The 122,849-nt window shown below is 50.8% G+C and overlaps 15 protein-coding genes across 15 annotated transcripts; 8 read left to right on the top strand and 7 right to left on the bottom strand.

Moving 5' to 3' along the window:
- Positions 1-34,645: 34,645 nt before the first annotated feature.
- MIND_01282800 (DDE Tnp4 domain-containing protein) lies at positions 34,646-35,468 on the top strand (the record flags this gene model as incomplete). The annotated part of the gene is made up of 3 exons (XM_037369299.1): positions 34,646-34,999; positions 35,051-35,224; positions 35,277-35,468. The coding sequence occupies 3 exons, from the start codon at positions 34,646-34,648 to the stop codon at positions 35,466-35,468; spliced, it is 720 nt and encodes a 239-aa protein (XP_037214505.1).
- A 47-nt stretch (positions 35,469-35,515) lies between these two features.
- MIND_01282700 (DDE Tnp4 domain-containing protein) lies at positions 35,516-35,926 on the top strand (the record flags this gene model as incomplete). Its single annotated transcript, XM_037369298.1, has 1 exon — positions 35,516-35,926. One exon carries the CDS (start codon positions 35,516-35,518, stop codon positions 35,924-35,926), a length of 411 nt encoding a protein of 136 aa, XP_037214504.1.
- Positions 35,927-66,072: 30,146 nt separating this feature from the next.
- On the bottom strand, positions 66,073-66,952 carry MIND_01282600 (Cyclin N-terminal domain-containing protein; the record flags this gene model as incomplete). Its single annotated transcript, XM_037369297.1, has 3 exons — positions 66,073-66,474; positions 66,539-66,798; positions 66,850-66,952. 3 exons carry the CDS (start codon positions 66,950-66,952, stop codon positions 66,073-66,075), a joined length of 765 nt encoding a protein of 254 aa, XP_037214503.1.
- Positions 66,953-69,637: 2,685 nt separating this feature from the next.
- On the bottom strand, positions 69,638-71,267 carry MIND_01282500 (G-protein subunit alpha 7; the record flags this gene model as incomplete). Its single annotated transcript, XM_037369296.1, has 6 exons — positions 70,680-70,983; positions 70,511-70,620; positions 70,152-70,461; positions 70,023-70,094; positions 69,753-69,972; positions 69,638-69,702 (listed from the first exon to the last, which is right to left on the bottom strand). The coding sequence occupies exons 1-6, from the start codon at positions 70,710-70,712 to the stop codon at positions 69,638-69,640; spliced, it is 810 nt and encodes a 269-aa protein (XP_037214502.1). The 5' UTR covers positions 70,713-70,983.
- A 1,753-nt stretch (positions 71,268-73,020) lies between these two features.
- MIND_01282400 (uncharacterized protein) lies at positions 73,021-74,065 on the top strand (the record flags this gene model as incomplete). The annotated part of the gene is made up of 3 exons (XM_037369295.1): positions 73,021-73,163; positions 73,216-73,958; positions 74,007-74,065. Exons 1-3 carry the CDS (start codon positions 73,030-73,032, stop codon positions 74,063-74,065), a joined length of 936 nt encoding a protein of 311 aa, XP_037214501.1. The 5' UTR covers positions 73,021-73,029.
- Positions 74,066-74,394: 329 nt separating this feature from the next.
- MIND_01282300 (uncharacterized protein) lies at positions 74,395-75,302 on the top strand (the record flags this gene model as incomplete). Its single annotated transcript, XM_037369294.1, has 4 exons — positions 74,395-74,501; positions 74,557-74,712; positions 74,759-74,863; positions 74,926-75,302. The coding sequence occupies 4 exons, from the start codon at positions 74,395-74,397 to the stop codon at positions 75,038-75,040; spliced, it is 483 nt and encodes a 160-aa protein (XP_037214500.1). The 3' UTR covers positions 75,041-75,302.
- Positions 75,303-76,015: 713 nt separating this feature from the next.
- Positions 76,016-76,976, top strand: MIND_01282200 (uncharacterized protein; the record flags this gene model as incomplete). Its single annotated transcript, XM_037369293.1, has 2 exons — positions 76,016-76,656; positions 76,715-76,976. The coding sequence occupies 2 exons, from the start codon at positions 76,016-76,018 to the stop codon at positions 76,974-76,976; spliced, it is 903 nt and encodes a 300-aa protein (XP_037214499.1).
- Positions 76,977-77,255: 279 nt separating this feature from the next.
- Positions 77,256-79,076, bottom strand: MIND_01282100 (uncharacterized protein; the record flags this gene model as incomplete). Its single annotated transcript, XM_037369292.1, has 1 exon — positions 77,256-77,726. Exon 1 carries the CDS (start codon positions 77,637-77,639, stop codon positions 77,256-77,258), a length of 384 nt encoding a protein of 127 aa, XP_037214498.1. The 5' UTR covers positions 77,640-77,726.
- A 19,206-nt stretch (positions 79,077-98,282) lies between these two features.
- MIND_01282000 (uncharacterized protein) lies at positions 98,283-99,500 on the top strand (the record flags this gene model as incomplete). The annotated part of the gene is made up of 6 exons (XM_037369291.1): positions 98,283-98,344; positions 98,391-98,443; positions 98,494-98,642; positions 98,687-98,762; positions 98,812-98,986; positions 99,035-99,500. The coding sequence occupies 6 exons, from the start codon at positions 98,283-98,285 to the stop codon at positions 99,498-99,500; spliced, it is 981 nt and encodes a 326-aa protein (XP_037214497.1).
- Positions 99,501-101,783: 2,283 nt separating this feature from the next.
- MIND_01281900 (uncharacterized protein) lies at positions 101,784-102,818 on the bottom strand (the record flags this gene model as incomplete). The annotated part of the gene is made up of 5 exons (XM_037369290.1): positions 101,784-101,973; positions 102,192-102,353; positions 102,465-102,578; positions 102,626-102,751; positions 102,811-102,818. 5 exons carry the CDS (start codon positions 102,816-102,818, stop codon positions 101,784-101,786), a joined length of 600 nt encoding a protein of 199 aa, XP_037214496.1.
- Positions 102,819-106,128: 3,310 nt separating this feature from the next.
- On the bottom strand, positions 106,129-109,008 carry MIND_01281800 (uncharacterized protein; the record flags this gene model as incomplete). The annotated part of the gene is made up of 16 exons (XM_037369289.1): positions 106,129-106,262; positions 106,317-106,554; positions 106,609-106,756; positions 106,800-106,821; positions 106,881-107,037; positions 107,191-107,232; positions 107,284-107,469; positions 107,519-107,648; positions 107,765-107,804; positions 107,851-107,872; positions 107,931-107,958; positions 108,009-108,027; positions 108,082-108,241; positions 108,292-108,447; positions 108,495-108,648; positions 108,701-109,008. 16 exons carry the CDS (start codon positions 109,006-109,008, stop codon positions 106,129-106,131), a joined length of 1,944 nt encoding a protein of 647 aa, XP_037214495.1.
- Positions 109,009-115,382: 6,374 nt separating this feature from the next.
- MIND_01281700 (uncharacterized protein) lies at positions 115,383-116,239 on the bottom strand (the record flags this gene model as incomplete). Its single annotated transcript, XM_037369288.1, has 4 exons — positions 115,383-115,604; positions 115,653-115,808; positions 115,860-116,013; positions 116,076-116,239. 4 exons carry the CDS (start codon positions 116,237-116,239, stop codon positions 115,383-115,385), a joined length of 696 nt encoding a protein of 231 aa, XP_037214494.1.
- A 568-nt stretch (positions 116,240-116,807) lies between these two features.
- Positions 116,808-117,381, top strand: MIND_01281600 (Profilin; the record flags this gene model as incomplete). The annotated part of the gene is made up of 4 exons (XM_037369287.1): positions 116,808-116,853; positions 116,905-117,002; positions 117,054-117,194; positions 117,250-117,381. The coding sequence occupies exons 1-4, from the start codon at positions 116,841-116,843 to the stop codon at positions 117,379-117,381; spliced, it is 384 nt and encodes a 127-aa protein (XP_037214493.1). The 5' UTR covers positions 116,808-116,840.
- Positions 117,382-117,473: 92 nt separating this feature from the next.
- Positions 117,474-118,929, bottom strand: MIND_01281500 (uncharacterized protein; the record flags this gene model as incomplete). Its single annotated transcript, XM_037369286.1, has 10 exons — positions 117,474-117,551; positions 117,602-117,675; positions 117,733-117,871; positions 117,920-117,969; positions 118,016-118,301; positions 118,347-118,398; positions 118,440-118,519; positions 118,566-118,760; positions 118,817-118,847; positions 118,904-118,929. 10 exons carry the CDS (start codon positions 118,927-118,929, stop codon positions 117,474-117,476), a joined length of 1,011 nt encoding a protein of 336 aa, XP_037214492.1.
- A 699-nt stretch (positions 118,930-119,628) lies between these two features.
- Positions 119,629-120,681, top strand: MIND_01281400 (uncharacterized protein; the record flags this gene model as incomplete). The annotated part of the gene is made up of 4 exons (XM_037369285.1): positions 119,629-120,256; positions 120,304-120,354; positions 120,407-120,511; positions 120,563-120,681. Exons 1-4 carry the CDS (start codon positions 119,806-119,808, stop codon positions 120,679-120,681), a joined length of 726 nt encoding a protein of 241 aa, XP_037214491.1. The 5' UTR covers positions 119,629-119,805.
- Between the last annotated feature and the right edge of the window lie 2,168 nt (positions 120,682-122,849).

Below are 122,849 nucleotides of genomic sequence, written 5' to 3'. Positions count from 1 at the left end.
AGCCTCCTCTTGAACGTCGAAATCAGGACCAGCAGATGACAAGATAGTCTTGCACTGGTCAAGATCTGGTTCTCCAGAGGCAGAACCCAGGAGATTGAGTTTTGCGGCCCCATAGGATGAATGGAGATTAGTGAGCATGACGTCCTTGAGGTAAGTGTCAGACACTTTCTCGTTGTCGGGGAGAAGTGTATTCAGACGATCGCGGAGGGACGTGATGAGGTCGAGATAGACGGAAATGGGGAGAGATGGATCATGCTGACAGCGATGGAAAGCAGCACGAGCCGCGGAACGAGTGGTGAAGGTGGACTTGTCGAAACGCTTGCACAGTGCCGCAAAATTGCTGCCCCCCCATTCTCCTTTGCGTAGATTGAACGCGTATTTGGATCTGTGAGGGCGCGAATAACAGCTGCAGCAATTGTGTTCCGCTTATCCCATTCGGCTGCCTCAGCCGCCTGCGTTGGACGCGTTGTTGTGCCTTCGACAATGCCATTGGTGACACCATCAGCAGCGAACACAGTGTTGACCATTTCATCCTTCCAAAAGGTCCAGGCTTCAGCCTTGTTGACAGAGAGCTTGGGGATGTCCTTGGCAAGTGCGAGGAAGCCAGTGGTAGCAGTCGTCATGATGGTAGGAAGAGAGAAGGAAGGGGTGGAAGATCGGGGTGGATAAGGTGTGTAAGGGGGCTCTTAGATGGGATAGACTCTTAGATGGGGTTATAGGAGCTCGGGGCCCATAACCTGTTGGTACACAATGGAGACCGGACTCTGAGATGAGCGCAAGAAGATGGCGGAAAAGCCCCGATCCATATCATGTGACTACAATAAGTAGCTACGTCTCTGCAGACACGCAGACTAACTACAGTATATACCAACAAAAATCCTAGCGACTAATTCCCATACAGTTACTGTTGTGCCCAGTCAATTCCCAGAGACTTCAGGTACTATATAACCTAGGATCAAGATATGTCACACAGGTCTGTTGCGGACTGGTCTAGCAGGGCCAGCCATATTGCAGAGCACACCACTATAATCTAAGGTAACATTGGACATTTCAGTCTCTGAGTCTCTGATTTGGCATCAATTACTTGGACAAAGCTCTACTAGCTCTGCAACTATAGCAGGTTTAGGAGCCTGGCTCTAGGTGGCCGTGAGTAGGAGAAGGGATCTGAAGCATAAATATAAACATGATATTGTTTTACCTGTAGTCAAAGTACCCGCCTTGTCAGAGCATACTAGTAGGACTGACATACACCCTAGAGTCTGTATATAGTGGCTAGATTTTGATAAGGACCTATTTTAATTTCATAGGATTAGAGTAGCTTAGGGTATTCAGTGTTTGTAGCTACTATTTGAGATTGCTTTGTTGAACGCAGCGGCCAGAGTCGGCGCGAAGGAAGGGAGAAGAGCACGGTGTTGAGACTCCGCTCCGGCTGAGCGCGGAGCAAGACATCTCGGCGCTGCGTAAGCAAGCTTTCGTCATCACGCCGCGGCATCACGCGCATCAAACGCGTTCCCGCACTCAACGGCGACGCGTCTCCGCCCGTTTGAGTCATCGGGCGCGGCCCCGGAACTCGGTCTGACTCGCCCTCAGAGTCATTTCATTTTATTACCAGTATATAAAGCACTGTATTCCATAATTATATCAAGTTTTTAGCACCCTCACTTTATGATCTAAGTGTCCGCCGTCCTCGTATATGTCTTCCTGCGCCCTCGTCGTTGCGCTCGTGTCCCTCGCCGCCCTCGCCTCTACTGCACACTCATACAACACATCCATCCCTGCCCCTTCCCTTTGTCCTGGGTATGGTCTGACCCTTGCACATACTTACAGTTGTTGGACACTGGGAGTTGTGATGCTGATCCTTTTGGGGTTAGCTCGCGCTCTTGAGCTCGTTCTCAGCGCATCAGCGGGGGCGGAACACGAGACCAGCAAACGCGAGAGGATGGGAGTCCGGAGAAAACAGCAATGAATGATTACGAGGTGTGTGTGACAGTGTACTAAGTAGGTGCTACAGTTGAACCCCTCTTAAGTCATGCCTCTCAAAAGGCATAACCCCTTTAATATCATGATTTTTAGCTTCCAACCACTCCGTTTGCAGGGAAAACTCATAGGTCTATGAAAAGGCATAAGTCATACCCAAATCAGGTGGAACAAGTCATGATTCCACCTAAAAGAGGGCATTTCTGATGGTTTTGATGACATCAATACTTATAAATCTGTTGATTTTATCCCAAAATTAGACAAAAAGGTCTTGACTACATATAGTACAGTATATGTACATACAATGGTCATATGTCACAGATTTCCAACAAGTAAAACGGTTATGATATCATTGAAAAAAGGTAAAATAAATTCATTAAAATTTCACCTGAGCTGCCATGGCTGACACGAGGGGCATGTCAAACTGTTCCTCCTTGACTTTGACCGCGACCTTGGTGAAGTGCGCGTCAAGATGCAAGCGGGAAAAAGCATCGGTGAATGTCGGGAACGTGGCACCGGAGAGAAGGCCGTGCTTAGTCGATGACACGGAAGGGTGGAGGCAAGCGAGCATAATGGAAGTCTTCATGTCATCTGCAACCTCGAGGCCTTGCTTCTTCAGTTGCTTGCACGATGTATCAATGGCTTGTCTAAAGACTGTGATGTGTTGCTCTGCATCGTGCTGTATGCCAATGAGGTCGGCAAATGTGCTGGTGCAGTCAACGAAGGAGGACGTTGTCCATGAGGCAACGAGTGTGGCCTATCGTGCGCGACTGCCTTTGACTTCCGAGATGAGCGACTGGTTATCAGGGGTGACTTTGGAGAAGAGGATGAGGCTGAACTCGTCGTCAAGCTTTTGCGTGGCAGCATTGAGTGTTCCAGGCTCGTCCTCCACTGTGATGTAGGAGAGGCCGGCAGCAAAGAAGAACTCAGACATGAGTGGCGCAAAGGTGGCGAAGTTGTCGGGAGACATCTCCTTGACTTCAGCGATGGCATCGACAATGTGCGAAGGGATGCCCATGGTAGCAGGACGAAAGAAGGCCTGTGGGCAGGTGATGATGTGGCAGAATAAAAAGGGTGACGAGGCTCGGCTAGCGAGTTAAGGGCAGTGTAAAGACGCGGGGCCCATAACCTGTTGAACACAGCGGCCAGAGTCGGCGCAAAGGAAGGGAGAAGAGCGCGGGGGCAGAACACAAGACCAGCGAACGCGAGAGGATGAGAGTCTGGAGACAGCAGCAATGAATGATTACGAGGCGTGCATGACAGTGTACTAAGTAGGTGCTAGCTACAATATCCAACATGCTTTGGGCAGGTGCAGGCTACCACGGGCGGTTCAGAGTTATATCATAACAGGCAAGGAGTATACAGAGGATTGCCACTAGTCTAGTGGTTTTCAACTTTGAGTAGTTTTTAATGGAATCCAATAGGATTATACACACCTTCTGGTCAGACAAAGATCTAAGACTTTGGTTGCTGGTGGGTTTGCCCTAACACAGTGTAGTAGGGTAGATCAGTAGCACGTGACCATCGATACGTTACCCCGAGCCACCACCTCCGTCCGCTTGACCCACTCCATTATGGTGACGAGAGTGTTCTTCGTGCGCCGCTCTGCACGTTCGGTCCATGGGTGGCCATACCCATGTCTCCTATCCGCCTACCATCACAATCTGACTATCGAGTGGTCATCATGTTGAGTCCAGCCAATCAGCAGTCAGCATACCCTCCCCTCCACCTTCATTAGTCCATCCATCCACCACCATCCACCACCATCGCCCAGTCGTCATCCAGGCCGTCACAGTCCTCGTGAGGCTGTGTCATTCTTGCCAGCGGCCGTCCACATCGGAGCATGTCCAAGGGTGTGGAGTCGTGTGGGGGGATGGCATTGTTGACCTTGCTCTGCACCTACATCCGTTTTCGACGCTGCACACACGCTTCCATCGATTTCACACCATGATTTGGTCGTCTTCACATGCCATCAACAGCCAACCTATCCCATTTAGAAGATTATAGCAGTTACAGAGGTACATGATATGGGTTTTTTGTGGGTTTAGAGAGTTCAGCGGGCGACGAGGATGTCGCCATTTCAAAAGGGGGCACCTGTAGTAGGGTAGATCAGTAGCACGTGACCATCGATACGTTACCCCGAGCCACCACCTCCGTCCGCCCGACCCACTCCAACAGTGACAAGCCTTTGGCTTGTTGTTGCTTGTTTAGTCTTGTTTGTCAATATTTGTTAGTTGTTGTTCCTGATTTCTCCCTCTATATGTTCCTTAGTTCCTATGTGTTTCCTTTTAGTTCCTGTTCCTGTTCCTTCTCCTAGCTCCTAGTTAGTAGAGTATATAAGCCTGTCTCTAGTCAGTTCATCATCATATAGTTTCCCCCAGCAGAGTTTCCCTCAGCGTCCAAAGTCTTCCTCTTCTTCTCCCTCTCTAGTTGTGCTGTAGCCTTTGGTTGCAGTTAGAGCAGTTTGAAGAGCTCTTGCTTTTTCTTGTTCTTTCTCACACCAGTGAGAAAGCTTGTCATTTTGGAGAGAACGGGTTTGCGGTTGTTAAATCTGATGGCTGGTTTGCACTTCCCAATGGCCGGTCGATTTTCTTGCTTTGCGGCACCAACCTTGCACCTGTTAATCCCACATATTTCTTCTAATTAGAAGTGAGGCTACGCTGGGGTCTCACTTCTAATTAGAAGAGATGACTGCAAAATAGCTATGCTGCAATAATTCTCAAATATCTTGCTGCAGCATTGGCTCTAAGTTTCCCTCTATGCTACTAAGTCCTATCCTATGCTGCTACAGCTGCTATAATTGTTCTGGTATCTGGGTCTAAGTCCAAGTGTGACAAAATCGCGCATTTGTCACCTTTATCACACTATGCACATTTGTCACACTATGTGCCATGAGTAGCAGCATTCACCCCCAAAATGAAATTTTCCGGGCAAGTAGCTAAAGACTGACTGGTAGTCACCTATCGTCACAATTCAAAGTTGTATAATCTGACTATATAAACAACTTCTATAAAGTAACCTATAGTAACACCTCAATATTTGTGTCAATCCTAGTCAAATCACTAGCTGATGTACAACTGATAAGATGATATTATAATAACTAGAATGGCTATAGAGTCGATTTAAGCAGTACTGAAAATGCCTAAATACTAATACCAATATTGTTGCCCATGCAATGCTACTATGCTACTTAATGATCATCCATCTGGCATATTAATCTAGCCAGATCTCCACCAGTCCTTGATGGATTCAAATGATTGTTTTACTGACAGGTATGCAGTTACCTAGCCTTGATATGCTCTGATGTGAGTATAGTTCTATAGCTTAGGCTTGTGCTACCATATCACTTTTCCATTGGTTTTCTATTTCAAATTGGATTAGACACAATGATGACTTGATATCTCACTAGGGAATTTATGGATAATCATGATCTAAGTTGTGTTTTAGGCAGATTGAGCTCAGTTATGGCCCTGTAAGACACACATATTTTTAGACACCCTACATACCTGTGCATATGCATTTATCCTGTGTTTCCAATCTCCCAATAACTCACTCAGAGATAAGGGAGCCCTAATGACATAAAGGTAGGAAGCATACAGAGGGGTCTCCCTGGAGGATGTCATGCCTCTTATTATGCTTTATCCATGGAATCTCTTTTTATTTGCTATTATACATATTACTCCTATAACGCAAGATATTGATAATATAGCCATGATCTGCTGGTTGATTATGGATCAAAATGTGTTAAGTTCGGTTAATAAGATATATATGGATATTTATATACTCTGATTGGTCTCTAGATAGCCTTAGAGGATGAATTGAGGTGAACATTCCAAGACAGGTTACATATAGAACTAGTTTACATGAATAATAGGGTCTATAGACTAAGTACTGGACATTAAGATGCATGTATGGGGGGTGTTTGGATGTGTACTAGGACCCTATACTATAATTAGTCGTGGTTCTGGTATGTGTCATCAGAGGTAGCTGAAGACAGGGTAGGTACCTATAGGGTAAAAGAGAGTGTCTTCGCTATTAAACTGGTCAGAAAATAATTTCAAGTATAACACAATACCTAGACTTAGGATTGTAGATACCTCCAAATGAACCTGTTCAGCACTTAAATTAACCTTATAGCTATTCTGGATCTCTCACAGTACCATTATCAGTGTTATCTATCCCAAAAATGATGGGACTACGATGACATAGCCTTTGTGAGTCTGAGAAATCTGAGCATACCTACTGGTAGGGGTTTAATCCACCTCCCAAAAAGTGGTGCCCCTGGCTCTCTAGCATATCTCCATCCTGGGTTATATAGCACCAAGTGTTTCTAGGAATGGACTGACCCTAACACTTGCTGTATGATCACCAATCGGTAGGACTATAGGAGACTATCTTGTAGACCTATATCAACTTGGATCACAAGATTCTATGCAGTAGATCCCAAGATATCAGCAAAATTCTCCTTAACTCAGTATTCATGTCAGGGGAACCCCCGCTTCTCGGCCTCCTTCGGACCCTCCGAACGCATCCGAGGCGGCGCCCCCTCGGACACTCCGACCCACCCCGACCATCGTCCACGGCCTCCTTCGCCCGCACAATCACCGATCTGTCAAGACCCTCCCAACGATCACCTTGGGACAGAGCTTGCGACGCCGCTCAGGCCTTCTGCGCTCTACGTCGGCAGTTACGGACGACCAGTATATAGTTGGCGCCCTAGCAGGCGGACCCTTAGAGTTTCTTCTCTTTGGATCCTCCCCTGCTAGGTCGGTCCCTCCGTGTATTTCCGTAGCTTCTATTCACGCTTTGGATCCTCCCCTGCTAGGCTTTCGTCGGAGTCTCCAGGGTTGCCCTTACAGCAGAAGAAACTCTCTACGGGATTAACCGGTCAAGATTGCCAGGTTTGGCGCTGATTCAGGCTCGGAGTACGAGTCCGTACCCCCCTCGTCACCGCCCCTGCCACTTGACCCCTCCTCCTCTGCTCTTGTCGTCTTTACGCCCGCTATGTCTACCGGAGCTGCTCCGGACGCTGACGCGCGCATGGACGCACTTGAGGCGAAACTAGACAACCTCACCAATATCCTCACCCACCTTGCTTCCCAGGCTTCCACTGCCGCACCACCTTCGGCAGCTCCCGAACCGCCTTCGGCATCTTCGAATGCCCCCGACGCGGATGCGTTATTTGGTGACATTACTGTCGCCTCAAAACTGGTCTTACGGCCAAACCCCCCGTTTGCGTTTAACGGAGATCGCAAACGCGGCCGCGCCTTCCTATACGCGGTCAAGACTTACGCCCGGCTTGCCCCGGAGGCTTTCGTGGTCAACGGAGAGCCGAGCGAAGAAAAGGCCGTCCGCTACGCCATGTCCAATATGGCGGAGGGACCTGCCCAGCAGTGGGCAGAGCGTCATGGAAGCAAAACCCCGTTCCCCTTCCCTCGGTGGAACCTATTCCTCTCTGAGTTTCGCCTTCGGTTCGTTGAGGAGAACGAGCAGGACCTTGCGCTTGCCAAGTTGGAGAGCGCGGGTTATCACATGGGAACGCGGGATGTCTACGGATACACCGACGACTTCGAGGACCTAATGGACCTCGCCGGATTCGAAGACGCGTTGGTTAAGGTGACCAAGTACCGCCACGGACTTGACCCCCTGATCAACAACGGCATCACGTCTTCGAACGACCCCCCAGACCTCCGTGACTATCTGGGCTGGCGCACTCGGGCTTTCCGCCAATACGAAGCCTTGGTGCGGGCGAAGCTCATCAAAGGGACCACCCCTGGCCCCGTCTCGGTACCTCCGGCTCCCATCCCTATGGAGTTGGATCGTACTAGGGCTCGGGGCGCCCCTCGTCGAGCCTGCTTCAGATGTGGCGACCCCAATCACTTGGCTCGGGACTGTCCGCTCCCCCCCGATGTTCGCCATATGGACATCCTCGACGAGGTGATCCAGCAACTTGGCGATGAGATGCTGGGAGAGCTGCTTGCGCGGTTGTCCGACACCGGCCCTTAGCAGAGGCACATTCGGAGGCTCCGGCAGAGGATTTTGTCCCCCGCGACGAGTGACTGGTGTGCCCTCGTTCGCGTCCATAAATCGTTTCACTTGTTTGTATGATGAATCAACTCCCTTGCCCTACAACGAGCCTGAAACGAAAGACGCACCCCCTGCCCCCTCCGAAGCCCCCCGTTCGGATTCGCTGACTTGCCTGGGAGAAAAAGCTACCTGGCAGCTATACCATCTCTGCCGCTCCTGGGGTTAACTCGCTCCACCTTCCCCTCGAACTTGAGTCCACCGCGAACGCGCTCAAGCTCTCCCTCTCAGGTCTGGTCGACTGCGGGACCACTGGACTTTATCGACACAGAATACATCAACTGAAACAACGTGCCAGTCCGAAATCTCTCAGTACCCATACCGGTCTACAATGTCGACGGTACCCCCAATGATGCTGGGTTTATTCGCCAAATCGCGGACCTCGTTCTACGATACAACGGACACTCCGAACGCGTTCAGCTGGCTGTAACCCACCTTGGGAAACAGGACTTGATACTCGGGTACTCCTGGCTCAAAAAGCATAACCCCGAGATCAACTGGGAAACAAAGGAGGTGAAAATGAGCCGCTGCCCCCGAAGCTGCTCTACCTGCCGCGACGAGGAACGGACCGAGCGCGCTGAGGTTCGGCGCCTCCGACTCCTTAAATCGCGCTTGCTTGCGGGGCGCCTTCCCACTGTTTGCGCTATCGATATTGCCGGTCCAGACGATGCTGACGACGAACTTGGAGCTACTTCGGACCCTCCGAGTCCCTCACCAGACCTCGACGATGACGAGCATCTTGAAGACGGCGACCGCATCTTCTACACCTCCTTCCGCCCAATCGAGGAGATTCGTGCCGGGAGCACCGTGTCCCAACGCCTTGCAGAGGCCTTCGCCTGTAACTCGGCCCCCCGCTGTGAAATTCCGGACTGGGCCAAGGAGTTCCAAGACGTCTTTGACAAGGAGTCCTTCGACACATTACCAGAGCGGAGGGCTTGGGACCACGCTATCGAACTCGTTCCCGACGAAGCCTGCTAATTGCAAGGTGTATCCGATCTCCCCCCTCGAACAGCGTGAACTTGACGAGTTCATCGAGGAAGGACTTGCCACAGGCCGTATCTGCCCTTCGAAATCTTCGATGGCTTCCCCTGTCTTCTTCGTTAAGAAAAAGGACGGAGGACTTCGGTTTGTCCAGGACTACCGCGCCCTCAACGCAATGACGATTAAAAACCAGTACCCCCTCCCGTTGATTAATGACCTTATCAACAGGCTCAAGGGTGCCCGTTATTTCACTAAACTCGACGTTCGTTGGGGCTTCAATAACGTCCGGATTAAAGAAGGAGACGAGTGGAAGGCGGCCTTTCGGACTAACCGAGGGTTGTTCGAACCTTTGGTGATGTATTTTGGCCTGACGAACTCCCCCGACTTTCCAAACGATGATGAATGACATTTTCCAGGATCTCATTCTTTCAGGAGACGTTATGATCTACCTAGACGATATCCTTATCGCACATTCGGACCTCCGTAAGCACCGCGAGATTGTCCGAAGGTCCTTCGGCGACTCCGAATGCACAAGCTGTACCTCCACAAGGAGAAGTGCGACTTCAAGAAATCATCGATCGAGTACCTGGGGGTTATCATCTCTCACAACCACGTCGAAATGGATCCCGTTAAGGTTGCCGGAGTCTCCGCATGGCCTCCGCCCGAGAACAAGAAGGACGTCCAGCAGTTCCTGGGGTTTGCTAATTTCTACCGCAGGTTCATTCGGGATTTCTCGGCCCTAGCGCAACCTCTCTTCGTGCTCACCAAGAAAGACCAGAAATGGGCCTGGGGAGACGCCGAAGCCGCCGCCTTTCAAGCTATCAAAGACGCGGTCGTCTCAGAGCCCGTCTTAGCGATCCCGGACGACTCTCGGCCTTTCTGACTTGAAGCAGACAGCTCAGATTATGCGACGGGGGCGGTTCTTTCACAACAATCCGCCCCGGACGGGAAGTGGCACCCTGTAGCATTCTATTCCAAAAGCTTAAATGATGTCCAGCGCAACTACGAGATCCACGACAAGGAGATGCTCGCGATCATCCGCGCACTCGAGGAGTATCGGCATTTCCTCGAGGGCGCCGCGCATCCGGTCGAGATCTGGACTGACCATAAGAATTTGGAGTATTTCCGAAAGGCGCAGCACCTTAACCGTCGGCAAGCCCGATGGTCGTTGTACCTTTCTAGGTTTGACTTCACGCTGCACCACGTCCCAGGTCGCCAGATGGGCCGCCCAGATGCTCTCTCCCGCCGGCCTGACCACGGCATCTCCGAAGACAACTCGGACGTCACCCTCTTGCGCCCTGAGCTTTTCCACGTTCGCGCGCTCGAGGCCGTCACTGTCTCTGGGCCGGGGTCCGAACTTGTCCGCGACATCAAGGAAGCGCTATCCGGTGAGCCTGACCTGGAGGAGCCCGTCGCACTGGCGGCCCGGCAACTCTTGAAGGTCCGAGGTCAAGTTCGGGGCCCCCGCTCATCACGTTCGGACGAGTGGGCCGTCTCCGGCGACCTCCTGTACTTCCGCGGCAAGGTTGTAGTCCCCAAAGCCGGCGCTGGTGTCGGGCCATTGCGGGCCCGCAACACGCAGCACGTGACGACAGGGAACATGCGCCCCAGTAGGAGGAACGCACACGTGGGAAGCACGTGACCGAGAACGACGCGTCGAGCCGTCGCCAAGCCCAACTCGACACAAGGGGACTGGGGAGGAGTGCTAGGAGGTCAGGAGTAGCGCCTGGCTGTCAGGAACGGGGCCGGCCCGGGCCCACGTGACGATCTCCTGCCAGTCTGACAAGTGTGGGAAAGATAGTTCAACCCCCATAGCTGGGTGGTTGGCAACCAGGCAGCGTAGATGGGTGCCACCGCTGCAATAGAGAGCAGGGTCGGGACAACTCGGGGCGACTCGAGACGCCCCGCTGTCACGTTGTGTGACAGCGGTGTCACGGGATACGAGTAGTCGCCTAGAGTGTCCTACCCCGCTTGAAGGGAACGAGTCCATAGCCAAAGAGTGCTGTCTAGTAGAGTTGGTGCCCAAGGCATAGGGAAGCACAGGCTCAGCCAGTTGAACAAGCTGTTCGGGCGGGGCGTGATGTAACGCGGTCACGCCCGACGGTTCGGGGGGTCGAGGGGAGTCGCCCCGCAGCAGGGGCTGCGGGCCCGAGACCCCTGGAGCGCTTGAGAAGGGTTGCCAGTCCAAGGGGCGACATATCTCCTTTCCTGGAGAAACGAGTCGCTGTGGCTCCTAGACACCGCGTGACTGCGCGGTGTGACGCGTGACATGCGGGCCCGATCGGGCCCGCTCCCTCCCATCGCCCCGTACCAGGGGAACCCAGAGCTTGAGGCCAGAGAGCAAGAAGAAGTGGCTAGGACAAGGGTGAACATAAGAGACAAGAGCCTGAGCTGTCCAGCCCAACCAAGGGCTCAGGTCAATGAGGCAAGCTAGCCTGGAGTGTTGGAAGTCGTCTAGACGCCCCTTTCCTGGGGTATGGTCGCAGCAACCCCGCTCTAGGGGACCAGGCCGGAGTAGGGTTCAAAGGAAGAGACTTCAATGCTAAACCTAAGGTACAGGAGTAATACTGTAGTCTTTATATACTGTGGGCGCTAGGGGCCGATCGGGCCCGCTGAGGGTCGATCAGAATGGAGCAGGGGATGTCTCTGGTCGTCCCTGGTCGCTCCGCTAGGAGCCCAGGGACCATTCCTCTGGAAAGGAGCCATGCCAAAGTCGACACTAAGGAGTGTTTTGGCAATGCAACAGTGAGGAGCTCCCTCCTGATCCCTGTGGTTGTCTGGGGCCGATTGGGCCCGCTGTCAAGGGCGTCCGGCGGCGCATCATGATCCCTGATGGCGGGTCATGATGGCTTGATGGCTGACTAAAGCGCGATCCGTGATTATGTCCCTTCTCTGGGATATTAGTGTTGTTGCTCAGTGCTTTGAGCTTGTGAATATATGAGGGCTTGTCAAGCCCTAGGGCTCTAAGGGTGGTGAGGGCCCGTCGGGCCGTATAGGGCCCGACGGCCCGACCCGAACCGTCACACTGGCCCGCAAGGGATGTACGATCGTCCCCTCTGCGGCCAGGAACGGGAGCGAGGAGGAAGAGGAGAGGCCAGGGTGTCCGATCACCCCCTTTGCGGGCCCGCGTATATAAGGCACGATAGTGTACCCTGTACTCTATCGCTTAGATCGTCTGAAGAACTACCTTACTCCGTGCGAGGAGACGCTATCGACTCATCGTGCCCGACACGACCCGATTCGAACCTTCGACCACCGACTACGGCAAGGGACCGAGTTCACGGGCCCTTTCGGTTTCGATCTACCCCGCCCGCCGGTACTTGCGGGCCCGACTACCCGTCTGTTCTGTTCCGGGCGCGCGTTCTTAGGAGAAGTCCTTGCACGGCCCGACCCGCAGTCTGACACCCGCCCTCAAGTCTCGTCTCCAAGACGTTCTGCGCTCTTACATCGCTCAACGATGACACTTCCACTCTCACCACTCCACCCTCCACTGGCAACGACTCCATGTGCAAGAGATGGCCCTCCCACGCAGCTAGCGCGCAAACACTCATGTGAAGGCAGTCAAGCGCTCCTTCAAGACGTCCCTGAAGTCTCATATACCCTCAACGTCGTCAAAGAGCGCAAAGAAACTCAAGCCCAATGTTCAAGCTCGCCTCAAGCGCTGCAAGCACACCGTCTACGACCGCGGCATAGTGAGGGGTAGGAGGAGCACTTAGCGTGGTGAGCACACGATGTCGTGGACGGTACGCTCTCCGCTTTTCTTTCCTTTCTCGTTACTCACCGATTCTAGGCATTGCTGTTCGATATGGGTCCGAGGGAATAGCGAGGACGAAGGACCGACTGGCCTATTGGCCGATGTCCATCTACTCGTTGTACATGCCCAGTAAGCACCTTCTTGGGACTTGACACTCGTTGATGCATTGTATAGGCCATCACGGACACGACGATGCACGCATACAAGCACGAGCGAGAGCCAAGAGGTCGAAGAGGAGGCACGGCGATGGTGTTACTGGATCTGTGTGGGCCGGGTCAGACGACAATAGAGTAACATTGAGCAGGGGAAGAAGAGTGGCTGTCAGGGGAAACCCTGATGCCGTCACTTGATCCCATCAAGCGCCGCGTCTCCGCTCGCATCTCCGCGTCTCCGCACCCTGACGCTCTCCCTCCACTGCCTGCACGACATCCCACATCTAGTGATCCCCAGTCTTCGACTCCCCTGGCCACTCCCCTCCGGAAGTCCCTCCGGAATCACTATCAGGGATCACTAATGCTATCGGAGACCTCTCCGGATGTGGACGCACCACTTCCCTCTGAGACTTTGAGCCTCTCTGGGCTGTCACTTATCAAGGCCTCCCTACGATCTCTATCCGCCGGACCTCTTGGGTGTCCCCAACCTATGTCAGCGTTCGGGCTTACGTTCGGATGGCTGAGCTTTGCCATGGCTCCGCTCTCCACTCCGCCACCACGGCCCCCGTCATCGGGTCTTCCCCTGGGTGAGGCCTACTGCCGTTAAGGCTCGTGCCTACTGCAGCGCCCTAGGCTGCACGCCCTCACACCTCCACCTCTCTGGAGACGTCCGGGGACGTCTCCGAGTGACCCCCCTGTCGCTACCCTCCAGTGGTCATGGCTGGCTGCCATTCCCATTGGTCCTCTTCGACACTCCCCGGCCCTTGGGCTATACCAGACTCCTTCCCTTTCCGCTCCACGCCTTCCCTCTCCGTTTCCGGCCGTCACGTCACGGTCACACACCCGGAGTCGATTCCGATCCCGGTTCCGATTCCGGTTGTCACGTCACGGTCACAAGCAGAGACGCCCAGAGGCAGCCTGGACCTCCCGAAGCCCTTCTTAGGCCTTCTAGGGATGCCTGGGCCCCTCCCTTGGCATCACGGTCCCAAACCTGCCTCTCCGGAGCTTCGAGGGCTACTCGACACTCACCTAGGGTCCATTAGCGACACCTGACTTCTCCAACCCGTCATCCGTCGCTACGCAGTCACTCTATCATTACTCCGGTCACTAGTATATAGTAGTGCACCTGGGCAGAGGGCTCCTTGGCTTGTTCTCTAAGGATTCCCCCTCTGCTCAGGTGAGTCTGTAGCGTCCCTTCCTGTTGTAGTAGTTCACTAAGGATTCCCCCTCTGCTCAGGACTCTGATTTCGAGCCTCGCGAGGTTGCCCTTACAGTGGCACTCTAGCTTAGGCTACTAGTTGTGCACACCGCCGCTGTAAATGTACTACTACATGAATATACTGGATTTTGATCCAATTGCACCAGAACGGGAAGTATCACACCACTGGCAGAACGCAGAATGTCACCAGAATTGATACTGGGACCAGAACCAAAACTGGAGCAGGGCGTGAACATTGGGGCCAGTTCCGTTCTGGGGAGCTGGGAGAGCTGGAAGAGCTGGGCCCAGCTCCCCCAGTAGGATTTTATTTTCCTGATGTGTGGATTCCGCATATCCTCTCTAATTAGAATGACCATTACCCCCCACTGGTCATTCTAATTAGAGAGGATGGCTCTGAAACCCTATGCTGTGATAAATACTCTAATAAAGCTGCTATAATGTGACACTATCAGTTTTATTCTAAAAATATTATTCTAAAGCATTGAGGGATAGGAAAATTGATTATGGTACAATGTTAAAAGCTTCTAAGTCCAAGAGATGTCTTAAAGGTTCCTTATAATAGTCAATGCCTAACCACAGGTCTAAGTATAGAAGCAGGTAGCTGAAGCTTTTGGTAGAAGCTCTTTATCTTCTATAAAAAGGTTTGATAATAGCCATAGATGTAGCAGGTGGAAAACCACTCAGCACACAAAGAGAAGCATAATGCTTCTTGCATCTTAGTCATTATTAGGTTAGTGCTATTCTATAGCTACTTAATACCATTGCCAGGGATGCAATGGCATTCCTAGTAATACACGTTGGAAATGAGCTAGGTAGCTAAATATCAAGCCTAACTAACTAAATTAAATCTAAAATATGTGTGGTTATGTTTGGGGCTTAAGCTATAGAAAACAACTAACTGGTTCTGATGTGCTACTGAAAGATTGAATGTTGTAATTAAAGAGAACTTTCAAGGATGAACAAAGAACAATAAAGGGATTAAAGTTTATTAAGGGTTTTAGTAGAAGAGTACTAATACTCAGCTACCAGGTAAGTAAAATTGACTCATTTTAAGTTAGTATAACTTAGTTGGAGTCATTATAGCTGTACATTCGAGAATATTCTAGCAAATCTAACTTCTATATTAGGATAGAGTATATTCTCACAGTTGACCTTTGTTGTTCTAGTTCAGACCTAGAGCGGTGCAGAACTAATGTTCCTGGCCTTTCTAAGTATATCTAGGCTCTAGACCTATCTAGAGTCATATGATAATAGAATTAGTCTTCTAGAAACTATAAAATATTCTCAAGTATTTAAAGCATTAAAAATAAACTATTTATCCCCTTTGATCAGTTTCTAGATGTGCTTTATTTCCAAGCTCATCACTAATGCTCCTAATAGTGCTAATATAAGAGCTAACAAAAGCTGAATGAAGGCAAAGAATGTGTGAGTATTTTTGCCTAACTAAAAGGTAGATGTTGAGGCCACACTGGCCATCTCTGTAAGGGCAACCCTGGAGACTCCGACGAAAGCCTAGCAGGGGACGATCCAAAGAGAAGAAACTCTAAGGGTCCGCCTGCTAGGGCGCCAACTATATACTGGTCGTCCGTAACTGCCGACGTAGAGTGCAGAAGGCCTGAGCGGCGTCGCAGGCTCTGTCCCAAGGTGATCGTTGGGAGGGTCTTGACGGATCGGTGATTGTGCGGGCGAAGGAGGCCGTGGACGATGGTCGGGGTGGGTCGGAGCGTCCGAGGGGGCGCCGGTCGGATGCTTCTGCGAGCACCTTGAACGGTCCAAGGCGCTTGTGGGAGAACTTCTCGGAGGGCCGAGTCGTTCTAATGTCAGAGGCGTCCAACCAAACCTTATCACCAACTTGAATATTCGGAGCGTCCGAACGTTTCCGATCATAGTACCGTTTATACTCGTCTTTGGCTTTAACGAGCGCGGCCTTTGCCTCGGAGACGCCATTTGCTATCCGATCGCGAAACTCGTTCACCGACTCCAACTCTGAGCGGGTGCCTGGCTCGAAACCCATTCGGGGGGAGCCGACCAGTGTCAGTCATAAAGGGTACCTGTTGAGTGGAGGAGTGAACGTGGTTGTTATAGGCGAACTCAGCGGCAGGGATAAGCTCGTCCCAGTCGTCTTGTTGGTAGTTGGTGAAGATCCGGATGTACTGCTCGAGCTCTTGGTTAACGCGCTCGGTTTGTCCGTCGGTTTGCGGGTGGTAAGCCGTGGAGGTAGCCGGTTTGACGCCAATTAAGCGCCAGAGTTCGCGCGTGAAGTCAGCAATGAACTGTGAACCACGGTCCGAAATGTACTTCTCGGGGGTTCCGTGGTGCCTCCAGACGTTCCGATAGTACAAGCGGGCAGCTCCGACCGCGTCTATGGTCGTATGGCACTCAGTGAAGTGGGCACGCTTCCCGAGGGCGTCAACCACTACCATAACCGCGTCATACCCATGGGCCTCGGGCAGCTCGACAATGAAGTCTACAGTGACAGTGTGCCAACGTTCGGGCGGGACTTCGGTCGGATGCAGCTCTCCATGCGGAAGCCTTCGGAGGGCCTTCGTGCGGCAGCACAAGTCGCAGGTCGCGACGTAGCGTCCGATATGGCGAGACATCTGCGGCCACCAGTAGTTGCGTGAAACCAACTCTAAGGTCTTGAACCGCCCGGCGTGTCCGGCGACTCGCGTATCGTGGCAGAGCTCGATGATGCGCCTCCTTAGGTCCTTGTCTTTGGGGACTACAACCTTGCCGCGGAAGTACAGGAGGTCGCCGGAGACGGCCCACTCGTCCGAACGTGATGAGCGGGGGCCCCGAACTTGACCTCGGACCTTCAAGAGTTGCCGGGCCGCCAGTGCGACGGGCTCCTCCAGGTCAGGCTCACCGGATAGCGCTTCCTTGATGTCGCGGACAAGTTCGGACCCCGGCCCAGAGACAGTGACGGCCTCGAGCACGCAAACGTGGAAAAGCTCAGGGCGCAAGAGGGTGACGTCCGAGTTGTCTTCGGAGATGCCGTGGTCAGGCCGGGCGGGAGAGAGCATCTGGGCGGCCCATCTGGCGACCTGGGACGTGGTGCAGCGTGAAGTCAAACCTAGAAAGGTACAACGACCATCGGGCTTGCCGACGGTTAAGGTGCTGCGCCTTTCGGAAATACTCCAAATTCTTATGGTCAGTCCAGATCTCGACCGGATGCGCGGCGCCCTCGAGGAAATGCCGATACTCCTCGAGTGCGCGGATGATCGCGAGCATCTCCTTGTCGTGGATCTCGTAGTTGCGCTGGACATCATTTAAGCTTTTGGAATAGAATGCTACAGGGTGCCACTTCCCGTCCGGGGCGGATTGTTGTGAAAGAACCGCCCCCGTCGCATAATCTGAGCTGTCTGCTTCAAGTCAGAAAGGCCGAGAGTCGTCCGGGATCGCTAAGACGGGCTCTGAGACGACCGCGTCTTTGATAGCTTGAAAGGCGGCGGCTTCGGCGTCTCCCCAGGCCCATTTCTGGTCTTTCTTGGTGAGCACGAAGAGAGGTTGCGCTAGGGCCGAGAAATCCCGAATGAACCTGCGGTAGAAATTAGCAAACCCCAGGAACTGCTGGACGTCCTTCTTGTTCTCGGGCGGAGGCCATGCGGAGACTCCGGCAACCTTAACGGGATCCATTTCGACGTGGTTGTGAGAGATGATAACCCCCAGGTACTCGATCGATGATTTCTTGAAGTCGCACTTCTCCTTGTGGAGGTACAGCTTGTGCATTCGGAGTCGCCGAAGGACTTCGCGGACAATCTCGCGGTGCTTACGGAGGTCCGAATGTGCGATAAGGATATCGTCTAGGTAGATCATAACGTCTCCTGAAAGAATGAGATCCTGGAAAATGTCATTCATCATCGTTTGGAAAGTCGCGGGGGAGTTCGTCAGGCCAAAATACATCACCAAAGGTTCGAACAACCCTCGGTTAGTCCGAAAGGCCGCCTTCCACTCGTCTCCTTCTTTAATCCGGACGTTATTGAAGCCCCAACGAACGTCGAGTTTAGTGAAATAACGGGCACCCTTGAGCCTGTTGATAAGGTCATTAATCAACGGGAGGGGGTACTGGTTTTTAATCGTCATTGCGTTGAGGGCGCGGTAGTCCTGGACAAACCGAAGTCCTCCGTCCTTTTTCTTAACGAAGAAGACAGGGGAAGCCATCGAAGATTTCGAAGGGCAGATACGGCCTGTGGCAAGTCCTTCCTCGATGAACTCGTCAAGTTCACGCTGTTCGAGGGGGGAGATCGGATACACCTTGCAATTAGCAGGCTTCGCGTCGGGGAACGAGTTCGATAGCGTGGTCCCAAGCCCTCCGCTCTGGTAATGTGTCGAAGGACTCCTTGTCAAAGACGTCTTGGAACTCCTTGGCCCAGTCCGGAATTTCCGAAAGCGGGGGGGCCGAGTTACAGGCGAAGGCCTCTGCAAGGCGTTGGGACACGGTGCTCCCGGCACGAATCTCCTCGATTGGGCGGAAGGAGGTGTAGAAGATGCGGTCGCCGTCTTCAAGATGCTCGTCATCGTCGAGGTCTGGTGAGGGACTCGGAGGGTCCGAAGTAGCTCCAAGTTCGTCGTCAGCATCGTCTGGACCGGCAATATCGATAGCGCAAACAGTGGGAAGGCGCCCGCAAGCAAGCGCGATTTAAGGAGTCGGAGGCGCCGAACCTCAGCGCGCTCGGTCCGTTCCTCGTCGCGGCAGGTAGAGCAGCTTCGGGGGCAGCGGCTCATTTTCACCTCCTTTGTTTCCCAGTTGATCTCGGGGTTATGCTTTTTGAGCCAGGAGTACCCGAGTATCAAGTCCTGTTTCCCAAGGTGGGTTACAGCCAGCTGAACGCGTTCGGAGTGTCCGTTGTATCGTAGAACGAGGTCCGCGATTTGGCGAATAAACCCAGCATCATTGGGGGTACCGTCGACATTGTAGACCGGTATGGGTACTGAGAGATTTCGGACTGGCACGTTGTTTCAGTTGATGTATTCTGTGTCGATAAAGTCCGAAGTGGCTCCGCAGTCGACCAGACCTGAGAGGGAGAGCTTGAGCGCGTTCGCGGTGGACTCAAGTTCGAGGGGAAGGTGGAGCGAGTTAACCCCAGGAGCGGCAGAGATGGTATAGCTGCCAGGTAGCTTTTTCTCCCAGGCAAGTCAGCGAATCCGAACGGGGGCTTCGGAGGGGGCAGGGGGTGCGTCTTTCGTTTCAGGCTCGTTGTAGGGCAAGGGAGTTGATTCATCATACAAACAAGTGAAACGATTTATGGACGCGAACGAGGGCACACCAGTCACTCGTCGCGGGGGACAAAATCCTCTGCCGGAGCCTCCGAATGTGCCTCTGCTAAGGCCGCGGTGTCGGACAACCGCGCAAGCAGCTCTCCCAGCATCTCATCGCCAAGTTGCTGGATCACCTCGTCGAGGATGTCCATATGGCGAACATCGGCGGGGAGCGGACAGTCCCGAGCCAAGTGATTGGGGTCGCCACATCTGAAGCAGGCTCGACGAGGGGCGCCCCGAGCCCTAGTACGATCCAACTCCATAGGGATGGGAGCCGGAGGTACCGAGACGGGGCCGCGGGGTGGTCCCTTTGATGAGCTTCGCCCGCACCAAGGCTTCGTATTGGCGGAAAGCCCGAGTGCGCCAGCCCAGATAGTCACGGAGGTCTGGGGGGTCGTTCGAAGACGTGATGCCGTTGTTGATCAGGGGGTCAAGTCCGTGGCGGTACTTGGTCACCTTAACCAACGCGTCTTCGAATCCGGCGAGGTCCATTAGGTCCTCGAAGTCGTCGGTGTATCCGTAGACATCCCGCGTTCCCATGTGATAACCCGCGCTCTCCAATTTGGCAAGCGCAAGGTCCTGCTCGTTCTCCTCAACGAACCGAAGGCGAAACTCGGAGAGGAATAGGTTCCACCGAGGGAAGGGGAAGGGGGTTTTGCTCCCATGACGCTCTGCCCACTGCTGAGCAGGCCCCTCCGCCATATAGGACATGGCGTAGCGGACGGCCTTTTCTTCGCTCGGCTCTCCGTTGACCACGAAGGCCTCCGGGGCAAGCCGAGCGTAAGTCTTGACCGCGTATAGGAAGGCGCGGCCGCGTTTGCGATCTCCGTTAAACGCAAACGGGGGGTTTGGTCGTAAGACCAGTTTTGAGGCGACAGTAATATCACCAAATAACGCATCCGCGTCGGGGGCATTCGGAGATGCCGAAGGTGGTTCGGGAGCTGCCGAAGGTGGTGCGGCAGCGGAAGCCTGGGAAGCAAGGTGGGTGAGGATATTGGTGAGGTTGTCTAGTTTCGCCTCAAGTGCGTCCATGCGCGCGTCAGCGTCCGGAGCAGCTCCGGTGGACATAGCGGGCGTAAAGACGACAAGAGCAGAGGAGGAGGGGTCAAGTGGCAGGGGCGGTGACGAGGGGGGGTACGGACTCGTACTCCGAGCCTGAATCAGCGCCAGACCTGGCAATCTTGACCAGTTAATCCCGTAGAGAGTTTCTTCTGCTGTAAGGGCAACCCTGGAGACTCCGACGAAAGCCTAGCAGGGGAGGATCCAAAGCGTGAATAAAAGCTACGGGAAATACACGGAGGGACCAACCTAGCAGGGGAGGATCCAAAGAGAAGAAACTCTAAGGGTCCGCCTGCTAGGGCGCCAACTATATACTGGTCGTCCGTAACTGCCGACGTAGAGCGCAGAAGGCCTGAGCGGCGTCGCAGGCTCTGTCCCAAGGTGATCGTTGGGAGGGTCTTGACGGATCGGTGATTGTGCGGGCGAAGGAGGCCGTGGACGATGGTCGGGGTGGGTCGGAGCGTCCGAGGGGGCGCCGGTCGGATGCGCCTCGGATGCGTTCGGAGGGTCCGAAGGAGGCCGAAGCGGGGGTTCCCCTGACAATCTCCAAGGGCTTGGAACCTTTAAGCTTCTGCAAACAATCAAAACTAGATAGATAGACCAGAGTACCTTTTCCCTTTTTTAGATAACTATTTAATAGGAGCTGCAGGTTCACAAATGCTAGCTGAGCGCATAACACTTGCTGTTTTCTAGGACCTCTCCATTACTCAGATTAGAAACATGTGCATACAGTATTCAAATCTATCACCTCAGCAGAGCTTGTACCAAAAGTGTTGGTAGTTATAGGGGGAATAATAAAATAGTTTTCTAGCTTCCATAGTTTGCATGTAATAATAACTTTTATCTAGCTTTATGATTCATCAGTATATAGATTAATCTTTCCTATAGAAACCCACCACTATAAAGAATGAGGCCTTAGTAGATGCAGTTTTATGCAAATTAATATCTAGATAATGTTGAGTAGCTGTAAGAGAATCTTGAGCTTCGAAGTTATAGTCTAGTATAAAAATGCTGCTATCAAAAGATAGTTTTTGTAACAGTAGATAGTTCAGTGCATCCTTCTTAGTTTTAGCTAGGCAGCCTTTGACTATAGCCTACCAAGCTTTGAGTTCTAGTGTAATCATCAAGTTAGCCTTCTTTAGTCAAGGTGTCTACAAAGGCAACTCGGCTAGGAACCTCATACTATAAGAACAGAGAGTCTCTTCTATTAGAAGTGATTGATGTGGACTATCAACAATATCAGCTGTCTTGTTGCATGTGTGTCTAATAGGGCTAGATAGTAGGCCTTGTCACCTGTTAATCCCAATTATCTCTTCTAATTAGAATGGACCACCCATGTGGGTGACCATTCTAATTAGAAGAGATGATATAAAAAAGCCCTATGCTGCAATAAAGGGGGCTATAAAACTGCAATATCTCTGGGACCCCAGGCTCTAAGTGATTTCATGTGTTATCGCACAAGGTCAGTGTGACATTTTGTGACATTTGTGACTGGCATGATACTATTGATCGTGATTTCATATTAGTAACAATAACACCTGTGTAGCCTGGTACCCACTATGAACTGCCAGGTTTACTGAGACAATAAGATGTGACACTGGTATGTCACATTACAAAGAAGCTATCATATAAGCATATTCTGGTATGAATAATAATAATATCAAACCTCCAGAATACAACACTTATGATATGTGTGACCTAGTGTGACAAATTTCCCAAAAGGGAAATTTTCACTGTTTGACTGTATGATCATCTGAGGATGTCACAGATCGTCACAAATCAAAGTTGTATATTTTGACTATACAAACAACTTTCATTAAGTGACCTATACTTACAGCTGAATAATTGTGCTAGCACTGGCTAATTAATAGCTGATCTATATCTAATCCAGTGATATCTCACTCAGTAGATGACTTTTATAGGTAATTGAAGCAATACCAGGGGTGCCTAAATGATAAGATCGATATCCTGGACAATCAAATGTTATTTGTATAGCTATATCGTTTCATGATGATTCATCACCTACATTGATGCTGCAATATCTCCACCAATCCTGCATTAAGTCAGATGATTCTTGTACTGGTAGGTAGGTCATAACCTAGTGCTCATATGCTCTGATGTAATCATGGTCCTATATTTTGAGACTATGATATTACACTGTGTTTCTCTAGTTTTTCATATTTTAAATTTGATCAGACTCAATAATCACTTGATATCTCACTGGAAAATCCACGGATAAGCCTAATGCAAGTTGTGCTCTATTCTAATAGATGGCCATCATAGATAAGGGAGCTCCTTATAATTTTACATATCATATTTACCTCTATATATGACATATATCCTAACATACCAATCTTCCAATAACTGAATTAGAAGTGAGGGATCCCCAATGGTATAAGGGTAGGAAGCATGAGAAGGGGTCCCCCTATAAGATTACACTTTTCACACCATATTATATGCATGAAAAATCTTGTTATTCCTCATTCTAATAATGAATAGTACTGCACATCATATTAGCAATACAGCTGTAATCTGCCAGTTGATTATAGATCAAATATCTGAAAGTTGGCAAATGAGGTGTATAAATCTACCCACATACTCCGATTGATCTCTATATACTCTCAGAGGATGCATTGGGGTGAACATTGCAAGATGAGTTAAGTGCAGAACTAGTTTACATGAATTGTGCGGTCTATAGACTGAGTACTGGAAATTGAGATGCATGTATGAGGATATTTGGATATCTAGTAGGACCCCATACTATAATCTATCGTGGTTCTGGCATGTGTTACAGAAGGTAGCTGAAGAGAGGGTAGGTACCCATAGAGCAAAAGAGAGTGTCTTCGCTATTACAACTGGTCAGAAATTAATTTCAAGTATGATCTAAGACATAAATGCAGGATTGTATGGACCCCTAAATGAACCTGTCCAGTACTTGAATCAACTTTATAGCTATGGTGGATCTCTCACAGTACCATTATCAGTGTTATCTATCCCAAAAGTGATGAGTTCACCATAGTATGGCCTTTGTGAATCTCATTGCTTTGAGTACGTCTACAGGTAGGGGTATTATGCACCTCCCAGAGAATGGTGCCCTCACCCTGTTAGCTTATCTCCATCCTAGGATATATGGCACCTAATGTCTCAAGGAATTGACTGACCCTCACAGTTGGTGTGTGGTCACAAATAGGTAGAGATATGGTAGACCATCCTATTGCTCCAGATCAACTTGGATCATGACATTCCATGTATGTAGTCCCAGGATATCAGCAAAACACTGCTCTACTGAGTATTTAGACATTCTTGGCAGTGAATAAATAAAGGTAATGATAACAGAAAACATAGCTGATAAAGCTCAAGGATAGTAGGATGATATACCTTTCAAATGAACCTTCTCCCAGCTTTATCCACCAAGGCTAGCTGGAGATATGGGCTTATCTTTTAGGGGTGATGGAGATCAAAGGCTACTGATGAGTGAATGCATTGCATTCTTGGTGCCACATTCAGTGGTACTTAGGAGGATACATACCAGAGCCTTATGTTGGAGTAGCCAAACTCACAAGTTGGCCACCTTACATTTTTAAAATACCAAATATGCTCTTTTCAATAACTGAATAGTCAATATAGGAATCCTATCATATGATAGTAGTCAAAATACCTGATCAATCAATGGTCGTTTTGAGACCCTTCCTGCTAGTTCTCAATTCATGCTTTTAGCTTAAGCAGCTATGAAGATAGAGGTCCATCAGTTATATATGAATTAGTGATGGGTCAGTGCTAACACATTTATTGAGCTGCCACTATATGTTACTTAATGAAAGTTGTTTATATAGTCAAAATACATAACTTTGATTTTGTGACGATGTGTGACATTCTCTGATGATTCCACTGTTGAACTGCAAAAAATTCCTTTTTAGGAGACATGTCACGCCTGTGACCTCATATGACACAGCAGAAGTATACGGAGTTGAAACTAGCCATTGATCATCAATATGTATAGTATAACATAGACATATATAAGAAACCTTGGATGTCACGTCATATACCACTGTCACATACCAGTATCACATCTTGTTGTTAGGGTAAACCTGTATAACAGGCAGGACAGGGGTTATAGGGCTTAATATAAGATTATTGTTAAGTTACCATACCTTAGTATCTACCAGTCACAAAATGTCACACTGACCTTGTGCGATAACACACAAAATGACTTAGAGCCTGGGGTCCCAGAGATATTGCAGTTTTATAGCCCCTTTATTGCAGCATAGGGCTTTTTATATCATCTCTTCTAATTAGAATGGTCACCCGCATGGGTGGTCCATTCTAATTAGAAGAGATAATTAGGATTAACAGGTGGGCCTTGTATAAGCGTTCTGACACCATGAGTATAGCTACAGATGTTGTAGAATGATATTTTAAACTTATAGTTGGATTCATATATTTCTAGAGTGAATCTTACTTGGCTACAACCAGCTCAAAATTTACTGAGTTGTAATTATGTAATAATATTGTGGATTTCATTAGGCTATAAATCAGCTAAAATAACGATGTAAAATGACCCTATGAAATGAGCACCCTATGGAAATATTTTCACACTGTAGCTTAGTAAAATGTAAAACTCATGTACTAGCCCTGACAAGCTTACAGGGCTCTGGGTCTACAGTGTAGGGGGAAAGATGGTTACTTAGGTGTTGTCTCCGTTAGGTTATCAGGCTAAGTTGTCCCTAGCTTAATAAAGCAGATTGTAGCTCTGCATAACTCCTTGCTATACTATGTTGTGTTCCTCTTTACTCGGGTCAATTCCACCTCGAGGGTCACCTGTTAATTTATAAGGGTGGTATTTTCAATCCTAAGTTGCTTTATCTCCTGATTTATTTAGAATAAAGGAGCAAACAGAAACTCTCCCCCTAAGTTGCAGGGGTACAAATCATATTATTATAGCAGTACTGTAGTATTTTAATTAATTCATCAGGGGGTCAGTGGTCTGATACCCCTGAAGAATTAAATGTTTCGTCAGCCGCGCAGCAGCTGCATAACTGATAAAAGTTTTCATCACTGGGGCCGCCCTAGCCCGGGTACCATCACCCAGGCCAATTCATCAGCTCTGTCAGCACCCTGTGACTAACAAAAAAAAATTATCAGTTTTGATGGGGTCTGATGCATGACTGACGAATTAAGTAAAATACTATAGTAGACATATCATATTCTTGCATTTGGTAGGGTTGACTAATATTCTGTCAGTCTCGGGCTCGGGTTATCTCAAACCATTGGGGCCTCCAACTGCAGATGGTCTGAGGAGCACAAAGAACTAGGTGTTTAGCCTGGAGAATAGATCATATTAGCCTAACAAATATGTTCTGTAGGTATAGCTTTTATACAAATGAGTATCATGGATAGGATCAGACGGGTGCTAGACCCCAGAGCAAATTGGATGAGCCTTGCATAGGGTTCCTATAGGGGTGAAAGGAAGGGGTTGGAGGAATGCTGAATCTGATTCCTGAATCAGGGAGCGGGCAGGTGGACCTGAGGTGGGTGGTTGAGCCCCTCGGGGCTGGCGGCCCACCTGTGGCAGTGGAAACCTAGTTGGTGAGAAAAGCAAGACCCTTGATTAGGCTGTATATTTGCACCTCACGTGAGTCCAGCCAAGCATTAAATTTCTGATAGTACTGAGGCTTATCAGTGGCAACCTGCCACCGGAGGCAAGGCCCGAGGCATCAGGGCGCCTGATGCTTTACGGGCATCAGGCGCACATTAGGCTAAAACATGTGTCATACATGTGTCGTACATGAGGCATGAAATATATAAACTTTGATGTCATTTTCAAGTCCGTCTTGACTCTTCTTTCCCCTATGGCCTGGTGTAGTTGCACCCAATGCTCCAAGCTCCCTGGAGGTCATAGGGCAGTGAGCCGTCAAGTGCGCTCACAGCATCAGAAGCGTGATCGGCATGCTGTTTCAGCCAATAGTGATCTAGAGCATGACAATGCTGATAACACTGGGCAGCCTCAGGTTGAGGAGCTTCAGACTGTTATAGAGGTTAAGGATGATCAACTGGACAAAGGTACTGTTAACATAATAACTCCCAAGAATTTATATAATATTTATTTAGCTATATCTCCTGCACTTCAACTCTTGGTAGTTCTTGTTCTTTGGCTCAATCTCTCTGCAGGATTGAGTAGAGATATATCAAACAGGGTCCTCAAGGCACTAAGTCTTATTCTTGGACTTTTATTACAGTCTCTTGCTATAGTGCTCCAAACTGCAGGAGTAGCTATTTCTACTCCCACAGATGCTCCTATCTCAGTAGATATTCGAACCCTATTTAGCAACAATGATCTGGAGCCTGAAATAGAAAGGATAGTATGCTGTCCAACATGCTATACTATGTATCCTGCAGGACAATTAATCCCAGAGATTTGTCTATGGCGCAAAAATCCTAAACGAGGAAAATTCTGCAATACTAACTTGTGGAAAAAAAGAAAAACCTGTCAAGGAGAGAAAAAGGTTGCAAAACGTTACTTTTCTATCCAGAACTTCTCATCATGGCTTTCTTTCTTTATGGGCCGCCCTGTTATCCGTGAAGCACTTCAGAAAACTGCCTCAGAATCAAGGTCAAGACAATATCATGGATATCCAAACGAAATGAGAGATGTTCAGGAAAGTCCTGCATGGCAAAGCCTTGGTAACTTTGTCTTTTCTCCAAACAATTTGGTGTGGGCAATTTATGTTGACTGGTTCAATCCATTCTCCAATAAAATAGCAGGTAAATTATTGACAATAATCTAATCTATATTTAACTGACTGGTCAATTTTAGGAAAACAGGTTTCTTGTGGTGCTATTGTTCTTTACTGCTTAAGTCTTCCACCAGAGCTTAGATTCCAGTTGGAAAATATTTTTATTCTTGGATTGATACCAGGTCCTGGAATGCCTGATGTCTGGACCATTTCCCACATTTTAGATTCTTTAGTGAAAAATCTTAATCAGTTCTGGGGTCCAGGTAGAGATATTCACACTGCACTTGGCAACATTTTGATTCAGCTTGTTGTTCTTGCATTGATTGGTGACTTGGCTGCTATTAGGAAAATTGCAGGATTTAAAGCCCACAATGCAACAAAGTTTTGTTCTCACTGTCTTCTTGAATATGAACAGCTGGGAAGTCTTGACTGGGAGTCCTGGATATACCGTTCTGGTGTAGATGTAAAAGGTATTGGGCAACAGTGGCTTATGCTCAAATCAACATCTGCACGTGAGGAATTATCCAAAAAAACTGGAGTACGTTGGACACCTATGCATAACTTAATTGGGTGGGACCCAGTTAAACGTTTGGTGATTGGCTATATGCACGGGTCTTTAGAGGGAATAGCTGAAAATCACTTACGGGAGGTATGGGGAATAGGAAGAACAGAAAAATTCTCCAAATCACTAGCAGCTAAGCAAGCCAGGGAGCAGCTAGATGGAGATGATGTTGAACTTTCAGAATCAGAGATGACACATGCATCTGATCTTTCTGATAACTTGGAACCTCAGGAAGTTGAACCTGCTGCAGATGATATGGATATTGATCATCATTCTCATATGTACTCTGATCCTGAGAGTGATACACTCTCTAGTGGCTCAACAACACCCACACCTATGAACCAGCAACTTCAAGCTCATACTGAAAGTCTACTTCATGATATCCACAGTGAAGATAATGAAGATTTAGAGTATGGTCCTGGTGATATTTTCAATTTCAACAAAGAAGAAATTCACCTTATCCATAATTGCATTGCTACAGTTTGCCTTCTGACTTGGGTTGGTCGCCCACCATCCAATCTAGGTGAAGCATCACATGGAAAACTCAAAGCTCAAGAGCTTCTGATTTTATTCACAACATTTTTTCCTCTAGTGATTCCAGAAATCTGGGCAGGCAGAGGAACAATGGCTGAGGCGATATTGGACAACTTCTATCATCTGGTAGCATGCACAAGCATTATCTCTTTTTTCAGAACAACACCAGAATTGGCAACAGAATATATGTATCATCTAATTGAATACCGCAAGTCACTATCAGAACTGTTTCCCTTTTTCCCACAGAAGCCAAATTTCCATATGGCAATACATAATCATACACAACTGAGATGGTTTGGACCATTAGCCTCCCTCAATGAATTTGCAGGAGAGCGTTTAAATGGTGTGCTAGCTAGTATCAATACTAATCGTCGGAGTGGTCAGTGAACATTGTAATATATCTCTATATCTATTGATTGTTTCTATTTTTAGGTGACATGGAGTATACAATTTTGCAAACAATAGCAAAACGGGCTAGATTTGAAGCTATGCTTAATGATACCCACTCTTCCAACACTCCATTAGGCAGACTGGCAAATATCCTGGAACCCTTAGATTCTAACTCCAGATTAACTTCCACAAGATCTCTAGGAAGTCTTGAAGAAGTAGAATGGCTCCGTAATGGAGAAGAGCTGCCAGCCTACAGCTATGACCAGATCTTGCAGTATCTACATTCAGTAGGGCAAACACAATGGTCATCTTGGCTAAAAAATGTTGGCTCAATGCTCAGGAATGATGAATACATTCTTCCTGCTAGAGCCCAGAGACTATCTGAAATTAAATTCAATGGTCGTACATTTAGTGTCAAACAGTCTCATGAAGGGAATAGTGGGATTCAGTTTAAAGATCCTGTGAATCATCAGCATCATTTTACAGGATATATTCAGCATATATGGACTATACCTCTCCAGGGTCATATTCAAACATTTCTTTTAGTTGAAAAACATAGGCCTATGATATCTCCATTACTTGAAACTTTGCCATTCCATAAACGGGGCTGGCTCCAAGCAGCTATTATGGAGGCAGAGCCATCTCAAGACACATGCATTATTGAACCACATCACATTATCACACACCTTGCAGTTTATAAGCCTTCATTGGGTGCATATGGACTTAACTGGCATTGTTTAGTAGTATCATGGGCATTAAATCGGGGACGGAATATTTAAAATATTTTTTTATATTTTTCTTTGTGTATTTTATCAATTTATTGGTTTTGTTAATTTTGTTTATTTATTTATTAAGAAAATCCAATCACATTATTTAAGGCTTAGATTTTCACTAAATATCATCTAGCTCAAATTCCTAAAATTCATATTTTATAGGTAACATAAAAGCATAGCATAAAGACAGCATATTTGACATATTATTCATCCATATCCATGTCATCCATATCCTCCTCTTCCTCCTCCTCCACTACGTCCTCAAGATCAACATTGTTAAGCTCCTCATCAGTTGGAATATTATACTCCTTTAACACCTCTTCAACATATTTATCCCATTCATCACCACCAAGGGTTTTAAACCTGTCTGGAACCTGTAAATCTCCCTCTTTATCCTTCTCCCAGTGGGTTAAGGCAGGAAGTGCAACTCCATTTCTCCAAATCAGATAGCGAAGCCGTACACTCAATTTGTTGAACTCAGCTGGATTAAACCAATCCACTGGAGCATGTTTGGGAATACGAGATGCAATTTTAGGTGCAGGTGGGGATTCGACATAAACCCGAGTGCGTGGGACAAAACGTGATCTGGAACGGGCAGAAGCTAGCATACGCTTGTTGATACTCTTCTTGAATAGCATAGCCTTTTTGCTTCGCAATTCCAGATTGCAAGCAACATAGATATTATTTGCCTGAGATTCATCTTCACTGCAGCACTCTGGAGATGATGCAAGACGGCGTGTGAAAACAGGCCAGCCATCTTGTTTGAGAAAATCCTGAAACTCTTGCTGATCCTACAAAAAAAATTAGCATCTACTATATAGGTATATCATAAAACATACATCATTACGGCGCTTATAGATATTAGTTTTCTCTTGTTGAGTGGTCACGGAACCAGGTTTCCGGGTTTCACTTATGACCTTGTCATACATTGATGCAAAGAAGAAGTGCCGATAAAGTCGCCGAACAAGGGTTCTATTTCGAAGATTTGTAGTATCACGTGTATATGCCTGATGCAAAGCTACACGTTGAAAAGTCTCAATCGCAATGTCTTCATGTGCAAGATTATATAAGCTATCTGGAGAACCTAGAATATCTGGAGCAAAACGAGCCAAGCCTGATTCAAAGACAGCACTAAAGATAATGTGGAGGTGAGTGTTCTTCATTGCTGCAATGTCCTTGACAATTTGGCCTTGCTTACGAATTGCATCCCCACGCCGTAGCTCCTCAACCTTCTCCTCACCCAGTGATTCATCACAGCTGAGAGAACGGAGCTTTGCTCGCCACTCTTCAGCAGAGCCAAAGCGTTCTGAGAATTGCTTCTTCTCCTCTGCTGTTGGTGCTACTACCATATCCGATTGACTACGAATATTGGTGAGGATTTGGAAGTGGAGTGTAGCTCCTTTCTGTAAGATTTAATCAGAAGATGAAGAAAACATAAGTAAAAAACTTACCTGAAGATCAGCATCTGTATCTGACAGTTTACCGCTGCCCCGGGTTGGAATTCGGTATTTATTTTTCCGAGCATGCGACCGGTCGGAAGAACTCTGATCATTGGGGGCCTTCTCTTTACCCTTCCTCTTTTCATGACTGCGTCTTTCATTTTTCCTCCACTTGAATTGGGAAGAAAAAGGTTTCTGATGACTTGGACCAGATTGTGGTCCAGGGGAGGAAGACTGTCGAGGCGAAGGAGGAGGAGCTGATTGATGTGGGGGTGGTGGTGGTGGATCGGGGTGAAATTGCTGGGGTGCTGGCTCGGGTGCTCGCCACGGCGCTGGTCCCGGTCCCCATGCTGACCTGGAAGTATGCCCCGGCCCTTGCGCTTGCCCCAGCCCTGGCCCCGACCCCGACCCCAGCCCCGGCCCTGACCCCGACCCCGGCCCCTGCCCTTGCGCCAGCCCCGGGCCCGACCACGGCCCTTGCGCTTGCCCCAACCCCGGGCCTGACCCCGGCCCCGGCCCCGGCCCCGGCCCCGGCCCCGGCCCTTGCGCTTGCCCCGGGACTCGCGATGGTGCTGGCCCGGCTCCTGGCCCCGGCGGTTGCGTCAGCGCCGGTCCTGCGGCTGGGCCGGGTGCTGGCCCTTGCGTTGGCCCTTGCGTTGGCCCGTGCACTTGCCCCAGCGCCGGCCCCGACCCTTGCGCTTGCCCCGGCGCTGGTACGGGCCCAGAAGCGGGCGCTGGTAAAGGCCCGGGCAATTGCCCCGGCGCCTGCCACGGTGGCGCTTGCGTCAGCGCCGGTCCCGCGGCCGGCCCGTGCACTTGCCCCAGCGCCGGCCCCGACCCTTGCGCTTGCCCCGGCGCTGGTACGGGCCCAGAAGCGGGCCCTGGTAAAGGCCTGGGCGATTGCCCGGGTGCTTGCGCTTGCATCAGCGCCGGTCCCGCGGCTGGCTTTTGCATTTGCCCCAGCGTCGGCCCCGCAGCAGGCCCAGAAGCGGCGAAAGCGGGCTTGGGCGATGACCGTGGCGCTTGCCATGGTGCTGGCCCCGGCCCTGAAGACGGTCCGGGCGTGGGGCCGGATACTGGTGCTCGTGCCGGCCCTGACCCTGAGCGCGGAGTTGAGCCTGCTGTTGGCCCCCGCCCCGGCCCTGAACCCGGCCCCGATAAGACGGGAAAGACCAAAAAGACGAAAGATGTCTGATCTTTCGTAAGTAGGTTCATGTATCTTGCTGCAAGACACATGTCTTGCGAAAAGACCGGGAAGACAATGGCTTGTCTTCTGAAAGATCCTTTCAAAGACAGGTATATATTTGCGAAAGAGTCCGCCGAAAACAGTAAAAAGATGATAAATCATATATAGCTTGTCTCTACAAACATTCAAGCCACGAACGTAACCTTCAGTCTTACGGGCGACAGACCACCTGCTTGCTCGACGCTCTCGGCCGCCTCCGCATCTTCAGCCGACACCGTCTGGCTCTGCGCCGACCACAGCGCGCCTCACCGCGGCTCTCAATCGTCCGCTATGACAAATGCGGTATAATCCGCCGCTCGTCATTCGACCCGGGTACCACGTGGGCGCTCCAGCCTGACACAGGCGAAGACGTGCGTGTGCGCGACAGCATGACTCTGTAGACTTGAATTCCAAATGCGGGTGAGAGACAACGACTTACCATCCACAGGCTACAACTGACCCCACTTTCTCCCCTCAACTGCGCTCTCTCTTGCACTCACAATTGATTGCGCTTGAAATTCTCTTGAGGCGCGATGCTGGAGAATTGCATGTCTTGAAGAATTGCGGGATTTTTGCATTGGTTTGCGCAGCAGTAGGGCTTCGGGCTTGTTGATGCATCCACACACAATTTGACATGGGAGGAGGTGGTGAGGGAGACAAGAGAAGCTCTTGAAATGCTTTGGAAAGTTGACGCCGACGGGTCTCGAGGACATGAAGGGCTGGACTTGACTAGGAAGGGGGGGAACATGGTGGGAAGAGGACAAGAAGAAATCGCCCCATCGATGAGTCAAATCGATGGCGCCATTTTGGTGTGATGTGACAACGTGATTGATTTGCGTTGTCATGATCCGACGTTGGCACGGCCAAGACTTGAGTACTAAGTACAATCTTGGCCTACACTGAGTGTGCAGCAACCGGCACTTAAAGCTATCATGAGACATGACATTGAATATAGGTTTATATCTCCCTCTTCCCAATGCAATTGTGGAGGAAAAGTTGTAGAGTAAGTACTAAGCACTTACCTCCAAAGTACCTCGGTGCTCAAGTCTGGGTGGCAAAGCTTTGTTCTGAACAACATGAAATACTAGGTTGGGTGACTGGGGACCATGTAGAGCAAAATATATGAGAAGGGGATATTTGTACTGCCAAAATGTCCAGAAGATGAAAGATTGTCCAAAAGCTGAAAGACTCACTGTGAAAGATGAAAGATCTGATCAGAAAGACTAAGATTCCTGTGAAAGACCAAAGCTGTGTAAGACCAGCCTGCTGTTTTACTGATGTGGTCACCAGAGCTGTGGCCAGCTTCACTTGCTGGAGCTTGAGTGGGTGGAGCGGGGCGGGGTATACGCGGCTTGCCCTTGAGGTCAGAATAGCGTGAATCTGATGCATCGTAGGGTTTGAAGCGGTTGTCGGGGGGTTGGTTTGGAGTTTGTGAAGACATCGAGAACTTGAGACTAGAGTCTGAATCAGTGGTGGTGGTCAAAGAAAGAGAGAGTCACCACTTGCCATGCTGCAGCAACCCCTGCCAGTCATTCCCGGTCCACTCTGTTGGTGCGCGTCGCCACTGATGAAAGCACAAAGGGAGATCAAAAGTGTGACCGAGGGGAGAAAGGGATCAATTATGATTGGCATACGAATGACAGATCCGTGCTACCTCGCTGTGAACACGACCCACCGGCATACATCTGAAGGATGCTCCAGGTGCGCCTGATGCCCGTAAAGCATCAGGCGCCCTGATGCCGCGGGCATTGCCTCCGGTGTGCACTCTCAGTAGAACATGCACTCTTGCCACTGATAATATACAGTGGGCTTTAGGGTCAACTCAGGGGGTAAAATTCTGTTGAGTGGTACAAGATATACCAAAGATGTTACTCTTATATTATTGCTGTTTGCAGAAGTGTTGGCACAACCGCAATCAGACATGATCACACCTCTTTTTAAATAGGAAAGTAAATAATTATTTTCTCTACAACTACTGCATGTATAAGGATGATTTGGGTACCATAATTCATGGTTTTTGACGGCCGAATTCATGGGCCCAAAACGTTACCTGAATTCGGACATTATATGATGCAGGCTATGCCTCAGTGCGTCAATTGTTTTGCAATAGGGGAGTTCACGGTAGGCGGGCAAAACTCTGGGCAAACCTTCGGGCAAGACTCTGGGAAAGTGAATAATTTTATTGCTTGCCCAGAATCTTGCCCCGGGTGTTCACGGTAGGGCAAGGCAGAGTAAATTAAAATATATTACGCAAAGCATGATCCGTGCCCGGAGGCGCGTCTATCTTATCGATAATCCATCTCTCTTGCCTCTTCCCACCTCCACTGCTGCTCCGATGCCGCAAAAAGACCGAGCGGCAGCGCGACACGGACGAGATCTTGGAGATGATTGGGATCATGAAGGTCCTGGAGGCCTTCCAGGAGCTCGAGGATGAGGAAGATGCTGCAGGTGCTCCCAACGCGCCGGCAGATGATGCCGCGGCCAAGGACGACGAGAACATGCCATGCTGATGCTGGGTCTCATCTCTCTGCATGCTCAACGCTATCTCAATGAGCGTCATGTCATTCTCAAGGGCAACATTCTCTCGGTGCTGCTCGAGGACTGGAAAACCGGCTTCCCCGACTTCTTCCGATCCTATCTTCGTGTCACGCCGGCAACATTCGATGCCCTGCTGGATGCGATCCAAGATGACCCCGTTTTCCACAACAACTCCGACACTGCCGAACAACTTGCGGCCGATTCACAGCTCGCTGTTGCCCTCTACCGATTTGGGCACTACGGAAATGGTGTCAGCGTACGAAAAGTTGGCCTGCAGCTTGGGCTGGGATTTGGGACCGTTGTGAAGTCCACTCGGCAGGTCATTGCTGCCTTGTGCCGTGACCGTGTCCGGAAATCTGCAATCCGCTAGCCAACCGAGGAGGAAAAGGAGCAGGCAAAGGAATGGGTCGAAGAGCATTCGTGCCCTGCATGGCGGGATGGTTGGCTGATGGTCGACGGCACTCTCGTTCCGCTATATGCTCGTCCGGCACATTTCGGAAACAATTGGTTCGACCGCAAGTCCAACTACTCCCTCAACGTGCAGGTTCGTGTTGCTGCAGCTCAATCCTCTCCATTTTTACTCACTTAGTTCGTAGCTGATCACAACCCCAGACCTGCGGATTATCGACTACGGAATCGGTCTTCCAGGGAGCCAACACAATGCAACTGCGTGGAAGAAAACTCGAATTCCAAGCGAGTTTGTAGTCTTGCTTCCCAACGGAGAATGGATCTGGGCCGACTCTGCCTATCCACTGCAGCTCTGGCTTATGGCTCCATACAAAGCATAAGCTTCCATTGCTATTTTCTACGCTCAAGGCTGAGCTACCCCAGACCGATGAAGTTCCAGGACTGGAACGAGATCTTCAACTACTACGTCGCCAACGTCCGTGTCCGCTCGGAGCATGCAGTTGGGTACCTCAAGGGTCGATTCTGCTCCTTGCGTGGCCTTCGGCTACGAATCGATGACCAAGAGCATATTGGTTTTGCGACATACTGGATTATTGCCTGCATGGTCGTGCACAACTTCGCGATGGTCCACGAACGCAACATCGACATGGACACTGACGTGTTTTTCCTCGAGGGTCTGCAGCATGTTCAGGCGGATGTAGCTGAGGCAGGTGCCGCTGATGCCGATGCTCGCGATATCGAGCTTGCAGCAGCAGAGGAACGGCGATGCGAGATCAAGGAGATGCTATTTGACTTTTTGCGTACAGAGAACAGTAACGACGAGAACGATGTAGCGTAGGTACACAGAATCAGGCGTTGTATGCTCCCGAGAAGTCAAAAGCTGGTCCGTACTGTGCCTCCGTTCGCGCCTTGATCATCTCGAGCTCGCGTTGATGCACCCGCTCCCTCTCGTCCGCTTGGAACTGCAGCATCTTCATCTCCGACTCGTGCTTCTCTCGCGCCAAAAGCCGCTCGTGCTCGTGCTTCGAGTCGAGAGCTTGACGTTTTGCATCTCGTTCACCTTGGAGCAGCCCGGCCAGCGTGTCCATGGGTCCCTTGCACTTGGCCACAGTCGGTGGCGGAGCAGCTGGCGCTTTCAGCGTGATTTTGAGACGAGTTGCACCAGCAGCGGGGCGACGTGCCGCTGCCGGTGCAACGCGGGGTGCTGTGGCCACGGCGGGCTTGGGTAGAGTCGGTGCGGGAACAGGCGGGGTGTATGCAGGCGGCGGCGGGCTGCCTTGCGGGCTACCGAGGTCCAGCAAGTCTTCCGCTTCGTTTGCATCGCGGTCGGCGTCGATCTCGGCCAGTTCCTCCTCGTCCAACTCGCCGAACCCGCTGCCGGGAGGTGGGCCCTCGGAATCCGTAGCCATATCGTCCATCTGGAAGTGTCATGTCAGCGTAAAAGAAGAATGAGAAGGAAATGCTGCACGCACATCTGAAGCGGCACCACGTCCGAGCATCAGGTCGAGCCCGTCATCGAGCGACGTCGTGCTGTTCGAGCAATGGCGCTGGTCGGTGACGGGGCTCCCGCGAATGAGCTGTGTCATGTGCAGGAACCACAGGTACTTGGTGAGGACCTCCTCTTCTTGGAGTCAGCCTACTGGTCAAGGAGAGAAAGTCGTTGGCGACGCACCGAGCATATTCGCAGCATCGCCCTCCAGCTCGCTTGCCTTTCCCTGCTCTACCAGACCCGTGGCCCGTTTGCGTAAACTTGCCGAACTCGCACATTGTAATGGTGCGCATACTGAAAGTTTCGTCAGCAAAGAACGGGAGCGAGACGACGGCCACGCACGCTTTGAGCCGTCCGCGGACCTGGGGGACGAAGCTTCTCCGGCGGAATGTCAGCCCAGCGCGGGTCGGGGTTGAGGGTCTTCACGACGAGCCGTTTGTGGTGGTCTGCCGGTCTCGCGGTGGTCGAGTGACCGGCATCGGACCCGTTGCCTTTTGTGAAGCCAAGGGCAAGGCGGCGGGGCTCGTTGCTCTCGATGTGGGTGAGGAGGGTCTCCGAGAGAGCGTGCTCCGACTTCCAGCTGGGTGGAGACTCGAGATCAGCGGAATGTGGGCACAGAGAAGACGTGAGCATGCACGGGATGTCAGCCACCCCATCTGGCAGCGCCTCGGCTTCCTCTGCTTCTTCGTCCGGAACAGGCTCGGCGGGCTTCTTCGCCTTTCTGCTGTTGGCCACAGGCTTGGCTGCGGTTTTCGTGGCCAGGGCCTTTTGTGCCGTCGTCTTCATGTTGGGAAGCTTGCTTTTCGATCCTTTTGGGCGGCCGGGGCGGCGCTTTTGGGGCTCAGGCGCGGGCTCGGGCTCGGGTGGCAGGCCCTGCGCAGCACGCAGCTCGGCCGTGAGTCGCGCGGCCTCTGCTGCGTTGACAGCCGTCGGGGCAGACATGCGGGCGACGTGAAAATTTCGCGTCACGTTCGTTACCACGGATCACGTCGCTTAGCTAATAAATTCTTGCCCAACACTCGAATAAAACCTGCCCACCGAGTTTCGGTGTGCAAAACTCAGAAACGTTTCTTTTTAATTTCCTCGTCGTTTGCCCAAAGGCTTGCCCAGCCTACCGTGAACTCCCCTAATGACCACTGGGTATTTCTACATAGTTCAAACACAATAAATGCTCGAAATTGAACGCCTTATCTGCTCACCAAGTTTCACAATTATCCATCCATGAATGGGTCCAAAACAGATGTGTCAAGTCGTCATGTGACTTGACACGTAACTTGTCGTGTCTTCTTCTCTTTCGACCACCACACTGGACCATCGTCAGAATGGGCTCCACCCTTGATAAGAAGACAATCACGGCCTACACCAAGGTTTTAAGATGTCAAATATATCACAGTGAGAAATGCTTTTGGGAAACTGGAGATGTATCAAATGGGGCATGTAGATGGCAAAGGTAAACAAGGTATTTGAATACACTGGAAGTTGCGGTGCAATTTCCAAGACCTTTTTACGCTCTTCTAACTCTAGTTCAGTTCTTACAGGGATGCCTGAATAGAAGCTGTGACCGGCATCTGGATGAGCTGCAGTACGAGTTTGAGAAGCAGTGTGGGAGAGATGTCTTGTTGTCCACTATTCGGAGGGCCTTACAGCGAAGTGGATCTACAATGAAGAAGGTGTGTGTGCTTGTGTGTGCCAGACAATGATGTCTGACTTCGAAAGCTTACCCGGGTTGCCATTGAACGAAATGCCCTCAAGAGAGCATCATTCAGACTCAAGATGGGTCTTTGCTACAGCCCTGAGCAACTTGTATTTGTTGACAAGAGCTCCTGCGACCGATAAACGTCATATTGAGGGAAGGCATAGGCAATTAAGGGAAGGCGAGCAGTGAGGAAGGCTTTTTTGTTTGTGGCTAGCGGTGCATGTCCAGATACTTGTACTCCAGTCTACTCTGACTTACATTCAGCTATTCTGTGCTTCCAGCACTCTCCCTCGATGGCATCATCTCGCTTAGCATACGGGAAGTGTCATTTACGATGGAGACATTCGAGAGCTTTCTATCAGGGGATAAGGGTCCAGGTGCCTAGTTGATACCAAAGCCGGGGGAACAGCCCCACAGCCAACTACTTAAGTACAGGGCTATCTGCGCACGGACCATTCACGTGATCTGTCACAGCTGTCACATCACATGCTCCCCTTACATCAACCCCTCCTCAAGATCTGTCGCCTCGACGGATAGGCGGAGTGTAGGGTTCTGCGAACTCGTATTCGGGATCGCCAGGGAAATAGAGGTTGTCGCCTATGACGCGCGATGCGCAGGGACGCCTCCTCGTCGGGCGGTCTGCCGGTTACGCGGCGTCAATCTGCATAGGAGAGCCGATCAGGGTAGGTGATGCGCTGATCAGCGCTGACGGAGTGGCCATAACCACTGAGGGTGCGAAGGGAGTAGGGTAAGGCTGGGGGGTAGGAAGAGATGGTGCCTCGGCCTGCATAGGTTGGGTAGTGGCGGCAGCAGGTTGGCGGGGTAGGAAAGACGGGAAGAGGGGGGAAGTAGCTGGCCCACTAGCGGCCGAGGCCCTCGGATGAGTGGCAGGTCGAACTGCAGTAGTGGCGCGGGGCACCTGAGACTGGGCGTGGATCATGGTGGACGAGCGGTGCGGAGGGGCACGGTCGACATCCATCTTCGTGGCACGTGGTACAGGCACAGGCGCAGCAGGAGGAGGGGGGGCAGGTAGGTCCCTCAGCAGACGGTGGCTGACGTTGCTTCTTCGCATGGACACGCTTGCGCATGAACCGTTTCCCAAGCGCAATAAGCGCTTCACCGATTTGCTGGTCGGTTCCCTGGATAGAGACCTGGCATTTGCCAGGCGCAGCGCAATCAGAGTACGCGCGCAACTGAGCACCGGAAGTGTCATGAGCTTAGTGAAGACCCTTGCCGCCACGACCCACGGTATGCCCGACAGCTGAGTCAGGCACCACAAGCGTACAAGAGAGGCGCATGACAGTGTCAGGCGCAGTAGGAGGGAAGGTTTCGGCGAGTGGTATAGAAGTGTGGGCAGCAGCAATGACAGCAGGGGTAGGGGCAGGGACTGTTGGAAGAACCCAGCGAGTGCTGTCCTAAACACCATGGAATGTAGGATCAGTGGAAGGGGGAGCAGGGGGTGGAGCAGGCGTACCATACTCAAGGTGGTCTAGATGGTCGGTGAGGCAAGTAATTTCGCTCTGCAGGAGCGGGCAGTAAGAATACAGGTCGACAGGGACGCCAGGAGTCGTCATTGGGGAAGAGCAGGCAAGCACAGTAGGGTGAGGACGAACATAGGAGATAGAGAGGATCAACTGGGGCTAGAATGCCTAAGTGGGATTTTTCTATAATGAGAAATTCACTTTATTCAAGTAATATTCAAAGCTGGGGTGTATACTGTAGTAATTTATTCAATTTGGCGGTCACAAAAATTTGATTTCGGCGCCGATGTCACACCCTTTTGGCATGCCGAATTGAATAAATTACTACAGTATGGTGGTCAAAGTGGGGAAGTACTATTTTTACACACACTTTGTGAAAATTCCAGTTTTCCACAACATTTTGAACAAAAAACTTGGATCACACCTATTCCCAAAATCTGCGAAACATTTTCAAAAGTACATATTTTCTGCAACATTTATTTCTCGCAACACACGACTTTACCTCGGCACAACATTTTCCTCTGGAACTCCGCTGGCGACTCGGGTGGTGCTGTCTGGTCAGCTCCGACCCGCTGGCGATGAGCGGTGGTTTTGTGCCAACCCAGCCAACCTTGCGCGCCAAGCTCACTGGCCACGGCGTTGCTCCAAGTGCCCCATTGGACGTGACACCAGTGATTGTTTTCTCTCACTCTCTGCGCATACCCAACCAGCCTGGCTTTCCTCAAGAGCATCTCTGTCCGCAACCTGGCACTGCCTCCCACCCACGGTATACAAGCCGGTGCTCATCAGCACTGCTCCCTCAACTGCGCTGGCGGTGCTTGTCCCCAAACTTGCAGATCCGAGTCTGGAGATTTGGGATACCCATACGACATGAGCATTGTCGAACCATTCGGGGAGATCATGGTGTTGGTGTCTGTGGCCTCAAAGCTGACTGCATTCACAGTCTCCTCTTCAAAGGAGCATGTTGATTCTGACTACAGCAGCCGTATCCGGCCCACCTTGCCTGCCTCAGCGGTCGATGTGGGGAGTCCTGAGCACTGCAGCCATATGCAAGCCATCTACATTGCAGTGCCATCTGCAAGTAGCCGAAAAAGTGACCGGCCGGTCACTGGCTTTGTCTCGGATCATGTCTGCCGTAGGGATCGGCACCGGACCATAAAGTACGGTTTACGGTTACGGTATGGTGCCGCCGTACCGTAACCGTATCGGGCGTTGCGCGCCTCATCCTACGGTATGGTGAGGTACGGAACGGGGACCGTATCATGCCGTACCGTACGGCAGCCGTATCCGGCCCACCTTGCCTGCCTCAGCGGTCGATGTGGGGAGTCCTGAGCACTGCAGCCATATGCAAGCCATCTACATTGCAGTGCCATCTGCAAGTAGCCGGAAAAGTGACCGGCCGGTCACTGGCTTTGTCTCGGATCATGTCTGCCGTAGGGATCGGCACCGGACCATAAAGTACGGTTTACGGTTACGGTATGGTGCCGCCGTACCGTAACCGTATCGGGCGTTGCGCGCCTCATCCTACGGTATGGTGAGGTACGGAACGGGGACCGTATCATGCCGTACCGTAGCCCGTAATACAGGCCGTATACGGCGGGTACGGCTGTCACGGAATGCCATAGCAACTTCCATGAAGCACGTCATTCTGACGTGGCACGTCACAGCGGCAGTGCTTTTTTCCCTCTCTGCCGCCCATCCCCCCGTCAGCCTAAGCATGGCATACCCGCTAGCGCGCCGAAAGCGCATCAAAAAAAGTGTGTCGCATTGCTTGTTGTTGCTTGTACTCACCTTCCCAAAGCTCGAAATGGCCGTGAGACCCGTGCTACGCTGCAAGCTTCGAAGTTGAGAATGGACAGCGTCGACGCGGCCACGGTCTTGCTTGTCTTCTTGGCCTCCATCGGCACCTTCATGCTCTCCACCATCTTGCTTCTCGGCCTTCCCACCTCTTATCTAAACGCTATCGAGCCGTGCGCCAATCCTGTCGGGCTTCTTTGTGCTGTCTATGTCTACTGGATGATCATCTGCATGGTTCTTGGTGCGTTTTTTGCTCGTTTATCATGCTACCGATCTGATGCCCCATCCAGTCGCATTCTTCTTCCCCCACGCGACCAATGTCCTCAAGCATCTCACGTTCGACATTCCCTATCGCTATCGACGAGACCATATTTCACACATGCGTCTCGATCGCCTCTACCGTCTGGTCGGAAAGCCCCCCCATGGAGAAGGAGTCCGGCCTCAGAAAGTACGTGCTCACTTCATCTATGTTTCACTGATCAACGCCTTCAAGAACAACATCGCGCAATGACAGTCTTCGTAGATTTCGATCAAGGCCACGCTCAGCCTCTCGGTATGTCCGCCATTCAGCATTAGTTTGCTCTCTCACGTTGCTCAGTTGTCATCCCGGAAACCACAATAAAAGACATTCGCCAGCTTCTGGGCAAGAAGGGCCGCCGATCTGGTGGACCAATCTACCTTGTCGGTCTGCGCCGTCGTCTTCGCGACTGGGAATCAATGGCTCAGCTTGGAGTCACTTCTCTCGGCCACTTTATGATGCCGCAACGAATCCGCGGGGGAGCCCCAGGTACGCAACTCTTCGCATTCCCATTCAGACTGACAGTATCTTAGGGACTATTACTTGTAACGCTCAAGGCTGGGAGCAATGTGCGCTCAATGCCGATGGAAAGCTCAAGGACGCCGAGGAAATCGATTTCGGGCCGGATCCAGGAGCTGCAGATGGGTGTGAGTGCAACATATGTCTGTGTTGCTTATTTTGACTCGCCGATAGCAGTGCTCGGTGAATCCTCAAAAGGTCGACCAATCCGGGACAACAAAAAACGAAAGCTCATGCGTGCCGCCATCGAGGACGAATCTGACATCGAGAAGCCTCGTCGGCATCGTCCGCAAGCGAAAAGTGGCAGGAAAGGGAAAGGAAAAGAAGGCGGTCGATATGGACAGTGAGGACGAGGGATCGTCGTACTCTGGAGATAGTGCTAGTGGTTCAGATAAATCAGATAGCGACATCGAAGAGGTCATAGATAATGATGAGGTACACTCTCAAACCACTCATCTGCTCCAGGACTAGAAGAATTTGCAGCTTGCAGATTCCTTACCGAGGAAGACAATCCCTCACGGAACAGCTCGACGCGGCAAGCCAGCGCCACCTCCAAAAAAGAAAAGAAAGAAGAACACCGGTTCCATTGCCCCTCAACCTGTTCCGGCTGCACCTGTTCGAGTAGTACATAGAAAGCGAGAACCCAAAGCACGTTGTCCGTTCTCTGAAATCACTGTACTGATGTTTTTCTAGAAAGCAGTCATCCGTTACTTTTACAACGAGGTTGATGTTGACGTCCATGATGCAGACACCGGGGAAGTAACGACGAATCGACAATATCACTGTCATCATTGCATCCAGCAAGATGAGAGCCCAACCATCATTACCCTGACGGAGGGTCAACGAGGCAATTTCAACAGTGAGTGTCGCTTACTTCTGCTCTATTTAGGACTAAGGGATTATAGAATTGACCGGACACCTCCAACGTTGCGGAGCGGAGTCAGGCATCCACAAGTTCTATCTCATGCTCAATAAACAGGACACGCCGCCGACCCCACAGGAGATCGAGATTGCGGCAGGACGGCTTCCGCTGAATGTCGAAGAGTTTGGCGAAATATTAGATGCGTCTGGCGCACCCGAAGATCAAAAACACACACTGAAAGCGGCATGGGATCGAGCAGCGGACAAGAAACTCGTGCGAGTGTTGTTCATGTTTTATTAACCATGGGTTTACACATCGGTTAGGGCAAGTGGGACCAAAAGACGTTCAAGCAGCTCCTTTACGAGTGGCTTGTCGTCTGTGATCAACCATTCTCGGAGGTTGAGCGTCCAGAGTTCAAGCGTCTACTCCAGTACGTCCATTTTCGCTCAACACCCCTGGATATTCCATCGCCGACTACGGTAAAACGCGACATTATGCAAATGGGCCTCACGCTTGAAGACGAGTTGGTTGTTTTTTTTTCGGTTTGCCGTAACTCCTTCGCAGTCGCTCGCTAATATTGGGGTAGAAATTGAAAGGGATGGTCTCGATTTCCCTCGACGCATGGACTTCACCGAATGGGCATGCATTTCTCGCTATTGTTGTCCATTTTATCACCGAAAACGGCAAATCTGGCACGTATCTTCCATTTTATATTCGGGAATCTCATATTCTTTTGTAGAAGAGCTCTTACTCGACTTCCAGGAGCTTCTAGGAGAACACTCGGGCGAGAATATGGCTCATGTTGTTTGGAATAGCCTGGAGAAATTTGGCCTGCATAAGCGCGTACGTCCCCATTTTCGCCTTCCGCATCCATGCTGAGTATTACAGGTAATTGCTTTCATGATGGACAATGCAACCAACAACGATACCCTCATTGAGGCGATCGAGAAGCGCTGCCATGCCGCGGGTATCAAGTTTTCTGCACAACGTTCGCGGCTCCGTTGTATACCACACACGATACATCTTGCCGTTATGGTGGTACGTGCGGCCTTCCTTAAATTCCACGACGAAACCACTGAACTCTTCTTAGTTGCTCAAGGCAATTGGGGCTGTTGAAGACGATAGCAGTGTTGGCCCTAAGGGCTTAAAAACCGACCTCCCCAGGGCCTAAGGGCTGAGAGCTTAGGCTAAGGCTTAGGGCTTAGAAGGCTTAGCCGGGTTTAAGGGCTTAGAGTCCCAAAAAGGAAATTTTCGATGGCTCTAATTTTTGGCAATATACATGCAAACTATGGTTGGTAGACCTCCGAATCGTCAATTTCGATAGCTCCTGAATCAAGAGTATCATCCTCCGCCTCCAATTCTGCCATCACACGCATGTAGTGCTCGTCGTCTGCCCGCGCACGAGCCGAAACCCTCGTATAGCTCCGCTGTCGGACGCCTATCTTGCCAGTCTCTGGGCGGATTATCCTCGAAATGCTTCACGCAGCCTTTACATGCCGCCCGTTTGTGGCTCTTCTTCTCCTGGATCGAGTCGAGCGGGTGGAAGTGGTCCCACAGCTCGGAGGGCATTGTGGAATCGACGGAAGATGAGTGGGAGAAGGGAAGATGGGCCGATAATAATCAATGAATTTTTTGTCAGCCACGTCGATCATATGTCATACATATTACGCGATCTCTAAGCCCTCTAAGCCCTCCGAAGATTTTCGGCCAATATCTAAGCCTTAGCCTAAGCCTTAGTCTAAGGCCTTAGGGCTTAGACACCCTCTAAGCCTTAGAGCTTAGAGCCAACACTGGACGATAGTCGGAATGCAACACCATACCAGGAGTCAGTGTCTCATTCGATTGACATGGACAACAAGGATGAAGATGCTGTGAAGATTGATGATGCCAGCGATGAAAACGCAGCAAATCCTGGTGGTATTCAGTCAGCCATTTGGAAGGTATCTTCTCTTCCATTTGTTGTCGTGCCTCAAGGCGGATCCGGTCGACTTTCAGCTTCGTAAAATCATCTGTTCTGTGCGCTCCAGTCCCCAGCGTCGCCAGAAGTGGTACCAGCTCCTCTCTCCCGGCCAAGTCGTCCAGTGCATGCACATGCTTATTCTGGACGTAAAAACCCCGCTGGTCCTCCACCCACCAGATGCTCAGTATGTCCTATTCTCTGTTTCCCTCTCGCTTGAGCTCTTACCTTGGACTTTAGAACGCACCATCGATTACCGTGCACATATCGCGAATTTCGTCGTGGAATATCCCGACCTCCATTTGTTTGACCTTTCTATCCAAGACTGGGCTGCGATTACCACCGTTGCTGACTGGCTCAAAGCTTTCCGTGTCGCAACAACACAGATGTCGACAACCTCGACACCCATGCTGTCATCAACACATTCAGTCTTCATTGGTCTCCAGAACCGGTTGTGCACGATGCTTCAATCAATTCCAGCGGGAACATCGCCCGATCTCGTACAGGCACTCACCGATGCACATCTCAAACTCAGCGACTACTACTATAAGGTCGACGAGTCCCCTCTGTACATGTGGGCCGCAAGTACGTTCAATTTCACCTTCTGTGACTTTACCCTGAATGACCTGCATGAAGTCCTTGACCCTCGCTTGAATGTCAAAAAGCTGCGACGGACGTACACAGCCGAACCCGAGCTCAAAGCCTATCTCGAAGATCAGATCAACGCATTGCGCATCTACTTTGATGAAAACTATCCCGAGGACAACAATCCAACCACCGCAACAGCGTCCTCAGCTGCCGTCGCGCCGATATCCGGCTACGAAGACTTCTCAGCATACCTATTTGGGGACCCAGATGCGAACGCGGTCTTGGACGAGCTCGATCAGTACTTCGAGACGGTTGCTCCTCCAGCGAAGATCGATCCCGTGCAGTGGTGGTATGCGCGACGGACTGAATATCCGCGTCTGTATCGTTTTTGCACGCGATATCATGACCATTCCTGGTTAGTCATTGGTTTTTCTGCTCTTGCAGCTCATCTGACATTTATTTCAGGCTCTGCTGTTGCCGTTGAGCGTGTCTTCTCTGGTGGTCGCGACACCATATCTCTGCGGCGGTCCAGACTGGCCCCCACCTACCAATTCCACATATCTCTTCATATTAGAATGAACGGCCCGCTGAGCCGCGCATTCTAAGATGAAGAGATGAGCTTAAAAGCCCTATGCTGCAATAAACAATACAATAAACCTGCTACAAAGTTAATAATTCTGAGACATGAGACCTATGCTGCAAATATAACACCTTCGCTGCAATATCTGCAATAATTACCACTTAATATGCCAAAGATATCATGACTTGTGATGAGATCACCTGTTTGCCTAATAAGGCAATTATTGCCAGCACCAAAAATGCGTATTTTTTGCACAAGACAGCTAAGTTGCTAAAAAAGGAAAATATTACTACCTCCTTATCCCAGAGTCAAAAATTCAGATTGCTTCATTAGATGTATTAAGTAGACAAAATTCGGGTAGTACTAGCAGCAAGACAACACCAAAACTAGCAGGCAAAGCAAAAACATGATGACCATTTACTCATGCTGGCCCGGCGGGCCCATCCCTTTCCGACCTTTGACAAATCCTCGCTGACTGATGGGCTTGTTCACGCGGTTCTTGCCGAAAGCTGGGCGGGGGCGGGGGCGTGGCACAGACTGAGCGGGTGGAGTGGTCTTCTTCATCTGCTTCTTCAAGCGGGCCAACGCCTTACCCCCATCATCGGCGGGCTGCTTATTCTCCTTATCGTGGTGTGACTTCTTCCGCGCGCTTCCTCCCTCGTCACTGTCGTTGACTCGTTTCCGCTTCTTGCTCCCACCACTCCCCTTGTCCTTCTCTCCTGCCCGTGTCCGTGATGCAGTTCTCTTCTTCTTCTGATGAACCGAGGCCTTGGCGGCTTGACGTGCAGCTGCCGCGCGCGACAGCGCCATGAGCATCTTGCGCTTGCGTTTGGTCGGCGTGGAGGTCGCATCATCATCACTCTCTTTGTCCGACTCCGAGTCCTTCTCCCCACCAGAACCCTCTGACTCCGAGTCCTCCACGACCTTGCGCTTCTTGGATTTCGATGCACGTGTCGTTCCGACATCACTACGTGTCTTGCGTCCTTTTGCAACAGGGAGGTTGCCGCTCTTCTGCAGCTCCTTCAACCGCCGCAGCTCCGACACCAGCTCGTCAGCTGTCAGCCGTTGCCATCGGCAGCTCTTGTCCTTCAATGCCGCATATATAGCTCGAGTATCTGTGTTGTTTTGCAGGAACAAGCGCTTGAATGGTGTTTCCTCGGGCCAACGCAGTGTGACGCTGTGGAGCGCGACGATCTTCTCGGGGAAGCTCTCGAAGTTCATCCGAACCGGCTTGCCGACAATATCCTCTGAGGTGAGTATCAGTATAATGGTCTCACTTCTTCATGATCGACATACCTAAGCCGCTCTGGATCATCGCCGCCGCCTCTACTCTCATCTCCGGGACACTCGGAGCATGTATCGTTCCTTGCGCAATAGATCAATATATTAAGAAAAAAAAGAAGGCCAAAAGACGAACCATTTTTACGCGCTACTGCCCACAATTCAAGGAGGGAGGACTTGAAGATCTCGAGGAAGAAGCGAAGGGGCGCCGCCGGATTCGATGGTAACGGGAATGATGGAGTCGTTGATATGCCCGCATGAAAAGAACGCGGCCCCAATCATGCCGGTGCGCTGCTCAAGGCTGATAAACTAGACAGAGTTGGTAAGCACACACTCTAAACGGGACGCGCATGTACGAACCTCCTCCGCAAAACCACTGGAGGGTGTCAGCTGCATCCATTGTCGCCGACTTGTTATCGGCACGGACACCCGCTTTCTTCGTCTCGCGTTGGGTCTTGATCGCAGAGATAGTTTCGTCGACGTCCTCCTTCGAGATCTCGTCGAGCAGTGCCGGATTTTCCGCAATCATCGCGTGAACATCTTTGAGCTTATATTTCTTGCCGACAGGCAAATCTGCGTACATTGTCAGTCCTTTCAATGCGCGTTATATGATACAATAAATACCTTCGTTGAGCTCAGCTATTATGAGCTTGATTTTGGCGTTGTGAGAGTTAACAGCTCGTTGTTTTTTGACCCGTCGCGAAGCATTGGTAATACGTCGTAGGACTTCAGCTTGTGCAAGTCCGTATTCTTGAGCAAGCTGAGGGACTGCGTCGCGCACTGGCTTTAGCAGGTTGTTGAGTGCGTCAGCAAGGCTTTGCTTTTGCTGTGCCTTCATTGCCTTGCGCGAACGCGTGGAAGCGCGATGATTTGCAGCCTTCTTCACATATCGGCGAGGACGCGAAGGTATGATAGGGCGATTGGGGTTGCGACTCGCGTGCGTCGACGTGACTTCAGCCACAAGTGATTCATCCACCCAGCTAGGGTCTCCGTCGTCGACAGGGGTGCTGGACAATGCCGGGGGGTCCTCGGGAGGCGGAGAAGTAGACATTGGATTGCGAGAGGGGCGTGTAGATGGTAGAGAGCAAGAGTGAGCTGCGAAACAACTCAGGGTCTTGTCCAGGCTTGTCCGTAAGTGTTTCATTCGCTCCATTTCAGGGATCGTCCGTTTGTGACCCGTTGTGCTGACAGTCGAATGTGCAAATGTGAAGGTGCATGGGTGACGGAACAGCGGACGGGACATGGCTGTGAGCGTTGTGTGCGTTGATGTGAAGAGTAATAGAAAATGTCAGCGTCGGGCTCGGGCCGTATCGGGGCGTCGGGGGGTCCGACGTCGAAGGGGTCTGAGGAGCACGAGAGATGGGGATTCGCCCGGAGAATAGACGATATTAGCCTAGCGACTACATCTTGTAAGTACGACTTTTATACGCTACGGTATTAGGGATGGATCGGATGGGCGCCAGGTCCCAGGGCGGATCGGATGGGCGCTGCGTAGGGTCGTAGGGGTGAACAGAAGGGGTTGGAAGAATGAGGGGGCGTCCAGGAGGACGACGGTATACGGGCCCGGACGGCCCGACGTCCGCGTCCCCTGGTCTTGCTTTCGGATTTTCCATCGGCCGTTTACGAGTTCTTCGCGGGGCGCGAACGGGTTGAGAGTATAGAAGTCCTCGAGTGCCTCTTCTGCGCCCTCCAGTTTGTCCCGCAATTCCCACGTCCACTCTTCCCGAGGGTAGCCTTTCCACTGAATTAGGTACCTTAGGCGGTGTCGTCCTTGCTTGCGTACGAGGGAAATGGCCTCGACTTCGTAATGAGGCTCGCCGTCCCGCATTTCTGCCGGGGGTGGTGGGGCGGCCCCTGATGATCCGCTACGGGGGGATTCCAGGGTCGTAATAGCGCCGTGTGGAATACGGGGCTTACGCGCCAAGTTGGGGGTAGCACCAGTTCATAGGATGTTTTACCCACTTTGCGCTTAACTTCAAACGGCCCGAACCTCTTGTCGTCCAGTTTTTTTGAGGGTCGATCGCTGGTCAAATTCGTCCCCTGGAGGTAAACTTTGTCCCCTTCGGCGTAATTCAGGTCCGGAGAGTGCTTTCGGTCGTAGTATTTCTTCATCGTTTCCTGGGCTTCTTTCATAGCTTCGGCCGCATCGGCCCGGGCTTCCTTCATTCGTTCGGCAAACACCGTAGCGGCCTCGGTCGGGACCTCTTGCGGGGCCTCGGACCCCTTTCTCGGGTGGAATCCCAGCGTGAGGAAGAAGGGCGAGAATCCCGTTGAAGAGTTAACCTTGTCATTAAATGCGAATTCTGCTAGGGAAAGCCAGTCGGACCAGTCGCTCTGCTGGAAGTTGCAGAATGTTCGAAGGTATTGCTCGACCTCCATATTCGCACGTTCTGTTTGCCCGTCCGTCTGTGGGTGATACGCCGATGAAGATCGAATCTTGATTCCCAGCAATTTGCTCAAGTCGCTCATGAAATGCCCGATGAATTGCTGGCCCCGGTCGCTAGTTACTTCCTCTGGGAATCCGTAATCTTTCCAGACGTGATCGCGGTATAGTCGAGCGACTCCTTCCCCGGAGATGTTTCCCGTGCATGGGAGTACGCGTATCCCTTTACCCAGTCGATCGACGATTACGAGAATGGCGTTGTACCCGGAGGATTCGGGTAGTTGAACGATCAGATCGATTGATATGCGCTGCCAGACTCGAGTCGGCACGCTATTCGGGACCAAGGTTCCTACGGGGCGTCTCGGGAATATCTTCGTTCGTTGGCACAACGGGCAGGCCCGTACGTATGCCTGGCAATCGGCTTGAATAGACGGCCACCAGTAGTTGCGGGTCGTCAGCTCGAGGGTTCGATGCCACCCCGGGTGTCCCACGATAGGGACGTCATGGTGTTGCCGTAGCACCCGATGCCTCAGTCCCATAGCCGGGGGTACGTATACCAGTCCGTTCCGAGTCTTGAAGCCGTCATGCTGTTCCCAGCCTTCCGGTTCTCCGTCTTCCCAGAGTTTGAGGACCTTTTCCTCAGTGGCCGATTCGGCCCGCCGGATCGAGTCCATCAGCCCATCGCCCTCCGTATGCTCTAGTGTCAGCATAGCGCGGATCGCGTGTTCCTTGAATAGCCCCGCCGGGAGTAGGACGATGTCCTGGTTATCTTCCTTTCCGTTGTCGTACCCGTTTCGTCGGGATAACGCGTCGGCCCGCCCGTTCGTTTTCCCCGGTTTATGTAACAAGGAGAAGTGATACTCGCTCAGTTCGAGAGACCATCGTGCCTGCCGCCGGTTCAGTTTCTTAGCCGTCATGAAGTACTCCAGATTCTTGTGCTCGGTCCAGATTTCGAACGGCTTATCTCCCCCGTTCTGAAGATAATGTCGCCACTCGGTAAGGGCCCGCATGATAGTGAGCATCTCTTTGTCGTGGATGTCGTAGTTGCGCTCGGTGTCGTTCATGGCCCGGGAGAGAAATGCGATCGGGACCCACTTCCCCTCCTGCTCTTGCGAAAGGACGGCCCCGGTGGCGAAATCGGAAGAGTCCGCTTCGACCCGCCATGCCCCGTGATCCGTAGGGAAGTGTAGTACTGGTTCATCAGTGACCCGGTCTATCAAGGTCTGAAAGGCCTCCTCCTCTTCCGGTCCCCATTTCCATGGGCTGTCCTTTCGGGTCAGCCGGGTCAGTGGCTTGGCCTCCCCAAGTCTTTGATGAATCGTCGGTAGAAGTTGAGGAACCCCAGGAAGCTTTGAACCTCTCGCAGGTTACGAGGTCGGGGCCATTCGCGCACGCCAGCGACCTTGATCGGGTCCATGCGAGGTTGCCCATTCCCGACGATCACACCGAGGTATTCAACTTCGTTCCGCTCGAAGTCGCACTTGTCCGGTTTCAGGTACAGTTGGTTGTCCTTCAGGATCTGTAGGACCTCTTTCACCGTTGCGCGATGTTCAGAGAGGTCGCTAGAGTATATGAGGATGTCGTCCAGGTACACGATCACACGACCCTGGGAAATCAGGTTGGAAAACAATTCGTTCATCATGGATTGGAACGTGGCCGGGGAGTTGGTGAGGCCGAAAAACATCACGAGTGGTTCGAATAGGCCCCGATTGGTAATGAACGCGGCTTTCTCCTCGTCGCCTTCTTTTATGCGGATGTTGTTATATCCCCAACGTACGTCGAGCTTGGTGAACCACCGGGCGTTACGTAACTTATGCATGATGTCCAATATGAGTGGTATCGGGTATCGGTTTTTGATGGTGATCTCGTTTAACTTCCGGTAGTCCTGTACGGGCCGTAATTTCCCGTCCTTCTTCTTGACGAAGAAGAACGGGGATGCGTATGGGGATTTCGAGGGCCGAATCCGCCCGGTTGCCAAATGTTCCTTGATGAATGCGTCAAGCTCTTTCTGTTCCTCTCCTGATAGGGGAATGCAGTGCCCTTTGACGGGTTCGGCGTCTGGGTGTAGTTCAATGGCATGGTCCCACTTCCTCCGTTCCGGGAGTTTGTCGAAGTCCTGTTTTTCGAAAACCTCTTTGAATTCCTCAAGGTAGTGCGGGGTACGCTCTCCTCGGTGGTTCGGGGCTTCTCGGCAGCGTGGGCGGCGGCGGCCAGTTTGGTGGCCACGCTCTGCATGGCCCGGATGTGGGCGGGCGCGTTCGAACCTTCGTCGTAGATCCGCGTGACGAAGAGGGCGATCCCCTTTGCCCAGGGGTTCGTTGTCCTCTTCGTCCCATTGTTCCAGCAATCGGGCCCGCTTGCACTCGGGCGGGCATCGGGTGAAGGCGATCGCCCCTTCACGCCAGTCGATCACGGGGTTGTGCTTCTTGAGCCAGTGATGCCCGATGATCACGTCACTGTTCCCGGTGTCCGTGATGGCGAATGTCAGAAGTTCGGAGTGATCCTGAATGGTGACTCGTAAGCGGGTAACATGGGTGATTGCCCCGTCGGCGTTGATCGTCCCGTCAGCGTTGTACACTGGGACTGGGTGCGGCAGGGCTTCGAGTTCCAGTTGCGAGTCCTCCGCGAACCGTTTGTGCATGAACTCGGAGGTGGCGCCACTGTCGAGGAGGGCGTCAACCGAGTACCCGCGGAGGTCGTTGACCCCTTGAAGGGTGACGGCTACCCGCGTAGCCATGGTGCCCTCACTTTTCCGAAAGGGGGGAGCATCTTGCAGTTGTCGCAAGGCTTCGGCTACGTCGGGGGCGTACCCCGTTCGTATGAACTCTTCTAGTTCGGGCCCGTTCTCGGCTCGGCGGGCCGGATGTATCCACTGTTGTAGTTTCGCACGAGCCTTCTCGGGCTGGTCTCGGATTTGTGCGACAAGCCTCTCGGCGCTGGCCGCGGGCCAACTTTTCCAAGCGGGCCTTGGAGTGTCTCGTATGGTTTTATGCGGGTTCTTCCTGCGGGTGGAAGCGGTGTTTTGCGGGGTTTGTTGTTCGGGGTTGGTTTCTACATCTGGTCCCACGTATCTCTGGATTGGCAACACGGAATATCGATTATGCGGGTTGTAACTAGAGACACTTGTGGTATACGTCGGCGAGGGCGTAGGCTTCACTCGCGACGATCGCCAAAATCCGCTTTATCCGCGTTATCCTTGACAAACTCGGAGAAGATAGCCCGGATCTGGTTTGCCGATGCGGCCCGGTTCGGGCACATCCGACTGATGTGTCCTTCCTGGCCGCAGTTGTAGCAGCGAGTGCTGCGGGCCGTAGCGGGGGCCTGGGCCCGGTCGATCTCCATAGGCGCGGGCCCCGTCGAGGGTCCGGCGACCGTGGTTGCCCCGTTTCCTCGGGGTGCGGCCACGGTCGGTCCGGCGGCGCCGATTGCTGCGTTTCGGGCCCACCCGTTGAACGGGTTGCGGTTGCTGAGCCCGCTCTTGGCGGGGGCGGGTGCCGTCGGGGGCGTTTTGGCCCGAGGGTGGTTAACCTTGTGGCTTTCGTCGAAAATGCGGTAGCGGCGGAGTGCGCCGTCTTGCTTGATGGCCTCTGCCTTCCAGGCCTCGTAGGTGTCGGGGAGCGTGTCCTTTCGGTAGACCGCGTTCGTAACGCCCCGGAGCATACAGTTCTTGGCGACGCGAATAAGGTTGACGTCGTCGTAGTGCGCGACTTTGTTGAGAGAGTCGAGGACCGTGAAATAACTAGTTGCGTCCATGTCTTTGGTCTGGACGAAGGTTTCCATCTTCTGCTGCGCGATTTCGGCGTGAGCTTCCCCGCGGAAGGCCGCGATGAAGGCTTTCTCGAAGCCTTCGTACGTAGTATAAGCTGCGGCGGTACGGAGCTTCATGGCTTGGGAGACGTTTTCCTTCCACGTGACCGCGTTCCCGCCTTTGATATAGGAGAGTGCGTACGAAATCTTTCGCACCTCGTCGTTATAAACATTCGGGTTGGCTTCAAAGGCCAACCAACAATCGGCCCGATTCGAACCTTCGACCACCGACTACGGCAAGGGACCGAGTTCACGGGCCCTTTCGGTTTCGATCTACCCCGCCCGCCATACTTGCGGGCCCGACTATCCGTCTGTTCTGTTCCGGGCGCGCGCTCTTAGGAGAAGTCCTCGCACGGCCCGACCCGCAGTCTGACACTCGCAGTCGTTGACACCATCCTACGATTGATCGACGACGACGACTCGGTGGTTGGATATGACGTCGCATGCAACGTGGAAACGACAATCGCCAACAGTAGTATTGGGCCCTTGGCTGCCGAGAAGGGCCTCCGTTGTGTTGTCGGGTCTTTTCATGGACACGCACACAATCGACGATGCCAATTATCATTCCTCGCATCATATATTGAAGGCCTTGGTCTCGAAGATCTCGAGACCTTGGAACGCTTCTTTTCTCGCTCCAACGCCCTTGCCCGCGCCTGTCGAAACGCCAGCGCATTCCACCGCCAACAAGAAATCACCACGTACTTCAAGCCGACAGCTTTGAGACATATGCTAATCTCAGTAAGTCGTGTATCTTTATCTATCTTAGCTCGTTCTAACAGACATTTAGGTAAATTCATCTTCGATAACTATGTTCAAGCCCTCAAAATCATCGACGACGAGCCCGTCCTGCGGGAGCTGATGACGGAAGAAGGCATCGAAGATCCAAGCGACTTCCTTCGCGCGCTCAAGGAGGAGAAGGCGTGTCTCGAAGCCCTTAAAGCTGCTGCATCCAAGAGCGAGACACCTTCAATTCGTTATGTCAGAGCCCTGCAAAAGCTCGAAACTTCAAGGTATCTTGGCTTTCCTTTATCACCTTACTATGGCTAACTTTACAAAAAGTTGAGCCGTAGTGGTAGTATTTAGCCTAAAACCAGTAGGTGTACTTAGGAAATACATTGCCTAGGCTACTAGGTACAGCCAGAGGGCTATGTACACCTAGAACTTTAGGCTAGCACTTCTCCCTGGGCTAAAGCATTATTCTTATAGGAATATATATTATTATTCTTTATCTGGTATTCTGTTACCTAAGCCAGTGCCCCTATCTATATAATGTTTTTAATGTGGAACTATTTTTAATTGCCATCAGTACTTTTGATGGCTATATCATAATCCATCATTTGTGTCCAAATTAGGATTATTATTGATACAGGCCTTCCCAAGTATATACCGGGTCATCGGCCTGAAGAAAAGGAGTTTAAAGTATTATATATGCATTATTATTAATATTATATGTATTAGATAACAGTTTATTCCATCATTGATGCTATATTGATCCAGAGACCCTCAAGTGATTCTAGCCTAGATCACTGGGTACACCTAGGCTAGGTGCATTTACTATCCTAGGCAATGCATTTCCTAGGTGCACCTAAGCCAGGAGGCTAATTCTTACAGCTACGGGTGTTTGTAGTACTCATCTTCGCAAATGCCGCGGCGCAGCACGTAGAGCCCGCTCAGACGATGCAACATATACTCCGAGTCAGACTAAGGCTGAGATCAGTGCTTGTCATGCCGAGGAACGATTCGAGCAGGATATGAAGGTCGTTCGGGATCTCGAGGTCGAAATGGATATCATCGAACGCTGGAAGCCGGGTGAAGAGGCTTATATCGCGGCCGAGCGGGAGGCTATCAAGATGCAATTCACGCAAGCACTTGATCGACTAGAGCTTCTACTTGTGCAGCGTATCCTGGAGCTGTCTAGGCTTGAGCACGGGTCCGGGTCCGGGAATTTTTGTCTTGACCCGGTCCCGGTCCCCGGTGAGCCCGGTCCCGACTCGGGTCCGGGTCTGACCCGCACCCGGTGATCCCGCGGGTCAATCTTATCTAATCACAAACACTGTTGAAATTATGATTAGGATGGCTACAAAAGAAACAAGATATAATAGATCAAGTATGTGCTCGCTTGGACACACTTGCCTCCCCACTGTCATCAGCCTTACGCTTTCCTTTCCCTTTGCATCCCATATTCACCTCAATTGCATCGATGATGTCATCATTTCGGACAAGATCATTCCGACTCCAACTCCCGAAACAGAGGCATTTGCGGATTGAAGCACCCGTAAGTCGGTTCCGAGTGAATACGAGAAGTTGCCGACCTTGAGAAAATACTCGCTCAACAGATGTGGACGTCGCTACAAGGAAGGTCAGCCAACCATGCAAACGACAACTCTTAAAACGTACACGGAATGCTTAGGTAGTCCATTGCCATTCGGGACAGATGCGGATACTGTAGGCGATGCTCCCACCACCACATGAGAGGGTCTCGTACCCCTCCATCGACAGGTTCAGCCAGATAACGTTCGAGCTCGTTCTGCTCGGAGGCCGCATTGCCGACATTATACGAGAGGAAGAAATCCGACACATCCTCGAGATTAGCCATACTGGAGGACCGACTGGCCTATAATACATGTTAGCCGGAGAGGACGTCAATTACAGTACTTACGGCGCCGCTGCTCAGCTGTCCAAGCTGTCGCAGTCGGGTCTATGTGCGACAATATTTTTCTTTTTTGTCATTAATGCTAAGACATTTGCAGGTTACAAAGTACGCGCTCACCTATCAAAGGCGGTACAAGTACGATCGAAGACAATCAATCGGGCGCTCGAAGTATATAATGGTCTTGCACTGCTGCAAGACCCGCCAAAACCCCAAATTGACCCTGACGACCCCATTTCGCGGACGTTTTTGGCCGACTTCGATCTCTTACGCGATTCGACAACTAACATACAAAATCAAAGATGGGCGCGGCCTGTCTATCGTCAACTCATGCATCGCTACTTCAAGATTGTTCGTGCTCGGGAGGAGATCTTACGGCTCAATAGGGAGATTTGTCGGGTGCTGACGTGGATGCGGGACGATTATGCATTCATCAAGAAGAAGGAGGAAATGCTACGATGTGGGGCAGGGAAATCTCCCGAGCGGGCCGCCCAAGATATCTTATTGGCCACTCAACTCCAGCGTTACGCAATGGAACGCCATCGCTTTGACCAAACCCATCGCGACCGCTTCAGAGCGCTGTCAAAGAAGGAAGGATTTACTGGCTGCTTGGACCTGGGTGTTGCTGTGCGACCATTTGGTGCAGAGGTGGTTGATGCTGGTAACCAGGACATGATGTCCTTCTTATCTCCAATGGACAACAACACAACTCTGGCGGTCGACGAGGCTATGGTGGTTGATGGCTTTGATGAAGTTGCTGATGGATCTGATGATGAAGGAGATGAGGCTGAGGATGAATACATATCGGACATTCTTTACAATCTAGCAGGGGTAGCATTTGATGAGGAGGACCGTGCCTAGTAATATTTTCCTTTTTTAGCAACTTAGCTGTCTTGTGCAAAAAATACGCGTTTTTGGTGCTGGCAATAAGTGCCTTATTAGGCAAACAGGTGATCTCATCACAAGTCATGATATCTTTGGCATATTAAGTGGTAATTATTGCAGATATTGCAGCGAAGGTGTTATATTTGCAGCATAGGTCTCATGTCTCAGAATTATTAACTTTGTAGCAGGTTTATTGTATTGTTTATTGCAGCATAGGGCTTTTAAGCTCATCTCTTCATCTTAGAATGCGCGGCTCAGCGGGCCGTTCATTCTAATATGAAGAGATATGTGGAATTGGTAGGTGCTGGCCCCTGAAACGATCCGTACTCTTATGTTACTTAAGCATCGCCTTCGTATGCGTCGCGCAGGGGCACAGGATGCCTTGGAACAAATGAAGAAGGTCGAAGAAACAATCTCCCTCATAGAATAGTGCTATCAATGTACTTACTCCTTCTTATACTAGTAAATGCAATCTGCATCGTTTGTATCCCATATTGAGCCGTATACGGCCGTACCGTACCCGTATTCAGCTGGCCCGACTGTCAATACGGTACGGTGACGGTCCGGTTGGGCCCGTAATTGTCCCGTGAATATACGGCCGTACCCGTATACGGTATGGTGCCGATCCCTAGTCCGCCGCTGAGGAGATGAGTGGCGGTGGCTATAGGATTTACCTTAGTTATTAATATACATGGAATAATATTTGGCTGTTCTTGTGAGAACTTGAAGCAGATAGTGGGAATGACTAGGATTGAAGATAAATGTTGCGGATTGATTAATGTTGCGAAAAAAAGTTGCGGAAATCATGCACTCTGAAAATATTTTGCGGATTTTGGGAATGGCTGTGATCCGTAACTTTTTGTCAAGTTTAGAAAATGAAGTCGTGGAAAGTAGTTTTTTGCTCAAAATGTCGTGGAAAATTTAAAAAGTGTGTGTAAAATTAATACTTCCCCACTTTGACCGCCATAGGGCGTAGCCCCAGCCCTGTCTAGTACATGTTATATGTATAATCTGAACTATGAAGACATAAAATGCAGCAACAGTCAAAGTGGTTCCAAAGCTCAGAAATGCTTCAACTGCACTGTTGATATTGATTTCAGTCTTCTACAAGTGGAAACCATTTGAGCTATTTATTTGTACCCAATTTCTGTTTGCCCAAGTGCACAAATAAAATGGTTATTTCCTTAGGTCAGTATTTGGAAATGATCAAGGTTGCAGCCCTAACAATCTCCCAAACTTGCCCTTGTGCCCAAAATGCACATGTGCATCGGACATCCTCCACTCCCGGTTCGCGCGCGGGCAAGCTGTCGTTCATCCACTACACCGGCACAGCACACGACAGGTTTCCGGTCCAAACGCCGGACGCCCACGTGGCCGTGTACACGTTCGGGACACCGGCTGGCAGCACGAATTGACAGAGACATGCCAGGTAATTAGGCAGCAATCAAGCACGCACGTCCGTCTCGATCGTCCTTCTTCCTGGCATCGACTTGGACGCTGCTTTGTGTTGTGCGTCATGACTTGTTGCACCGAAACAAAGCAAAAGACAGAAAAAAGGGCCTCTCCTGACCATCCGAGACTCGCCTGAAGGGAAAAACATGAGCATCACCGAAGACACACAGCTGCAAAGTTTTCCCGGATCTTATTCATGTTGAGTGCACCCGATATCTCCCGACGTCGCTCTGCATTTAATTGATCTGTGATTAATGCTACATCGCTCCGAGTGCTGCACAGCGTTTAAAGCAACTGAGAAGTCATGCGCACAGGACAAAATACATTGTTCATTCACTTCTCTTAAGGTTAGTTATAACCAAACTTCACCTGTTAATCCCACATATCTCTTCTAATTAGAAGTGAGGCTACGCTGGGGTCTCAATTCTAATTAGAAGAGATGACTGCAAAATAGCCATGCTGCAATAATTCTCAAATATCTTGCTACAGCATAGGCTTTAAGTCTCTCTCTATGCTAATAAGTCCCATCCTCCGCTGCTATAGCTGCTATAATTCTCCGGGTATCTGGTCTAAGTCCAAGTGTGACAAAATCACGCATTTGTCACGTTTGTCACACTACGTGACATGAGTAACATTCACCCCCAAAATGAAATTTTCCAGGTAAGTAGCTAAAGACTGACTGGTAGTCACATATGTCACGGAAATGAACCTGTTGTAGTATGCAGTGAGAGGTATGAGAAGTAGCCAAAAAAGGAAATATTTGCCCTGTGACAATACAATCATCAGAGAATGTCACAGATCGTGACAATTCAAAGTTGTATAATCTGACTATATAAACAACTTCCATGAAGTAACCTATAGTAACACCTCAATGTTTGTGTCAATCCTGGTCAATTACTAGCTGATGTACAACTAATAAGATGATATTATAATAACTAGAATAGCTATAGAGTCGATTTAAGCAGTACTGAGAATGCCTGAATAGTAATACCAGTATTGTTGCCCATACAATACTGCTACTATAGCTATGCTACTTAATGATCATCCATCAGCCATATTGATCTAGCCAGATCTCCACCAGTCCTTGATGAATTCAAATGATTGTTTTACTGACAGGTATGTAGTTACCTAGCCTTGATATGCTCCAATGTGAGCATGGTTCTATAGCTTAGGCTTGTGCTACCATATCACTTTTCCATTGTTTTTCTATTTCAAATTGGATCAGGCATAATGATGACTTGATATCTCGCTAGGGAATTTATGGATAATCATGATCTAAGCTGTGTTCTAGGCAGATGGAGCTCTGTTATGGCCCTGTATGACATATATGGCAACAGCCTCTGGACTGTCCGGATTTTTGATGTCCGAGGCTTGATAGCTGATCGGCCATCAATTTGGACCCCAGAAACTAGATCAAATGAGCGCACTTGCCTTTCTGTCCTTCAGTAGACCTCTCTATATACAAACCTGTAAAGCTTTTAGACTGAGAGATTATATATGTCTTGTGGGTGTTGCAGAGTGTGGAAAGGGCAGAGTAATATGAGCAATAGCATTGAATTCATCGAGACTGTCTCTCAAACCCTTGCCCTGGTCACGTGACCTTGCCAGCGATGCATAATTTCACTGTCTACTGCACAGGGAGTGGAAGGGAGAGGGTATGGACATATGAGGAGGGTATAAATGAGAGGATAGGAGAGATGTCCAGTGAGGATGATGATAGAGCAGGAGAGGGTGAGTGTAGGGAAGAGATTTGGAGCAGAGTGTGTCGCTACAAACAGAAAGAGCCCATTGGATAACTATGGTAGGAGAAACACCATGCGACCACACACTGGAGGTGGGTCCTCATAGTCTTCTTGGTGTAGCGACCACATACAAAGATGGGTCCTCCACATCAAGGATATGTATAAAAGGCCAGAAAATTATAGAAAAAGGGTACTAAGCGACCACACACAACGGTGGGTCCTCATAGTCTTCTTGGGACAGTGACCACATGCAAAAATGGGTCCTCTGCACCAAGGATATGTAGAAAGGAAGGGAGAAAGGGTAGAAAGTGTTGGAGTGCCTTGTTGATGTGACCGCTCTCACAAGACTTGTCATTAACCATGGATGCAACCACATCCAGCTCTGCTCCCTCTGATGCTCAGAAGGTTTTTGCTTGTAATGGGGCATAGCTTCCACTAATCACAGCTTATCTAGAGGAGAAATAAAGACAATCGTCAAGCATTCAAGCAACGGCAGCGCGAGAAAAACCAACGACAGCAGCTTGAAGCAGAGCGAGCCGCTAAAGAGCTACACGAGAAGGAAGAGAAGTTGAAACAGGAACGAGATGCAATAATAGCTGCAGCTTTGAAGGAGGCAATGGCTGAGGTAGAGAAGATTCGTGAGCAAGCAAATCAGCGCTCGAAAGAGGATCATATCCAGCTGCTCAAACAGGTCTGTGTGTTCAATTTCTCACTGGAGTATCTGAATTCTTTGCCTAATAGGCAATCTCACTTCTTACTGGATTGCCTATGGACGAAATTCATCTTCATTTCCTTTCTGCTGATGAAGAGTTCTTTGCAAAACTAGAGAAGCGTCAGCAGGAGAAAGGAGCACCCTTAGAGCGATGTGATATTGACGAACATGGCCCCGGCTTCGTCTGGATTACAGAGACTGGGCTCCATCTTGGATTCAATATTGACAATCCGACTGAACTTATACTCGCTGTTCGTATAACGTGCGCTCTTCTTTTCTATTTGGTCTCTCAAGCTTACTCTATTGGCTTCTAGTCCATGGACAGATTTTCCTGTCGAAACTCGCCGTCATATTCAAGAGCCTCTCGAAACTCTCATGCGTCTTCCTGAGATTCAATACAAGATTCTCAATAATGCGGTAACTTCTCTTTTGATCTATATACTGATCTTATCGTTTTGAAGGCAGCACATAAGCATGGAGGCACGGACGAAAAACTGAAGATTTATGGCCACATGTTCGCAGCAGGCTGGCATAACGCACAAGATCCCAAGACAACTCTAGGGTCATATGCTCATCGGAAAATGCTAACTGAAGCAGCAGCTTCTCACGTTGAAGGACTGTGAGTCCTAAAATCATGTGCACAAACATCACTAACGATAAATAGTGCGGAGAAGGTTGTTGACGCATATCCCTTGATTGCAGCACTATACTACCAGCGTCTTTGTATGATCCATCCCGGTGGACTCAATAAGCTTCAAGAATTTGCTGATGCGTACGTTCTCTCATAATTCAATATACATTCTAATGTTCGATTCAGGAATGGAGTACTATCTTTTGCCGATAAACTCGATGGCGAATCTAAGCAACAACCTTTTGCCAACTCTCTGACTCTCACCATCAAGGAATTCGCAAACTACCAACATATGGACAAAGATGCAATCGAGATTGCATTTGGACTGTGGTGGGAAGGTATTGAGCGTATTGTAGATGGGAGGAAGCGGTGGTGTTTCCCAACGGCAGAGGAGGGCGATCACGAGAAGACACAAGGTGGTGAATTTGTTTGGGGCAAGTTCAAGATTGGAGTTGATTTTGCTCGGTATTTTTTCTTTTGCTTTTGACTGGTTGTACTAATTATGATATAGGGCTAATGGACTTACTGAGCTATACTGGCGAGGCAAGATTGACCATCATGGAACCCTTCAGAGCAAGGACACCAAAGGCTTCACACGATTTGGTACATCCGTGCAAGTCACAACAAAAGGTGTACAGGCCATGCGGAAAATGTGGACTCCTGAGGAACTTGCGGCATCGAACCACGATATTGCAAATCTCATGACTGCCGCACGGATTATTACTCCCAATGACCGCCTCGAATCACTCGTACGTATTTGACTACTTTGGATGTAATATATTCTCAAGTTTTTTTAGGCTGCTCATACCGCCAAACGTAGAGCAGAGAAGTAAGCATTGTACTTGTTATGAATTGCCATAAAGTATTACTTGTATTGTGAAAATAAAAGTAAATATAAGTAATACTGTTGCGTTCAGAATTGTAAATTACTCCAATGCAGTGAAGGGAGTTAGGCCAAAATCTTCACAAAATTCGTTGCATTTATGCTCTTCGGGGAATGCGAGAAAACTGGAGTGAATGTTCCCTTCAGCAAAAATATGTCCAAGAGAACTATGTTTCTATCAGCAATCGTTGAGTAAGGTGAGAGCAGAGATACGGATGTGGTCGGAAGATCATTGGGTTCAAGGGAGCTCGTCTATCATAAAATTAGAGCACAACAATTATTTTATTATTCAACAGATAACTTACCTCTGTCATTGGTTCCTGATGAGATTCGTGGATATCCTCCTCCTCTTCATCATTCATCGTAATCTCATTCCGGCTCTTCCATTGCGTAAACTTACGGAACCACACTGGCTTTACAAGCAAGAGAACTTGAGCAGGGGCCGCGTTGGGCTTGAATCGACCACGTGTTCCATCCTTGTTAAGTTGAAAGTAGTTTCTCGCAATGACACCACTTTCTGTCAAGCCGAGAGGTGCTCGATTTTTGTCGCAAATAGTGATGTCGGTATCGTCCAGGGGGAAGACAGTTTGGCTTCTAAAAAGTTCACATCTCTTACTCACCTCACACTATACTTTTCACAATCAAGCTGAAGTTCCTTGACCATATCCAGCTCAATCTCCTTTGCAATCTGAACGTCATTCCAGTTGCATAGCCAGTAGTACTCGACTTTCTTATGGAACCAGTCTTCTGGGGCTAAACAGGCTAAGAACAATATATTGAGGGTGGTCCACATACGTAGCTTGGTTTTGGGCATCTTCGTACACAAGTGTTACAGGCTAAGATGTAGGTAGCTGGGGTCCCTGATCACACCGCATCAATGTTCCGACGTCAAAATTTTGATAGTCCAGAGGCTGTTGCCATAGACATATATATTTTTAGACACCCTACATACCTGTGCATATGGCATATATCCTGTTATTCCAATCTTCCAATAACTCACTCAGAGATAAGGGATCCCCAATGACATAAAGGTAGGAAGCATACAGAGGGGTCCCCCTGGAGGATGTCATGCCTCTCATTATGCCTTATGCATGAAATCTCTTGTTATTTGCTATTATACATATTACTCCTATGACGCAAGATATTGAAAATACAGCCATGATCTGCTGGTTGATTATGGATCAAAATGTGTTAAGTTCAGTTAATGAGGTATATATAGATACCCACATACTCTGATTGGTCTCTATATAGCCTTAGAGGATGAATTGAGGTGAACATTCCAAGACAGGTTGCGTGTAGAACTGGTTTACATGAATAATGGGGTCTATAGACTAAGTACTGGACATTGAGATGCATGTATGGGGGTGTTTGGATATGTACTAGGACCCTATACTGTAATTAGTTGTAGGTCTGGTATGTGTCATTAGAGGTAGCTGAAGACAGGGTAGGTACCCATAGAGCAAAAGAGAGTGTCTTCGCTATTACAACTGGTCAAAAAATAATTTCAAGTATGACACAATACCTAGACTGGGGATTGTATATACCTTCAAATGAACCTGTTCAGCACTTGAATCAACCTTATAGCTATCCTGGATCTCTCACAGTACCATTATCAGTGTTATCTATCCCAAAAATGATGGGTGTACCATGACATGGCCTTTGTGAGTCTGAGAAATCTGAGCATACCTACTAATAGGGGTTTAGTCCACCTCCCAAAAAGTGGTGACCCTGGCTCTCTAGCATATGTCCATCCTGGGTTATATAGCACCAAGTGTTTCCAGGAATGGACTGACCCTAACACTTGCTGTGTGATCACCAATGAGTAGGACTATAGGAGACCATCCTGTGGACCTATATCAACTTGGATCACAAGATTCCATGCAGTAGGTCCCAAGATATCAGCAAAATTCTCCTTAACTCAGTATTCAATCATGCTTGGCAGTTAATATGTTGATCTGATAGTATCAGATGAGATAACGAGATACACAAGATAATGGTAGGATCGTATACCTTTCAAATGAGCATCTTCCCGGCTTTATCCACCCTAACCAGCAAGAGATCTACTGTAGCATTCTGTCAGAGTGAAACATAACGCGTAACGGGCGCTCTGTTTCGGCGCTGAACCTATCCAAATAAGGCAATTTCCGCCCACAGCCACTCCCAAAAAGGGAATTTCCGCGCATAATCCTGGCTGTTTCAGTGTTTCAGGCCTGTAACGGTCCTCCAAGTGTTTCACTCTGACAGAACGCTACAGTATAGATATCTTTAGCAGTTGATGGAGATCAAATACCCCTGATGAGTGGTTTCAGGGGATTTTCACAGTAATATTGACTTCAGACTGAAGATGGACATGCTAGAGCCTTGATTTGAAATCTCTAGATATATAGATCATCTACCTCATAATGTCGGAGTACCAAAGATTTCCTTTGCTATGACTGAATAGTCACTACAATGATCATATGATATGATGAGGATCAAATACCATAGTTCACTCATCATACTCTCAAGGATGTTCCTGACAGCACTTATATCATAAGAGAGAGGCTTATTAGTTCGACATCAGCTGATAATTGATATAACTATTCAGCTGTTGCTATGGGTTACTTCATGGAAGTTGTTTATATAGTCAAAGTATGCAACTTTGATTTTGTGACAATCTGTGACATTCTCTGATAATTTCCTTCTTTGGTCATTTGTCATACCTATCACTCTATATATATTACAGTTATCATAATAGTTTCATTTTTATAAGATATGTAACTACCAGTCACTTTTGAGCTACTTACCCGGAAAATTTCCTTCTTGGGGTGGATGTTACTCATGTTACACAGAGTGATAAACGTGACAAATGCACGATTTTGTCACACTTGGACTTAGACCTAGATACTAGGAGAATTATAGCAGTTATAGCAGCATAGGATAGGACTTGGTAGCATAGAGAGAGACTTAGAGCCTATGCTGTAGCAAGATATTTGAGAATTATTGCAGCATAGCTATTTTGCAGTCATCTCTTCTAATTAGAATTGAGACCCCAGCGTAGCCTCACTTCTAATTAGAAGAGATATGTGGGATTAACAGGTGCCAAACTTGTCCACTATCTGCGTTGATCGGTAAGTAGGTAAGCAAATATGAAACAAACAAACGAGGGCCAGGTGTATGCGGATCTTGTGATCCATGGCCATGCAAAGGGGAGTGTATATGCTAAGAAAGCGCGTAGCTGCCGCGACATAAGCAATCGTCAAGCGGCGTGGCGCTGGAGCCAACAGGCCAAGTCGAAGTAAGCGAAAGGCACTACTCATATTCGCGCGGATCGCAGGTTGCGAGAAACTTGACGCCAAGGGGCGTCTTTACGCCGCCGTGGTGGCGGAGGGTCATAGGGATGGGAAACGCGCGGGTAATGTCGCTGAATTTGCCCTTCTGTTGGGGGACAACCTCCACGGACACGTGCTGCTGCAGAGGCGTGGGGGGCGAGAACGAGCCGAGCGACGAGCCTGGTGAACTCGGGGCAAGGTCGGGAAGGGGAGGGGATGAGGCGTGGCGGGCGTGTGTGCGGACGAAGGAAGTGGGAGTGAATTTGGAGGGGAAGGCGATGGCCATAAGCGCGGAGTGGTGCGCAAGGAGGTCGGATTCTTTAATGGAAAGCTCCCAGTTGAGCACCTCGAGGAATTCGCGCTCGATCCGGCCCACATCCCGCTTCCCGAAGACGCCCGTGCAAAGCGCCCAATGGATGTTCTTCAACGTCGAGTCATTTGTGTACTTGGAGGCGACAATAAGCGCGCCGAGGAAGACGCGGCTCCAACGCCCACTCTTCAAGCGCGATGGACAGATGGGGATGGGTGCGGGCGATGTAGATGAGGGAAGTTAGGACAGTGGCGGGCGTTACTTCGGCGCGAGTGAGGACATTGTGCACAAAGGTGGTGAACGAGGAGAGGTAGCACGACGGGTTGCGGCCCCTCGGTGTCGAGGCACGGCCCACGGCGAAGTCGACGGTCTCAACAACACTCTCAATGAGGTATTCTGAAAGAAAAATAAGTCTCAAAGAGAAAGGGCAGGCAAGCGGCGACGCACCGACGACCGGCTTTGTGAGGCGTATATCAACGAGCTCCATCATCGCAGGCGAGTGGGTGGCGGGGTCCACGAGGGACGCAGCGTGTATTGGCGACAAGGGCATTTGCGTTGGCGGTGGGCGGAAAGTGGGTCGGACGGAGCCCAGCCCGCAGCCCCTTATATACCACCGCCATGATATTGTGGAAGGAAAATTGCCGTGGCATTAGTCAATCCCGAAAGCGGATGACTCGCACGAGCCGGCTCAGATCAGTTGCCCGATTTGGACCGGCTCGATCGAGGCGCGGGTGGGTCAGCACGCGGACGTAAGCAGCCGACGACAATTTAGCTGGTTGCGGATCAAAATCCCGCCCTCGTCATCACGCACACGCACCGCCACGTCACTGTTCTGTCCTTACCCCACGTCGACGTCGCTCCGAGTCCGCCCGCATTCTGGGGTGGTCGTAGATGGTGGGGCAAAGCTGTACCGAGTCGGCCACGAGTCGGCCAAGCCCATCGGGCGGCGCCGGGTGGAGTCGCGTCGAGAGGTGTGTCCCGCGACACACGGGAATTGCTCAATGGCAAACATCGTACATCGGATACTAGGCCAGCCAAAATCAAACAGCAACCCAACTGAATCTTCTGATAGTACTAGTCGCACTGCAGCTCTATCAAAGCTCTATCACAGGCGTCGCTGGCAGGTGCGGGCAATAATCCGCGCTCACTGCGATGGCAACGGCAGCAAGCCGCGGTTAATCGGCATACCATCACCGCATCACGCCGATCCTCAGCGACGTCATCCCGACTGGGAACAAGGGCACGGCGATTGCGCAAGTACAAGGACAGGGGGGCTGAGGGGGCGGGCGTATGTGTGTGATGCTTGCTGTGGGCACTCGTGGTGTCCGCCGTGCCATCTGTCCAGCTGGTGCCTCGAAACGCTTCCTAGGTACGCTGCGTGCGTCTTTATCTCAAGAGTATTAATATCAGGTTGTAGCCGATCGGCTTGACAACGATCCGAATGTCTATGATCAGACCCCTGTCCCCTGTTCGAGTTGTGCTCCCGCCAAGGGGGTATCAGAAAAAAAATAACGGAACATATGTTGGACTTTTTGTTTAAGCCCTTCCAGGGGACCCACCGACCGTGACTGTGATGTGACATTACCATATTAGGAAGGTAATTCACACAGTCATGTGTTCTGATAGCATCAAACTCAGTCAGTCCTCTGAATTTCCAAGAACATTAATAGAAATATAGACTTCTAGCTATATATATATCTTGTAGACAAAGTCCTGATATAGTCATTGTCTTACAAATCTCACTCCAGAGTACAGATATCCATCCCCATATGGTCTGATTTGTCACAATGTTCCATCTAATGATGAGATACTGAAAAATAACCACTTGTGAGATTGTTGATACTTAATTATGGATGTATAGTGCACCAAACAGTACTTGTAACCCATCTTAAGACAATTTTGACTTACCATTTCAGCCAAAAAAGTTTCTACCAAAAAAAATTTTTAAGGGTCCGGAGGGGGGACCGACCGACCATCCCGGTTGTCACTTTTTGACACGTGACACCCCCTTGGCTCCCGCCGTTGATTTTGCTCAACCTCATCATCGTGTTGATTTCCCATTGCAGCCTCAAATTCACGGACTCAAAAAAGAAAAAAAAAAACACCAAACCTCATATTGCGACAGGCGAGAATCGAACCTGGGCCGGCGGGGTTGAGCTACCGGTAGCTCAAGTGGAGGATGTGTGCGGTCGTGTATGTTATCGGGCTAGATCATGATCATCAGAAAATTAATCGAATGCCTCTCGGTGTCACGGACCACGGTCTGTTGCGCTCAAGATGGGGTCAACTTTGAACGGCCGGATTTCGGCGACTACGGGTGCTGTGGACGCCCATTGTCCCTTTAGCGTGCGCCAATTCAACTTACCCGCGAGCTGGCTCAGCTCGCCTCGTGGCTCCACAGCAGTGCGGCGTACGACCCGGCGAACAAAGGACAATGGGTACAGCTGCTACTTCCAGCAATCGACGTGATATCACAAAAAGTTAAGCGCATTGTTATGCAACATCACTAGCACACTCTCATCCGAAGACGATACCAGTGTTGTGGCGGCAGAAGCCGCCCTGGGAATCGTGCGCATGTCCGCGCGATGTGGCCCCGGATGCTGTTGGTACGTTGTTGAGACAGATTGGATGTGATTGGTGTGCTGAATGGTGTTTTTACAGCTGTGCCTGTGTTAGAGATGCTGGTTCTTCTGGCTAGTCTGGACTCTGGAGCTTCAACTTCAAGATTATGCGCGATCGGCTGGGGAGGATGCGCGGACCCAGCCTGCCAGGAACAGCAGCTGGTGGGCAGTTACATTCGTAGTTGCAAATTTTAGGCGAGGAACCAAAACCAGTCACGGTCGGACGATGTTCTGCTTCTTGGGCTCGCACTACCAAGCTGCCTAGGCTCTGTGTATGAGCATTGAGCGTACGGCACAGGCGGAAGAACCCCCGGTCGACCCGGGAACCGACACCGCGGGATTACCATATGACGTCTATCAGCTGCCAGTGGATTATTTTCATCCTTCAACTTGCCTTTTGTTGAAACTTGACGCTGCCGCAGTAATGCATAAGGTCCGTATAGTGTCATAATAAAGTCTGCCGAGTCTCATTTTCATCCTTTGACTTGCATTTTGTTCATAGTGACGTCGCTCAGCATCCCTTAATAATGTCCGCATTGAACGCGCCGCCTACAGAGTAGCTTATAAGTAGTTCGTGCATCTACTTGCCCGCCGCCTGCCTGAACCCCCCGCCCTCAAAAGCACACCGGCGCGTATAGCCTGCTGCGCACGAGCGAGTCCCTAACGGCGTCAAAAACCACTGCGGCACAGCTCGTCAGGCCCTAACAAACAGCAGCATAGAATACACACAGCGCATCGCATCGCCGTCCACCGCGCTGCATACATGCAGGTACTCGTCCGCGGCGCGGGTCCGGCGGGCCACGGCGCACACGGCGCGGTACCGCTGCGCAAGGTGGCGCAGCGCGCCGGCGGGCGTGTCCGGGCCGTCGTGGTCCGGGAAGTGCGCGCGGAAGGCGAAGGATGCGGGCGGGAGCGACGTGAAGAGGTCGGATTTGTTTAGCATGACGATCTGGACAGGGTGTGAGTAGAAAGAAGCGAATGGAAAAGAGGAAGACGCACGATGGGCACGTGCCGGAGGTGGTTATCGAGCAGGAGGTCCTGCAGTTGGCGCATATCGTGCACAAGCGCGTTCTAAGGTGGGACAACTTATCAGTCTTATTTGGACAAGGGATAGGCTCCGACACGCACCACGGACTCGCCGGTGTCTGCATCCCGCACCGTCCTACAATAGCTCATCAAATCCACAACCCACAGGATAGCATGGCACTCTTCCAGTTGCATGCGCCACTTGCGCGGCTGGCCAGCGCGCGCACGGAGCACCGTCAACCGCGCGTCGCGCATCAGCGCGCTGACGTACGTCTGCACGGGTGGGTGCGCCGTGGCGGGGGGCAGCCGGACGATGTCCGCTGCGGTCGGGAGATAATCAACGGCCGCGATGCGGGACACCGTGTCCTCCCGGAGGAAGTAGTCTGCAGGGTGGCCCGGGCCGGAGCCGGCGCTGGAGCGGAAGCCTGAGACGCCTGGCTGACTATATCGAGACGACACACCTTTCCGCCCGCAGCCGCGCAACATACTGCCTTATCTCCTCTGTCCATACCGCCCGCTGCTCGTCGTCGAGCGGGCTGTCAAGCAGCTCCGCCTGCCGCAGCAACGTCCCCTGCGAACGGCCTCAAGGCTCAGTAACTCACCCGCGCCATGTCCGCCATAAAGACACACCTTGCCCGCCCCGTCCGCGCCGAGCACAACCATCGTCCACACCAATCTCCGCGCCTTCTTCTCCGCCGCAATCTCCGCGTCCAGGCCCTCCGAATCTGCGCAGTGGGAGGCATGAGACGCGTTGCGACGGGCTGGTCAATGCTACCAGAAGGCGCTTCGCCAAGATATCTTGGCATCGCGATTGACGACGATCAGCACATTTTGATGTGTTCTGATTGGAGCCGACAGGGTGTCGCGGACAAGTGACCGCCACATAACGGTCGTCGAGGCGTCGCGGTCGCCGACATAGGACGGGGGGATAGCCTCCGCGGAGGGTCCCACGCCCGCCCACGCCACGCCCACGCCATCACGGGCGTGCACGCCCGTTGGCGCAGGCCCACGCCGTTTGGCCACGCCCACATGCGAAGTCTCGTACGCAGGATCGCCGCGCGCGCGCGCTCCCCCGTGCGCGCCCACGCCAGCCGGCTCTTGGACTTGGGCCGCTGCGGCATCGTCGTCGCTGGGCGCGGTGTGCGTGAGGGCGGGAGGAAAGAGACGCAGAAGGCGGTGCGTGGGAACGCTGATGGTCTCCCGCGGATCATGAATCATGATTGATACAACCCAACCTGAAATTCCTGAACCAGGGCTTGACCAGGGCCATTGACAGTTGTCACCCATATTGACGAGCATGGCCAAAAGATGTACGCGTTTATAAAACAAAACGTGCCCGAGATATGGTTATCCTTTCTTTCAAGTAGACAATTATTCACAAACTGATTTATCAGTTTTGCTTATACTGACCAAGAGTGACCAAACCAAAAGTGCCCTGATTTGTGACAACCACCACATCACTCATGCCACTGTCACACTCTCACGTCAAAGAGACTCTTGCTTTAAAATAATAGAATACTTATAAAAGAAAAGAGCTTGCCCAGAAAATATTTTGCATAGTATTCCCAAGGTATGGTGAACTAAAAGTCATATATGCATGTTCAAGATATATTATTTTATTGGTAATAATCCTAGTACTTGGGATAACTCATCACGTTGGGGTTTCAGTCTTTTTTTTCGTGCCAATGACCGGCCTCCCCACTGCGCTCAACACAGACATCATCGTCTAAGAATACCCCGGTTTCACTTCTCTCCATCAAAGCTTTCCTTCACAACTCAACCAGTTGACAAGGGTACCGTAGATCATCAGCTGGTAACACCAAGTCACACATGTCACTAGGGTAGGTCACTGGGGTGAAATTCCACTTTTTGGACTTGTGTCTGGGGAAGGTTCATGGACCTTCAGGAGGACCAGAAATGCACAGTTATATGTTTTGAGGACTTGTTGCCAAAGAATATGGAATATGTGAGGGCCTATATCCCAATCGGGAGAGTTTGGTGATAAGTATGAAGTATAGTGCTACATAATGACATGTAACCATGCCATTTACATTTTCTTCTTTCCTTCCCACAAGTATGGTATGTCTTAAATTCCAAAATTATCTATAGATTTTTTGTATGATAAAACACCTGTATAAATGATAGTTTTTGCTGCAAGGAAAATCGAGGAATAAAGCTGACATATTTCCAGCACATAAACTCATGGTAAAACTTATAGATGAATGCCACTACAAAGGAAAAAAACTAGAAATTTTGGATAAACCCAGACATTTATCTGTAAGAAAAATGTGGGGTTTTCCTACTGGATAAAATTTGTCATTCAAAAGACAAAGACAAGTTTATCTGTTGCTTTATCTGTCAGAAAGGTTTTTGCTACAGATCAATGCTAAGATATATGTGAGATTTATACCTAGTTTTTTCCTTTGTCAAAACCACAGCTCAAATTAGTGAATAAATATGGTATTTATCAGACAGTTTTACTTCCAGTTTTTCTAGTGGAAAAAGGACAGCTTTGTCCACAGATTTTCTTTGTGTCAAAAGCTATCATTTATATAGGCGTTACTGTAGTATTTTAATCAGTTCGTCAGTCACGCGTCACACAGGGCTCAAGCCGACGAAAATTTTTTGTCAGTCACGCATATCCGGCAGAAATTGGCCCCAAATTGGTCCATATATGGTAATTTTCCGTCCGATCCGGCGCCTCCGGCGCCGAAATTCCCTAATGGGGAAGGCCTGACGAAAGTTTAAGTTCGTCGCACATGTCACGCAGGTTGGCAGGTGACGAATTGATTAAAATAGTACAGTATATCACACAAAAAATAGTCATAAAAATCTGGAATTTACTCTTACCTTTATCTTATAACTTTTCTCGGAATTTCTAAATCAGCGCAGTGATTACGTCACACCGTGCGATGCCTCATTGCAATCAATTTATCAACAGTCTAGGTGACATCGTGTGACAAGGCTACGCGAAACCACCATGTCTAATATCGACCATTCCTCGGACACGATCTTTCCGCCGGAGCTCGAATGTGTGATCTTCAAGCTTGCGGCGGCGCAGGATCGGGGGAGCATACCGCGGCTGATGCTCGTCGCTTGGCGGGTGAAAGAATGGTGCGTGTCCCGTCCCACCCATGCCATCTCGAAGATGTTGAAGAGTAACCAGGATCGAGCCGCTGCTGTACCAGCCGCTCGTTTTCGATAGCCAAACGACCCGCGACAACAACCTTGGGCCCGCCTTCCCGTTCGAGCGGCTGCCCCAGCTTAGTCCCAATGCTGCGGCCGGCGTGAAAAGCAGCATGATCAGCATATTCCCTGCTGCGTCCGTCCTGGCCATCCTGGAGAAGCTGCCGTCCCTCGAAAATGTGTTCCTCTCCGTCGCGGAGAAGCTCTACACCGACGCCGAGCCTCTCCCTGCGGCATTCACGCGGCTGCGCTTCCGCCATCTGTACTGCGCGCTCGGGGACATCCTTTCCCTCCCGGCGCTGGACTCCCTCGCGTACAACTGCTTCGCGGGCCTCACGCACCTCGAGCTCTTCTCCGAGCCCCCCAGCTGGCGCGCGGCCACCGCGCCCTGGCCGGCGACCCGCAACTCGTGGGCGCTCATCGCCGCGCTGCCCCGCCTCACGCACTTTGCGCTGAACAACGTCTATCCCGGCAGTCTGGTCGCGTTCCTCCTGTCCGCGTGCGCGCGCCTCACGTGCCTCGTTATCCTCAGCGTCGCGGCGCGGGCCGGGCGGTACACGCCGGCCGTCGCGCATGACCCGCGGTTCGTGGTCATGCGCCCGGGCTTCGTCGGCGGCTACCTCCGGGACTGGGTCAGCGGGGCGCAGGGCGCGCCCGACTACTGGGCGCGCGCGGATGCCTTTATCGCGGGGCGCCGGGCGCGGCAGGGGACGGGCGGCGAAGGTCGGTCGCTTGCTCGTCGTCGACTTGGTTGTCGCTAATAGGTTCCAGCAGATGATACGTTCATTTATCCGGACGAGCCGGAGTCCGAGGCGTCTGACTCGGAGTGATACGACTGCAATGTCACGTAGACTTCAGGACTGCGCTGCAAGCCTGGGACTAGGTCCCACAGCGCGTAAGGAGTCAGGACTTTCTTTCAGCAGCGTTCCTATTATTTCGTTTGTGGGTCCGTACTGGCAGTCTTAGACTCTTAGTTTCTGCAGGCGGCGGGTATAAAAACCAGACCATAGAAAAACAGATGACGTCAGACTGCGTGACTCATCACACTTTCCCTCTTGTCCTCTCCTCCATCGCGCGCTTCTCTCTGACCACCCTGCTGCGGTCCAGACAACCTACTACTCCACAGTCGCAGGGCTCATCCTCCCAACAACACGCCCCGATGCGAAGGAGCAGGCCCACGGTGAGCGCGACACAGACCATCCTGGTGGCAGAGATACGCGCGGAAGATGTGCCGCAGCGGGTCTTTGAATGGTTCGTGAGCGAAAGGCGCGTGTTCTGTCGGGCGTATGCGACGCTGTAAGTGCTCATTGCGCGTTGGCAGGTCCCCCGACCCCGAGCGGTTTTTGCGCGACGGTGGTCGGGCTGTCGCTCCCAATCTGCGATGGCCTCTACATGCCTCATATCCAAGAAAAGCGGCTTCGTCGACAGACGGGGGGCGTCGTGGCTCACAGTCCCTCTTTGCGGACCCTGGTCCCTGGTGCGTGTCGACACTGTCGATGTTTTCCCGTTGACGTGTCGTTGAGGAACACGCAGCGGGCCCTGTTTCTGCTGCTGCCTCGGGCGCTTTGGGAGAGAAAGAGAGAGGGATGTTGTGGAATGCGGATACGATCCGAATCATCCGATTCTGCGTGCGTGGCCTGCATTTCGTGCCGTTCAGTCCTCTGAGTCTGACATATTCGCTCTTTTGTAGGTGGCCGACAGCCTGGCTTTCAAGAAGGGTGCCGCTCTATACGCAGCTACCCCGCAGCACGGGCAGGCCAGCACTCGACAAACATGTCTCCGCTCCTCCTCAATGTCATCCATGAATTCTTCCCTCGCAGTTGGCTCGCTTGACCATGCTCATGTTTCGAAACATTCCTGTGTATGCACACCTTCCGCGACATCAATACCTGCGATGCCAAACGTTTCTAGAGGCAGCGCCCTCTCCGACGACGTTCTTCCTCCCCGTCTTTACGGCCGTCACACCGTCACAGTCACGCTGTCAGCGACGCTTTCGCTGTGCTTCCCCTGCGCACATATCGACTATATCCCATGATGCAATGGACACTATACATTGCCTCTAATTCTTTACAGACGATGAAGTGGGTGGGAACACCGTCGTTGGCGATCTTTTCTCTGACATCGCACATGGGTCTATGAACGACATTGTCTCCATTTTGCGAGCGATAGGGAGCTAATAAACGCTCTCTCGATGTGCTCCAACACCTCCTTCTGCTGTTTTCAATGCTGCTGGACCCATTTGGGTGGTATTTCGGGTGGGCGGTCTTTATGGGCCCCTGTCACCGTACTAGTATTCAGACCAACTCTCATTCGCATATGCAACGCTCGGGCCAGCTACTTTGCCACCTCTCTTGAGCGATCTGGAAACAGCCCTCCGATGCTTTCGACGCCTGCGAAGAGTCCGTTGTCAACAAAAAAACCCTTATCTTCGAAAACGCCCTCGTCGATGTAACATGTTTTGTCCCAACGCTGAGTGAGGTCAAAATAACTTTGGCGTCCTACGAGCGATATGACAAAATACACTCTTGACGTGCCCAATTCTTTCCGCGATTTTCTTACCCTGGGCCGAGTTGATTCCACCACATGTCTTTCAAGCTTACTGTTACACTATACTACGTGCTCCCTTGTTTTGGTGGCTTCATTGGCGGCACCATCTCATTCAAACTTTGACAAATTTGACTGCTTCCGTCTTTTTCATTTGTATTGGGTAAATTCAGGGGCAGATGCAGTTGGAGTCAGAAGCATGATGATGTAAGCGATCACTCCTTGCTCTGCCCCTCATGTCTGAATCTCCTCCAGCGTCGCAGGTTTACCAAGTGGCCTTGATCCCATGCATGGCCTTCCTTGCCGGTGTCAATGCACTCTTCTTCGTTGTTGGCAAGGGCTTGCTCGCTGGCGGTTTCGCATCCGATGTTGGCGACCCGAAGATGTTCTCTGGCGCTGCGGCATTCGTGTTGGTCCCGGCGTACAGCATCTGTCTGATTGCTTGTGGCGTGGTGGTGGGATACAAGGCTACAGTTCACGTTGCGATGGAGTCGGAAAACATGGTTGGCTTGAGGGACAAGTGTATGCTTGTCGTCGCTGAGCCCGACGCCGGCGCTCTCACGCTTGCTGGGTTCGGGAACGAGAAGGGAGAGCTTGGTCATACTCCAGTCAACCCACGGCAATCCGTCGAACCCAGCGTGCCTGGCCTCCAGGGCGAGGATGCCGCTGCGAGGGACACATCCGCTCCTGACTCCAAAGTCAATGGAGAGCCTGAGACCGCGATGGACGACGACTCGACAACGGCGACCATGGTCTTCGCGTGCATCGACTGCCCGTTCAGCTTTCCAAAGCTCACAATGCTGCACGAGCACCTCGAGGTCGCCCACTACCGGTTTCCTATGGACGCTCCGTCTGGTTGTGCAGCAGAAATGCGCGAGTGAGTCCCGGTCGGGCGTCGTACTTGTCCTTATGCATCTGATTCGTGTATGATTCAGGGATCGCGAGAAGCATTGGCGGAAGATTCGGACGGGCCACATGGAATCGTACTACGGCGCTGGAGGGCCGCCTGTACCGTCCAGCAGCGCGCAGGCGGCACCAGGTGTGGCGGAGTTTTTCGCTCGCATGGACGAGTGGTGTTCGCAGGATTATTACGGTGACCCCCCGTATAACCTGGGCGGATTTTACTGCCCGAGCAACTCGGACTCAGATGAACTCGCACTTAGAATGGGATATTCAATCGGAAGTGGACTTAAGTAAATATTTCCAAATGAAACTGTAAATCATCCTTTACAAGTTTGCAGTCGGACTTTTGCAAGTTCTTTCAATGAATTGATCCAATTGAAGATACATCTCACTACTTATCATCAATGGCCAATAAGCTCTCTGTTCACGATTTTATTGTTGTCTACCGATAAGACATAAAAGTTGTACATGTGCGGTGTTTAAGCATGATGTCCACTTCGACTGTACTTAATAGCTCGTAATGTGAGGTCTACTAGGATGTTGGCAGACAACTATCATTGCCACAAACAGGAACTACCATATCCCAAGTAACCGTCTGTCCTCCATATCCAGCGCCTTGAGAGGCTCCCGGTCCGAGGTCCAGCGCAAATGTTTACTATAGTATCGATCTGGGACACAGTGCACCGCCGACGGCACGGCCTTCAGATCTTCGAGGTCCCCGATGCGGGGCCGCGGCTGTTCACATGACCAGGAGAGGCGCATTCTTGCATCGGTGCGAAGCGCAGCCCACTGCGGCAGCAGGGCCGCCTCTGCGCGGCTGCGGGACCCGAATTCACGCCAGTAGCCTGGCAGTGCGCGGATGTGGCACTCGAATGGTGCAAGCTTAAGCGGGGGAGGCTGGGCATGTTGTCGTGAAGCGAGGAACGTGAGGAAGGTCGCATCGTTGAACCGGAGCATGGAGTGCAGGAATACCTGCGACAAGCGAGGGAGCAGTGTCGTGTTGGTGAGTGCCGAAAAGAGTTGATTGGTCACGACATGGACGGGGTATGGACGCACAGGATGGTCGGAGATGCACAAGCGCTCCAGCACATCCAGGCCAGAAACGAGCTCAAGCAGTTCCTCGAGGGCTACGTGTGTGTCGCGGACGTCCAGTACCCGCAGCGTATTCCGTGAGTGGGAACGAACAGCCATGCCGAGCAGCGCGTGGTGTGGCCAGGGGAAGGCCAGCGGATGGTGGCTCTCTGTCCATGTCTTCCCGTGCCGCACGGTAATATGACTCTGCGATGTGGTGGAGATGAGGGACAGTTCCGAAAGATTAGGCAGCCGCATGATGGAGAAAATGTGCTGAAAAACGCCCATAGCTTCTGAAGCGTCGTAGTTCCCAACCCCACACGTGAATCGTCGGATGGCGCATTCGACGGGAGGGAGTGTATCGAGGTCCATTAGCAGCGCATCGCCCGGAAGAGTGCAATAATATTCGAGTTTGAAGTCGACCGATTGCGGGATGCTTGGCATGAATCGGACAGCGGCCGCAACGGTTGTGCGATTGGCGGTGTATACCAGAATTGCAAGTGAGTCAAGGACAGTGGTGGGGATGATGGGAAGGAGATGTCCAGAAACCGAAAGGAACCGCAATGAGGTGGCGCTAGCGAGAAATTGGAGAGCGGTTGGCGGGAAGGGATGGGGATAGCATGGGAGTCGCAAGCGCTCGAGCGATGACAGACGGCCAGTCGCAATGGAAGCAAATTCCTCGAGTCGTCCAATATTCAAACGTCCCATATGCGCGCTTTTCCATCGTGGCATCGTCGACGCGACCGCCTCAAGTGATTCTTGGCTGACAGATGTGAAGTAGACTTCGAGGGGTGCTTGACCGGAAAGCTCCAGGAACATCCCATTCAGTTTTCGGTCTCGGCTGCTGTACATGGAAGTGGACTCGTAGTTGATGTATTCAACGGAGCCGTCCAAAGGGACACAGCTCCAAATCTGCGGTGATGTCCGAATGACATGGCGCCAGTACGTGCAGACGCGGGAAAGCCTGCGGTAGTCGTCAAACAACTGGTCGCTTCGGCGCCGGTCATAATTCACAAGCTTCTGACGGTTCCATCCGCCCTCCGGAAATCGCAGGCAGAGGCGGAATATCTCGACAAGTAGCTCCCGGTGTAGGCGCCAGAGCGGGACTGACAGCGCCCGGTAAGCTTTGTAGTGGTAGTGCAGACCCCTTGTGTGGTGACCAGCTAACACGTAGACCGCCCTCCTGTCCGCCTCCGCAAGCCAGTGGAGAGCAGCGGCATGAGTTGACGAAAAGTCCTCCGCGACACCGTGTTGAGACGCAACACCACCCCGCAAGAGTGCCAGGATGGTAGTGAGCGGCGGGAGCATCGGGAGCTCGGCCATGGTGGTAAGTCGAAAGAATGTTGATATTGATGCACGTGATGATTGGCACGGCTCTGGGCGGTGATGACGATGGAGCGACTTTCCCATCCGGCACCGTACTGTACCAGCCTCCATCCCCTTTTAGAGAGGTCACGACACTCAAGACACCGAACTCGCTGTAGCCTGCATGGCTGTATCCGGCTGTACTACGGCTGTACGTGACTACGGCTACTACGGTCTATCCGAGTCAACGGTCTATTGCAACAGTCCACATTCAATCAACTTCGCGTCAACCGAGCACTGCCGAGTCACGACGCCAATTAATATTCTGTCACCGTGGTTGACTTGGTGTCGAATAGGATCGGCGCTCAGCGGTGGTTATAGCATTTACATTGGGTTAACAAGAAGATTCGCGACATTTCCAATGACATTTCCAATTTCGCAAGACTTCCGTTATGATTTCTCATATTCAAGTTTGCGACAAGGGGGTATCAGAAAAAAAAAAATAACGGAACATACGTTGGACTTTTTGTTTAAGCCCTTCCAGGGGACCCACCGACCGTGGTTTGCGAGTCATTTTGGAGCAATTTCCGAAAAAAAGCTCAAGGAGGATTTTCGCGAGCCTTGTGCAGATATTGTGAGTCTCTTCAGTGAAGGGTGATTTTTTTGTGCAGCTTAATTAATTGTTTGAAGAGTACCTTAGGGTGTAAGAGGTGTCAAAATCAATGTAAGAAAGCTGTTTCCAATTTAGTTATAGGTATAATACAGTATTTCTTGACGGATTCGGCTGTAACTAACAAGAATAATACATAACTATGAGTGCTACCATTATAAGATATTGGTAGTCAAAAAATATGTATTCTCAAATTTCTGTAGTATTCATCAATGATTGTCTTTTTTAGAGAAGTATATATGTGTTCTAGGTCTACTGTGAACACTGCCAAGGATGACCCAGATAATAAAGCAATGTGCTTCATAACCAGTCCTGGGTACAGAAATTGGAGGATTTCAGGCGTTAGTATTATTAGACTGTCAGTGTCAGGGGAACCCCCCCTTTCGGCCCCCCCGGAGACAGGTCCGATTCCGGTCCGATTCCAATGGCGTCTCCGGTCCGGCCCTCCATCTCGCCTGCACAATCACCAATCTGTCAACGCCCTCCTAACGGTCACCCTGGGATCTTGCCTGCGACACCACCCAAGCCTTCTGTGCCCGACATTGGCAGCTACGGACAAGCAGTATATAGTCAGCTACCTAGCAGGCGGACCCTTAGAGTTTCTTCTCTTTGGATGCTCCCCTGCTTAGGCAATGGCACGGGTAGGCCATACCCGCGCGGGTACGCGGGCCCTGCTAGGTCAGCTTCATTTGTATTCACTTACCAATGTTCACGCTTTGGATCCTCCCCTGCTAGGACCTTGATGAGTCCGCCCCCCCTTCTCACTGCCCCTGTAGTGGAATGAGTTAACAACTTTTATTTGTGAGTTAACAATGTTTTATTCATAACTCTCTAACGGTTACATATTTTATAAGCCACTTGTACCTTGAGTAATTTCTATTGATTGTGAAACTTTTCTCTTTTTTGATCGGAAAAAGTCGGGGGGCAGGTCGGGGGTGGCGGCATCGCATCGGGCAGATGGCAGGAGGGCGCGGATGTCAGGTGATGGCGATGATATTACCAATGTGTAGATATCATCAAACACTATAGATTATCAGTTCATTTGATGGATTTTGATGAATATTTGCGCTTACCATGGTTGTCATTGTTGAGGACGATGTCGGAAGGTTGTTGACAGCAGCAGGAGCTAGCAGGGCCGATGGGAGGACATCCCCAACCTGATGACAGTAGGTGACGATTGTCCGTGATGAGAATCACATGATGGTCACCGTTGTGACCAGGTCACAATGGGGACGACAACGACAATGGTGGGATGGCGAGGGCGCCGCGGAGGCAGGGGCACCGGGATGGCCAGTGCCTCTAACACCATGAAGAAGGGCGGCGGTCGTCAGAGGTAGCAGGGGTGCCCGTGCCGAGCTCAACCTTCTCTAGTTAGAGGCAGAGAGGACCCTAGTCTCTGCCTCTAATTAGAGGGGACATGGGTAAGCTATAGGTGGACTGTTAATTGAAATAGTAGTAAGTAGAGTGATATGGTATATGTAGTCCTGGATGAATTTGATATACTTGCCACATGTACAGGAAATTTTCAAAGCATAAGACACATGATAAAGTATCAGAGTAACCTCTATTCAGGTCTCTCTAACTCCAGCTGGGCACCTTCAAAACATAGTCAGGAGCATTCCCCATTATATCGGTACCATATTAAATTGGGATTATATTATATTTATATCATATTATATCTCGAACCTTTTTATCTTCTCATTATGACATGAAAATTAGTGAAATTTTCCATATTCATTCTAATTAAGACTGGTCACTTTAAACAGCTCCATGTACTAAATGTAGCTCATATGTTGTTTCAACAGCAGCATATCTAAATCTGGAAGTGTGGAGCAAATGAATAGCTGAAGCCCATGCCAAACATATACACAATATATGCTTGATATAAGTGATTGGCTAATATCATGGGTTAATATCGTGATTAAGTTTTTTCCCTCATCTAGATCAAGACAGTGTAGGTGAATTTGGTCCACCATGACTCCTCCACTGGTTATGTAGCCTACGTGAAATCACCAAGCTATAAATTAACCTCCAAAATACTTTGAAAATATAGTCTGATCACTGTTGTATCAATGTTTTAGTATATTTTCAGAGTGAAAATAGATCCTGATATGTACCATAGCCTATAACATCATATCTATATTGTATTGTTCAAATTTACAGGCTATAATAAATTTGCGAAAATATCATCAAATCACCATTATCATAGCTCACCTACCAAATGCATTTTCCTATCCTCATATACTATTCAAAACATATCAACATGTCCAAAAATTATATATATATGTTTGCTAGGCTCCTATACATCTGTAATAAATTAAATACAGAGATCTACAACCATAGGAACAATCCTAGCTACTAGGACAAACCCAGCATATAGTATTTTGTGATGTGACCTACTATAGGCAGAACCTAGCAGTGTTGTAGATAAGGGCCTTAATAAGTGTTCGGCTCCGAGGTCCACCCTTATTAGGGATAAGGGTCCTTATTAAGGGTACCAGAAATAAGGGCTTAATAAGGGAATTTCCTTTTTGGGAATGATTTTTTTGAAGCCTATTTACCCAGTGTAGTCGTCACCAGAGCCCTCCAACTCGCCCGCATCCGGCTCCTCCTCGCTGTGCTCCGCTGCCAACAACTCCATCAACCGCCCCTCATCCGTAAAAGCATCCTCCTTGCGCTTGGGCATTCGAGCGGGGTTTACCTTGTTCTGCGTGAACAAGCTCTTGAGTGAGGCGGGTAGGAACGGGCGCACTCGACGTCTCGACCGAGACGTCGATGGAGGGAGATCATCCTCGTCGGAGGAGTCGTCTGGCTCTGAAATGTCATCCAAATCCCGCTGTCCCGCCTGCCATTTCGCAAGCTCCTTGCGCCAACCTGCCTTGCTGGTGACAAGAACGGACTGCCGCTGGCCGTTTTCGTCGTCGGTGTCACTGAGGTTTGCGTCGGCATAACGGGGTAGAGCATGCAGGGTTTTGATGGAGTCGTCGGTGTGGTTCTTGCGAGCCTCTCGTCGCTCACGCAGGCCTTCAAGGTACTGCTCTTCACGAATTGAGCGTGTAACCTTATACAGCATTAGCAACGTCAATCGGAATTAATCAAGGGCACGCACCTTAACCTGCTGCACCATTTTGACGAGGCCGAGGCGATTGCGCTTTTTGTTCTTCTTGTTGGAGAAGTCGGAGAATGAGCGCTCGAGCCCTGCCTGGTTGAGCACGAGGTAGAGCAGCGTTAAGATGAAGTTGGCTAGCTCGGCGACGTCGGCGTTGGTCTTCAGCATCTCCCAAAACGGAATCGGATTGGTTCCCTGCAAAAAGTCAGCTACAGACGAGGGAACGGACGGAAAACTCACGTTCAGCTCCATGTATGTTGCCTTGATTTTTGAGTCCGGAGCAAACCACCGCTCGAACGGCCCCGACTTGCTCAAGTAGAGCATCGCCGCTTTGTTCAGAGCTTGCGCACACTTGGTAAGGGCGTCGTTGTATGCCTTGAGCTCCTCGGGCGTGCGGGGCGGTACCGTTGGACGGGCTTGCTTCATGCGTTCGAAGAGCTACAGACCATCAGAATCCGTGTCGATCCCAAAGAAGTAAAAGAAAAACTCGCCTCAACGAGCTCCGTCGTGATGACGAATGCATCGATCTTGGCCTTCTCGCCGAATCGAGAGAGACCCTCGAACGGGTTAGCTCAGCCCATCGCCCCTCGATCCGCTTGCACATTCGCTTTCCCAACCCCTTGTCCGTGTGCTCGTGGAAATGGAGGAAAACACCTGCGAGGGCGAGTAGGAACTGGTCTGGGCGTACGTGGTCACTCTGGGAGATGTTGGTGAGGTAGCAAATGTGCTCCATGTTGTCGATGGCGGCGTCGAGTCGGTCCCACCAGTCGTTCGCCTCAACCGACTTGCAGTGAGCAATCGCGTCGCGACGCAGCTTCTCCCGTTTGGCCCGATTCGCCTCTGCGCCGACTTGGGCAGTGACGATGTCGTCCCGTCTGTTGAGGATGGCGCCGCGGATTGGGACCTTGAGCGCACGGAAGCGGATGGCAGCGATGAGGTGGGTGGTCCAACGAGTGAGGTTCGCAGCCAGATATGCGAGGCATTTGTTCGCGAGGGAGCTACACTGCTGCTCGTCGAAAATGTCGCGGACCTTGTCGTGGCTATTGAGCCAGTTGACGAAGTCGATGAGCTGTTCCAGCACCTCGGCGTGCTCCGGGCACTCCTTGAGCAAGTCTCCAAGCATCAGCTGTCCCTGGTGCGCCACGCAAGGGAAGACGAGCAGCCAGGGACGTGCCGCAGCGAGGACAGCCCGTGCACGCTTGCTGCCGCCGTCGTTGTCGGTCAGGAAGGCGATGATGTTGCAGAGCAGCTCTGCCTCCGTCTTGTCGATCATCTCGCCAAAGCGAATAGCGAGGGAATCGCCGTCCTTCTTCCAGTGGTTGGTACGGAGAATATTTGCAAGAAGGGTCTGCAGCTAGTTAGTATGTTCGATTGGAAAGGTACAATGGCGACGCACCTGGAACTTGAAGTTAAGCTGGATGCCGGTAACTGCGTCCTTGGCGTTGCTGCGCCAGCCGTCCGTGCTACTTGAGCGTCAGGGAGGACGGAGAAATAGAACTCAGCCACGCACCTGAGAAGCACGTCTTCTCCCGCAACCTTCTCTCGCATCTCCTCGTCAATCTTGTCGGTAGCCTTCTTCAACAATGTGCCTCCGAGCTGCGCTCGCGACGGAATGACGTCCCCCGCACATGAACGGAACATGAGGAAGAGCTTGATTATCTCCGGGTCCGTTGTCCAGCTCTCCGGTGAAGAAGGACAACTAAGTCCAAGCGAGGACTAGATGTGGGCCGAGGTCGTACCGAGTGCGGCGCTGCGGGAGGAGTAGATGCGCAGGGTAGATTAGATAAGATTTACTTAGCTTTTGCAGTAATCGTAGAACTCGGGCTCGATGTAGCGCTTTCGCTCGCGCTCACTCTGACTTTGAGATGGGGGCAAGAAGTAAAGGATGAGATGCTCTCCTATTCGACACATGAAACTGTATCTACGCGATCGAAAGGGGTGATACAAAAAATGAAATAAGTACTGAGTCCATATGTAGGTGATCGTCCACTCCGTCCACACTGCAACCTGACAACCGGGCTTAGGACAAGTCGAATAGGGTGTACTCGCTGCCGCCAACAGCATTAGCATCAGGTTGACCAAGCCTGAGCTTGTTCCACCCCAGTCCCGCCGAGTCGTCAAGCGCAGGCGCAGAAGAAGATTCTGATATGATGAGATAAGAGGGGGAGTTGAGAGAAAAATGAAAAAATGTTGAGATGAGGAGGTTGGTGGAGAAAATGATGGCTGTTAACGCCCGAGATGCGCGACGCGTGATATGTGCGTGACCGCAGTGTCGACGTGGCGGCCACAAGGCACTACCACAGAGGGGGATACTTCGGATTTCGCCCCCGAAATCGTGCTGATTAGTGAAGATGATTGTCGGGAATGGAATAAGACTGTTGAAAGACCTGTGCGCGCTGTTCGCCATCAAGGTACCAGATGTTGTTGAGTGCTGAGATAATCCGAGCGAAGTTCGTGAGCTGTGACTACCGAGATGAGGGGTGTCATCGCAGCTGCGTTGCGGCGAATAGAACGTCGGACATCCTGCTCCCATTCGCCATGCTCGTATTGGACGCGAAGGCCAGTGCCCTTCTCGTACAGTGGCGGTTTGTATTCGGGGGAACGTGGTGCGTAGATGAAGCGCTTCATCTGGCGGATGAATGTTTCGGAGTTCATAGGCTCATTGATGACGCCATTCGCGAGACGCGGAGGGTAGCGTGCTGGTATGACGTTGTCTCGGACAGCTTGGACAACTTCCCACCATGATAGTAGGAAGTCGCGGCGGTAGACATAAACACAAATGGGCAAACGGACAGACTCACCTCCAAGCAGATACTCGTGGTCTTCCTCATAACAATATTTGAGCGTGAGGTCGCCGCGCGTGTGTAAGCCGTGAATGGGTGATTGTCAATTTGGTACCCGTCAATGTCATCGTTGAAGCGGTCGGGACGCGGCGTGTTGTCGTACGGTCTCGGAAGGTGCGGGGCACCGAGCCAACGGTCCTCGGAAGGGTGAAAACCTCGGTGGGTGCGGTTACAGGGCTCGCGCTCCATGAGGTGGGAGTAAGAGAGAGAGAAGGGGAAGGAGAGGAATAGGGGAAGGAAACGGAATTGTCGGGTATATATGCCGTTCGGTCCGATCGACTGAATAGAGGCTGTGAGCGATCGCAAGTCAATATGAAAACTCAGCTTTAATTTCCGCGATCTGCATGATCGCCACATCGTACTGAAGGTTCGGATTATCGGCTTGGCGGATCGGGCGCTGCCAGCTTCGTTTTGAGCGTTTGGTTGTCGGGCCGGAAGTAGAAGAGGCGGAGGCGCCGAATATTGACGTGCCCGCGGAGTATGGCGCCGCTAAGTTCCCGCAAAACGAAGGAGTCATTAGCACGCTTCTCGTGAATGATATATGGACCAGCGTAAGTCCACTTATCTTTGTCTCCTTTCGTCTCGTCGAGTGCTGACTCGCGCAGCCACACATACATCCCGACCTCGTAATCTTTGAAGTCGAAATGGTAGTGGTGGCGTTTATGGAGGTCGTCGATGGCGCGGGCGGCGTGATTCGCGCAGTTTCGCGTTGGCTTCGGCCATCTTCGGGTCGCGCCGTTCGAGTTGGCGCGCGCGCATGGCGATCAGGTCGTCGTGAGTGAAGACGGAGTCCCAATCGAGTGTCTGCCAGGTGATTTCAGCGAGGTCATAAGAGAAGAGCGGGTGAACACCATAGAGGAGGAAGTAGGGCGTGAAGCCCGTGGCGCGGGAGACAGTGACTCGGATCGATAAGAGGACGGGGTAGACATAACGTGGCCAGTTTCCCTTCTTGTCGCCGCAGAGTTTATATAGTGCGCTGACCAGAGGCTGGTGCGAGCGCCGACGCGGCCGTTGCCTTGCGGATGATAAGCGGTCGAAAATATGACTCGACAGTTGTATTGTGTTCGCAAAAGTTCTTGCACCTCGCCCTTGAACTCGGGGCCGCCGTCGAAGGAGATGACGGGGATACCGCCGAACCTGCAGATGAGCACTTCGTAGATAAATTTGGCCACGTAATGGGAGGTAAGAGACTTAACGGGTCGTGCTTCTGGCCATCCAATCGTCGACTCTATCGCATGAATGAGGTATTTGAGGCCGTTGAGGCCCTCACGCATGTGGATGCAATCCAACTCGAAATGGCGGAGGAGCGGAGACTGCCACGACTCATTGAACGGGAGATGGGGAATCCTCTTGATGGACTTTTGGCACTCGATACATGATCTAACAAAGAACGAGATGTCAGCGTACATATTGGGCCAGTAGAACCTGTCTCTTAGCTGGGCGTAGACGGCATCACGGCCTCGATGGCCACATTCGTTGTGCGCTTGGGCCATAAGTTCGCCGCGCTTGCTTGGTACGTCGATGACTAGTCGCGGAAGTCGGTCCGAGTTCTTTTTCGGCGCCAACCAAAGTCGGTCCTGGTGGAAGAGGAAGCGCCGCGCGCGTTTGAGAAATTGAGACTTAGCTTTATCATTTGAACAATGCGGGGGGTACTCTCCGTCCCGCAGAAACCTGCGCAGCTCTATCCAGAGCTCGGGCGAATCATCGTCCGGAACCCCGTGGACGTGTCCCTTGTTTGCTTGAGATCCCTGGTCTGTGAGATCTTCGAGGGGGATACTTTGCGAGTATCCTTCACGACCTGTATATGTCAGCAGTACGGATTCCTCTCCGAGTTGGAATAGCGACTCAACTTCGAGAGGAGCGCTCCTTTGTAGGAACTCCGGCAACGGTCGGGTGCCCTCGTCATCGTGCGTACGCAATAGCGCGGCGATCAGAAATGATCCCCGGGCTGTCGGATCGAAGGCCATGCCTGTCTTGGGGTTTTCTGGAAGTCGGGGCACCGCGGTCGACAACGACTGGCGGTACATGGTGAGGGTTTCGTCCGGGGCTCGCCAATAGTTGGCTAAAGATATCTGCAGATGTGTATGGATCGATTCTAGATTGGACTTAGCTTTGGCGCCTATCTGGGCTTGTGTCTCGTTTAGCATGGCGTCCAAAACGGCTTCAGAGTCGTCTCCTTGGTCGTATAGATTGTCTTCAGGCGCGGGCGGTCTGCGGGATAGTGCGTCTTCAATCTTGAAAGATTCCGCGCGCACATGATGCCATTCGAAGTCGAATAGTCGAATATAAGCAACCCACCGCAGCATAGGCGCGTTCGGAACGTCATCGGGGGCTGAAATCATCTTAGCGAGGGAGGTTGCATCGTACTCTAGGCGGAAATGTACTCCCCAGAGATAATGCCTCATTTCCTTGAGTGCCCGGAAGAGACCGTAGACTTCCGTCTTTGGCTGCCCGTAGTTTGCCTGCGCCGTTCCGAATGTGCATGACCCGTAGATTGCAGGGTGTTTCTCGCCGTCTCTGACTTGATACAGTACCCAGCCCGCTCCCATCCAGGAGGAGTCGCATCCAAAAAGGAGGAGGCCGTCGTCGGAGTCGCGTGGCTTACGGCTGATGGCTCGGGCGGCGTCATAGTCTAGTCGGATCAGAACTGGGGTGCTGGTTATTCGCTGCTTGAGGATGTTGATAGCCTCGACGGCCTCTGCGTTAAGCTGGAATTCGGTAGTAGGGTTTCGGAGCAATGAAGTAAGCGGCTTAGCTATCAGCGAAAAACCACGAATCCACCGGCGGCTGCCTCCGGCGAGGCCGAGGAAACTTCTGAGTTCGGATATTGAAGCCGGTAATGGCCAGTCGAGGACGCGTTGGACAAGCTTCGGGGCTATCTTCCAGCCTTCGAGGGAAACGACCGTGCCAACGATGTGGAGGTCAAACGCGGCCAGTACTGTCTTTGCGCCAGATGCGGTTATGCCTGCCTCGATAAGTGTGCCAAGGAAGTCGTCGAGATTCTGGGCGTATTCCCAGACGAAACGTCGGATGGCTGGATTGTTTGGAATCGGCTCATCGTTGTAGCGGCTGGTTGGCCCTTTTACACCCGCATCATCGAAGAAGGCGCGGGCCTTGTGAGGCGCTATGGGCTTGAGCGCATGATCGAATCGCCGATTGAACTCGTTCGGTGCATTCGCATAACCATGCGCCATCGTTACTTGTTGTTTGGGGCCCAACGGGGAGTGAAAGGACTGCATCGCACGCGAATTCTCATGTATCCAGACCGCGTCAAAACCTGAAAAGAGATCGGCAATACCGTAAATTGCGTGTCCAATAAACGACTCAGCGAATTCGTTTATATTGGGAACCATGGCTGCGTCCAAGATGGTGACAGCGTTGAGTGGCTCGAGGTTGAGTATAACGCGGACTGGAGGGTCCGAGCCGGGTTTCTTGGCGACAGGGAACATGGCGCATCGATAGCTCGACACGCTCGGCTCAAATCTCCCGTCTCGCTCGCCGTCTGCGATGACCTTTCGAACGGCTGGCTCCAAGGCTCGGGGAATGCGGATGGGTGATGCTTGCCACGGGGTATGCTCGATGGTCGGAAACTCATAGTCGGGGTAATATTTCCTGGAAAAGAAGCCTTTTTCTGCAAAGTTCCACGCAAAGGCAGACTCACGGGTGACAACGATGAACGCAAGGAGATTACTCTCTTCCCCCGTTAATATCCCTGCTTGAATATTGCCTAGCATCGCCTCCAATCGCTCGCGGGTGACGCGTTGTCCGAACGTCAAGTTCTTGTAGTCTGGTGGATGTGTTGGAAGGGTTGTTGGTATGGCGCGTGGGATCTCGCGGAAGAGATGCTTCCGCGGATCGGGCTGGAAGGTCGGTACGGGGCGAATCTTGCGTGCCACGGGTTTGTACTTTCTCTTGGCGACGATTGGCGCCTTGGCGCCGGCGCTGGTCATGTAAGTACGGGTATCGGAGAAGAGGCGCGTTGTCCACGGTGTTGGTACTACAGAGTTGAGGTCAACTCCGGTTGAGATGGCGTAATTAGTTAGAATAGAGTCGAAATCTGTAGAGGGTGAAGAATGGAATAAGAAATCATGGTCGGAAAACTCAGCGTTTCCCATCAGTGCTTCGAGGGATCTTCCCAGAGTATTTGCATGGGGCGCGGGGAAGGTCGGTGACGCGGTCCCTAGCACCAAAAATCCTCCCCTTCCGGGAGCTCCTCGACGTAGGCTGCATGGTGGGAATGATCCGCACCACGCGTCATAGCGATCGCGTTCCGCGGGTCGGCGGGATTCGTGATGGAAATGCCAAGCGTGGGTTGTCCTCTTCTCTCACCGTCCTTCCAGAGGTACAAGCTCACGGCTCCACCGCGCTCGTAGTCCAAGCGGGCGCAGAACCACTGGAGGAATGGCTGCCCCAGAATCAAGTCGTGGGGCCCGAGTTCTTGATGTGAGACGAAGAGGTGGTGGGAGAATTCGTGCTGGCCAATTCGCAACGGTACGTCCGTCGCACACCCTCGAAGTTGTTCTGGGTCGCCATGGATGCCCTTCAAGGCCCAGCGCGTGCCCTGATAATCAACTGCGAGCGAGCATCGTGTAGGTACTGAAAAACTTGCCAGATTCAATTCCGAGCCTGAATCTATCATCGCTCTCAACTCGACGCCGCCCACCGTTACTGTCAACGACCCCGTAGTCATCGCGAAGAACCGGCTTGTGGGCGGGGCCTTGGCTACCGCGTTGCTGTAGCGGACAAGGAAGTCCTCGAGCTCATAAGATGGGTCGACCACCATTTGGCGCGGCTCGCTGCTCTCGATCTGGGCCGAAAGCCGAATTAACTCGTCAGCGTCTTGAAGAGAGTACTCCGCTGGCTTGCTTGAGTACTCGCGCTTGGCTCGGGTCTGCTCATTCATCAGCTTTTGCAAAACGGGGCTTGCACCAATGATCTCGAAGATTGGCAACGAGACGTTCGTTTTGAGAATAGTCTCTAAAATTCCAGGTGGGTTAGCGCGTTCTTGAAGCACAGATGTAATGTGAAACTTATCTTGTGTAGGCTTGTTTGCATCTCGCATGACGACATCTTCTCCCTGTCCGCCCGCTCGCGGCGCTCGTGCATTCTTCCAACCGTCCTTACGATTAATCGGGTTTGGCGGAGTCGGAATCTTGTTGTCGACAACTGGGGGCTGTGGTGCTTGTGTTGCGGGCACGTTTGGCACGCTTGGGGGCGCTGGTTGTTGATGAGGCGCTCGAGTTGCGGGTTTGGGCGCTGGAGCCACGTTGGGGCGCTGACCGACTGGATTGTAACGGTTAGTGTCCTTTCCGCTTCTTGTTACCGGGTTCGCTAATTGCTCGTCGTAGCTGAGCGAGGAGACAGCGAAGAATTCGTTGTCTAGAACTTGCGAATTTCCGAATGCTAGTCCAGCAGAATGGGTCGCGGCGGCTTGAACTCCGTCTGCGCGCGCTCGCATATATGACGAAACTCCCCCTCGCCATCCTTGTGGGGTTTTCGGGAGGTCAGTGCCGTCCATCTGGACGTACCTTTGGGTGTTGGGGTCAATCTTCACGAGCGCTCGCTCGATGAGTTCGCGCATTTCCGGACAGTATCGCGGGTGAAGTTGGTGAGTACCGGTCTTCCCGCAAACAAAACAGCGCTTACCAGTACTTGCAGCTAGCTGTCTCTCTGCCAAATGGAGCCGCATTTGCTCCAGCTGGCGTGTCAAATCCGCAATCTGTGAGTCTGTCGAGGTCGTCGGCGCCTCTTGCGTGTGTTCTTGGTTCGGGCGCTGCTGGATTTGGATCGGCCGCGGCTGCGCAGCTTGTTGCGCGGGGAATTCTGAGGTGAGTGCAGTCTCGATACGATTCCCAAACTCATCGAACTTAGCTTGACTTGGATTGTAAGTCTTCTCGCTCCACGGTTCGAATATCAACGAGTCTGGGTCAAAGCGTTTCTTCAAGATTTCTACTGTGGCAGATAATGTCGGGGCCGTATCGCGTGTTCGGTTATTAGTCGGGGTGCGTTGGTAAAACCAATCTTTCATGGTAGTCGGGATGCCGCTAACAAACATATAGTTTGCGGTCTCTTGGGTGATTCTTTTCTTCTTGACGAGATTCCCCGACATGCGTAAGAACTCGCGATAATAGGTGTCAACGGCTAATTTGTTCGAAAAGGGGGACTTAGCGGAGTTGGACTGGCAAAAGTCCTTCAATTGCTGCTCGGTGTAGTTTTGGGTTGCGTCCTCGTCAGGATAGACAGCGAGGAGTGCCTTTGACGCTGCTGCCCAAGTCCTGCCGGATGCCTCGACGTCGATCTCCGGTATGTATCGAATAATATCCTTGACTCGGTCGCTGGAATATTTGTAGATGTGGTCGACGAGCTGGTCCTTATCGACGATACCAGCCTGGATTCCGCATTCGGCGATCTGATTCAAGAAATCTTTGGCGTACTGCCCATTGAATTTTGGGGCATTTTGCGAACGCGGAACCGGCATGGGAGTATGTAGGGTAGCGGTGGCTATCGGTGTGGCCATGGTTGCTAAAATTCGAGGTGAGTATAAAATTAGGGGTCAAGGATGATAACGCAGCGTATGTAGCTCTCGATAGCGGAATACCAGCCCCCTCGCGGTGGGCTCCACTGAAGAAGGACAACTAAGTCCAAGCGAGGACTAGATGTGGGCCGAGGTCGTACCGAGTGCGGCGCTGCGGGAGGAGTAGATGCGCAGGGTAGATTAGATAAGATTTACTTAGCTTTTGCAGTAATCGTAGAACTCGGGCTCGATGTAGCGCTTTCTCGCGCTCACTCTGACTTTGAGATGGGGGCAAGAAGTAAAGGATGAGATGCTCTCCTATTCGACACATGAAACTGTATCTACGCGATCGAAAGGGGGTGATACAAAAAATGAAATAAGTACTGAGTCCATATGTAGGTGATCGTCCACTCCGTCCACACTGCAACCTGACAACCGGGCTTAGGACAAGTCGAATAGGGTGTACTCGCTGCCGCCAACAGCATTAGCATCAGGTTGACCAAGCCTGAGCTTGTTCCACCCCAGTCCCGCCGAGTCGTCAAGCGCAGGCGCAGAAGAAGATTCTGATATGATGAGATAAGAGGGGGAGTTGAGAGAAAAATGAAAAAATGTTGAGATGAGGAGGTTGGTGGAGAAAATGATGGCTGTTAACGCCCGAGATGCGCGACGCGTGATATGTGCGTGACCGCAGTGTCGACGTGGCGGCCACAAGGCACTACCACACCGGCAGATTGGCCGACTGCGTCGCCGCGGAGGAACTGGTCCCCAATGGCCTCCCGCTGGGCCTCGGTGAACGGCATATCGACGCCCTTGAACGCCTTGAGCGTCGCCTGCTTCATCGACTTCTCCGCCGCCACAACACCCTTCCGCTTCTTTTTCGTCGCTCCGGTGCCCGCACCCTCGTCATCTGCTTCTGACCCTCTGTCGTCCCGTTCCGCCCCGCGTTTGCGCTTCTCCTTGGCGCTCTTCTCAGCAGCCTCCTGCTCCGCCTTCGTTGGGTTCTCCCATGCCGCAAGGGCCTTCTCCGCCGGCGTTGCGTGCTTGCAGTGACGCAGATGCGCAGCCATCGCGCTCTTCTCCCCGTTGGCGTCCTCGTCATCCACGATGGTCTGAGCTAGGGCTGCATTGCGTTAGATGACAGAAATAGTCGGTGGGTACTGCTGGCGCACCTTCCTCAAACCACGGCTCCTTCTCAATCCGCTTGACCTTCCCAATATCCTCGATATCGTCCTCGTCATCCGACACGATCTCCAGCACTGTGCCCTCGGGTTTGCGGGCAAGGATGCAGCGGTAGTGGGTAGCCCGATGGTGGGAGTCGTTGATCTTCTCCGCACTTCGGTGGAAGGGCTTCCAGATGGGCCCAAGCTTGGGCATCGTGGCAGCAGACAGGAAACGTCAGCGGCGAAAATTGCTTTGGCAGCGTGATGACAGCGTGACAGATCCATATCATGACGATCATTAAGGCCTATTAAGGGTCTGCCGAAAATCTCCAGGCCAGCTAACCCTTATCACTATCACCAATTAAGGCCTTAATTGAGCTAACCCTTAGCACCTTATCTACAACACTAGAACCTAGACACTTAACCAGGTGAATAACCTATGGGAACACCTCCGACCTTATAGGTCTGGAAAGAGGGGGGTTCTCTAACTCTGACAAATGTTTGTGGAAGAGTCATAACATAGGCTCATTTAATAACAGAAATAATTACAACAAAAATGGGTATGATTAAATAAAATGTTCATTTACTGTCTCAACTTCTAAGACCTATCATATCTTATGCAGAGTTAGACACAAGTTTATGACTGTGAATTTTCCCAAGCTTATTGTCAATAAGTTCTATCTGCTCAACTTGGGAAGAAAGTTGAAACAAGGGCCTTGCACATTCCCAGAAATACTTTGCCTCTATCAAGTTGCCCATTGCATAGGCAATTTCTCCAAGATGCATCATGCACCATGCTTTCTTGACATGTATATCAAGTGTTGTAAAACCTTGCAGTGCTGTCTGAACCAGATTTTTAGCATCAGAGATGTCTGATGGCATAAGATAGACTCCTAAATTTTGTAATGCTTCATACACCAAAACCCACTGTTCAGTTTTCAATGCATGAGCCAACAAAACTATAGGCCAGTGCATTGTTTGATAAGGACGAGTCCACTGAGCATTTTTGCTGAGACGTTGAAGAGACCAATTTGTTGCTTCACTCTGTTGTCCCCAACTCTTCTTGAAACTCTCTATAAGACTTGTATATGCCAAAGACTCTGCTCCATTTCTCACATATAGATCAGTCTGTAGAATCTGACAAAGTATCACATTAAACTTGTGCTTGAGATTTTTATAACTTGTAGACACCAAGTCTAGTTGCTCCTGAATGACATCAGTGGGGTGCTGCAAAGCAATAGCAATCTCCACAAGATCCTTTCGAACAGTAGCAGTAGTCCAAAGGTTATTTGGATCTGTGCGCTCAAGAATAGCATGGCGAATTTCCCATGACTTGTGATATTCAGTTTGAAGCAAATAAATTTCTGCAATAAAGTTTAAAATTTTGTCCTCAACCCAGGATCCAGATTGTCCAGAGCATGATAGAAGATAAAGTGCTTGTTTATAGTTTGTCATTGCTTGAGAGTACTTTGCAAGAGGCATCAGGCATAACCCTTCAATCACTAGGCCATTTGATTCATCTAAAAGGCAAGCATTAACCCTGCTCAACTTCTGCATTTCCAAGCTATACTGTCGCCCTTCAAGATATTTGCCTTGTGTCCATTTGAGCATTGCAAGAGCATAGAGAGAGAAGATCTCTCCTCTGGCATCCTTCACCCTTTGTGCCAATGACTTGGCAGTCAAATGACAGTCAATTGCTTTGAAGACTTCTGAACGTAGTCTATAGATATCTCCTGCATAGTTATAAAATTGAACTAAAACATTAGGTTATATATTGAAGGAAGTGAAAATGGCTTCTAACCTTTCAAACTGTTGTCCTTAAAGTACTTGAAGTACTCAAGTGCCTTTTGCATCATGATACCTAGCTTGGAGAGATCAATGTCCCCAGAGCACAAGCGCAGTGTTGCAACCATGTATTCAACTTCAAGTTCTGGATTTTGTGGTTGTGAAAGTAGCTGAGGAACCAAGCTCATCAAAGATGTACCACTCCGCCGACGTGCAATGCTAAAGCGCTCCAGTAGCAGAATACCATGAATAATTTGAGCAATCTCTTGATTATGCAACTGAGACTTCCAGTGAGCTCCCCACCTGAGTGAGCTTTGAATATTGGCAAAGCTCGAAGAAAGCTGGGGAAGCATTTCAACTCCTGCAGCTGTTCCAGAAACATTATAGTATTGGTCCAGTGATGCCACATAGTATTGCACAAATGGCATGATCAGATATCCAGGTGCTAGATGCACCTTTTGCATATATTCTGCTATTGGTACTAAAACCTTGATTTTCTTCTGGGGGGTAATATATACCAGGGAGGTTTGCTGTAAAGCAGATATGCATGGTAGAACATTTGATAATTGATATAGCTGGGACAGCTCTTGAACTTGTATTCCATCTGGGAGCAATGAAATAATAGAAAGGAGCGTCTGTGCCTCAGGAATGGCTGTGATCCTGGTACTAGACAGTGATAATGCAATAGATATATCCAGATTGGATGCCTTGTCTATGCCTTGGGATAGGATGGAGGTCTTTTCTTCTCCCCACCGCAATAATATGTTGGAGGCCCCCTCTATGTGAACTGCAGAAGCCATCAGGCTGATGGCCAAAGGTACCAGATCTGTCAAGTATAGTAGTTCATTGAGCACCTCTGATTCATATGTGTCATCTGTAATATCAAGAAACATATGTTGGGCAGCAGTCATTGATAGTGGGCTTAGCGGAGGAAGAAATGGTCTAGTCCACAGAATATTCTGTGGACGCTCTGCACCTCTTAAAGTAACCTAACATTATTGAGAATTTTAAATTTTTAACTATGTGAAAGGATATACGGACAATGAGTGATAAACCTTCAATAGAGACTAATTGAGCTAGAAGCTTTTCAACATTGACCTTAGATTTTGGGATTTCCCATGGTGTCTCTAGATTATCTAGAATCAAGAGGACTGGAGTATGAGAGCAAAGCTCTTTTAATACAAGCTGCTCTTGGGAGGAGGGGACTGTTTTGAGCTGTAGTGCCAGGGCTATCAAATAAATGATATCATCCTTTGTACTTGCAGTATTGCAGGGTACAAACAGACGATGGTTTCCAAACTTTGCCACAATATCTGTATTGTGAGCAATTGCTTGGGCTAGTGTTGTTTTCCCAATACCACCAGGGCCCAAAACAGCTATATGAGCTGGCTTTTTCATCAACTGAGAAATAATTGAATTTAGCTCCTCATCACGTCCATATAGCAATTTAGGCTCTGGTGGGAGCATAGACAAAGTATGGGAACTATTAATAGGTGAGAGTATTAGTATCTCAACAGATATCAAAAGTGCTTGTATACCTTGATAAGGATATGTTAGAGCCTGAATAGATACTTTCTGTCTGTAACAGAGGAAAAAATCAGTTGAAAGTTAAGCCTTGATTAAGGGTCATTTACCTCCAAATGCATTTCTTGAAGTTTTCCTATAAGCTCTTGATGCTCAGAGCCCTCTATGAGGTGTAGTTGTTGCACTTGTGCGAGAATGTTAGACTTTGCAAGCTATACAAACCACCATCAATACCAGGATGTCCAGAGGGAGTGAGCAATTCATTCAGTGGCTTACCAGAAGTATATTTGTAGCATTCTCTAGTTCTTTTTCACACTCTTTACGTTGAAGAACAAGCTCTCCATGCTTAAATAGCCTTTTGAGGAATTTTTTCTTCCCCTGTTCCTGCAGAAAAGCTTGTATCTTGTCAAGGGTGCTATTAAGAAATTAGACCATGGCAAGCTCCAACTACATGAAATACTGTACACAATAAAACTCCCCAGCTCATGTGTCATATGCAGCCCAAGTCCTGTGTCTGGTGGCAGGGCTATGTAAATTGCTGCAACAGCCTGCAGCAGATACGACACCCTTTCCATTATCTTACTACAATCATCAGCATTTTGTTTCAAATCCTGTCCCACTCTCAGGTGCTGCATGTCTCGAAGGCAAAGGACACACCTGGTATGATTCTAGAATGCTTTGTGCTGTGGTTGCAATTGGTCGAAGGAATGGGTGTGGTGAAACACTGGATAAGGTGTTCAGCAGTTTGGTGGTGTTCAGCAGGGCTTGCAGGACATCTGGGCGAAGAGTGGAGGCCATGGTGACAAGGGTGTCTTCCCTGGGTTGGAGGATTTTATATACTGCTGCAGTCAAGTTTGTCAGATGGGCAATGGACAGTTGGGCAGGATGACGACGGAGCCTGAGACAGATATCGATCATGCTGGATGTCATGACTCTTGCTGAGATTCTGATTTCTCCATTGGTATCAAGGCATCGGAAATAGAGACAGGGAGTCAACTTCTGCAATCCCACACTGGGAATTTGAACAATTCATCAGTGTGCCACTCATTCGACAGATGATATATAGAAGCAACAGAAAGTCATGATCAGGAGGTGTCTTGGGGAATGGAAAATGTCGATAAAGCACTCAGTGGTCATTGCAGAGTCGCCAGGCAAAATTGAATCATAATGATGAGAAGCCAAGTGCCACGTCACAGCTGTCACCGACTCACGGCTTCATCTCTCTCTCTCTCCACCCTCGGCCGAGCCGCTCGCCGTCCCGACTCTTCCCGACCACACGAAGTCGCGACGATCCTAGACCATGACAACGGGAAGATCGCGCGGCGCAAATCCTGTCGTGTGATCACTTCTGCTCCCGAAACCACTCATTTCGCCTTCCTTCTCAACAATGTCGCGGGCGTCGTCACCAGCAACAACGATTCTCAAGCATTCGAGCCTTTTCATGCAATTGCAGCGAGGTGCATTCCACGGACAACCACCGCCGCTCATTCCCGCGTTGTCCCTCCCTAGCAACGCGACAACCCGCCAACGCTGATCTGCCTGCCATCGTGCGACACTATATTACTATATAGCGAGCACCGAGGTGGTGCACGGGCATCACACCACTCTTCCTATCCCCCATGTCGCGTCTCGCACTCACACTCGTTTTCTCCCTCCACGCCCTCCTCGTTGCGGCCCAGCTGTCTGTCTTCTCCTCCACGCGTCACCCCCGCTAACCTAACTCACAGTCCTGGCCAAACGGTCCGTTTCAGCTCCGTGCTGACTGGCGGCATCGACGGCAGTGCGTTCTTTAGCCTCCCTTTCTTTGCAGAGCGCTGATTTTTGAAACAGCCACCGGGGACTGCCTCACCGCAACCAAGAACGCGGATGGCGCGGCGGTCGTCGTGCAGCCCTGCGGCAACAACGCGACGCAGCTTAACTCGTGGCTTGTGCCCAACGGCGCTGGTGCAGAGGGCCAGATCCGCATCTTCGGGGACAAAGTGCGTGGTATGTCAGGGAGTGGCGATGGGCTAAGGATGCGCAGTGTCTCGATGTGAAAGACGGGATCAATGCAGACGGCGCCAAGCTCCAAATCTGGACGTGTTCTGCTGGGAATACAAGTGCGTGGCAGTATCTCCTGACAGGAACACGGCGCTCATGTACCGCCAGATCAGCTCTGGGTGCCGGGCGGGTACGAAATTCCTATCGCGTGGTCTGGCAAGAACAAGTGCATCGACTTGACGGACGGCAAGACTACCGCGGGCAACCAATTCCAGGTCTGGACTTGCGACTACGGCAACGCCAACCAGCGATACAACGTCCTCGACGTTACAGAACCAAAGACGTGCGTCGCGCTATCTTATGGCAAAGTGTGTCTGCTCACCTCTCTCAGCCGTACGATCCACGCCAAAAAGGACACTACAAAATGTGTCACCGCCTCCACACACGCTGTGAACGCTTCGGTGATAATGCTGCCATGCATCCCGAATGTGCCCGAGCAGGCCTTCTTCGCGCCGTTCCCCGGCCAGCTCGCCGTCGATGGCCCCTTCCTCATGAGCAACTCCACAGTGCGCGACCCCCGCTTCCTGTGCGTCACGCCCCAGGACGACAAAGCGACGACCGACGGCACCAAGCTTGTCCTTGTCGCGTGCGACGAGGCGGGCAAGAAGGCCGACCAGCTCTGGGGCTGGGCACCGTCGTCGGGCACGATAAACAACGGCGCGTACGGGAAGATGGTCATGGACCTGACGGACGGCGCACTCAACACGGGCACCCAGCTGCAGATCTGGTTTGGGAACATCTTCTCCGGCGCGGGGGAGAACATCAATCAGCAATGGGTGCAGACGTTCGTGTTCTGAGCACAAGAACTCACTCGATAAACAAACACGCTTTTGTCGTCATAATATACTTATCTGTTAGTTATATCTTTGCAGACATCATCCATCACGACGTCACACAGCGATGGTGCGATTCCTGTCTTTCCTCTTGACGACCATCTTCTCCCCGAAGAACGACCCACCCACGATCCATGACGGAGCCGCGAATCATAGCTCGAATGGAGGGGGAGGGCTGCGTTTACCCTTTGGCGGGAGGTTCCGAACCTTGAGCTTTGAAGGGCTCCGGATTCGCTGGTACGGTACTGTAGTCAAACGGTCGTATCGTCACTCGCTCATGGTATGGGCCCTCCGTGTACTTGTCATCGTGAACTAATCCTTCACTCGCGCCACAGCCGTCAGGCTCAGCCCAACGGAGTCCGAGACGCATTTCGGACTCGACTCAGAGACACCCGCATTCCTGACTCAGATCGGCCTGAGCGACAACCGGCGCATAGCTTTTGCAGAGCACAGACACTGGCACTATGCTTCCTATATTTACTCGGCCCCCGTTGTTTTCGCCATATTCCGCCAGCGCACGAACGAGATTATTCAATGACTCGACTGTATCGGAGTCGTTCCGCATGAGGAGGAGGATGGGTCCGCGCGGTTAGCCAAAGACATGGTGCGTATTCCCTTTGCTGGTTACATCGCAGAGAACAGACAGTATCCTCCTCAGATTGACCTTCTCTCCGTTGGTTTACGCCACCAGCACACGACGCTAGCAAGACCACATTATAAATGCTTCGACAGTACGTACTAATAGTCGTCCGAATGGGTATATGCTGTCCATGCCAACCACTCCCCTCACTGGTAATGCCTCGGCGGCGGCCTCAACCCCTCCCTCGCACTCCAAAACCAGCCCGTCTGTGGGTTGCGCCACCAGCCCGGATACCTGGGGTTCTGCTCCGTAAACCCGACGGGCACGACAATCGGCTGGGGCGCCAGACTGGGGAACGGTAGCGTCTCACTTGGGCGCAGCTGCGGGCCCAGCATCGCCAGATGCGCGCGGCGCAGCGCGCGATACGCCTGGAGGTTCGCCGTGGCGATGGGCGGCGTGCTGTACGCCTCGTTCCCGTGGCCTAGAAAGCCAGTCATTAACGGTCATTTGCCGCTGCAGAAACGACACTCGCGATGCATTGCTTTGGTGCTGTTGAGCACTATTGGGATCCTCGGCGGCGCGCCAACCCATATCCACGCGTCTGGGACGATCCAGGTGATGCTCGGTGTGCCGTCTATGCGACTCCATTTGCGCGTGTCAGCGGGCTGGCGATGTTAATAAATCGTTAATAGGTTAAAGTGAAGCACGTACTCTCCCTGCAGCCAGGCGTGCGACGTCAATCCAGCCCTCCTCGTAGTCGACATCCACAACCATGCAGGGCTTCAGCTCCCGGGCCCTGCGCGCATCGTACCGCTCCCCTGCCGCCAACGCCGTGGCCTCGACCTCGCGGCTGCGTGTGCTGCACCACACTATCATCCCCAGGTGCAGCTCACTGACGTCTTGGAAGGGCGGGAACATGCGGTGGACTCGAGGTTTGCAGCTCTCTTATACTCTGCCTGCAGGCTCATCCGCCCACTCTGCCATATCCATCTGGCAGCTGTACATGCCGATAGGCTTTCTCTTACCGTCCTGCGACTTTATTCGCAGGAAAGAGGGCTGCGCCTGCGCCTGCCACCCCGAATCCCGCTGGAAAGACTCGTTATGAGTTGGCCAAACAGTACGGCCAACTGAAACCGGTCGCAGCCGTTTCACTTGGGAGGGCGTCGGAGGATATTTATACATTAATGCGCTACCTCCTTTGTTCTATTCTTGCATTTTGACGCGGGTGAGTCATGAAAAGACCAGCCGAACAGCGATTGGCGTGCTGTTGCACGAGCGTCTATTTGGAAGCGATATTATAAATTGCAGGCCTCCCGACTATGAATTTCGGCGTTGGGACAGCCCAAATATGCCACTGTGGACACCAGCACCCACTTCGGAAACAGTGGCCGGAACTGCAACCTCAGGCCCTTATATGATATATCCTCCCCTACCAAGTCTCGGAGTCTGCTTATCTCTCAAGCTTAGACTTATCGTCGACGGCAAGAACAAGAAAGAGTCCGATATGCAAGGTGTACTACAAGTCTACAACAAGACGATAGGACAGTACATAATCACATACAACAGCTCTACCACAGCGCGCGCCGTGAGGAGGATTATGCAAAAGAAAAAACGGTCCGTATATGGTCCAGTGTCAAGTGTCTATACGAAACAGCTCGTGTGCGCCTCTACAACAGCGCCATCGCAACAGCGACTGCGCCAAGAACAGCAGCGGCCGACCCATGCACGCGCAGGCCCAATGCGGAGGACGGGGCGCCGCCGCTGGGCGACGTCGACGGCGCACCGCTGCCGGAGACAGAGCGCGACGGTGAGGATCCGGGCCCGGGGCTCGTGACGGACGCCGCGCCGGAGTTGGAGCTGCGGAAGGAAGAGTCAGCCTTGGCTCGCCGCGGGGTGGTAGAGTGAAATGAAATGTGAATGAAGAGGAATGGAACAAGAGAAAGAGGCGAATAGACTCAAGCGCCGAGGCTTCCCGAAGGCAATGTCGAAGGGTAAAGGGTAAATGCAAGTGCCACAGCACATGCGGCAAATGAGCAAGAAAAATGGAAGCGGGGAAAAGAAGAGCCGCCACGCACCCGGATGCGCCCGCACCGCCCGACGCAGCAGGCCCGCTGCCGCTGCCGCTCGCGCTCGGCGCGCTGGACGCGCTGGCGGCGGGGGCGATGCTGAAGCTGCTGCTCGTCGCGAAGACGTCGTTGATGTTCGTGATGTTGACAAACTCGATCGTGTACCCGTCGCTAGCGGAGATGCGTCAGTCAGGGGTCCAGAGCACACGGAGGGCGCGTGGTGATTCGCGCAGGGCCGGGTGGGGCGGTGGGAACAGAGCGGGAGGGAGTCAACCAACGCACCCAGCCTCGACGGGCGGCAGTGTCACCGTGATCGTGTTGTTCGCGGGGTCGACGTTGTTCGCGATGGCGAGCGCCTCGTTGAAGTTCGGATGGAGCAGCTCGATGGAGAAGACGCTGCGCTGGGTTAACACAGGGCAGCACGGGAGAGAGCGGGCACGCACGGGTCGTCGGAGGCGCTCGTCCACGTGATGGTCGCTGGCCCGCCGGACGTGAGGTCGCTGGGCGTGTTGACCGAGATGGCGCTGGTCGTGCTGGCGAGCGCGGCGAGGAGGACGGCGAGGGCGGTGCTGCGCGATCGCAATTGCCAGGTCAGCGACTAGTGTTAGGGCGGCAGAGGGAGACGCACGAGAGCATGCTGGAGTCGAGGACAAGGACGAGGGAAGGGAAGGGTGCGACGGGGCTGGTGGGAGGCGAGCAGAAGAGGTGGGTGAAAATATATAAGCGCCGGGCAAATGCCGCGTGTCGGCGTTCTCACGCTACGTCATAGCTGATCGGAAACGATTACGTGGGCGAAGCCAACGCCAAGGGACCTGGACCGAGCAGCCTTCTGGCAGGTACACCTCTTGCTGCGTCCACATATGCATGTCGCCGTATGCGTTTAGCCCAATATGTCCACAAAAAAAGTCCCCATTGCCCGTCAAACTTCACGTTGGCAGACGTCGTCAAGTCGTTCTGGGCCGCTCCACACGTTGCAGATGTCCCTGTCAGAGAAGGCGCGTCGCAGATATTAGACACGTGGTTTATGGCTTCTCACAAGAATTAAGCAAAATTCTCCCAGAAAGGAAAGAGAAAGTTTGTAACAATAATATATTATACTAGTACCAGGTTTAATTGTCCCCATTAAGAAACTCTGTGAGCGTGTTTGATACAAAGTGCTTCCAAACTTTTGTCATTAACAAAACTAATTTGTTGGGCTAAGCCCTTTAGAATCCATAACCCACAAAGTGTTGAAAATAATACAGTCCTTCTACATATATTGTGTTAAATGGCACAAGCGTAACAGCAATTGAGTTGAATAATTGTGATTACAATATTCACCTTGATAGACACTACTCGACACATTAGATATATTCTATTCCACATTGAATTGGGATATATTGAGATTCTGTCAGGCTTTAGGTCAGGCCGTGCAAGGCTTCTCTTGAGAAACACATGCCCAGAACAGGACAGACAAATTGTTAGGCTCGCAAGCAAAGCGAGTGGGGTAGAATTTAACCAAAAGAGCCTGTTAAAGTGGTCCCTTGCCGATGTCAGTGTTGGAGTCAAAGTGGGTCATGAGGGCCTGATGAGTTGGCAATATCTTCCTGCACAGATGACAAGTGGTACAATAGACAATAATCTAAGCGATAGAGTACGGTATACACCCTGAGGACTCAGAAGAAAACTGCAGGATTTTTTTAAAATTTTAATGAAGGTAATAATGGGTGCAAAATGGTGATCTTTATTGATCAGAACAAAAGGTTGTAAAAATGTCAACTAGATAGGAAGAGAAATTCAAACAGAAAAATGCTTCTCAGATTGTAGTATAAAAAGGTGTGTTAAGTGCCGTGCAAGAACTGAATGTAAGTAACGGACACAGTATGAAAAACGGCCCCTGAAGGAGGACTTATTTGTAACAAATCAGGTACAAAACAATGGAGCCGATTATCACACAAATTAAGGGCCCTTATTTGACTGCACATGACTGGGAATTACCTTATTTGGTAATTTGTGAGTCACATCAGGGGCTTGGATTTGAGTTCAATGGGGCAACCGTTTTTGGCAGCAACTTTTCACAAATAAATCCTGCTTTGGGCTGCTGTTTTTGTGGGAAACCCCGGTGTGTTTGCGTCCCAATTAGGATTGGTCACATTTTACAGGTTTTCTTACCAATTTAGGACTTTAACAGCAGTGACCCAAAAATGGAAGTGTGGAGCAAATCAATTGCTAAAGCCAATGCCAAACATGCACATACATTCACATGATGAAAGTCTATGTATATGACATATATAAATAGTTTAGTTCCAAGACTCTTGCAAACTCTCTGATTGATAAATTTAAGTTGACATTTCTGCCAAGCAGTTCAGAGACCACCCAACGAGAGTGTAGATAGCTCACCCAACAACAGCTCTAAATGATGAAATAACTTGAGTCAAGGCCCTGGGTTGAAGCTTTGTTGACCATTTGATATGGCCTTGGTTTCCAGCCCAGTTGATCAATGCACACCAGGGTTTAGAGTTGGGACCAAGGGTTGAAATACTTGGAACAAGCCGGATTGCTTCAAGCAATTCTCTATGAGGGGTGACCTCCTTGTGGTTAGGAGGACCAAACAGCTGTTTAAACTGTTGTGCAGCCCCATATGCATCTACTTTGAATTCAACAAATAGTTTGAAATTATTGTGCAAGGTGACATTGAGCTAGAAATTAGCATTTTAGTCATGAAGGTCTGGTCTCTTGATATTCATGAGAGACTCACAGCCTGGGACAATCCATTAAGGGTAGGTGTGAAGATTTCACTATGCAGAATCACTTCAATAATCTTTTCAATATGGATTTCTGCAATATTAAAAGCCAGCAGGGCATCTGAAACTGCATCAGCTCCTGATTTAGAGCCACACAGTGTAGCCAGAGCAGCATATGCAGGTGGATGCCTTTGATTGAGAAATTATCAAGAAATTGAATTACTAATACATGACTTACAATATATGGGTTGAATGTAATTGGGCCAAGCAGGGAGTAAGAACCAAAATGGGGAGTTGTCTTCCAGCTTCAGATATAGCATTCAGAAGACGGAGACTAGCCATCCGTGCGGAATTTGTGCTGGGCTGTACTAGAAATGAACCAATCAGGTCTGGCTCCTTGAACAAAACCCAGTCTATGATCCTTTGCTGATTCTTTCTCTTGAACTCAAGATATAGCCTATCATATAGATGGTTAAATAGTAGTGCCTTGACACTTGTGGAAAGATATGGTGATCTAGCAGTATTATTATTGTGTAACATATTCCAGAAAGACACTGTGGTGTACCTGAGATATGCCCCAAACAGTTCCAGAATGTCGTTGGACAGATGATTGGGGTTGTATTCTTTGAGCAGTTGGCGTGCAGTCCGTGTATGCAAATATCGGAGCAGAGGCTTGGTGGCACTATGCAGATCAAAGGTTGCACCAATATCATTTCTGTCGGACCACCAGCTGTGCACACTGTGAAAACTGGGAATTGAGTGGGAGCGCGAGAAAGATGGCATAAGAAAATCTGGAATGCTGCGTGACTTGAGAGTGAATGAGGCAGATACCGCGGTGACCACACAGACCTGGTAGTAATGAAAGGGACCAAAAGGCTAAGGCATAGCTGCAAATGCATCACCTTATATGGACTAGTCGGTGCATATATAATCTCGTGATCATGATATTTACCAATGTATTTATCTGCCAGGGCCAGATGCACAGCTTTGAGAGCTGTTAGTTCGGAATCCGTCATGGTTACACGGCTAATCGCAGCAACGAGCAAGCGAAAAGCTGAGGAAAATCATGATGAACAGACTCAGCTGTTGATATGCGGCCGGTGGAACAGTGAGGCCATGATGAAACTGAATTCAGAGTTGCGCCAAAGAGATTGGGAGTGACTTGCTGTTACAAAACCCGCTAGTGCAATGATGCATTCGAATTCAAGCACAAGAGCTGTGCCTCAGAGAACGACCTTCGCCGCGAGGAATCCTTCCCACTCCGTCTCTCCCCACCCGCTCGATATTTCGTTGGCGACGAGCCCGTCCCACAGCACAGTCGGCGAGACATGTATCCCGTTCTGCCGGGCGAATTTGACTAGTAGAGTGTATGTCAATTGCAATGCCCTTGACCAACACAAGGCAAACGCACTGGTGTACTTCAAATCGTCAGTGACGCCGTTCCCGCCATTCGGGCTTGTAGTCTTCAGCGTCAATAGCTGGGTCACACCATCCGCCGCACTTTGGTCGACCTCGGCCACGAGCGCCGCGAGTTTTGCGCGGATATCGGCCCGCGTGAGCTTCTCCGTCGGCGCATCGAAGTACTCGCCCTGCCGCGCAAACAGTGCGAGCGAGAACGGCCAGAAAGACGCCGGCGCCGCGCGTGCAACCTGTGCATATCACGTTAGATAGGAGAAAACGTGAAAGAGCGTATGACAACGTACTGCGAGTCCCGCCTCGTGCACCAGCGTCGACGAGACGTGCCACGGCTGCACCTGCGGGCGGAACACGACCTTCACCTTACCGTAGTAGACGCCGCCCGGGCCGAGGAGCGGGCCGAGTATGCTGTCGATCGCGCGTGCCATCTTCGCACTAGGAGCGGTGAGCGGGGCGGACGGCTGAGGGGAGGGCGCACCTGAAGGGGCAGACGTAGTCCACTGCGAATGGTCATCGATCGATGAGTGGCGTCAGAAGAAGTATTGGTGGGATGACGTACGGAAGACGTCGAGAGTGTGCGGCGCGTCGGGGGTGCCCGCGATGAGCAACGCACGGAGGGTGGGTTGGAGGGCCATGACGACGTGGGAGTCAGGAGGAGAGAAGCGGATCGCGTAATCGTCACGCAATGATCGATGATTCCCGACGACTGACAGACCCTAGTGCAAGCACCCAATAAATTAGAAATACATAACAAATTTACATACACATCTTCAATCTTTGTACAACTGCTCAATCAAATAACAATAACCCCTGCAATGAAAACGAAAAAAGTAACCAAATGGCATGGCCCACCACGCAAGCCATCATACCAAGCTGCGCACACGAGCCGCGAGCCGCTCAGGATCCACGGGCTACAAAAATACTCCGTGAGTGAGGCTCTATCACGTCAATAGTGGACTCACAACTGTCAGCAATGCGTTGTCCACCTCATGTTGAGGGCCCGCCGACGCATTACCAGGCTGGAGGCACGGTGGGGACGCGGGCCGAGAGTTCGGCGCCGAGAGCAGGCCCTTCTCAATGAACGTCTTTTCCGTATCGAAATCTGCGTCTGTTGTACGTGTGCGCGTAATATGGATGGTCAAGGAGGACTGTGGAGCAGTATGAGACCATTAAATAGCAGCGAGGGTCAAAACGCACGCGGGGCGATACCGGACGGCTCGGGGACGGCGTGGCATCCCAACGCGACCACGTCTTGACGCCAGTAGTCGGTTCCGGCGACCCGCGGCCGTTTCGCACGATTCGGCGGTTGGACGGACGTGAGTTAAGGCTGCAGAGGTATTAGCCGGCGCAAGCACAAATAAAGAGTGACGTGCGAGGCGAGGAGAGTATTCGAATACACTGATACTGGTCAGCAGAATGCGAAGCAAATCAGGTGGGAGCAACTTGCATTTAGCCAAGAGGGTGTACAGCGCAAGCCAGACATCTGTGCAACGCATCAGTCGATGAACACGGCGGAAGGGAATCCATACAGTTGTACTTCATCGTGGTGAACTAAAGATAACTACATCAGCACGTAGGAAAGCGGATAGATTGGACACGGGGGACATACAGCAATCACCACCGTGACGGATGTGAGGCTGAAAGGACAAAATCAGATTGTCCTGTGCGGATTAAAATTGTCGACGACCTTGTTATCAGTCCAGTTTCTAAATCTCGACGATCAGCGGGTGGCTGACGACTCACTAGACTCGATGGCATACCGATAGTCCACAGAATCATCCGGTCAAGCAGCACCTCCCCGCCTGGCAGATTGTACGGATCGTATAGCTTGCGCATGTAAAAGCAGAGCGAAAGCGTGATAAGGACGTCGAGCACGACGCCGATGTCTAGTGCCGTAGTGATAACCCATCCATATGTGTTCTTGTGGAAATTTAATTATCAAGGTAACTCTGAGCAACGAATGTATATACCTGGTAGTGGAAGCCATTGGGCTGCAATGGAACGTCGTTGACGCCCTCGACGGCCATAGCAAGCCCGCCAACGAGCCGTGCTAGGCCAAGTGAAGCACAGATTCCGGGGATCAGCTTGCGTCCAGACAGGAGATAAATGCGGTAGGTGAAGAAGCCCTGTGTAGATGTATTACCGCCCTGCAGGGTTGCGGATCTGGACGCACCTGCACCATCGCAGTGATAGCAGTTTCGAATACAGGGGTAACCGCCAGCGAATATGAGTTGGCCACCCTCTCGAGCTCGGGAACGCCCGCTTCGAGGATGGTGAAGAAGTAAACTGCATGGCAAGCTGAGATCGTGTGCGCCAGTTCGAGGATGCTACCATATACATCTCCGTCAGCAAACCCCGCCGCGAGCAGATGGAGCGTACAGAAGAGTCCCAACGAAGATACGCAACCACAGACGGTCCTCTGCAGCACTCCTCCAGTAGATGTAGCCCTGAAGCGCAACGATACCGAAGAGAAACACAGAAACGAAAACGCCGATTTCCAGCACGCCGAGAATGAGCGGGCTTTCAACGCCGTACGGAACCATCTTCAAGCTTGCAGTCCGCGGGGGGTGGAGAAAGAAGGACGAAAGGGTAGGAGTCGTCAAGACCCTGAAGTCGAAAAATGGGCGTGGATGGGGAAAGGGCGATAGAAGGAGCAAGCTCGCGGCTAGTGGGTGGGGGAAGGTCATTTATGGGGGACTTCCCGGATGCTGCATCAGGATCGAAGCACAGGAACGCACAACTGGGTAGATGCCTCCCAGGCCCGTGCGAGAGGGTGAAGGATCTTCGGTACTAGTAGTGGCTGACTTGATGTTGATTCTTCATACTGTCGGCTTATCCATGTTAGCTTCGCGACAATGAGCTGCTCGGACCTTCAAAGCTTCACGGGCGGAAAGCGCTCTTGCTCGGGCCACGACGACGTGAGAGTTAAGAGCAAAGAAGTGTCATCGCGTGATTGTTACGCAATGATCACTGATCCTGTAATCACCCCAAGGATTCAGAACAAAAGTGGGGCATTTTTAAAATTTTTAATCAGGGAAATAAAGTTGCCAATAAGGTCTACCATTTTTGTTGCCTAGATATCTCTCCAAAAATGGTCCATATTTCTGACCAGATTTATGGACAATCAAAGTAAAAAAAAAAGGATCCAGATCTCATCACAATCTAGGTCTCAACAAGGTGGCATTTTTGGAAACAAAAAAGGTTTAAAAATGCTATCTTCTTTTCAACCCATATTGTTCTGATATCTTTCCCAACTTTTTCATCTATTTTTTGTCCAAGAAATTGTTATAAAAATAAAACCAGTTTATTCAATAAAAAAAGGAGAACAAAAAGGCAGGTCAGATAATAGTGAAAAAAGGGGTGTATTATTCTTTTTCCCGACGAGCAATCAAGTGGGAAACAGTGGAGGTGCCAGCCCAAATTCGACCGCTGCTGGACTCCAATTTCATCACTCGTGAATCATGCTGGAAGCTGAGTCCAAATATCACCAACCATTGGCTGCGGCTTGAAGGTTTTTTACTCGCCGTCTTGCGGTGGCAATGCATTAAAACCACTGCAAGATTCCCCAATTGCTTCCTTGGGTTCTTTACTCACTCACCCTCCCACTTCCGCTACCAAGACTCCTTTTTAACCAAAGATGCACTGCTCAAAGCCATGGCAGACACACAAGAAGCATTTCTCCCTGTGCTTGCAGCAATTGCAATGCATGCAACACTTTTGGATCTTGCCTTCACTGATGCTGACTAAAGCTCCCCACAAGTGTCAATACCTGTGAATGTCAACACAGATACCTGTGCTCAAACATCTGCAGGTATTACAACTGCAGGTACAAATACCTGTTTCCCCAGATAGCATGAGTACAGGTCTGCCTCAGACAGTTACTGAATGTTCTTGGCCATCTCCTTTTAGTGGATTATGGTTTATATATTTGATGAATATAGCTATTGACAACATCTCATCTGCTTATATTATATATATGACTAGTATAACTACCAGATATTAGTATATTGTGTATTAAAACCTGCAGAATACCTGTGCATGTATCTGTACACATGCGCATAGGTGCCTGTTTCCCACAGATGCTTTAGGGTGCAGTTTTTAAAGATTTGAGGATTAAAAAACGGTTTATAATTTTCCGTATCCCAAACTGGTGTTTATAAACTAGTTTGTAAACCAGGCATCCAAACACGTGATATTCTTGATGTCATTATATAATTTTTTTAGCCCTATATTCTGGGTGAAAGAGACTAGAGTTACCTTTATTCCTCTTTTCACTCAGTAACCTGTGGTACAGGTCATAATTTACTATATATAAGGTACAGGACTTATAATTAATAATTTAGATCAGCTGGCTAGTAGCCATATCACTAAGGTCACGTGACTGGCCTGGTTTATAAACCAGGGACCCAGTCAAATCTTCACTGGTTTATAAACTGGTTTGTAAACCGGATCAAAAAACTGCACCCTAAGATGCTTAAAGTACAGGTGTCTGTTTTAGACATTCCAATACCTGCAGGTAAAGTAGAAGTACCCTACCTGTAACACTCATGGGGAGCTTTAATGCTGACTGGCGCCAGAAAATCCCTTCATCGACAAAAACACACCCTCAACTCTGGGATTCACTCGAACAAACAATAGAGAACATGACCAGCAACTGCGTTGGCGGCATTGTCAATTTCGTCAGCGCGGATGATATCCGCAAATTCTGTCAAGTCAAATGGATCTTCGCATTAATGCTCAAGCATAACCGCCCACTCCCCTTGTATATCAGATTCAATTCCACCACTCTCCCGCAGCTTCTTTGGTTGGAGCTCTGCCAAAACTTCAAACTTGAAGTCAAGCTTGAGAATTTGATGGCAATTTATGACTCCCCCGATGCATACCCTCGATTGAGTGGGTCTATGTTGATCCCAACATTCGGCAACATGGCGTATTCACCAATTATGACTACAAGCCTCCGCGCAAGCATCCCCAAGTCGAGCCACAGAGCGGACAAAAGCAGGATGAGTCATTCCACAATTTCTTCTATCGTCACAAGCTAGAGAACGCATGCACGGACGACAATAAGTTCTACATCTGCCATCTTGTCCCTCATTCGGAAATTGAGAAGACTTGAACGAAACTCGAGTTTATGACGAACGAGTGGGACCTCTGTGAGCCTTTGAATCCGCTAGCCATGGACGACAGGTCCCGGATGGAAGCAGAAGATGATCTATTTGCTGGAGACAGTGATTTTGACGGGCTCTGGCCAAGCCAATCTTCCGTCACCCTGGATTTGCCAGAGATACATCCCAACACGGCCGCTGTTGTCTAAGAACCCAATACTGTGGCTGATGACCTCCTTACGGGGTCCCAGTTAGAACATGCTGAAGTAGACAGGACTTGCAGCTGCCCATAGAGACGTACTCAGTGGTGGACACTCTACATGTTCACTTTGGTTTTCGAAGTTCCAAGGGCGATTTCCTGCCCAAGGAAATGTTACAGCCGCATGTGGCACTCAATGCCATGGGAAATGATGACTGGGACACAGACCTGCCCCAAGCTGTGGGTGCATTTCTACACACACTCCAGTCCGCCAGCTCACTTGCTGATGTTTCGTTCAGCTCTTTTGATTTAACGCACCATGATCTTTGGGAATAGCGCGGAATCGATGTTCAAGTTGTGGAACGAGTGGATGCAAAAGAGGAGCATGGGAGATATGTTTTCATCGTTCGGCCCCATGGTGAAGGCAAGAGCGAGCAATCTTGCATCGTGATACCCTGTGCCCAGGCTGTACTGAACTTGTTGCGCTCATCCATCCGAGATTGGTCGACAATCATCGCTCTTCTTGTCCTTGGCGGAAGCTAATTTTACACTGCTGTGGAAGACGCTCCGACGTGTTGGAGCCCAGCAGTTCCACCGCCAATGCCTTGAATGGGCTTTCGCAAGGCAAATTACATACCGACACTCCTTGACTACTACGGATATGTCAGGCTTGCTGACAAACTATTACGCTCGCCTTGGAGCAAACTTGCGATTCATGCTGGTGGCATCATTTCGCGAATCGCCCATCTTATCATAGAGAGCCCGATTAGTCTTTGCTCACAAGACAACCTTGACATATATGATGCCAATGCATCCTTTCCTATTCCCGGGCCAAAACGGGCTGTTTTCTTTGAGAAATTGACAGCCGAGCAAGAGGATCTGATTTGTGGGGTTTATTCAATAGCAACAGGTCAGTCAAACCGAAAATCTAGCACATGGACTGATTATTTTTAGATCAATTGGATCGACGAGACGTAGTGCTCTGCCGGGCCGGGCTGCCTGAGCCCAGCCGAGGAATTCCCAAGCCTGGGCCCGGGGCCCTTGACAGGCCCGGCCCGAGCCCTCGGGCTTTAAGCCCGGGCGGCATGGGTACAACAGAAGCCCAAGGTCGGGCCTTGGGATTTCCCAGGCCTGAGCCTCAGGCCCGCCTAAGCCTGAGCCCTGATCCGGGCCGGGCTCGGGCTGCCCGACGCGGGCTGGGCCAGGCTTCGGGCTCCAAGCCCGGCCCGGCAGAGCACTAACGAGATGCCACGGGCCATCAACAGTGTCGTCTATCTCGGTGGCTCACCATTTGCGCAATCAGGTCTCAATATTGGATGGTGGTCACCAAACTGTGACAAGTGGTTTGACAAGGAACTCGTCAAGATGGAGTTGGGGCAAGGAGTATTGTAAACGTAGGAACAGTGGGGCAAGTCCCTCCGACTGATGACCAAGTCCATGAAAATCTAGCAAGCACAGCACAAACTGGGAACTGAATATCTGCGTGCTCATTCGTAGTGTGACTTCACTTTTTTTTTTTTTTGTAAATTGATAATAAATGAATGAAAATTTCCTGCTGCCGATACGTGGCCGTGAGTCGGCCGATCATCGGCCACTAAGAATAATGCACCCTTTTTTCACTATTATCTGACCTGCCTTTTTGTTCTCCTTTTTTATTGACTAAACTGGTTTTATTTTTATAACAATTTCTTGGACAAAAAATAGATGAAAAAGTTGGGAAAGATATCAGAACAATATGGGTTGAAAAGAAGATAGCATTTTTAAAGCTCTTTGTGTTTCCAAAAATGCCACCTTATTGAGACCTAGATTGTGATCATATCTGGGTCCTTTTTTTTACTTTTATTGTCCATAAATCTGGTCAGAAATATGGACCATTTTTGGAGGGATATCTAGGCAACAAAAATGATAGACATTATTGGCAACTTTATTTCCCTCATCAAAATTTTTTAAAAATGCCCCACTTTTGTTCCGAATCCTCGGGGTGAATGATGTTGCTAGCTACAAACATGCTAGATATTCTGGACTTTGGACTATATATCTAGCGCCTGTTAATAACAATTCTTAGCAAAGATGTTAAAAACTTGCTACTTGCTAGATAAAAACTATATTTAACATGCTATAAAGAATTGACTATGCTAAAAATGAGCTGTTGCTAGTCATCAATGTCCCAGTCCTCTTTGTCATCCACCTCTATGGCCACTGGCTTAGCTTGGGGTTGAAAGGTAGTGCCTAGTGCCGTTGGCTGGGTTAATGGCACGGTATTTCGGTGAATTTCCATGTGATATAGTTAATACATCCATCATCAAGTCACTCCTCCTTGATCTCGCAATCCAGTGCATCAGAATATAGAAATCAATGTATTCAGAATGAGATGAACAATTTAGATACTTTTGCTCAAATTCTGAATATTTATCAATATTTATCATCTACATTTATGTGGCTTGATGCTAAAAGTGTTATAAACAAGATAATAACATGCTAAAAATGGCACTGTTTTTAACCTCCGAGTTCTTAGCACAGCGCTAATCCGGAGTCGAGACAGAGGGAAGCTGCATAAGTAATCTATTAACAATATGTATATCGAAAATACTGTATGTCCATATTGGAGAACTTTTGACCCAACTAATAACTAGGGATGAGCACGGGTCAACCCACGGGTGTCCGGAGGCTGACTCGGACCCAGACCTGCACAGCCACTGATCTGTGACCCGCGGCTCCGGGTACGGGTCCCCCGCCGGGTTGCAAGGTGGAGGGAGAATTTGGCGACAAATAATACTGAGGAAAAAGAGGGTAAGAGGCAGAATTGAACGCAGGACCCCTCGGTAAAGTTCCAACAGGCAAGCCAACAGTAAATCACTATAAGCCAGCTAGACTGAGTAGGCACGGGTCAAGCTGCAGCTGACCCGGATCCGTACCCGCACGGCTCAAACCCGCCAACCCGCGTGGGTCAGCCGGACCCGTGCTCATCCCTACTAATAACAACATGATGTCAACGGGCGGCAAGTCTGTCAGGATCCACCGGCTACGAAATACCGCGCCTCAGTGGGATTTTAGCATAGAAGCATGGGTGCATACAATGGCCGAGAGGAAGCGTTTCTGAATGCCAGAAAAATCTAAGTCGGTGTCCACCGTCCGTGTTTTTGTGACATGGATCGTCAAGGACGACTGTCGCTCAGTCAGCAGTCCGTCTCACTGTATATACTAGGCCCGGGTATCATGATGGAGGTGCAGAAAGATGACACTCACCCGCGGCGGCGTAACAGGCCGGCTTGGCGTCGTCGTCGTGGCCTCCCAGCGCGACCAGGTCACAACATCGTTGTTCGCCCCGGGAGACCCGCGGCCCCTGCGCACGAGCTTCCGGTTGGCGGACCGCGAGTTAAGGCTTCATATACATTAGCACAACGATATATGGCAAATTAAAGAGACGTGCGAGGCGAGGAGCGCATTTGAGTACACTAGGAAAGATCAGCACGGGAGGGCGCAGAAGCGGCAAGAGAAGTGGACGACTTGCGTTTGGCCAAAAGGGTGTACAGGCCGAGCCAGATGACTATGGAGCTGTTATGAGCCAGAGAAGAGAAACCTGGAACAGGTGATCTTACAGTTGTGTTTCATGGTAGCGAACTGGGCACAATGAGCGTGGCCCAACAGAGGGAATAATCACAGGAACTGACTGTTACTACCACAGCAATAGATGTAAGGCTGGAAATAACTTGGCTTGGACAGTGGATATAACTTGAATTGGAAACCCACCTTGTGATTAGTCCTGTTTCTGGAAAAGGATGTCATTAATTTCGCCGTTATGGGAGTCAAACGACATGCCAATCGTCCACAGAATCAGCCGGTCAAACAGCATGTCGCCGCCCGGCATGTTGTCCGGGTCATATAAGCGTCGGATATAAAAACAGAGCGACAGAGTGATAAAGACGTCCAAAACAACACCAATATCCAATGCAGTGGTGATGATCCATCCATATGTGTCCTGTGCGGGGTATCATATGGTAGCGCACGAATCGTAGAGGCAACACACTTGGTAATAAAAGCCATCAGGTTGCATAGGGACGTTGTTGAATGCTTCCACCGCCATCGTGAGGCCTCCGACAAGCCGCCCTACCCCGAGCACAACACAAATGGATGGTATTAGCTTGCTCCCCGAAAGAAGGAAAATTCGATATGTGAAGAAGCCCTTGAATGATAAGGTAAATGCGAACCCTGAGCAAAAAAAAATCGGACCCACCTGAACGACCGCTGTAATCAGGGTTTCAAACACCGGCGTCATGGCGAGCGAATACGAGTTGGCCGACTTTTCCAGCTCGGCTGTGCCAGCCTGAATTACGGTGAAGAAGTAGATCGCATGACAGGTCGCAATCGTGTGGCCGAGCTCGAAAAGCCTAAAAAGAGACCTTTCTGTTAGCGCAGTTTATGCGCAACTTGAGCCAGACGCAAGACGCACAGAAGAGCTCCAACAAGGACTCGTAACCACCACCGATCGTCCGCAGCGCTCCGCCAGAAGATATATCCCTGCAGGGCGACGACACCAAACAAAAATATGGCGACAAAGGCACCAATCTCTAGAACGCCAAATAGAGGTGGCGTGTCGACGCCATATGGTACCATGGTGAAGTTTTTCAGAGCCGAGGTAGGAAGAGTGGGAGAGGAAGCGAGTGATCGAGACCTAAAAGACCTGAGGATCGGAAAACGAGAGTCGATAAGAAAGGCAAGCTCACCGCTCGAGATGCGGAAAAAGCATATATAAGGACCTGACCAAACGCGAGGTCATCACAATAGAAGCACCGGCAGTGCACAGGGAGGTGAACGCAGAGACAGGGCCGATGGCTCCCAGGCTCGTGCAAGAATAAGAACAGCGTCGATGCGAGAAAGGGTGATGCTGATCCTTCGTAGAGTCTGTATTATCTGGAGGATATCATGTTGGTTTGTGGTTAATCGACCAGACGTTGGGAGTTATGTGTCGTCCATAACACAAACCAAACACGAACGCGGCGTTGGAACTTGAAGGGCAATGAAAGGGTTGCAGGTACTAGAAGCTTAAGGCTGCAGTTTCTCGCATTGCTTGAATCTCAGGCGTGCGCCCGACATCATTCTACAGCTTATGGCATAATGTCGGGAGCTGGAAGAAATATTAATAACCGGACTTATATGCTGTCATCTCTATATCGGGCCATCTTTCACTTGCTTCCCTCACACAAGCTCAGCAGCGATGTCCTGGCAGGGTACACCTCTCATCCACCGATGCATCTCAGTGACCTCACAACACTGTGCAGAATACATCGATGGCAACCTAATACCTAGTGGCAGTGTCATGCGCGCAGCGATTATTGGAATTCAGGGCGGGGTGTGGGCAAACAGCCCAGACTACACCGTGCGTGCCTCCTTGCTGTATTACGGCTCCTTACTACCACCGTGACTGTAGATTTCGTCAGTCGACCAGAACACCATAGTGCGAGCGTTCGAGCGGCCCGGAACGATCCCAGCCATGTCGTTTGGAGGGAATAAATACCGACTCATCGTCCAGGACGCGACAGAGATGATTGGGAGGCGCGAGACGGATCCGGTGCGCCACATCGGGCCTTTCTACCTTCATCGCTTGGCTGACTGGCACTGAGCAGACGAGCGGGTGTTTCATGTATCGCACCAAGCAGACGGTGCTCGTCACAGAGTACGATTCCCCGGTCATGATTCATGACACGCAAAAAGTGGTCACGCGGCTTGGCGAGTATTTAGTCTCGGCGGGCTATTAGAAATGTTTAAACGGCATTGCCTTCGAATTCCAAAATCTACAGTACGAATTGAAAAAAAATCATAAAGTATAAGTAACTTCCCTAATTTTGGTTTAAAATGGTCCTCCGAACTCATGCTTTGCATCCCGGCCAAAGGCGATCGGGGACTCAGATCGGTGAGAACGGTCAGACTGCAGTCATCGTCAGAAAATGGAGCATATATCAAACGGATAGAGCATACGCCGTTTCGGAGGGACTTCATGGGGTGTCCCTCGCTGTCTGCATCGATTTTGACCACTGCACTGCGGTGCACGTCTGCCCACACATTGATCAGTCGACTTCAGATGTGAGACTGTGGGTGAGACGACGCACGTATACCATCCTCCCGGCTGCCTGTTGGTTTGGAGCGCGTGTCGTGCGGCACACCGCCCGTCGCAGAAGACGTCGCCCCATGACTGCGACTGCGTGTGCCGCTCGGATTTACCAGCGCACGGACGTTGAGATTGCTCAACTACTAGCCGTCAGCTCATGCGCAGATATATGGAGGCAAACAACCCACCATCGTGAGTACATAGACTCGTCCAAGGCAGTAGGCAATTCCAAGCGGGACTTGGATAAGTCAGTGACCGGCCGAGGCACGAAAAAAAATGCAGACCGTTGCTCTCGTTGTTGACCAGATAAGAAATATTCGCCGCGAGCGCAACTGCCGCGCTAGCGCTGCCGGTCTGGATCGTCTGCAGGGCAAGACGGTTAAGCATGCTTTGCGTCTCCTTGAAGCTACTCTTCACGCGGCGGAACTGCCAAACGAGCGCGACAGCGATGAGGAGGTCAGTCACGGCCTGCGAAATGACCCATGTGGCAGCGAAGACGCGGGCCTTGCTCCGGTCGACGTACGACGGGAAGCGGGTGACGGTGATTCCCGTGGCGAAGCAGGCGCCGGTCTGTAGATGGTGAGCGGGGGTAGAAAGTATGGGGCGGGGACGGACCGCAACAATAATGACGAGGAAAAAGAATAAGGTGATAAAAATATTCTTGGAACTACGTTTGTTAGCTATGCTTCGAAGGAGAAGACGACGCACAATCGCCAGTACCGCGCAACGAGGAAGACCTGCACTTCCGCCGCGACCAGGCCCGTTGTGAAGATCAATAGCGGGAACGTCTGTGATTCATGAGCCAACTTTGCGTGAGGGTGCTGAACCGCGGACCCAATTCTGGTTGCTCAAGTAAAGCATGTCACCGGCGTGCGTGATCGTGTAGAGGTACACGGCCGCATAGTTCCCCACAGCGGACGCTGTGTCCAGAAGAAAGGCGCTGATCACGAGCGCCTTGAGATACCAGTCGTCGTTGGGAAAAGACCGAAAGTAGCGGATGACCTGGCTAGCTTCGACGGAATATAGTAACTGCGAGTCGAATGAAAAAGCAGCGAAAAAGGGGCAGGTCGAAACACAGCACATACAGAGTTGACCCATGTACCGACGAGGAGCGCGCTGGCGTCAGTCGCAGCGTTAGCGTAGTCGTGGGGCGGGAATGCGGCGGCACATACCCAGTAACGATGTCGAGGGAAGGCATGTGGGAGAGGAGAGAGAGGACGACTCACAAGTGAGTCCACGATATAGCCGCCGAATGATCTGCGCGATCGGAGCGTATAGGGGCCCTTGAGTTGTCATGGAGGCGCCAAGAGGGCGTGCTCAAGGGGGTGCTGCATGTGCTGACCCGAGTGCCCCGAGTTGTCCTGCGAGGTCATGGAGGAAAAAAAAAGCGCCACATAGCAACGTGATCGTCACCGTGACCAAGCGCCGTGACCGACGTCGGATCTGGGGACGCGGGTCTTTCGGGGTCACGGTGTGAGAGCCAAGCTCTGGCTCTATGGGCAAGGCCATTGTTTCTGACTACAGTTCACGCGCCGCCGATGCCCATCGGTACGGAGGGCCTCGAATCCCGACAAAGTTTGCCGCGGCGCCCGACGCACTTCCTGCCCCGTCGTTGTGGGGCACTCTTTTTTTTTTTTGAATTTCCGATCGGCACACGACCCACTCACTAACCATTAGGGGAAATAGCTACGGTTTTATCGGCCCGAACCCGATGGAGGTGTTGACACCAGAATTATTTTCCTGACTAGTACTCTTGAGGTGTGTACGTGCACTCGTATATATCAAGATACTTGAGCCTCCAAGTATCGCGCCCAACCAGTGTAACGCTCGCCGGCGATTAACTGGCGTGCCGTACGTGTGGTGCGCAGCATCACGACAGCTGACGTACGTGACAACGCATGACCACAGTCGACGGCGGCCGAAGCCTGCCGATCTATTCTATCTTCGCCTCCTCCCCCATCCCCTTCGCCATTGCTCCCGCCCCCGATCCGCCCTCCCGCCCAGCGCTGCATCTACGCGTCTGCAACAACCGCAATATCGCGCTCGACAACCTGCCGTATACGCGCCACTCGCTATGGACTCAGACGAAGACGACAAATCGTCTGTTCTGCAGTCCACTAATGAGACGCTGGTCCCTCTGCAGGCAACGACCCTTTCGTCGTTGAGGGCCGCTGCAAAGGCCCTCGACAACGCGCGTACCGCCCTGAACAACGCGCAAACGGGCGTAACACCGGTGGTACCGGTCGCAGTCGTTGACACACTACAGCTAGAAGTGGCGAAGCTACAAGCGAGGCTGCTTGAAGCGCAGAATTTGAATGCGGCGCTCCGAGATGAGCTGAGGGTTGAAAGGGACCAGAGGGCAGAGGCAGAGAGGGAGCGGGTTGACTTGCAGAAGGCATTGGCGGTGTCGGAACACGCCCGGGAGACCTTGGAGGCCACTAAGGAGCAGGAGCAGAGGATTCTGGCAGAGCAGCGAGCATGGATCGCCACAAATCTCAAGAGGATGGGAGAATACGTCCACTCTGGTGCGTCTCTTTGTCCTTGTTGTGGGTGACCGATAAACCATGTGCAGGCTCGATTTCCCAGCTGCCTGAACTTCCACCCGATTTCCAGACCAGCTCCCGTGCGTGCTCAGCATTACTCTTCACGTTCGGCCTCTTACTGTACCTCCAAAGCCGTCATGTCGAGCACCTCACCGACTGCGCTTCCTCCCCCGCAATCTCGTGGAGACTTCTACCGCCCTCCAAGGTCCCTCTCGCGCAGCCGCTCTCGCTCCCCGCGTGAGTCCCCTTGTCTTTCACTCCCGCCCTGTCGTAACATGTGTGTTCCAGCACCACCACCCCAGCGCCGACGACGCTCCCCCTCCCCCTGCGCCGCAACGTCCGCTGCGGGACCGAATCGGCGGCCCCGTGGGTCAGCGGGAGCGCGACCGGCGCCGCGAGCCATATAGGCGAAGCATAACCCCAGAACGAAGGAGATAGATGTTGCTGCATTTGCGTTGAGTGTCCTGCTCCTATGGCCGATGCACAGCCGCAATTCAAAAATGTTTAGGTGGGAAACGTTAGTGGGAATATATAAAGTTTTTTCTTGGCCCAAAAACTCATTGCAAAACATTAAATATTTTGGTCCTAAAAATCCTGTTGCCCCAGCCAAGTCAACATTTTTTGGGCAGAAAAGCTCAAAGTTTTTTACACAATAAAAAATTAATTGCAAAACTTTATATATTCCCACTAACGTTTCCCACCTAAACATTTTTGAATCACAGCTGTGATGGGCCATCCAGGTCTCGACCACCATCAAGCTGTCAACGTCGCGTGGCGTCACGTCACGCGACGTTGACACATTCGACACGTGGAACTGGATTTACTTCGATGTTTTGTTCATTCTTTGCTCGACGCCGTGAATTGTAATATGACAACTTGTATTTTGCTTATATTTGATAAATCGGACCTATGTTTTTAGTAAAGCCTTCCATATTGGGTGACTTCCTGTAAGGGAAAAGAAATTAGATGTAATTTCTGAGCGGTGCCAACCTGTCACTTTTTTAAGGAGGAATTTATGTTTTTAAGAGGAGGCTTCCGCACAATTTGATAGATGATCAAGATCATCATCACGTGTCAACACTTCTCTTGCGTCAACACTTCTCTCCGCACTTTCATGGCCGCATTTCTGCTTCTACTCCAAATTCACTAACAGATGGAGGATGACAATGATGACGATGAGATAGATGTTTGGGGGGCAGTCCTCTTACTAGGGTTTATGGAGGCTCATTGGCTTAGAGTTCAGCGACGCAATCCGAGCCAACTATATCTGTGTTGACCCCAACCGCTTCCTAACCCACGGATGGACACCCTGTGGCAGGCACCTTATATGAGCCGCGATGACCGTGCATTCATCACCACAATGGGCTTTAGGGCTTGGTTTCTTCGACACCGTGACATTTGACTACATCATGAAGTCGGGATTTGACAGGGCTTGGTATGCAACATCAATATCACACGATGATGTTTCAAGAACAGGACAGTCACATCCAGGTGCACGGTCATTGGATTCGGCAGGGGCACTAGACTTGGTACTCCACTATCTCAATTCAATAAAATTTCCTTCTAGCAAATCTTCACACTCATTCCAACCACCACTGTGTCTGATTTGCCCTTAGAGTTCTTCGCTTTATCCCCGAATCACAAATCCAGGGGCCAAGAACTGACGAAGAGTTCCAACGGCTCAATAACCTGATTACTGAATGTCATCCACAACTAACAGGCACCTTTGCCACTATTGATGGGCTCAATCTTCCCTTGCAAACATCTGGAGACCCAGAGGTTGAGAATGCGACCTACAACGGCTGGCTTTGCAAGCACTTTATTAGTTCTATGCTTGTGTTTTCTCCCCAAGGTGCATCAGCAATGCATTGACTTGGATGTCTAATCTAACTGAACACAGGAACAAATATTGCTGCTTCTCTCAACAAGCCTGGAAGCTGGCATGACTTGTGCGTGGCAAAACCAATCTACAAAAAGCTGTTGGACATGACACCTAATGGCTGGTACCTTTGCGCTGACACAGCATTTCTGCAGGGAACAGCTCAAATCGCTGGTAAAATCTGTGCACCAATCAAGACTGGACAGGTTCTGGCAGGTGTCAGGGGAACCCCCGCTTCGGCCTCCTTCGGACCCTCCGAACGCATCCGAGGCGCATCCGACCGGCGCCCCCTCGGACGCTCCGACCCACCCCGACCATCGTCCCACGGCCTCCTTCGCCCGCACAATCACCGATCCGTCAAGACCCTCCCAACGATCACCTTGGGACAGAGCCTGCGACGCCGCTCAGGCCTTCTGCGCTCTACGTCGGCAGTTACGGACGACCAGTATATAGTTGGCGCCCTAGCAGGCGGACCCTTAGAGTTTCTTCTCTTTGGATCCTCCCCTGCTAGGTCGGTCCCTCCGTGTATTTCCCATAGCTTTTATTCACGCTTTGGATCCTCCCCTGCTAGGCTTTCGTCGGAGTCTCCAGGGTTGCCCTTACAGCAGAAGAAACTCTCTACGGGATTAACCGGTCAAGATTGCCAGGTTTGGTGCTGACTCAGGCTCGGAGTACGAGTCCGTACCCCCCTCGTCA

Source organism: Mycena indigotica, assembly GCF_014461135.1.
Source record: "Mycena indigotica strain 171206Taipei chromosome Unknown Mind.scaff0013, whole genome shotgun sequence".
Lineage (NCBI taxonomy): Eukaryota > Fungi > Basidiomycota > Agaricomycetes > Agaricales > Mycenaceae > Mycena > Mycena indigotica.
Note: the sequence above shows the minus strand (reverse complement) of the source record. Positions and strands in the feature narration are given on the sequence as shown.